This window comes from Mobula hypostoma, chromosome 21 (genome assembly GCF_963921235.1).
Source record: "Mobula hypostoma chromosome 21, sMobHyp1.1, whole genome shotgun sequence".
Classification (NCBI taxonomy): domain Eukaryota; kingdom Metazoa; phylum Chordata; class Chondrichthyes; order Myliobatiformes; family Myliobatidae; genus Mobula; species Mobula hypostoma.
This window is the reverse complement of record NC_086117.1, coordinates 60,532,682-60,676,860: the sequence shown is the minus strand read 5'-3', so window position 1 is coordinate 60,676,860 and position 144,179 is coordinate 60,532,682. Positions and strand designations below refer to the sequence as shown.

Here is a 144,179-nt window from a genome sequence, read left to right as displayed (position 1 = left end):
CTACCACTCTTCAGTGCCCTACCACACCTCAGTGCCCTACCACACCTCAGTGCCCTACCACTCTTCAGAGCCCAACCACTCCTCGGTGCCCTACCACTCCTCAGTGCCCAACCACTCCTCAGTGCGCTACCATTCCTCAGTGCCCAACCACTCTTCAGTGCCCTACCACTCCTCAGTGCCCTACCACTCTTCAGAGCCCTACCACTCCTCAGTGCCCTACCACTCCTCAGTGCCCTACCACTCCTCAGTGCCCTACCACTCCTCAGTGCCCTACCACTCCTCAGTGCCCTACCACTCTTCAGAGCCCTACCACTCCTCAGTGCCCTACCACACCTCAGTGCCCTACTACACCTCAGTGCCCTACCACTCCTCAGTGCCCTACCACTCCTCAGTGCCCTACCACTCTTCAGTGCCCTACCACTCCTCAGTGCCCTACCATTCAGTGCGCTACCACTCTTCAGTGCCCTACCACTCTTCAGTGCCCTACCACTCTTCAGTGCCCTACCAATCCTCAGTGCCCTACCACTCTTCAGAGCCCTACCACTCCTCGGTGCACTACCACTCTTCAGTGCCCAACCACTCCTCAGAGCCCTACCACTCCTCAGTGCCCTACCACTCTTCAGTGCCCTACCACACCTCAGTGCCCTACCACTCCTCAGTGCCTTATCACTCTTCAGTGCCCAACCACTCCTCAGTGCCCTACCACTCTTCAGTGCCCTACCACACCTCAGTGCCCTACCACACCTCAGTGCCCTACCACTCTTCAGAGCCCAACCACTCCTCAGTGCGCTACCACTCTTCAAATCCCTACCACTCCTCAGAGCCCTACCACTCTTCAGTGCCCTACCACTCCTCAGTGCCCTACCACTCTTCAGTGCCCTACCACTCCTCAGTGCCCTACCACTCACAGTGCCCAACCACTCCTCAGTGCCCTACCACTCTTCAGTGCCCAACCACTCCTCAGTGCCCAACCACTCCTCAGTGCCCTACCACACCTCAGTGCCCTACCACTCCTCAGTGCCCTACCACTCTTCAGTGCCCTACCACTCTTCAGTGCCCTACCACCCACCGTGTAAGATCTACCCTCCTTGGTCTTACATACTGTATGCCCATGTCCATGTCGCTGGCCTTCAAAGGCAGAGCAGAGGCCTCAACTTCACATGTCTTCATCATCCATCCATCGTTCACCTTCAAATGCAGAGTGCGGAGCGGAGGGCTAGACTCTGGATGTCTTCACCATCCATCCACACCGTTCGCCTTCAAATGCAGAGCGGAGGCCTAAAATCTGTCCACATGTTCGTCTTCGAATACAGAGTGCAGAGCGGAGGCCTGGGCTCTGGCCTGATCTCTAACCCCTCCTCTTCCTGTCCCCTAATTCTAACTCCCCGCTCCATTCCCAACACCACTCCTTTTAAAAACTGTTAAGTCTAAGTGACTTGTAAAGTTAGGGTCCACTTAGTAACGTCCCAATGTAATATACTGAAAATGATCTACTTCTGAAGTGTTCCTACTGTAGGAAACACACGAGCCAAGTTCCCAAAATGTGATGCTTCAAAAATCCATCATTAAGGACCCCCACTTCCCAGGACATGCCCTCTTCTCATTGCTACCATCAGGAAGGAGATACAGGAGCCTGAAAGCACACACTCAGTGATTCAGGAATAGCTTCTTCCCCTCTGCCATCTGATTTCTGCATGGACATTGAACCCATGAACACTACCTTACCTTTTTTGTACTACTTTCTTACCGTAATATTATCTGGTTGGATTGAGTTGATCTCTGATTTTACTTGCAAATGTGTCATCACCATGCGAGGAGACATTGTCAGTGTGCTGTTGACTAGTGTGGCCTCCAAAGGCTTGGCCTTTATATACTTATCAATCAGCTGATTGGTCATCATTTTAAAAACTCAAATGTGATGTACAGAGGAAATATTGTCACTGATTGACTGTGTGGTGAACTTCATACATTGTTATCCGGAATTTTGCCTGCATTGGCTGATAAATAGGATCGAGTATACATGTTTACTTACAGAATTGTTCACGGAAAACTCACTGCAATCAACAGTGCACTGTTGGTGCCTCCTCATTGTCGCAAAAACAAAGGAGTTGGTTGTGGATTACAGGAGGAATAGACTAACCCCTATTGACATCAATGGATCTGGGGTTGAGAGGGTAAGCAGCTTCATGTTCCTCAGTATCCGCACCTCACGTGGTCTGTACACACCAGCTGGGTGGTGAAAAAAGCACAACAGCGCCTCTTTCACCTCAGACAGTTGAGGAAGTTTGTTATGGGCCCCCAAATACTAAGTGCTTTCTACAGGGGCACAATTGAGAGCATCCTGACTGGCTACATCACTGCCTGGTATGGGAACTGTACCTTCCTTAATCGTAGGACTCTGCAGAGAGTGGAGCGGACAGCCCAGCGCATCTGTGGTTGTGAACTTTCCATGATTCAGGACATTTACAAGGACAAGTGTGTAAAAAGGGCCCATAGGATCATTGGGAACCTGAGTCACCCCAACCACAATCTATTCCAGCTGGTACCATCTGGGAAGCAGTACCACAGCATAAAAGCCAGGACCAACAGGGTCCGGGACAGCTTCTTCCACCAGGCCATCAGACTGATGAACTCATGCTGACTGGAGTGTACTCTATATTACATTGACTGTTCTATTTATTACAAATTATTATGATTGCATATTGCACATTTAGATGGAGATGTAACGTAAAGATTTTTACTCCTCATGTATGTGAAGGATGTAAGAAACAAAGTCAATTCAATTCAATTGTATGATGGTGCAACATTGCAAGCAAATTCGGGCTATCAGAGAACAACTCAAACAAACCATCAACCACATCCTCCAAGTTTATTTTTTATATTATAAAATAAATCATTTTAACTGTCACTTATTCTTTCGGGCATTCTGCTTTCATGGATGTTTTTTAATGTAATTTATATATGTTTTATTATAAGACCATAAGATATAGGAGCAGAATTAGGCCACTTGGCCCAAAAATCCTGCACCACCATTTCATCATGATTGATCCAATTTTCCCTTTGGCCCCAACCTCTTGCCTTCTCCCTGTATCCCTTCATGCTCTGACCAATCAAGAGCTCTGCCTGAAATATACATAAAGACTTGGCCTCCACAGCCACCAATAGCAATGAATCCACCACTCTCTGGCTAAAAATAATTCTTCCTCATCTCCGTTCTAAATGGATGCACCTCTATTCTGAGGCTGTGTCCTCTGGTCCTAGACTCTCTCACCACAGGAAACATTCTCTCTACATCCAATCTTTCAAGGTCTTTCAACATTTGAAAGATTTCAATGAGGTCACCCCTCATTCTTCTGAATTCTAGTGAATATGCCCCACAGCCATCAAATGCCCCCTCATATGACAAACCCTTCAATCCTGGAATCATTTTTGTGAACCTCCTTTGAACTGTCTCCATGGTCAACACATCCTCTGGGGCCCAAAACTGCTCACAATACTCCATGTGCTCCCTACAATTACAATTACTGCAGCGTAAAACACGCAAATTTCATGAAATGTGCCAGTGACATTAAACCTGGTTCTGGTGAGGGTGACCAGAATCCACTTGCTAACTGATGTGGATTGATGGATTAATGCAGGCCAGACCACTGGGGGAGAAAACAAACGCTGGTCTTCCGACAGTACCATGGAATGCCTTAAATTCATTGATGGAGCTTTGGAAAGATGGCGGCTTCTCGGGTCTTCACAGTGGGGCCGGATTTTGAACTGCGGCCTTGAATCAGAGCCTGTCGCTCACATGTTAATCCCCAAACGAAACAATTTTCATTTCAATAGTGAAAACCGACCCCCCCCCCAACCATCGTTCCATTACAAATAATAAATCTTTATTAACGCTCACCTGGGACCTCGGCTGCAGCCCAAACCTTAGCAAAAAATTGCTTTCTTTTCTACCCCGGCTTCCCTTTATTGACTTCCCAATTTACCTCAAATGATTCTCGGCATTTCCTCACCGACTGTTTTCCTAAAATCTCTCCCCGCATCTGTTTGCAATATTAAAAGAATTCGATTCATCGCAGAATAGACGGAAACCCCATTAAACGTCTGTTCTGCAGCAGAAGGCTGACTCAGTGGTGGCAACCTGTCAGACACTCAAGGTCGTAGCAACAGAGCAGGGCAACTTTTTATGTTTTCTTTTCCACGACCGAACCGCTCCTATTTTTCTTTTATTTGAAGATCATAAGACTTTGATTTAATTTCCTTTCCTGCTGGACGCGGGCAAAGAGGGAGAGGAGTGTGGCTGTGAACAAGTTAACCAGGCAACAACGGATACCAGGCATCCTAGCTATATTCATCTGGGAGGAAGGGTAGTATTGAAAAATAACCAACCCTGTGATATTGATTGTCTGCAGCTTGCAAGCACGACATTTTCTACACTTCAAAGTAAATTACTACGTGCAACAAACGCGGAGACGTGACCGATGGGCGTACACTTCGTTTCTGAACGGGCGGATCTGTGCAATTCCTTTCTCTGGGCAGCAATACAGCTACAAGGGAGCTTTATAGATATACACACACACACACACTCTCACACAAAATGCTGGAGGAACTCATCAGGTTAGGCAACATCCAGGGAAAGAGTCGACGCTGGGAGAGGAGATCCTGGCTCAGGACTGGAAAGGAAGCGGGAAGATGACAGAATAAAAGTGGTGGGGGGCGGAAGGAGACTAGTCAGAAGGTGTTAGGTGAAAGATGAAGGGCTGGAAAGGAAGGAATCTGAAAGGAGAGGAGACTGGACCCTAGGAAAAAGGGAAGGAGGGGGCACGGGGTGGGGGGGGGATGATAGGCAGGTGGGAAGAGGTAAGAGGCCAGAATGAGGGTTAGTAGAAGAGGGGAGGAGGAGGGAATTTTTTTTTTAACAAGAAGGAGAAATTTATATGTATACCATCAGGTTCGAGGCTATCGAGATGGAATATAAGGTATTTCCGGCTCCCTCCCCTCTCCCTGACACCTTCCCACTCTCAGTCCACAATAGAGACCCATGTCAGAATCAGGTTTATAATCACTCACATATGTCATGAAATTTGTTTTTTTTTTGAAGCAGCAGTACAGTGCAATACATCAAATTGCTACAGTACTGTGCTAAAGTCTCAGGCACCTCAGTTATACATATGCCCCAAGACTGTGACATGCCAGTGTGAAACAGCCTGCCAGCAGGGGTGGTGGATGCAGGCTCAATTTGACATTCAAGAGAAGTTTGGAGAGGTAGATGGGTGAGAGGGGTATAGAGAGATTGTGGACGGGGGCAAGTAGATGGGACTAGGCAGAAGAGCTGGTCAGCATGAACATGATGGGTGGAAGGGCCTGTTTCTGTGCTGTTGTGCTCCAGACTCTAATACTACAAGCTCAGAAATACACCCTTCAGCTGTAATAGTTCTTTGGAGATGTTTAGTAATCCACATTCTTTCCCAGTGGTCTTGTAAATATTTCTCAAATGAAGGAGATGGAGCAACACAGGGAGGAAAGAAGAAAAAAAAGGGAATATTTGACTCTGATATGGATTTAACGAATATCAATTGAAAACTATTGAACCATAAACGAAACAGAGTAAAGCAAATATAACTGAACATAACTATTCAGTTGGTGAGAATATTATACTTAGAACGTAGAATAGTACAGCACAGTACAGGCCCTTCGGCCCACAATGTTGTGCCGACCCTCAAACCCTGCCTCCCATATAAGCCCCCACCTTAAATCCCTCCATATACCTGTCTAGTAGTCTCTTAAACTTCACTAGTGTATCTGCCTCCACCACTGACTCAGGCAGTACATTCCACACACCAACCACTCTCTGAGTAAAAAAACCTTCCTCCAATATCCCCCTTGAATTTCCCACCACTTACCTTAAAGCCATGTCCTCTTGTATTGAGCAGTGGTGCCCTGGGGAAGAGGTGCTGGCTGTCCACTCTATGTATTCCTCTTAATATCTTGTATCTCTATCATGTCTCCTCTCATTCTCCTTCTCTCCAAAGAGTAAAGCCCTAGCTCCCTTAATCTTTGATCATAATGTATACTCTCTAAACCAGGCAGCATCCTGGTAAATCTCCTCTGTTCCCTTTCCAATGCTTCCACATCCTTCCTATAGTGAGACAACCAGAACTGGACACAGTACTCCAAGTGTGGCCTAGAGTTTTATAGAGCTGCATCATTACCTCGCGACTCTTAAATTCTACCCCTCAACTTATGAAGGCTATCACCCCATAAGCTTTCTTAACTACCCTATCTACCTGTGAAGCAACTTACAGGGATCTGTGGACATGTACCCCCAGATCCCTCTGCTCCTCCACACTACCAAGTAACCTACCATTTACTTTGTACTCTGCCTTGGAGTTTGTCCTTCCAAAGTGTACCACCTCACACTTCTCTGGGTTGAACACCATCTGCCACTTCTCAGCCCACTTCTGCATCCTATCAATATCTCTCTGCAATCTTCGACAATCCTCTACACTATCCACAACACCATCAACCTTTGTGTTTACTGCAAACTTGCCAACCCACCCTTCTACCCCCACATCCAGGTCGTTAATAAAAATCACGAAAAGTAGAGGTCCCACAACAGATCCTTGTGGGACACCACTAGTCACAATTCTCCAATCCAAATGTACTCCCTCCACCACCACCCTCTGCCTTCTGCAGGCTAGCCAATTCTGAATTAACCCGGCCAAACTTCCCTGGATCCCAGGCCTTCTGACTTTCTGAATAAGCCTACCGTGTGGAACCTTGTCAAATGCCTTACTAAAATCCATATAGATCACATCCACTGCACTACCCTCATCTATATGCCTGGTCACCTCCTCAAAGAACTCCATCAGGCTTGTTAGACATGATCTGCCCTTCACAAAGCCATGCTGACTGTCCCTGATCAGACCATGATTCTCTAAATGCCTATAGATCCTATCTCTAAGAATCTTTTCCAACAGCTTTCCCACCACAGACATAAGGCTCACGGGTCTATAATTACCCGGACTATCCCTACTACCTTTTTTGAACAAGGGGACAACATTCGCCTCCCTCCAATCCTCCGGTTCCATTCCTATGGACAACAAGGACATACAGATCCTAGCCAGGGGCTCAGCAATCTCTTCTCTCGCCTCATGGTGCAGCCTGGGGAACTTGAAGAGGAAGTTAGTCAAGTCAAGTTTATTGTTATTTAACTATATACAGGTATACTGTCAAATGAGACAACATTTCTCCAGACAGGGTGTAAAACTGAGTAGTACACCTAACATACATACGAGGGGTGGTTGATAAGTTCGTGGCCTAAGGTAGAAGGAGATAAGTTATACAGCTCTTGTTACATGCACATGCAGGTCAACTCTTTGAGTGATTATGCAGTAAGTTTGAAGTTAATAATTCATCTCTTTCTACCTTAGGCCACGAACTTATCAATCACCCCTTGCATATTACACAGTAACTTGGAAAAGTAAGAATAAAATGTACACATTAATTACACATAGATAAACAAAATAAAGTGCATAAATTAAATATTGTACAAATTATCCAGTGACATTTCGAATGTGATGCGGCAGGGAACTCAGAAGCCTAACAGTCTGAGTGAAGAAGCTGTTCCCCGTTCTGACTGTTCTTGTCTTTATGCATCAGAGACTCCTGCCCGATGGTAGAAAGCCAAAGAGGATGCTGGATGGATGGGTGGGATCCTTAATAATACTAAGAGCCCTGTGTAGGCAGTGCTACCGATAAATGCCCCCAGTGGATGGTAGGGAAACCCCTATGATCCTCTTGGCTGTTCTCACAGTCCTTTGTAGGGATTTCCAATCAGATGTTTGGCTACTCCAAACCAGACGGAGATGCAACTTGTCGGGACGCTCTCATGGCGCTCCTGTAAGATTCAGTTAAGATCATTGGGTGGGAAGCCTTACATGCCTCAGTCTCCTTAGGAAGTGGAGGCACTGCTGTGCCTTCTTATTCAAGGAGATGACATTGAGTGTCCAGGTGAGAGGTTATCTGTGATGTGAACTCCCAGGAACTTCATCACTAATCCAGTAATCTAGCATCTGCTGGGACAACTGAGAGAGAATGTAGGCGCTCAATATCCAAAGGACTTACTTAGAGTCATATCACAATACAACAGCCAAAGAGTTCATTCTGACCATTGTGTTATGCTGCATCTTCTTAGACACAAGTACAGGATCACACAGAGACTCTGAAGAGTTAAACTAAACTCAGGATTTTATTCACAAAAGAGACAAAATTAAAACAGTAGAACTTACAAGGTCTAGAATAACTTGGCCAGAACTTCACTAGGTAAGGACCAGAACGACTGAGCCACTGCCCCTTTAAATACACACACTTCAGGGTACAAAGGGATCCATGCCCAGCTGATGAAACCCCAGACTCTTGACAAGCTAACAAGTAACTTTTCTAATAAGAGACAAAAGTCCAAGGATAGTTAATTGGACCCCTGCAAAGTCCCTGAGAATTAATTGGAAGTATCCAAGAATTGCAACTTAAATGTAAACTGGAGAAGACCTAACAATAACACACAAAAAATATGAAGCGCAACTATACATTATAAATATAATTAATAAAATGCAGAGAATACAAAAAAAAGGGGGAAAAACTCAGAGCCCTCATAATGCTCCACCAGCGACCGGACGTCGTGACCACTGTTCCCATCCAGTTAGTCCAAATTTAGTGTGTTCGGTCTATATCCTTCCAATTCCAGTCCCTCTATGCACCACTAAGGTTCAAAGATCAAAGTAAATTTATTATCAGAGTACATACATGTCAACATATACAACCTTGAGATTCTTTTTCTGTAGGGATACTTAGCAAATCTATAGAAAAGTTTCTATAAACAATGGACAATGAACTGTGCAAATACAGATATAGTTAAATGGCAATAAATAACAAACATGAAATAACAAGGTAAAAGAGTCCTTAGCTGAGTGTAGTTATCCCCTTTTGATCAAGAGCCTGATGGTTGAGGGGTTGTAACTGGTGGTGCAAGTCCTGAGGCTCTTGTACCTTCTACCTGATGGCCTGGGTGAGAAGGATCTCTGATGATGGATGCGCTTTTCTAAAGCAATGTTTCAGGTAGATGTGCTCAATGGTTGGGAAGGTTTTACCTGTGATGTACTGGGCTGAATCCACTACCTTTGTGGAACATACCACTCAAAGGCAATGGTGTTTCCAGAACCAGGCTGTCAGCACACTATCCACCACACATCTATAGAAGTTTGACAAGATTTTTAATGACACACTGAATCACCACAGACCCTTGAGGAAGTAGAGGTGCTGTTGTGCTTTCTTCACAATTATACTTATACGATGGGCCCAGGACTGGTCCTCGGAGATAGTGACACACAGGAATTTAAAGTTACTGACCCTCTTCACCTCTGAAGAGTACTGGCTCATGGACCTCTGGTTTCCCTCTCCTGAAGTGTACAATCAGTTTCTTGGTCTTATTGACGTTGAGTGAGAAGTTGTTGTTATTACACCACTCAGCCAAGTTTTCAGACTCCCTCCTGTATGCTGATTCATCACCCCCTCAGATACAGCCCACAACAGTGGTGTCATCAGCAAACTTGTATATGGTGTTGGACTGGTACTTTGCCGCAGTCATAGGTGTAAAGTGAGGAGAGCAGAGGACTAAGAACACATTTCTGCAGTGCTTCTGTGCTGATGGAGATTGCGGAAATGTGTTTGGCAATCCAAACTGACTGGGATCTACAAGTGAGGAAATCCAATTGCACAAGGGGGTATTGAGGCCCAAGTTTTGGAGTCAATTGATCGGTTTTGAGGGGGTGGTGGTATTAAACGCTGAGCTGTAATCAATAAAGAGTATCCTGATGTATGCATCTTTGCTATCCTGATGTTCCTGAGCTGTGTGAAGAGCCAATGAGATGGCATCTGCTGTTGACCTGTTACTATGGTAACTGAATGGAGCAGATCCAAGTCACCACTCAGACAGGAGCTGATGCACTTCAACACCAGCCTCTCAAAACACTTCATCACTGTGGATGTAAGTGCCACTGGGCGATGGTCACTTAAACAGGTTACCTCGCTCTTCTTAGGCATCAGTACGATTGAAACCTGTTTGATGCAGGTGGGTACACACACTACCGGATCAAGAGGTTGAAGTTATCCATGAATGCACCGGTCAGCTGGTCAGCACAGGTCTTCAATACTCAGCTGAGTACTCCATCTGGACGGGATGCTTTCCTTGGATTCACTCTCTTGAAGGCAGCCTGCTGGAAGTGAAGCTCTGCTGTCTCCTATGTCATAAGATTTAACTTTGTAGGAGGTTAAGCCATCCAAACCCTGCCACAGCTGTCAACCATTCCCTGTTGATTCCAATCTAGTCCGGAATCCCCACTTCGCCCACGAGATGGCCTTCCGGAGATCATACCTGCACATCTTGTAGCATTTTTGATCTGTGGACTTGAACTCCTCTGATCTGGCTCTCAGCAGACGCTGGATTTCATTGTTCAAGCAGGGCTTCTGATTGGGGAAAACCCTGAATGCTGTTGTGCGGACAAGCTTAGCCACAGCTGTTATAATAAAGTCTGTAACAACCCTGGTGTAGTCATTTAGGTACTCAGATAAGTTCTTGAACACAGCCCAGCCCACTGAGTCAGGAGGGAACAACAGGCATTCCTTATCATAGTGTAGCAGTGATCTAGTGTGATGAGAGCTCTGGTGCAACAGGTTACATGCTGGTAAAAACTGGGCACAGCCTATCCAAAGGTTTCTTAAAAAATATTGTATCTGCCTCAACCACTTCCTCTGACAGCTTGTTCTGTATACTCACCATTCTGAAATCTTTAAGATCTCCCTCACCCTAAACCTAGTTTTGACTCTCCTACCCTGGGAAAAAGACTGTTACATCCACTTTGTCTACATCTCTCATAATTAAAATTTTAAATGAGGTCACCCCTCATTTTCCCATGTCCAGATGAATAAACTCCTCACCTGGCCAACTTCTCCTTGTCACTCTCGTCCTGGCAACATCCTCGTAAATCTTTTCTGCCAGAGTGGAGAGTAGATGAAGAGCAGAAGGGGAGGGAAAAATACTTTTACCAGAAGGCGAAATCGGTATTCATGTCATCAGGTTGGAGGCTACGAGACAGAATACAAGATGTTGTTCCTCCACCCTGAGGGTGGCCTCATCTTGACATAAGAGGAGTCCATGGACCAACATGTCAGAATGGGAATGGGAATTGGAAATAAAATATTTGGCCACTGGGAAGTTCAGCTTTTGGTGGATGGAGTGAAGTTGCTTGATGAAGCGGTCCCCAAAACTTACAACGGGTCTCACGATGTAGAGGAGGCTGCATCGGGAGCACCAGACATAATAGACAACTCCAACAGATTTGCAGGTGGAGTTTTGCCTCACCTGGAAGGACTGCTTCAGGTCCTGAATGGAGGTGAGGGAGGAGGTGAATTTTATTGACCCTATTCATATAACGTTCCTTAGTCCCACAAATCTCAGATTTCAGAATCAGAATCAGATTTAATATCATCGGCATGTGTCGTGAAATTTGTTGTTTTGCGCAGCAGTACATTGCAATACATAATAATAACTACAAGTTACAATAAGAAGTACATTTAAAAAAAAGAAAATTAAATTTAATAAGTAGTGCAAAAAGAGAGGGAAAAGTAGTGAGGTGGTGTTCATGGGTTCAGTGTCCATTCAGAAATCAGATGACAGAGGGGAAGAAGCTGTTCCTGAATCACTGAGCGTGTGTCTTCAGGCTCCTGTACCTCCTTCCTGAGGGTAACAATGAGAAGAGGGCATGTCCTGGTGATGGGGGTCCTTAATGATGGACACCATCTTTTTGAGGCATTGCTCCTTGAAGATGTCCTGGATACCACAGAGGCCTATGCCCATGATGGAGCTGACTAAGTTTACAACTCTCTGCAGCTTGTGCAGTGATTCCACCCCGCCCCCCAATACCAGACGGTGATGCAGCCAGTTAGAATTCTCTCCACGGTACATCTGTAGAAATTTTTTCAGACTTTAGAGGTAACTACCTAAAAAGTTCTTGCGACAGCCATTAATGTCAGATGGAATATTTTTACATGTATTTTTAGACTGCATGTTTTGCAATCACAGAGATCAAATATGATTTGCAAAGTTATTATAATAATTACTATAATTATAACAATAACCTACAATTATTGGAGGTAGGGAGGAGGGTATAGTGGATTTACAATATCCGGGCTCTGTGCAGTCATAAGTCAGACCTGTCTGAACAATTACGTCCATTGAAAAGATACTAACTCCTGTGAAATAAATGAACTGCAACATTAGACCTATTTGAATAATAATCGTTGAAAAGATACCGACTCCAGCCCGCCAGCTCAGCCCGCCACTTTCTGAAACAACCAAGCCCTACACATAAAATCTACAACCAGGCTGAGCAATCTGGCCTTGACGATTCCAGGATGATTTTATGGCAAAGAAACGATCTACATACACCCATTGGTCACATTATTAGGTACTTCCTGCACCAAATAAAGAAGCCACTGACTCTGTGTTCATGGTCATCTGCTGCGGTAGCCCATCCACTTCGAGGTTCGATGTTCAAGGTTCAGAGATGATCTTTTGCACACCACTGTTGTAACGCACGGTTATTAGAGTTATTGTTGCCTTCCTGTCAGCTTGAACCAGTCTGGCTATTCTCCTCTGACCTCTCTCATTAACAAAGCGTTTTCACCCACAGAGCTGCCACTGAAAGAACATAGAACATAGAAATCTACAGCACATTACAGGCCCTTCGGCCCACAGTGTTGTGCTGACCATGTAACCTACTCTAGAAACTGCCTAGAATTTCCCTACCACATAGCTCTCTGTTTCTTTAAGCTCCAGGTACCTATCTAAGATGCTCTTAAACGACCCTATTGTATCCACTTCCACCACTGCCGCCGGCAGTGCATTCCACACACCCACCACTCTCTGTGTGAAAAAAGTTACCCGACATCCTCTCTATTGCCTTTAGAATACCTCTTTCTCTTTGGGATTATATATCCTGTACCTTCCAAGTTACTTCCAGAAATTGTGGCCTTTGCTGCTCCGCTTTCTCACCTCTGTCAGTGCTCTTTTTCAGTCAATTCTGGCCAACACCCCTCTCATGCCTCTGCAATTCCCTCTCCTCCACTGTAATACTGATGCATCTGACTTTAGCTTCTCCTTCTCAAATTTCAAGATGATTTCAGTCATATTGTGAACACTTTCCCCTCAGGGTTCTTTTACCTTAAACTCTCTAATCAATTCCGCTTCATTGCACAACACCCAATCCAGAAAAGCTGCTCTAAAAAGCCATCTGGTAGGCACTCTAGGAATTCCCCGTCCTGGAATCCAGCACCAGCCTGATTTTTCCAATCTACCTGCATATTGACATCTTTGAAGAGCAGTGACTCAGAATGGCGACATCCATTACTAAGGACCCTCATCACCCAGGACATCCCTCTTCTCACTGTTACCATCAGGGAGGAGGTTCAAAAGCCTAAAGGCACACACTCAGCCACTCAAGAACAGCTTCTTCCCCTCTGCCATCCGATTTCTGAATGAACATTAAATCAGTGAACACCACCTCACTTCCTTTCAATATATATTATTTCTGATTTTGCACTATTTTTAATCTATTCATTATACACAGATATACTTACTGTAATTGATTTACTTACTTATTTTTTTCTTTCCATATTTTCATGTATTGCATTTAATGCTGCTGCTGAGTTAACAAATTTCATGACATCTGCTGGTGATAATAAACCTGATTCTGATTCTGAATGATTGGAATATTTAAATCCCCCAATACTGTAACGTGGCATGCATATTCCATCACCTGTTGTAAGGTCACCACAGGACACAAGTTACACCATGCTCAACCTTTTGATTCACAACTTTGCCTGAGTTCTTACCAACATCTGCCTCCACAACCTCTCCACTACCTGTTCTGGCAATCTGGTTCCCGTCCCCCTGCAACTCTAGTTTAAACCCAATATGCAGCATTAACAAACCTTCCCACTAGGTTATTAGTCCCCCTCCGGCTCAGGTGCAAACTGTCCCGTCTGTGCAGGTCCCACCTTCCCAGAAAGAGAGTCCAACAGCTTCGACTTTGGTAGTTTCTTAATAAAATTGTTCATATTCTAATATACGAATTAATCTAATACATATGAATATACAGTAAGGAGTTCGTTAATGTGATTCAATATACTGTAGCTGGTATTTGTCTTTCGTTTTATAATAGGTATTCTCTTGAACCCTGTATTCTTCTATATAGAAATCAAGTCAATAAAAATATTGAAAAAGAAAAGATATTAATCTCATTCATGGGTGCAAAGTTGCAGTTGGGGGTATTTCATTCCCACTGAAATTCTGATTGGGGTTTTCTCTGGAGAAACAAATCCCCTCCCTTGCCCCCAAACGGAAGGGTTATACTCAAATGTTCATTAAATGGTTAAATCGGCCGCCCCCATTTCAGAAGCTTGTTGGACTTTCCATCCTGGATTCCATTTACGGGTTGTGCTGGCGGGTGCTAGGTAACCGCGTAATATAAATGCAGGTGTGTAAAATAACCCCGTGTTCTTCACTATTAATCATCCGACAGAGTCACAGCGTGTCAGGCAGGTATTTCAGGAGGTGGCGCACGGACTAGCGCGATCCGTCTCACCGTTCTCCTCTGAGAGATGCGGGTATTTTACTGACTCATGGTGCGCCATTCCCACGAAACACGCGCAAAATGCTGCAGGAACTCAGCGGGTCAGGCAGCAGCTGTGGAGAGGATTGAACAGTCGACGTTTCGGGCCGAGACCCTTCTTCGGGTCTCAGTCCTGAGGAAGGCTCTCGCCCGAAACATAGACTGTTTATTCCTCGCCGTAAATGTTGCCTGACCTGCTGAGATCCTGCAGCATTTTGTGCGGCTCCGGATTACAGCATCTGCAGAACCTCTTGCGTTTATTATTGCGCCATTCCAGCCCCGTGTGCCGGGACTCCCATTAACGCGCGTCTCTCCAATGAAATGGCTACGCGCACCTCTCCCACGAAATGTCCGTGGACGGGCTCTGTGCAGGGAAGGTGTGATCTGCAAATTCAAACACAAAATCCTGTAAATTATGAGTCACCTCAATAAACATCTACTCTTAAAATGGGATTCTTCCCCGTTTGTAGTGAGCAGCAGACGCGTTGAATTGGTGTTAAGATACTTACAATTCTTCATTATTTAATATTTAATCACTCAGACCAGATCTGACCTGCCGAGAGGATTATCGGAGTCTCCCTTCCACGCATCTGCGATATTTATCAGGAGCGTGTACGTATGGCCCCAAGCATTGGCAATAATCCCTCCAGTCTGTCCAACAATCTCTCTCAACCGCTACCATCAGGCGGGAGGTCCCGGAGTGTTAGGACCAGGCCGTGAGACTACCGAACTCCTAGCTAACTGGCTGCATCACCTGGTAAGGACGAGGGGGCACTGCACAGGATCGAAATAAGCTGCAGAGAGTTGTAATCCAATCACAAACAAGAGAAATTGTGCAAATGCTCCAAATCCGAGCAGCACACACAAAATGCTGGAGGAGATCAGCAGGCCAGGCAGCATCAAGGCAAATAGTACCGACAACATTTCAGGCGACTGGCCCTGTTGAAGGGTTTTGGCCTGAAACATTGACCATACCAGTTTCCTAGGTGCTGCCTGGCCTACTGAGTTCCTCCAGCATTTTGTGTGTGTTGCAGAGAGTTGTAAACTTAATCAGCTCCATCATGGGCACTAGCCTCCATAGTATCCAGGACATCTTCAAGGAACAGTGCCTCAAAGGGGAAGACCCCCAACACCCAGGGCACGCCTTGATCTCATTGCCACCATCGGGGAGGAGGTACAGGAGCCTGAAGACACACACTCAATGACTCAGGAACAACTTCTTCCCCTCTGCCATCCGATTTCTGAATGGACATTGAACCCATGAATACTACCTCACTACTTTTTTATTTCTATTGTTGCACTGCTTATTTTAATCTAACTATTGGTAATTCACAATTTTTTCTCTATTATTATGTATTGCTTTGTACTGCTGCCGCAAAGTTAACAAATTTCATGACATATGCCGGTGATATTAAACGTGATTCTGATTCTCCCATCACCCAGGTCTCATCACATATGAAGCACCAATAGCGTTAGACTGTTTACTTGTGTCATAAATACATCTTATTATTTGTTAACATATTTGTGTTAATATTCCCTTATGTGTTGTCTGTGAGTTATATGTACTGTGTTGTGCACCTTGGTCTGGAGGAATGTTGTATCGTTTGGCAGTATACATGTGTACGGTTGAATGAAAATAAACTTGAACATGTAAAACCAAGAGAGTCTTGCAGATACTGGAAACCCAAAGTAACACACACAAAATGCTGGGGAACTCAGCAGGTCAGGCAGCATCTGTGGAAATGAATAACCAGAGGCTAACTGTAAGGTGATAGATGTAGCCAGGTGGCTGGGGAATGTCAGGGGCTGCAGAAGAAAGAATCTGCTAGGAGAGGAGAGTGGACCACAGGAGAAAGGGAAGGGGAGGAGGGTGTGGCAGGTGAAAAGAAGTGAAAGGTCAGAGTGGGGAATAGAGGAAGGGGGTGGGTGAAAAAGAAATTGATCTTCATGCCATCAGGTTGGAGGCTACCCAGACGGAATATAAGGTGTTGCTCCTCTACCCTGAGGATGACCTCATCTTGGCACAAGAGGAGTCCATGGACCAACTAGTTGGAACGAGAATGGGAATTGGAATTAAAATGCTTGAACTTGAGTTGGTTAGTGCCAGGGTTCACTGCACTAGTTAAATACTCTCTAATAAAAGAGACAAAAGAGACTGCTGATGTTAGAATCTGAAATCTGGAGCAACACACAAAATGCTGGAGGAACTCAGTGGGTTAGGCAGTATGTGCTGAGGCGAATGAATCTGATTCATCAACTGTCCATTTCCCTCCTTGAAGGTGACCGACCCATCAAGTTACTCCAGCATTTTGTGTGCTGCTGTTCTCTACTGTTGTTGGTCTACAGATCCCTGTTTCCACTCTGCTCCCTGTCTTCAACAATGGAAGGACACTCAGTGGCCACTTTATTTGGTACACCTATTCACCTGCTCATTAATGCAAATATTTAATCAGCCAATCGTGTGGCAGCAACTCAATGCATAAAAGCATGCAAACATGGTCAAGAGGTTCAGTTGTCGTTCAGACCAAAAATCAGAATGGGGAAAGAATGTGATCTAAGTGACTTTGAGTGTGGAATGATCATTGGTGCCAGATGGGGTGGTTTGAGTATCTCAGAAACTGCTGATACCCTGGGATTTTCATGTACAACAGTGTCTAGAGTTTACAAAGAATGGTATGAAAAACAAAAAAAAAAAAAATCCAGTGAGCAGCAGTTCTTTGGGCAATAATGCCTCGTTAATGAGAGAAGTTAGAGGAGAATGGCCAGACTAGTTCAAGCTGTCATGAGGCGACAGTAACTTAAGTAACCACACATTAAACCAGTGGTGTGCAGGAGAACATCTCTGAATGCACAACACATCGAACTTTGAATGGGCTACAGCAGCAGAAGACCACAAACATAAACGGCGTGGCCACTTTAATCAGTCTATAAGATAGTGTAGTGGTTAGCACAATGCTTTCCAGTTGGTTTCCTTCGGGCACTCCAGTTTCCTCTCGCAGTCCAAACACGTACCGGTCAGTAGGTTAATTAGTCATTGTGAATTGTCTCGAGATTAGGCTAGGATTAAACTGGGGGATTGCTGGGCAGTGTGGCTCAAAGGGCCAGAAGGGTCTATTCTGTCCTGCATCTCAATAAATAAATAAACTTCCATCTGTCGGAACTGTTCAGGAATGAAATTTTGGAAGATCTGACCGATCCAGCCATTATTACAATGGCCATCTGGCTATCTTGATCAAAACTCTAGGATTCCTTTAGGAATTCAAAGTTCAAAGTTTCAAAGTAAACTTATTGTCAAAGTACATAAAATCCTGAGATTTATTTTCTTGTGGGCATACTCAGTAAATCCGCAATAGAATAATAACCATAATACAGAGAATCAACGGAAGTCTGTACCAACTTGTGTGTTCAACCGGAGTGCAAAAGACAAAAAACTGTGCAAATACAAAAAGAAGGAAACAATAATAGTAAATAAATAAACAGTAAATACTGAGAACATGTGTTATATCCTTCCTGATTTGGTTTGTTATTTTATTTCTAATTACTAGATCTCACTGCTTCCCCGTAAGTTCACAGCTGCTGTTGATTACGTGTTATCACGTTGTTAAGCAATTAGCTTTCGTTATCAGTCAGCCATTTTATATCATTTGTACATTTCATTGAGTCTCTGTTAGTTAGAAGCACTTTGTCAGAAGTTGAAAGAAATTTAATCAGCTGCTTGTGCACTGTAATGCATTGGTCAATAATAAAACCATCTTCAAACTGCAACTATGCGGAGATGGAGTTTATTGACAGTATCTACCTAGCTTAAGAAAACTCTTGAGTGAGGGCAGAATAACATGAGGTGAAGTGTCCTTGAAAGTAAGTCCATGTTAATGATGGGGCAAATGAAGTTGAGCAAAGCTATCCCCTCCGGTTCAGGAGCCAAGAATTGAACATGGTTTTGCTCTTACCAATTTCTATAGATTGTCAGTGGCAAGCATTTGAACCGGTTGTCTCAAAGGCTACTATGGAGGCTCCGATGCACGAAGTTGCTAGAGGCTGCAGACTCAGTCAGCTTGATCATGGGTACAACCCACCCCACCATCAACAACATCTTCAAGAGGAGTCACAGAGTTGCCAGTCAGCATTGAACTCAACGTGGGGCTGCTTAGAGACTCCAGCTCTGGAATTTTCCTCTGGGTTTACTCCCAAAGCCCTCCCCATGATCAGGTATAGCCGCAAGGCAGCGGAGGATTGCCATCAGAGTTTTCCTTCTCACAGATGAGTTGCCAACCATGGTTGACGAGTTACATCTGCCTGAAGTGACTGGTTTTTAGGTGCCAGTAGCCAACCTTTTCCTCTTCTCCTGTGAGTAGAAATGGCCCTGCCAGCCTCAGTGGCTAAGCCACACGTGAAGGCCAGGATCTGGACTTGGTTGTCAGAGGCTATTTGACGCACACACCTTTGGGAGCATTTAATAGGTAGCGGGAGATAATCCCCATGATCCAACCCTTCCCCACCCCCCACCCAGCTATGACAACCTTAAGGAACCCAGGTTAAGAATGATTGTAAATAGTACTAATTAGTTCAACAAGTACACGAGGTAATAGATAGTATATTTTTTAAATTGTATGCTTAGCAGACAAAATAGTGCATTCTATTAGCCCGGCTTGTCTTAAATTTTTACCAAAATATAGATACAGGGGCAAATTCCTCCAGGTGTTTCATTGTATCATCAGTCATGTATTCGAAACGATAGCGGCAGCTACGCTTCATTAGGTCTGGGAAACCCGATGGCTTCTCCCTTAATACATTATACAAGAAACATTATTTTAACACGGCCAACGCCATTCCATTAATGGCATTCTGAAATACCTGTATGTCTCTTCTACTATTGCCTGCTAAGTGGTTCAGAGCACAGGACAAGAAAACTTAGCAAAACATATCAATCATATGCACATTACCCAACCGAGCTGAAATAACTAGACTTACACCAGCAGTGGACGGGCTAGACCTGTATCACCGCAATTTGTAGCAGAGGGAGATGGGATTTGACTAAAACACATGAGGTCCTCTGGGGTTTTGACAGGATGAATGTGGAGAGGATGTTTCCTCTTGTGTGAGAACTAGGGGTCACTACTTAAAAAGATAGAGACAAGCCAGATTTTTTCTCTCTCTGAAGCAGTCCAACTTACTGTAATGGTGGACCATTCAATAGTCTTGTATAACAGCTGGATAGAAGCTGCCCATGAACCTGGTAGTACCTTCTGCACGATGGGTGTGGGGGGGGGGCAGAAGAGAGAATGTCCAGGGTGGGTAGGGCACCTAATTACTTTGATCCTACACTACTCCCTCCATCAACCCCCCCCCTAGAATCCATCATCTACATGTCAGGGGTATTTAACCTACTAACCCTTCTGGCCTCCTGACCATCGAGGATATCTTCAAAAGGAGCACCTGTTGTTGAGGGTCCCCATCACCCCGGACATGCTCTCTCCTCAGTACCACCTTCAGGGAGGTGGCACACTCTGCATTTTAGCAACAGCTTTCTCGCCTCCGCCCTCAGATTTCAGAATGGACATTTAACCCATGGACACCACCTCACTATTTTTGCTCTCTTTTAGCATTACTTATTTGATTTTTTAAATATATACAATGCCTATAAAAAGTATTCACCCCGATTGGAAGTTTTCATGTTTTATTATTTTACAACATTGAATCGCAGTGGACTTAATTTGGCTTTCTTGACACTGATCAACAGAAAAAGACTCTTTTGCATCAAAGTGAAAACAGATCTCTACAAAGTGATCTAAATTAATTACAAATATAAAACACAAAATGATTGATTGCTTAAGTATTCACGCCCCTTTAATATGACACTGTGATTTAATGTTGTAAAACAATAGAGCATGAAAACTTCTAAGGGGGGGGCGGTGTGAATACTGTTTATAGGTACTGTATTTCTTATAAATTATAGTATATTTTATGCATTGTCCATCGTGTCCGACGATGATAGGAAATCTGTGTAGGAGAGTTTTTAAAGTGGAAACGGCACTGCACTGGGGCAGTTCCACTCTCCCGACCTCAGACGTACAGGACCTATGGTATGAACAAGCATTACAAACTGGGGTCGTCCTTGGTTGCAGTGGATGACCATGACGTCTCTGTCATCATGTCCTTCTCTCTCCACACTGCTTTCCTGCACATTGGATCTCACTGTAGATCTCATCCACCCAGTCTCCCAGAGCCAACATTGCATGTTAGGATTGGCAAGTCCCTATTTCACTGGGGTATGAGGCCGCCAGCTATCCTCACCTGGTTTAACCCACTTGTCTAAGCGGTGTATTGGGGTGCGGCCATGTTGTGTGCAAACAGCTACTTGGAGCCACAGGTGAGAGGTGAGTGTCTGGTGGGGATCAAAGGTGAGAGAGCTGCCCCAAATTGGGCATGACAAGGCCATTCCTTTCCCTGGACATCCCATACACTCCTGTGCACTGTACTACTGCTGCTGCAAAAACAAACAAATTTCATGACGTATGTGAGTGACGATAAACCTGATTCTGATATGGGTCTCTATTGTGGACTGAGAGTGGGAAGGGGGCAGGGAGAGGGGAATCATGGTTGGGAAAAGGGGAAGGGAGAGGGGAGGGAGCGGGAAGCACCGGAGGGACATTCTGTAATAATCAATAAGTTAGAAATTGGGGTTCTGGCTATTAATGTAACAAATGAAATTAGACGACAAGCTGATAAGGATAAATGACTAGAGTTTATCATTGGTAGTCCAAAAATTGCAGTAATAGGGTGAGGTTGTAAATCAATACGCAGAACTACTGAAATAATATCAAAAATACCTTTCCAAAATTTTTCTAGAAGAGGACAAGACCAGAATACATGTGTCAAGGAAGCTACCTCAGATTTACATCTATCGCAAACAGGATTTATGTGGCAATAAAAACGAGCTAGCTTATCCTTGGACATGTGAGTCCTGTGAACCATCTTAAATTGTATCTAGGCGTGTCTGGCACACATTGAGGAAGTAATGACTAATTGAAGAATTTTTTCCCATTTCTCTGTAGATAAAGATTTTATTTAAATGGAAAGACTCTGATTCCCCCACTACATTTCAATGGTTTTCCCAAATGAAAATGTTCTAACATTTTTTCTGTCTTTCATTCATTTGGGGTTTTCTGTTTCGTGGATGTCTGTGCAGAGTAAGAATTTCAGGTTGTACACTGTATACATTCTTTGATATTAAATGGAAACATTGAGCCAATGAAATGACCTTTCATTGTCTCAGGGCTGGGTGCGTTTCCACCTGCACCAGTCCAACCCTCGCCCTTGGCACTTCTTCTCTGCCACCTGTCCAGCACACCTCCCACGGCACTCCACTCTCACCATTCCTAACATCCTTTGAATATTGTGGACAGTATGTAGAAAGACAAGAGTGTGAAAGGTTACCATGAATGGAGAGGAATGCAGAGTTAGGGTTACAATCAGATCAGCCTTAACAGGCTGCTTACGTGAACACAAAGTGGCCACTTTATAAGGTATGTTAGGGCATTATTGGGGTTAGGACATACAGCAAAATATTAACTATTAACTTCAGCAAGCAATCTTCAGATCTGAATATGGACTGTAGATGAAATTTAAAACGCAGCTCGGGGCAATACATTCCTAAACCATGGTTTACGGGAAAACCAGACAATGATGATTTAACATTCATTTTGGGTGTCAGACATCAGAATGACGAAGAAATGTGGTCTTGGTGACTACTTGTTGGTGCCAGATGGAGTGGTTTGAGTATCTCAGAAAGTGGCGATCTCCTGGGATTTTCACACATAATGTCCAACGATACATATTGTACCTAAAGGACAGGCAGGTAGGCAGAGGGGGTGGTGAGTCTCTGTTGGTAAAAAATGAAATCCAATCATTAGAAAGAAGTGGTACGGAGTCAGAAGGTGTCAAATCATTGTGGGTAATGCTAAGGAACTGCAAGGGTAAAAAGACCCTGATGGGAGTTATACACAGACCCCCAAACAGTAATAAGGATAAGGTGTACAAATGACAATGGGAGGTAGAAAATGCATCCCAAAACAGCAATGTTATATTAGTCGTGGGGGATTTTAATATGTAGGTAGATTGGGAAGATCAGGATGGCACTGGATCCCAAGAGAGGGATTTCTAGAATACCTATGAGATGAATTTTCAGAGAAGCTCATGGTTGAGCCCACTGGGGCAGCAGCTGCTCTGGATTGGGTGTTGTACAATGAACCGGAGTTGACTAGAGTGTTTAAGGTAAAGGAACCCTTAGGGGAGTGTGATCATAATATGATTGAATTCACCCTGAAACTTAAGAAGGAGAAACTAAAGTCAGATGTATCAGTATTACAGTGGAGTTAAGGGAATGACAGAGGTATAAGAGAGGAGTTGGCCAGAATTGATTGGAAAAGAACACCGGCAAGGATGACAGCAGAGCAGCAATGACTGAAATCTTTGGAAGCAACTTGGAAGGCACAGGATATATACATCCCAAAGAGGAAGGAGTATTCTAAAGACAGCATGTCACAACCTTGGCTAGGAAGATACGTCAAAGCCAACATAAAAGAGGGTATACAATAGAGCAAAAATTAGTGGCAAGTTAGAGGATTCGGAAGCTTTAAAACAAACAGAAGGCAACTGAGAAAGTTATTAAGAAAAGAAAGATGGAATACAAAAGTAAGCTAGCCGATAATATTAAAGAATACCAAAAGTTTCTTCAGATACATAAAGTGTAAAAGAGAGGTGAAAGTGGATATCGGACCGCTGGAAAACAATGCTGGAGAGGTGTAATGGGGGAGAATGAAATGGCAGTTGACATGAATAAGTACTTTGCATCAGTCTTCACTGTGGAAGATACCAGTAGTATGGTGGAAGTTCTAGGTATCAGGCATCATAAAGTGTGTGAAGTTGCCGGTACTAGGGAGAAGGGTCTTGGGAAAGCTAGAAATTTCTAAGGTAGGGACATGTTCGGCACAACTTTGTGGGCTGAAGGGCCTGTATTGTGCTGTAGGTTTTCTATGTTGTTGTATTTCTATGTTTCTGTGAAACTGAAAGGTCTGAAGGGAGATAAGTCACCTGGAACAGATAGTGTACACCCCAGGGTTTTGAAAAAAGTAACTGATGAGATTGTGGAGGCTTGTTATGATCTTCCAGGAATCATTAGATTCTGGAATGGTTCTGGAAAGACAGGAAAATTGCAAATGTCACTCTACTCTTCAAGGGAGAGTGGCAGATGAAAAGAAACTATAGGCAAGATAGTCTGACCTCAGTGGCTGGGAAGATGTTGGAATCAATTATTAAAGTTGTGGTTCCGGGGAACTTGGAGGCACATGACAAAATAGGCCATAGTCAGCATGGTTCCTTCAAGTAAAAATCTTGCCTGACAAATCTGCTGAAATTCTTTGAAGAAATAACAAGCAGGGTAGACAAAGGAGAACCGTTTGATGTTGTGTACCTGGATTTTCAGAAAGCCTTTGACAAGGTGCCACACATGATGCTGCTTGACAAGTTAAGAGCCCATGAGCCCATGAACAAGTTAAGATTCCAGCAGTGGCTGATTGGCAGGAGGCAAAGAGTGGGAATAAAGGGAACCTTTTCTGGTTGGCTGCAGTGACCAGCGGTGTTCTACAGGGGCAAGTCTATTTTACGTTATATGTCAATGACTTGGATGATGGAATTGATGGCTTTTGCAAAGTTTGCAGATGATACGAAGATAGGTGGAGGAGCTGATATTTTGAGGAAGTACAGAGGCTACTGAAGGACATAGAGATGATTAGGAGAATGGACAAAGAAGTGGCAGAAGAAATACAGAGTCGGAAAGTGTATAGTCATGTACTTTGGTAGAATAAATAAAAGGGTTATCTATTTTCTAACAGGAGAGAAAATTCAAAAATCTGAGGCACAAAGGGACTTGGTCAATTTGCAGGTTGAGTGGGGAAGGCAAATACGATGTTAGCATTCATTTCAGGAGGACTGGAATATAAAAACAAGGACATAATGTTGAGGCTTTATAAAGCACTGGTGAGACATCACTTGAAGTATTGTGAGCAGGTTTGTGCTCCTTATCTTAGAAAGGATGTGCTGACACTGGAGAGGGTTCAAAGGAGGTTCGGCAAAATTATTTCAGGATTGAACAGCCACAAACATACACAGAGTGGCCACTTTATTAGGTAGAGGAGGTAACTAATAAAGTGGTCAAAGTTCAAAGTAAATTTATTATCAAAGTACATATGTGTCACCATATAAAACCCTGAGATTGCATTTTCTTGTGGATAATCACAGTAAATACAAGAAGCACAATAGAATCAATGAAAGACCAGACCCAACAGAACAGGCAAACAACCAATGTGCAAAAGACACAAAGGGAAAACTCCGAGTGTCAGTGAGTATATAGCCACATGCGGGCAATAATGAGTCCTAATGAGGCACAGAAGCATTATGAAGCACAGTAAGCTAGTGGTAAGAGCAACACATGTCTGCTTCACAGCCTGGTACGGAAACACCAATGCCATTGAATGGAAAATCCCACAAAAGCTAGTGGATTTGGCACAGTTCTATTGTCGAGCACCCCCGCTCCACCCGCCACAGCAGACAGGATCTCCCAGTTGCCACTCACTTCAACTCTGCTTCACATTCCCATTTGGATATGTCCATACATGGCCTCCTCCATTGCCACGATGAGGCTAAACTCAGGTTGGAGGAGCAACACCTCATATACCGTCCAGGTAGTCTCCAACCCCTTGGTATGAACATTGAACTCTCCAACTTCCGGTAATTCCCTCTCCCTCTCTTCCCCTATCCCGATTTCACTCTGCCCCCTCCCCCAGCTGCCTATCAGCTCCCTCATGGTTCCGCCTCCTTCTACTACCCATTGTGTTTTCCCTTATTCCTTCTTCACCTTTCCTGCCTATCACCTCCCTGCTTCCCCTCCTCCACCCCTTTATCTTTCCCCTTACTGGTTTTTCACCTGGAACCTACCAGCCTTCTCCTTCCCACCCTCCCCCACCTTCTTTATAGGGCCTCTGCCCCTTCCCCCTTCAGTCCTGACGAAGGGTTCCAGCCCAAAACGTTGACTGATTGTTTCCACGGATGCTGCCAGACCTGCTGAGTTCCTCCAGCGTGTTGTGAGCATGTTTTTAAATCTGGCGGGAACAAAGGGGTGTGGGCCAAGTGGCAGAGGATTGTCTCAGGGGTCTGGGGGGGACTGGCACGGGTGCAGACACACCCAGTCCTGAGACACTAGGCAAGGTCATTTGATTCCAAACAATTGGTTTATGATCATTACAGAATGTCTCTCTGGTGCTTCCTGCTCCCTCCCCTCTCCCTTCCCCTTTTCACAACCAGGATTCCTTCTCCCTGTCCCCTTTCCACTCTCAGTCCACAGTAGAGACCCATATCAGAATCAGGTTTATCATCACTCACATATGTCATGAAATCTGTGTTGTTTTATTGTGGCAGCAGTACAGTGCAATATGTAAAATTAATACAGTACTGTGCAAAAGTCTTAGGCATCCTAGCTATATATATATGTACCCCAGAGTTTTGCACAGTACTGTATGTGTGTGGGGAAATAGATTAGAACATTAGCACAAAATCAAAGAATGACAGGAATAATATTGACAGAAACATTGTCTGCTTTGGACAGGAAAAGTCTAACCCGGAAGCAGCATCTGCTAGATCATTCAGTACTTTGCAAATAGTTGTCGGTGATCAAAAGAAATAAATAGTGGAAATACAAATGGGAGCTGATTGAAATTCAAAATAACAAGAAATAGTTTGTAAATATTAATATGATTTATGTTGGTCATGAAAGCCCACAAATTAATTCAAATTTCACATGAAATTCAGATCTGAAAGAGATCCTATGAAATGTGTATGTTGGTAAGGATTAAATTAAAATTGTGGTCTATGCTCAGAGGCTCATCCCATTCAGGTTAATATTATAAATGAAAGAGACTCTGCAGATGCCGGAAATGCAGAGTAACACACACAAAATGCCGGCGGGCAGGCAGCATTTATGGAGAGGAAGAAACATTGAACATTTTAGGCTGAGACGCTTCATCGGGTTAATATTGCATGTCTAGTACAAAACAATTTGAGTCCTGATGAAGGGTCTCAGCCCAAAAGGTTGACTGTTTACTCTTTTCCATAGATGCTGCCTGGTCTGCTGAGTTCCACCAGCGTTTTGTGTGTGTTGCTCTGGTTTCTCAGCGTCTATAGATTTTCTTGTTTTTTGGAACAAAACAATTTGCTTGCATTTTGTTTCTTCATTGTGCACTTCTTTCCATGCCAAACAAGATTGGAAGCATAAAGGAAAGAATGTAGGAGCATTGTAAGAAAATGTTTAGAAAAAAAAGCATCTCAATAAAAATATTTTGATGAAGTCAAACTGTTTTTGTTGCCTTTAGCCTAAACTAGAGGATAGCAGAGTGCAGATATTTCTCTACTTAAGGAGGTGTAAGGTGTAAGGCACTCCTTTCCTTCACTAGCCCTCAGGTCACCCTTGGGCAAGGTGTAGCACCAGCTTAGCCCCCGACCAGGGTCACGTGAAGCCATGGGAGGAGGTGGTGAATGGTCATACAAGCAGCTGGTGCAGATCACAAGTCCTGGTCATGTGACCACTGACACCAGGCAGACAATCTCTGAAGAGTATTGATAATGGCTGGGGTCATCAGTCTTGTAAAGACACTGCCCAGAAGAAGGCAACAGCAATCCAATTCTGTCCAATTTACCAAGAACAATCATGATTAAAGACCATGATCACCCATGTCATACGACATGGCTCATAATGATGAGGAGGAGTCTTAACTATAACCGTTCATCTCCTGTCAATCAAAGACTGGATGTCAAACAAACATTTTTTACTTCGAAATAAACTGCCACTAAATTCCATCTGCAATCACTTCTGTACTGCTTGATCTACGGGCTGCTAATTAAGAAATGCATGATTAGTAAAATTTCATTCTGGTTTTCAAACTCTTCCAGTCCCTTCTATGTAATTTGTTCCAACTCTACCACTTTCCAGCATATGTACCCCTCCAACTGTATCCTCTTGACTACTGAACTGGATGCACCACCGTCTGTAGTGGAGGTGGGGGTCACTGAACAGGATTGGGAAAAAACTGGAGGGTTGCAAACTCAGCCAGCTGCATTATTGGCACGAGCATCCTCGTCTTCAAAAGGCAATGTCACAAAAAGGCAGCATCCATCATTAAGGAAGACAAATGCAATGTTAGCATTCATGTTGAGAGGACTAGAATATAAAAGCAAGGATGTAATGCTGAGGCTTTATAAGGCACTGGTGAAGCCTCACTTATAGTTTTGTGAGCAGTGTTCAGCTCCTTATCTAAGAAAGGATGTGCTGACATTGGAGAGGGATCAAAGGAGGTTCACGAAAATGTTTCCAGGATTGAAAGACATCATATCAGAAGCATTTGATAGCTGGGCCTGTACTCACTAGAATTCTGAAGAATGAGGGGTGACATAATTGAAACCTATAGAATGTTGAAAGGCCTCGCTAGAGTGCATATGGAGAGGATGTTTTCTATGGTGGGGAGTCTAAGACCGGAGGACACAGGCTCAGAGTAGAGCGGCGCCCATTTAGAATGGAGATGAACCAGAATATGGTGAATCTGTGGAATTCACTGCCACAGGTGGCTGTGGAGGCCAAGTCATTGGGTATACATAAAGCAGACTTTGATAGATTCTTGATTAGTCAAGGCATGAAGGGATACAGGGAGAAAGCAAGAGATTGGGGCTGAGAGGAAAAATGGAGTAACCATGATGAAATGGTGGAGCAGACTCGATGGGCCAAATGGTCTAATTAGGCCTAGTGGCCTAAAATGGCCCAGTACATCAGGGGTAAAATTCTCCCAACCATTGAGCACATCTACATGAAATGTTGCTGTAGAAAAGCAGCATCCATCATTAAAGATCCTCACCACCCAGGCTATGCTCTTTTCTCACTTCTGCCATCAGGAAGAAACATAGAAACATAGAAAATAGGTGCAGGAGTAGGCCATTCGGCCCTTCGAGCCTGCACTGCCATTCAGTATGATCATGGCTGATCATCCAACTCAGAACCCTGTACCTGCCTTCTCTCCATACCCCCTGATCCCTTTAGCCACAAGGGCCATATTTAACTCCCTCTTAAATGTAGCCAATGAACTGGCCTCAACTGTTTCCTGTGGCAGAGAATTCCACAGATTCACCACTCTCTGTGTGAAGAAGCTTTTCCTCATCTCGGTCCTAAAAGGCTTCCCCTTTATCCTTAAACTGTGACCCCTCGTTCTGGACTTCCCCAACATCAGGAATAATCTTCCTGCATCTAGCCTGTCCAATCCCTTTAAAATTTTATACGTTTCAATAAGATCACCCCTCAATCTTCTAAATTCCAGCGAGTATAAGCCTAGTCGATCCAGTCTTTCATCATATGAAAGTCCTGCCATCCCAGGAATCAATCTGGTGAACCTTCCTTGTACTCCTTCTATGGCAAGACTGTCTTTCCTCAGATTAGGGGACCAAAATTGCACACAATACTCCAGGTGTGGTCTCACCAAGGCCTTGTACAACTGCATTAGTACCTCCCTGCTCCTGTACTCAAGTCCTCTTGCTATGAATGCCAGCATACCATTCGCCTTTTTCACCGCCTGCTGTACCTGCATGCCCACTTTCAATGACTGGTGTACAATGACACCCAGGTCTCGTTGCACCTCCCCTTTTCCTAATTGGCCACCATTCAGATAATAATCTGTTTTCCTGTTCTTGCCACCAAACTGGATAACCTCACATTTATCCACATTAAATTGCATCTGCCACGAATTTGCCCACTCACCTAACCTATCCAAGTCACCCTGCATCCTCTTAGCATCCTCCTCACAGCTAACACTGCCGCCCAGCTTCATGTCATCCGCAAAATTGGAGATGCTGCATTTAATTCCCTCGTCCAAGTCATTAATATATATTGTAAACAACTGGGGTCCCAGCACTGAGCCTTGCGGTACCCCACTAGTCATTGCCTGCCATTCTGAAAAGTTCCCATTTATTCCCACTTTGCTTCCTGTCTGCCAACTAATTCTCTATCCACATCAATACCTTACCCCCAATACCGTGTGCTTTAAGTTTGCACACTAATCTCCTGTGTGGGACCTTGTCAAAAGCTTTTAAAAATCCAAATATACCACATTCACTGGTTCTCCCCTATCCACTCTACTAGGTACATCCTCAAAAAATTCTATGAGATTCATCAGACATGATTTTCCTTTCACAAATCCATGCTGACTTTGTCCGATGATTTCACCGCTTTCCAAATGTGCTGTTATCACATCTTTGATAACTGATTGTAGCATTTTCCCCACCACTGATGTCAGGCTAACTGGTCTATATTTCCCCGGTTTCTCTCTCCCTCCTTTTTTAAAAACCGGGGTTACATTAGCCACCCTCCAATCCTCAGGAACTAATCCAGAATCTAAAGAGTTTTGAAAAATTATCACTAATGCATCCACTATTTCTTGGGCTACTTCCTTAAGCACTCTGGGGTGCAGACCATCTGGCCCTGGGGATTTATCTGCCTTTAATCCCTTCAATTTACCTAACACCACTTCCCTACTAACATGTATTTCGCTCAGTTCCTCCATCTCACTAGACCCTCGGTCCCCTACTATTTCCGGAAGATTATTTATGTCCTCCTCAGTGAAGACAGAACCAAAGTAGTTATTCAATTGGTCTGCCATGTCCTTGTTCCCCATGATCAATTCACCTGTTTCTGAGTGTAAGGGACCTACAGGAACCTGAAATTGCTCACTCTCTCCACCTCTGACCTCTCTATGAGGACTGGTGTGTGTTACCTCATCTTACTCTTCCTGAAGTCCAGAATTGACGTTGGGTGCATGGTTGTTGCTGCAACACCACTCAGATGGCTCCTCCGTAGAGATCGTTAACAGCACCAAATTTCTTGGTGTTCACCTGGCAGAGAATCCCACTTGGTCCCTCAACACCAGCTCCATAGCCAAGAAAGCCCAGCAGCATCTCTACTTTCTGCGAAGGCTGAGAAAAGTCCATCTCCCACCCCCCATCCTCACCACATTCTACAGAGGTTGTATTGAGAGCGTCCTGAGCAGCTGCATCACTGCCTGGTTCGGAAATTACACCATCTCGGTTCGCAAGACCCTGCAGCAGATAGTGAGATCAGCTGAAGGGATCATTTGGGTCTCTCTTCCCACCATTACAGACATTTACACCACACGCTGCATCCGCAAAGCTAATAGCATTGTGAAGGACTCCACGTACCCCTCATACAAACTCTTCTCCCTCCTGCCATCTGGCAAAAGGTACTGAAGCATTCGGGCTGTCACGACCAGACTGTGTAACAATTTCTTCCCCCAAGCCATCAGACTCCTCAATTCCCAGAGTCTAGTCTGACACCAACACACACATACACACACCCCTCAACACCACTCCATTCCCTTTGCAATTTTTGCTCATTTCTTTCTCAATTCCTGCTAAAACACTGTTTACATTTACATCATTTATTATTATATTGTAATTCGTCCTTTACTGTGCCTATTGTCTTGCTTATTAATTATTGTACTGTCTTGCACTGTTTTGGGCACTTTATGTAGTCTCGTGTAGGTCTGAAGTCTAATGTAGTTTTGTGTTGTTTCACATAGTCTAGTGTAGTTTTGTGTTGTTTCATGTAGCACCATGGTCCTGGAGGAACGTTGTTTTATTTTTACTGTGTACTGTACCAGCAGTTATGGTTGAAATGACAATAAAAGCGACCTGAACTTGAACTTGACTTGATACATCTCATTCCTGTATGCCATCTCATCAACATCTGAAATTCTGCCAACAGTAATTCTTATATTCCATGCTTCCATTAATCAAGGAAAACACCTACAGTATATGACACTCAGAACCATTTTATTGATCTATCTTATCATCTTTAATCTGTGAGGACACACGCCATGTCCTATTGTTTCTACACACCTCTCAGTATCTTCCCATTTGCTGGTTGTTTCCTTACACTGTAATATTTCCCTAAATGCATGACTATACAGTACTGTGGCTGGCCAGTGGTGCAGTGACATCAGCACTGGACTTCAAAGATGAATGGTCCTGGGTTTAGATCCAGCTGGCCCCTTGCATGCTTTCCATCCATGCTGAGCTGAGCATTGAGCTAGCAACTTGGTCTTATCAAAAACAGACAAATGCTACGGAAATGGCAAAAAAAAAATGCTGCCTAATGCACCATAAGGCGCGAAAAAGAACAACGGCACTACTGTGTTAAAGTCTTTAAGCCCATGTAAAAAAAAATCTGTAAAGCAAAGATGCTTTCAAAAGTAATGAAATAGTGAAGAAAAATTACTACAAGTAAACAAAACACCAAATCAAATCAATATTTACTGTGGAACTGCATCAGTTCTCTGAGGTACACTGTTGTGCAGTTTTATAAAGAAATCTGTTGGTAGGTTGTTCCAAGCAACTTGCCAGAGTTCTTCTGCAGACTTTGGCTGTCTTGCTTCCTTCTGTCTCACCAGGTAATCCCAGACAGCCTCGATGATGTTGATATCAGGGCTCTGTAGAGGCCATACCAGATGAAACCATATAAAAAATTCTTGGTGATGAAAACTTTTTAGCACAGTACTGTATATTCTTAGGATTAAGTTCCATTTTGATGTTGTTGTCTATCTGCCTGGACTCATAATAGTGTAAGGCCTTACTCTGTCAATCACACAGCCAAGTCTTGTACCCTCGTCAAACTTCTTGTTTCCTGCAGTTTAATTAATTAGCACATCTAACATAAAGGGCTGAAGCAACAGGTCCTGTGAAATCCCACTAGTAACAGCCTTGTATTTGCAAAACAATTTGTTAACCATTAGCCTTTGCTTCCTGCCAGAGTGTCAGCTTTGGATCCAATTTGCCTCTTTCCTTTCAACTGCATGGGCTTTTGACCTCAACAAAAATGTTGCTTAAATCAGTGCCAAGTGCATCTGCATGGACTGTCCTTGTTACACATCCCAAAATGAAGCTAAGCAGACATGACCTTCCTTTATCAGATCCACACTGACTTTCTTTGATTGATTAACAACTTTCTGGATGATACTTTATCCTGTCCCTCTGGATGTTCCAATCTGACTACCAGTAAAATTAAACCAAATATATGGTAATTACTCAGCCTATCATTTTTCCAAACAACAGAAGAATGACATTTGCAGTCCTCCAATATCTTCCACAATATTTATCCTTCCAACTTTTCACACTCCATCTGCCTTAACTACTACATTGTCATAGTCTCTCTTGTAGGGTGTGGATAGAGCTGCAAAGATTCTTACCCACTTTTTCAGTCTCAGTTATTATTTCCTTAATTATCTGATTGCTCTTTACACACTTACGAACATCTTTGTATTTCCTTTGGTATTACTTGCCAATAAAGTACTGTGCAAATATATATTGAAATTTGCATTTTTTAACCATTTGACGTGACAAAATGGAGTAGAAAATCCCAGAGTGTTAAGCTAATATGTTGCAATATATGTACGTGGCTAAAGTAACAAGTAGAAGTTACAAGAAATGTTCTTACTAAAGGAATAGGTGACTGCAGGCACCCAAAGTACTGAACCTTGTGCAAGAATAAGGAAGTAGCAGAGATGAGTCGACTGCAGATGGCAAACTACAACTAATGTGCTGGAAGGACTGAGCTCACTGGAAATAGTAACCTCGTCTCGTTCATATGTATAAAAAGCACGCTTAGTAAACGGTGTGTTGGAAGTCCCCGGCCAACTCTAGTGGGAGTGGAGGTGAACTTTCCCCTTGCAGGTAATAAAGAACAACTCTTTGTTGATATTGCATTTGTGAGACTTAGCGGAGAAGTTTCATGTATTGCACTGTACTGTTGCCACCAAAAAAAAACAAATTTCATGACATATGTGAGTGATGATAAACCTGATTCTGATCTGGGTCTCTATTGTGGATTGAGAGTGGGAAGGAGGCAGGGAGAGAGGAATCATGGTTGGGAAAAAGGGGGAAGGGAGAGGGGAGGGACAAAAGAAAGTTCTGTAATGATTAATAAACCAATTGTTTGGAATGAAATATCCTTGCCTGGTGTCTCAGGAATGGGTGTGTACCCATGCCACCCCCGCCCCTGGCAATCATCTGCCACCTGTCCCACATCACTCCCGCAGCTCCTTTGTCATTCCCAACATCCTTTGCCACTGTCTTTTTACGGACGGTGTCCTTACAAGACAAGTGATCCCAGCCTTTCTCAATACTCTTCAGAGATTGTTTTCCTAGCGACAGTGTCACAGAACCAGGATTTGTGATCTGCACCGGCTGTTCAAACGACCATCCACCACCTGCTCCTGTGGCTTCACGTGACCCTCATCGGGGGCTAAGCAGGTGCTACACCTTGCCCAAGGGTGACCTGCAGGCTAGCGGAGGGACAGAACGCCTGACACCTCCTTTGGCAGAGATGTATCTCCACCACCACCAGACTCAAAACCAGTTATTTTCCTCAAGCAATAAAGCTGATCAACACCATCACCCCTCCACGCTCCCAACCACCACTACTTCATCATTTCCGGTCAGAATCGCCTTATGTACAGACGCTCCTGTGCCTAGCATCACTCTTTGGACATACAATCAATCCATGTATCTAAGCTATCACATGTATTTATATTTATTGTTTTTTTATTATTATTGTGTTTTATCTCATTTATCTCTGAAGAGTATTGATAATGGCTGGGGTCACCCATCTTGTAAAGACACTGCCCAGAAGGCAGCAATGGCAAACCACTTCTGTAGAAAAATTTACTAAGAACAATCATGGTCATGGAAAGTCCATGATAACCCCCATCATATGACATGGCACATAATGATGATACTAGACAGGTATATGGAGGAATTTAAGGTGGGGGGTTATATGGGAGGCAGGGTTTGAGGGTCGGCACAACATTGTGGGCCGAAGGGCCTGTAATGTGCTGTACTATTCTATGTTCTACGTTATTGTGTGTTTTTTGTGCTGTATCAGATCAGGAACAACAATTATTTCATTGTGTACTGCAAAGTATATTAAACAATTCTGAATATAAACAACTTTGAATCTTTCTTACTTTTAGCGCCTCTACTTCCTTAGAAATCTGTGGAGATTCGGCATGACATCTAAAACTTTGCCAAACTTCTATAGAAGTGTAGTGGAGAGTATATTCACTGACTGCATCACAGCTGGTATGGAAACACCAACGCCTTTGAATGGAAAATCCTACAAAAGATGGTGGATCCATCATCAGAGATATGATCACCCAGTGTCATGCTCTCTTCTCTCTGCTGTCATCAGGTAGAAGGTACAAGAGCCTCAGGACTCATACCACCAGGTTCAAGAACAGTTACTACTCCTCAATCATCAGCTCTTGAATAGAATGGAATAACTACACTCACTTGTCCAATCATTGAAATGTTCCTACAACCAATAATCTCACATTAAGGACTCTTTTTTTCTCATGTTCTCATTATTTATTGCTGTTTGATTATATTTGCATTTGCGCAGTTCGTTATCTTCTGCACTCTGGCTGATCTTTCATCGATTCTGTTATAGTTACTATTCTATAGATTTGCTGAGTATGCGCACAGGAAAATGAATCTCAGGGTTGTATACGGTGACATATATTGTATCTATTTTGATAATAAAATTTTCTTTGAACTTTATTTTTCCCTTTTACCCTCTATACATGCCTGTTGGCCTTTACAATCTGATGTTCCCTCTTTCCGACATAAAAGTCCCTTCCTTTCCTTTCAAAACATTCTACTATTAACAGGAATTTAGTTTGGTAATCCCATCCACGGGAATATTTTTGGCCCAAACTGTGTGACCTCTCCAGACAAAACCCCTCATTTCATTAGTCTCTCTCCGATTCAGCTTCGACTTGCTGTTTTTCATTTCCCAGTCGAGTGAAATTGACCTTCCTCAACACTCTGATGGATTGGGGTGTAGAAGTGTTATTTTTCTTGTAGTTTAACTTTCTTATAGTAGCTTTTATTGCTGTATGTGTTTGTTATCGTTGGGGATGGTAGTGGGGATAAGCTCCCACTATCTATAAAGGCATCATCTCAAATTGCCTCTGACATCTCAGTCCAGCTACTGGCCATTCATCTACAAGTTTGCCATGCTGAATCTTTGCAAATTTCTAAGGAACATGTGTAATGGAGAGTATATTGACTGGGTGCATCATAGCCTGGTATGGAAACACCAATGCCTTTGAACGGAAAACCGCACAAAGTTAGTCAATACGGCCCAGTCCATCTCTGGTAAACCCCTCCCCAACATTAAGCACATCTGCACGAAATGCTGTCTTAGGAAAGCAACATCCATTATCAGACGTCCCCACCACCCTCAACCATCAGGCTCTTGAACCAAAGGGAATAACTTCATTCGACACCACTTGCCCCATCATTGAGATGTCCCCACACAGTTTCTTGTCTCCTGCAGTATGGTTGAGTACCCTAGTTGTGCAGTCCTTCATTGATTCTGGCATGGCTATTATTCTATAGATTTATCGAGATTGTCCACGAGAAAATGATTCTCAGGGTTGTAGAGTGACATATAATAAAATTTAAACTTTGAACTTTATTGGAATCATCCTCTCCACACCCGCTCTATCTAGGTCTTTCAATATTCAATAGGTTTCCGTGAGATCCCTTGTTCCCCACCCTACATCCATTCTTCTAAACTGCAGCAAGTACAGGCCCAGAGTCATCAAACATTTCTCATACGTTAATGCTTTCATTCCAGGATCATTCTCATGAATCTTCTCTAGATGCTATCCTGTACCAGCACAGCCTTTCTTGGATAAGGGGGTCAAACGGCTCACAATACTGGAAGGGCAGTCTGACCAATGCTTTATAAAGCCTCAGCACACCCGCCCCCAGCACAAGCACTCGGGGCTCGAGTAGTTATCATAACATTTTTCCTTAACAATCTAAAATCTACGTATATTTAATCACACGACCCAACCCCCACTTATGGCAGGAATGCCTTTAGCTACCAAGTCCTAAACTCTGACAACATTCCCTCCTTAATAGTTCTGTCTGCCTATTTGTCTTTCGTTCCTCCTTTAAGATACCCCTTAAGACCTCTTTCTTTTATGAAGCATTTCGACATCTGCTTATTATCTCCTTAAGTGCTTTGGTGTTAAATTTTATTACAAAACTCCTGAGATGCCTTGGGGCATTTTGCTATTAAAGGCACTATATAACTGGAAGCTATCTGTGTCAAAATTCAAGACCTCTGTCTCCTCTACAAAGGAAGCAGTTCGCTAAACACAATAAACTCTCATAAGGCATCAGAGTTAATCTTATTTTTAACATTAACTTTGTACCAACAAGTTTTAATCTCTAAAAGCACTATTAGGTGGTACTACATGTAGACTGATTCTTTAGAAAAATCCCATGGCACTTTTCAAAGCAGCGGTCAATTTAAAAATTTATCCCCCACCCTCTGGACACTTCATCAGGAGTGGAAAGGAAGTGGGAAGATGCCAGAATAAGAAGGTAGGGGGAGGGGGAAAGAGGAACAACATCCAAAGCACCACGATAGTGTCATGGTTAGCCAACGCTTTACAATACAGGAGATTAGGGTTCGATTCCCGCCACTGCCAGTAAGGAGTTTAAATGTTTCCTTGTGACTGTGTGGGTTTCATCCGGGTGCTCTGGTTTCCTCCCACAGTCCAAAGATGTACCAATTGGTAGGTTAATTGGTCCTTGTAGATTGTCCTGTGATTAGGCTCGGATTAAATTGGGGGATTGCTGGGTGGTACAGCTCGAAGAGCCTCATGGCCTACTCCATTCTGTATCTCAATAGTAAAAAAAATGATTTGAAAACAATGTATTATTTAGAGCAACACATACATAAAATGCTGGAGAAACTCAGCAGGTCAGGCAGCATCTATGAAGAGGAATAAACAGTCGACATTTCAGGCCAAGACTCTTTATCGAAATAGAAGGGGAAGAAGCCAGGATAAGAAGGTGGGGGGGGGGGTGGAGAGAAGGAGGTAGGTACAAGTTGGCAGGTGATAGGTGAGACTAGCTGAGGGGGGATCATGGATGGGGGGGCAGGGTGGAAGGAGTAAGAAACAGGGACAGGAGAGTGGAGCATAGAAGGGAAGGAGGTGATGGGTGAGTGAGGAGAAAGGAAAGGTTGAGAGGAGAACCAGAACTGGGAATGGAAAAAAAGTTACTGGGAATGGAAAAAAAGTTACGGGGAAAGAAATCATTTAACGTTAGAGAAATCAATGTTCATGCCATCAGACTGGAGGCTACCGAGACAGAATACTTGTGGATATTCATGACATGTAAAATCAGCTACCATACCATCTTCCAAACAATGATAACTGAAGAGAAGTTATTTATTGGCTGTGACCTAGTATGAATTATTGTGTCAATGCTGTTTTCCTTTCTTCTTTAAAGTTGATTCAACAGGAGGCAGTTCAAATTAAAATATTACTGTAATTGAATTACAGTGCAAATTATGGTCAAAACTGATGTCCATCACCAATTAAGTTATGATGCCCACACAGACTTCACTGAGTGAAAATACAGATGATGGCTCTTCATGGTTCGTTGTAAAGGGACCATAAGCTTATGCGCTGGTCCTTAGAGCCTGCAGCCATTAACCTTTCGCACGGATCTGCATGGTCGGAGAAGGTCACACAGTGGATGCTCGCTGTGTGGTACAGCAGGACAGCCAGGGGCTTCAGGTTTTTCCAGCCAAAGATGCGGATCCGATGATCCCAACCGGCCGTGGCTACTATCTTCTTGTCTTGACGAAGGCATGTGTGAGCTATCCCAGCGTTCACTAACTTCACCATGTTCTTCAGCTGAGGAATTAAATTGGAATGAATTAGCTTTTTGGCAGATTTTCAAGGTATATTTTTCTCCTAGTTATTTTTATTTATTGAGATCCAGCCAGTGATCTGCACCACCTAGCAACCAAATTTAATTCAATACAAATCACAACACAATTTACCATGGCTAATTAACCTACCAACTGGTAAGTCTTTGGACTGTGGGAGGAAAACAGAGTACCCAGAGTAAACCTATGCGGTCATGGGAAGGAACTTACAAACTCCTTACAGACAATGGTGCAAATTGAACATGGTCACTGGCACTATAAAGGGTTGTACTAGCCACAAAACTTTTTATGCCTTTTAAAGTTTAAAATTTTCTAAAATTTGACATGTAGACTAATAACTAAAATAATAATGTATTTAGTTAGTAGCTATCATTGGTTTCAATAATATTCTTTATGCTTTTATTCCAATTGTAGGTCTATTGTACACTATAGCAATTTAGATGGAATATTTTTACCTCAGGGAACTGAAACAAGTTGCAGCAAGCATAAATATTGTCATATCTTGGATAATGTAACATCAAAACTCTTAGACTCAATCTTTCAGTGTAAGCACCTTAACATAATGGAGCAATGCTCTTCATTATGATGAACAGAGTGACAGATACGTGATATCCTTTGATTGTGTTCCACAGTTTGTTTTGTTCGTAGGTCAATATACTAAACAGGATGAAGAGCTGAGTATAAAATGTCAGCTTTCATGCTCAGAATCATTCCTTGTCTTTAGCTTTTCCTTGCTCCATGATCCAACTAGGCTTAATAAGTTACTGTTAACAAATTGACTCTATTGACTTTACAAGACACAGGACATCAGGATCAGAATCAGGTTTAATATCAAGGGTCTATGCTGTGAAATTTGTTGCACAATAGGTCACAATAGGTCTACAGCGGGTGCGATCTCATGGCTCCTCACTTGGACTTGGATCACCTATGAAAAGCTGCTGTTCATAACATTTAACACTATCACTCCTAGAGTTCTGATCAAAATGCTCTAAAACCTGGGCCTTCGTACCTCCCTCTGTAACTGGATCCTAAACTTCCTCACCGAAAGACCGCAGTCTGTGCAGATTGGAAATAAAATTCAAGGTTTATTGCTATTTACTTATATCTGCATTTGCACAGGTCTGTTTACAGTTTACAGTAACTGTTTTAGAGATAGATTTGGAAAGTATGCCCACAGAAAAGAATCTCAGGGTTGCATGTGGGGACACGTAGGTATACTGATAATAATCTTTACTTGAACTTTTGAACTATGAATTTCAGATGGTGACAAGAGGGAGTACAGGAGAGAGAAATATCAGCTAGTTGGGTGGTATCGCAGCAACAAGCTTGAACTCAATGTCAGAAGGGCCAAAGAACTGAAAGGGTAAGATGAGGGAACACACACCAGTCCTCATAGAGGGATCAAAAGAGGAAAAGGGATCTATTAAAGAAGGCACGACTGTGGCTATATTTCATTAGGAGTTTGAGGAGATTTGGTATGTCACCAAGGACACTTGCAAATTTCTACAGATGTATAATGGAGAGTGGGGGAGACGGGATGACTATAAGCCGTAGAAAGATGTGAACCCAGTCAGCTCCATCATGCATCCAGGTCATCTTCAAAGACTGATGCCTCAGAGATGCCCCATCACCCAGGACATGCCCTCTTCTCATTGCTACCATCAGGAAGGAGATACAGAAGCCTGAAGGCACACTTCAGCGGTTCAGGGAAAGCTTCTTCCCCTCTGCCATCCCATTTCTGAATGAACATTGAACCCATAAACTCTACCTCACTACTATTTAGTACATGCTAAATTGACAATTGTCAAACTATGCTCTTGGCTACACATAGTGGAAATGTTACATACTAAGCAAATTAAATAGAGAGCTGAGAAATGATGCTAAGAGGGGAATTAACGCTAAGGGGTGTAAGATAAAAGAATAAAGATGGTGCTTCTGAAAAATTTACAGGGACGTGGCCTGGATTGGAGAGAAATGCCTTATGCGAACAGGTTGAGTGAACTCGCCCTTTTCTCCTTGGAGCGGTGGAGGACCAGAGGTGACCTGATAGAGGTGTATAAGATGATGAGAGGCATTGATTGTGTGGATAGTCAAAGGCTTTTTCCCAAGGCTGAGACTAACACGAGAGGGCACAGTTTTCAGGTGCTTGGAAGTAGGTACAGAGGAGATGTCAGAGGTAAGTTTTTTTACGCAGAGAGTGGTGAGTGCATGGAATGGGCTGCCGGCGGCAGTGGTGGAGGTAGAAATGATAGGTTCTTTTAAGAGACTCCTGGATAGGTATAGAGGGAGCTTAGAAAAATAGAGGACTCTTGCTGGAGAAATTGTGGAAATCAAAATGCAAACCATTATCATATTTTCTGGGAATGTCCCGTTATCAAAGACTATTGGAGTGGGATACATAATGCCCTACAAGACATCTTTAAATGTGAAATACCCTTACGGAGTAAGACCATATATTTTGGGTATATACCTCAAGAATGGTTGAAAAGAGATAAATATTTAATGAAGGCACTGCTGGTGGCTGGTAAAAAGACCCTTATCAGGAAATGGTTATCACAGGAGAGCCCAACTTTAAATGTATGGATGGAAATTACAATGGACATTTACAAAATGGAGAAGATAACAGCATCTGTTAATCATAAGCTGGAACAATTTTATTCATACTGGAAAAAATGGTTTAACTACATAACACCTCATAGGCCTGATTTTATTCTCACAAGTCAATGAATATGTTGTAAAAAAAAATCACTCCCTACTCTGTACATCGTTTTCTTCTTTCGATTGTTCTTTCTTTCCTCTCCTTTCTATAAGTGTATACCTCAGATAAATATTATGTGGAGATTTGTGACAAATATGATTATATGATATATATGTACAGTATCTGAAATACATCTTATGGAAATGTTTGTTTGATGATGAAATTCAATAAAAAATAAATTACCAAAAAAAAAGAAAAATAGAGGGCTATGGGTAACCCTAGGTAATCTCTAAAGTAAGTACATGTTTGGCACAGCATTGTGGGCTGAAGGGCCTGTATTGTGCTGTAGGTTTTTGATGTTTCTAAGTTAATTATCTGGGCTCTGCAATTACTCCTCTTCATGACAAAATATTTTCTCAGCTTATCAGACCATTGGTGTAACCCCTAATAAACGATGCTGACCTTAAGGTTCTGTTGCTGGTCAAGGCTCCAAGAAGCTACAACCTTTTCTGACGAGCCAGAGATACCCTTGACTTTTTCCGGATCAAAGTCAAGACACATGATTGGCTCTTTGTGGCAGGTGAGACGGCTCAACATTTTCTTTTCCGATAGGTCCCACAGGGTCACTGATCCGTCCTCGTATCCAATCAATATTGAAGGCCGAGAACAGGAAGGAGGCTAGTCAAAAACAAAAGCAGAGACAGACAGTAATGCAGTATGTAATGTACATTGATAAACCCAGAACTTTGATGCAGTTAAACTGTAAATATATTAAAAAATAAAACCTACAGTTTGCCCAGTATTACCAAGAAACAGGGTAGTGGATTCAACCCAGTACAGCACGAAAGTAGCATCCATCATCAGAGATTCTCACCATCCAGGTCATCCCCTTTTGTCGCTGCTGCCATCAGGTAGAAACTATGAGAGCCTCAGGACTCTCACTACCAGCTTCAAGAACAGTTACTACCCCTCAACCATCAGGTTCTGAAACAAAGGAGATAACTTCACTCCCCTTCCACAACCAATGATCCCACTTCAAGGACTCTTTATCTCATTTTCCTGTTATTTACTGCTTCTTATTTATATTCACATGTGCCCAGTTTGTCATCTTTGTTAGGCCATTTCTGGGGTTAGGACATGTAAATTTTGACTTCAGCAGCAAACCTTCAGATCTGAATATGGACTGTAGATTAAATTTAAAATGCAGCACTGGACAATAGGTTCCTAATAGCCATGAACCGTAGTTAATTGAAAAACCAGACAATGTTGATTAGCATTGTCTGTAGTGTATGTGTGAAGAAAAAACTGTGAAAGTTTCATGTAATTCAAAGGAAGCATTGTAGATACATTGTAAATATAGAATTGTCCTCTGATCTTTAGCATATAAAATATCATATAGTGTTGGGTTGAGCAGGACTCTTCCTCCAAAAGGGGTCTCAATATGATGCCAGCTGTATCTCATTTTGTTGAATAAAGAGACTGCTCCATATCTACCAGCTGTGTCTCTCCAGTGACTTCTTGCATGCGACAACAGTCTTCTGCACTCTGGTTGACCTGTCATTGAACCATAGAACCATAGAACATTACAGCACAGAAACAGGCCTTTTGGCCCTTCTTGGCTGTGCTGAACCATTTTTCTGCCTAGTCCCACTGACCAGCACCTGGACCATATCCCTCCATACACCTCTCATCCATATACCTGTCCAAGTTTTTCTTGAATGTTAAAAGTGAGCCTGCATTTACCACTTCATCTGGCAGCTCATTCCACACTCTCACCACTCTCTGTGTGAAGCCCCCCCCCAATGTTCCCTTTAAACTTTTCCCCCTTCACCCTTAACCCATGTCCTCTGGTTTTTTCTCCCTTAGCCTCAGTGGAAAAAGCCTGCTTGCATTCACTCTATCTATACCCATCATAATTTTATATACCTCTGTCAAATCTCCCCTCATTCTTCTACGCTCCAGGGAATCAAGTCCGAACCTATTCAACCTTTCTCTGTACAGTTTCTCAAGTAATTGATCCCGTTATAGTTACTATTCTACACATTTGCTGAGTATGCCCACAGGAAAATGAAACTAAGGGTTATATATGGTGGCATATATGTACTTTGATAACAAAATTTACTTTAATTTTGAGATGCAGCATAAAATCTCAGCAGGCAAATGACAATTATTAGAATGGATGAAGCAAGCTCAAGGAGCCTATCCTATTCTTGTGTTCTAGCTGTTCTCAAATAAATGCATTCAGAACTGTTTCCCAAGTCCCACTTAAGTTGGTACGTGTTCATTATTTGTGAATTAACTGCTATCCTCATCTGAAATCAAAGTCATTACCACCATTATTAAGGATGATTTATTACTGATTCCTGTAGTTCCTAGAATTCCTGAAGCCTTCGCACTCACCCACTGTGTTCATTGTTTTACTGCATTAATAAAACATGTAATACAAATCAGGTTTTTTATCACTGACTTATGTCTTGTAATTTGTTGTCTTGTGGCCCCAGTACAATGTAATTCATAAAATGTACTATAAATTACTGCATATATATGCAAATACATACTCACAAATATATAAGGTACTGTGCAAAGGCACATATATATAGCTAGGGTGTCTAAGACATTTTCATAGTACTGTAGTAATTTTACGTATTGCATTGTACTGCTGTCATAAAAAAAAACAAATTTCCTGAGATAAGTGAGTGATGATAAACCTGATTCTGATCTGGGTCTCTATTGTGGACTGAGAGTGGGAAGGGGACAGGGAGAGGGAATCATGGTTGGGAGAAGGGGAAGGGAGAGGGGAGGGAGTGGGAAGCATCAGAGATACATTCTGTAATGATCAAATGACCATGCCTGGTGTCTCAAGGCTGGGTGTGTCTGCACCTACATCATGCCCCACCACTGGCACTCCTCTGCTACCTGTCCCACATCCCTCCATCCTCACCATTCCCAACATCTTTTGCTCCAGGCAGATGTACAAAGCTAACAACAGGAATTCTGCAGATGCTGGAAATTCAAGCAACACACATCAAAGTTGCTGGTGAACGCAGCAGGCCAGGCAGCATCTCTAGGAAGAGGCGCAGTCGACGTTTCAGGCCGAGACCCTTCGTCAGGACTAACTGAAGGAAGAGTGAGTAAGGGATTTGAAAGCTGGAGGGGGAGGGGGAGATCCAAAATGATAGGAGAAGACAGGAGGGGGAGGGATAGAGCCGAGAGCTGGACAGGTGATAGGCAAAAGGGGATACGAGAGGATCACGGGACAGGAGGTCCGGGAAGAAAGACGGGGGGGGGGTGACCCAGAGGATGGGCAAGAGGTATATTCAGAGGGACAGAGGGAGAAAAAGGAGAGTGAGAGAAAGAATGTGTGCATAAAAATGAGTAACAGATGGGGTACGAGGGGGAGGTGGGGCCTAGCGGAAGTTAGAGAAGTCAATGTTCATGCCATCAGGTTGGAGGCTACCCAGACGGAATATAAGGTGTTGCTCCTCCAACCTGAGTGTGGCTTCATCTTTACAGTAGAGGAGGCCGTGGATAGACATGTCAGAATGGGAATGGGATGTGGAATTAAAATGTGTGGCCACTGGGATGTACAAAGCTGTTCTCCACTCCACATTGACAAATACAGAACTGTGAAATAGTTTTAGGCAGCCTTTGACTTTTGCACAGTGCTGTATGTATGAATGCCACACCAGTGTAACAGTTAGCGTGACACTATTACAGCTCAGGGCGTTCTGGAGTACTTTTCTAGTGCCATTCTGTAAGGAGTCTCTGTACTTCCTCCCCATGAAATACGTGGGTGTTCTGGATTCCCACAGTCTAAAGATGTACTGGGTAGGCTAAATGGTCATTGTAAATTGTCCTATGATTAGGTTAGGGTTAAATTGGAGGATGTTGAGCTGTTGGGTTGGTGCGGCTTGAAGTGCCAAAAGGACCTAGTCCACAGATTTTAAAAAGGCCATAAGACATCGGAGCAGAATTAGGCCATTCAGCCCATCAATCCTGTCCACCATTCCATCATCATGGCTGCTATATTATCACTCTCAAACCTATTCTCCTGTCTTCTCCCTGTAATCTTACACAAATTACCACTTGGTAAAATTCCGATATTCTTCTATCCATCTGTGGTCTGATGGTTTGGCATATGATATTAAATATGTTTCCTGTGTTCCTCAATGAACCCCAGCTCCCAAACCGTACACTCCTATCTCCTGATAATAATCAGTGCCCAGATCCTGAATTCCCTTGAAACTCATTTCCCATGCTCCCTTGAGATTTGTCAGGCCCTGGTTTCCCCTGATCCTTTTAGATTCTGAGGCCCCATTTCTCATTCTCCTCTGAAATTCACCAGAGCCGGATTCCCACGAGACCCAACAGAACTTTGGATCCCATTATGACCCTCAGGGACCTGGCTCTGACGAGACCCATCAGGACCCCGGATCCCACGAGGACCGTCAGGGCCCCGGCTCCCACAAGGACCGTCAGCATAGTTCCCTTTAAGCTGGGCGCGTGTGTGCGCACACACACGTTTTTCAACCAGCGCACAAAGGAAATTAATGTGCTCACAAAAGGTTAGTTACCTAAAATAATGTAGTTGTTAATAATTATACTTATTGAAAATAATCTTTTACCTAACTGTTTCTGTTAACTAGTTAGTCGGTTTTTCAAATACCACAATGTACGTCGCTAGTTTACATCACCTCACCGATCCTGTTCCGGTTTGTACAGCTGCATCACGGCGGCAGCCATATTTGGCAGACAGTGTTCATATCGTAAAGTTTACAAAGATCTGTTTCAAATCCTGTAGATAGCTTACTAAGTTTTTATTGGAAAAAATATTGCTTCACTTTGTCGAATTCAAAAGAAGCGAAGGGTGTGAAGCGCAAAAGAACTGCAAATTTGTTCAAAGTTGAATGGCTTAACAAAATAGTAGAAACTGTTACCCTGAAAGCTCATGAGGTCATGAACGTTCAGCTACAAGAAATATTTATGTATGATACGGAAACTGGAGTTATCTGTTTGTATTGTCGTGATGCGAAAGTTGCTGGAGAATTTGCTAGTGGAAAGAAGTGGGATGATATTTGGAAACTTGACTTTCTGAAGTGTCATTTGGCAAGTAAATTACATTTGGATGGTGTACAAAAGCTCAGGCAACAGAACCTGTCATTACCTGTTACAGGAGTGCTACGCATGTTACGGGTGAGTGCAGATGAGCGAGAGCGAAAATGATCAAACCCAGAGGAGATCAAAGTTGAGGTACAAGAATGGTCAGCTTTTGATTTCTCCGCAATTGCAGATTGTGACTTCACATTTGGCGATGAACAAGTTAATGCCTTATGTCTAAAATATGATTTTCTAGCTGAAAATATTGTAATAGACAGTTTAATGATTTCAAATTTTCTGTGCAAGAAAAAATTAAATCCAAACCGATTTCAAACTTTGCTCAAATGGTGGTATTTGTACTTCAAAATGAACAGTTTTGCGACCTTGCACAGTTGATGGACATTGGGGGAACCTTTCTTGTGTCTAGTGTGGACTGTGAGCGAGGTTTTAGCCTAATGAATCAACTCAAAAACAAGCTGAGAAACCGTTTAGGTGAATGTCATTTGGATATGTTAATGAGAATCAAAAGCTATCAATGGGATGAAAGTTCTATTAGTCGAGATAGAGTTTACAAAGAATGGGTAAATGCCAAAGACAGGAGAGAGAAAAAAATAATTAAGTGACTTAAACATGATAAAAATTAAATATCTCCAACCTGATGGCATGAACATTGACTTCTCTAACTTCCGTTAATGCCCCTCCTCCCCTTCATACCCCATCCCTTATTTATTTATTATTATGATTTTTTTTCTTTCCCCTTTTTCTTCTCTCTTTTTTCTCCCTCTGTCCCTCTCACTATAACTCCTTGCCCATCCTCTGGGCTTCCCCCCTCCCCCCTTCTTTCTCCCTCGGCCTCCCGTCCCATGATCCTCTCCCTTCTCCAGCCTCGTATCCCTTTTGCCAATCAACTTTCCAGCTCTTAGCTCCATCCCTCCCCCTCCTGTCTTCTCCTATCATTTCGGATCTCCCCCTTCCCCTCCCACTTTCAAATCTCTTACTATCAGTTAGTCCTGATGAAGGGTCTCGGCCCGGAACATCGACTTCCTATAGATGCTGCCTGGCCTGCTGTGTTCACCAGCATTTTTTTGTGTGTGTGACTGAAATTTATGTATGTTATTTTGTTGTTATTCTGTGCAGTTTTATGTCAAATATTTTGTAAACCTACATAAACTGGCCCATGTGTGCATTCAGTGCACACATACTTTTGTCACAGGAAAAAAATTTGCACAACATAAAATTTTTGCGCACACTGACTACTAAAAATTAGAGGGAACATTGCCCATCAGGGCCCTGGTTCCCATCCTCCTTTGAAACCCACCAGAGCCTCAGCTCCCATGTTTCTTGTAGTTCACTCAAGCCCTGTGTCACACATTAAAAACATTATAATCAGAATTGTCACAAGTACATCGAAGCATACAGTGAAATGCGTCATATCACTTCAGAGAGGTTTGCAGCGTCGACACAGTTACAGTGCCAACACAACATGCCCACAACTTATTAACCCGAAAGCATACATCTTTAGAACGTGTGAGGAAAGCAGAGCGTCCAGGACAATCGCAGGCGATCACGGGGAGAACATTCAAATTGTAGACAGGAACTGAATCCCGATACTACAGCTGACACCGTAAAGCATTGCTGTAACTGTTTCATTATGCATTGCCTTGGTGCTTCCCATGTAGACTTCAAAATTAATTCTAATACTGGGTGACATCTATAAAAACAATATTAAAGTTTATTAAAATCTGAAAAGCCCTCCACTGGTCAACGTCAACCTTGGATGTTGTGTCTCAGCTGTCTACGTGATAGCCAAGCCAGGGCAGTACGATATGGAGAGCAAGCTGTTGCCCATGCAGCAGACTCCCCCTCTCCACACTTAGGCAGTTCTGAGTAAAAAAATTCTAATTGGTAAGAATTGGGCAATAATCATATTTCCACAAAGTGATTACTAAGGCAGCTTTGTCCATCTACACTGTTCTTAAGGGTCTGCATTAAAGTTCAAAGCTCAAAATAAATTTTATTATTGAAATACACACATCACCATATGCAACCCTGACATTAATTTTCTTGTGGGAATACTCAACAAATCTATAGAATAATTACTGAAACAGAATCAATGAAAGACCACCTAACCAGGGCATTCAACCAAGTGCTGAAGACAACAAACTATGGAAAAACAAAAAGAAGAAATAATAATAATAAAGTCAGAGTTACAGAGAAGTACAGCACAGAAACAGGCCCTTCGTCCCATCTAGTCCATGCCAAAATCCTTTTGAACTGCCTACTCCTAAGCACCTGTACCAGGACCATAGCCCTCCATTCCCCTAACCATGTACTTCTACAAGCTTCCCTTAAACATTGATATTGAGCTCGCATGAACCACATGCTGGCAAGCTCATTCCACACTCTCATGACCCTCTGAGTGAAGATATTTCCCTTAAATTCACCTTTCACCTTTAAGCCACGGCCTCTGGTTGTAGTCCCAACCGACCTCAGTGGAAAAAGCCTGCTGCATTTACTCTATCTCTACCCCTTGTAATTTTGTATACTCGATCAAATCTCCTCTCAATCTTCGAAGTTCTAAAGAACACAATCTTAACCTATTCAATCTTTCCTTATAACTTAGGTTCTCCAGACCCAGGAACATCCTTGTAAATTTTCTCTGCACTCCTTCAACCTTGTTTACATCCTGTAGATAGGTGACCAAAACTGCACACAATACTCCAAATGAGGCCTTACCAACATCTTATACAACTTCAACATACATCCCAACCTCTATACTCAATAAATTGATTTATGAAGGCCAAGGTTCCAAATGCTTTCTTTACTGTGACAGCACATTCAACGAATTATGTACCTGTATTCCCAGATCCCTTTGTTCTACGACACATTCCTCAGTGCCCTACCGTTCACAGTGTAAGACCTATCCTAGTTGATCCTGCTGAAGTGCAACACCTCTCACTTGTCCACATTAAATTCCATCTGCCACCTGATGCAGGTCCCTCTGCAAGCCATGATAGCCTCCTTACAATGCACCACACCCCCAGTCTTCGTGCCACCTGTAAATGTGCTGATCCCGTTAACCACATCATCATCTAGGTCATTGATATAGATGACAAACAACAAAAGACCCAGCACTGATCCCTTCAGCACACCACTAGTCACAGGCCTCCAGTCAGAGAGGCAACCCTCTACTACAGTACCACTCTCTGGCTTCTCCCACAAAGCCAGTGTCTAATCTTAATTTACTACCTTATCCAAAATGTCAAGTGACTGAACTTTCTTGATCAGCTTCCCATGCAGTACCTTGTCAAATGCCTTACTAAAGTCCATGTAGACAACATCCACTGCCTTGCCTTCATCCACTTTCCAGGTTACTTCTTCAAAAAACTCTATAAGATTGGTTAGACATGACCTACCACACACAAAGCCACGCTGGCTATCTTTTTATCAGCCCATGTACTTACATATCTGATCCAATAACTTTCCCACAACTGATGTCAGACTCACTGACCCATAATTTCCTAGTTTCTATTTGGAGCCTTTGAAACAGTGAAACAACATTGGCTATCCTCCAATCCTCTGGAACCTCTCCTGTTACTAAGGGTGTTTTAAGTATCCCTGCTAGGGCCCTGGCAATTTCTGCACTCGCCTCCTGTAGGGTCCAAGGGAACATCTTGTCAGGTCCTGAGGATTTAACCACCCTGATACACCTCAGGGTAGCAAACACCTCCTCCTCTGTAATGTGTACAGGGTCTACAAAGTTGATGATGCTTTGCCTCACTTCTATAGCTCTGTATTCGTCTCCCCAATAAATACAGATGCAAAGAATACACTTAAGATCTCATGTTTAGGCTCCACACATGGATTATCATTCTTATCCCTCGCAATCCTTTTGCTCTTAACATACCCATAGAACTCTTAACATCCCTTAGGATTCTCCTTCATCTTCACCGCTAGAGCAACCTTTTGCCTTCTTTTAGCCCTCCCAATTTCTTTCTTAAGTGTTCTCTTGCATTTCTTATACTCCACAAGCACCTCATTTGTTCCTACTTGCCTAGACCTGCTTGGCACCTCCATTTTTCTCTTAACCAGGGGCTCAATATCTCTTGAAAACCAAGGTTCCCCACACTTGTTATCTTTACCTTTTATTCTGACAGACACATACAAGCTTTGTACCCTCAAGATTTCGTTTTTGAAGGCCCCCAACTTTCCAAATACACTTTTGCCAAAAAACAGCCTGTCCCAATCCACACTTTCCATATAACTTCTTATACCATCAAAATTGACCTTTCTCCAATTTAGAATCTCAACTTGCAGACCAGACCCATCTCCTTGCATATTTACTTTGAAAATAACGACAGTATGGTGACTGGATGCAAAGTACTCCCCAACACAAACTTCTGTCACCTGTCTTGTCTCATTCCCTGATAGTACGTCCAGAATCGCACACTCTCTCATTGGGACTTCTATGTGCTGATGAGGGAAACTTCATCTGAACATATTTGACAAATTCTATCCCATCTAGCCCTTTTACAATATGGGATTCCCAATCAATATGTGGAAAGTTAAAATCACCTGCAATAACAACCTTACGTTTCTTGCAGATGTGTTCCTTTAAATCCTTAGGACTGTTGGGTGGTCAGTAATATAGCCCATTATCGTGGTCATAGCTTTCTGATTTCTCAGTTCCACCCATAACAGCTCACTCGTTGAGTTCTCCGGTCTGTTCTGATGGAGCAACACTAGTCCTGCCCCTCTTGCAACCAAGTCTTACTAATGGCTACCATGACATAATTCCAGGTGTTGATCCATGCCCGGGGCTTATCCGCCTTTCTTACATTACTTCTTGTTTTGAAATATATGCAACTCAAGACACTAGTCACACTATGCTCAACCTTTTCATCCACAACTTTCTCTGAGGTCTTACCAACACCTGCCTCCACAACATCTCCACTAATTGTTCTGGCACTTCGGTTCACATCTAGTTTAAACCACCCCATGCAGCATTAATAAATGGAGAGATTCAGTGCCAAAGAGCCAAATACTGTGACTTTCCCTTGTTAGTTCAACCCCAACCCTGACAGCATCCAGAGTGATATACCTGTTGTTGAGGGGGATGGCCACAGGGGTATTCTGCACTGGCTCCTTAACCCTTTTTCCCTTCCTGACTGTCACCCAGTTTCCTGTACTTTGGGTGTAACTAACTCTCTTTCTTTCTTTTTAAATCTTTTTATTGAATAAGTATACAAAAAAGGTAAGCCATATAAACATTAATACAATGTTAAAGTATAATAAAATTCCAAAAGGTATCAATACCAAAAAAAATACTACAAACAATGTAATTTAAACATAAGAAACCAAGATAACATAATAGTATACTAAATTTTATATATATCAATGGAAAAAAAAGAAAAAAAAACCCCAAAAAAAAACCCACCGTGCAACTAACTAAAAGCAAAGCAAAGCATTGGGCTAACTTGAAACCAAACAGAGTTAAACTTAAAATCACGTCCTCAATCCCGACCTCCATTAAAAACAGTGAAAAAAAAACAAGAAGGGTAAATATTACATTAAATGAAAATATTGAATAAAAGGTCCCCAAATCTGTTCAAATTTAAATGAAGAATCATAAAGGTTACTTCTAATTTTCTCCAAATTCAAACATAAAATCGTCTGAGAAAACCAAAAAAAGGTAGTTGGAGCATTAAGCTCTTTCCAATGTTGTAAAATACATCTTTTCGCCATTAAAGTAAGAAATGCAATCATTCTACGGGCTGAAGGGGAAAGATTACTAGAAATTTTAGGTAGTCCAAAGATAGCAGTAATAGGGTGAGGAGAGATATCTATATTTAATACCTTAGAAATAATATTAAAAATATCTCTCCAAAAAGTTTCCAAAGTAGGGCAAGACCAAAACATATGAGTTAAAGAGGCTATCTGCCCCGAACATCTATCACAGAAAGGATTAATATGCGAGTAAAAACGCGCTAACTTATCTTTGGACATATGTGCTCTATGAACCACTTTAAATTGAATTAGGGAATGTTTAGCACAAATAGAGGAAGTATTAACTAATTGTAAAATCTGCCCCCAATCATCCACAGAAATGGTAAGCCCCAATTCCTGTTCCCAATCTACCCTAATCTTATCAAATGGAGCTTTCCTAAGTTTCATAATAATATTATAAATCATAGCCGATGCACCTTTCTGACATGGATTGAGGTTAATTATCGAATCTAAAATATATGTAGGAGGAAGCATTGGAAAGGAAGAAAGTATAGTACTTAGGAAATTTCTAACTTGTAAATATCTAAAAAAATGTATTCTTGATAAGTTATATTTATTAGATAATTGTTCAAAAGACATAAGGGAACCATCTAAAAATAAATCCAAAAACCGTAAAATACCCTTAAGTCTTCCAAGTTTGAAAAGCGCGATCCGTAAAAGAGGGAGGAAAAAATATGTTACCTAAAATAGGAATCGCTAACCCGAATTGATTAAGATCAAAAAATTTTCTGAATTGAAACCAAATGCGCAAAACATATTTAACTATCGGGTTAGAGACCTGCTTAAGGCGTTTCGAATCAAAAGGGAGAGAGGAGCCTAAAGTAGAGCCAAGTGTATAACCCTGAACAGATTGTAGTTCCAATGCTACCCATTTAGGAATAGATAGTATGTCCTGATCAAGTAACCAAAATTTCATATGTCGAATATTAATAGCCCAATAATAGAATCTAAAGTTAGGTAATGCTAACCCTCCATCTCTCTTGGCTTTCTGTAAATGTATTTTACCCAGTCTCGGATTCTTATTCTGCCAAATAAATGAAGAAATTTTAGAGTCAACTTTATCAAAGAAAGATTTTGGAACAAAAATTGGTAATGCCTGAAACACATATAAAAATTTTGGCAAAAAAAACATCTTAACTGCATTAATACGACCAATCAAAGTTAAATATAAGGGAAACCATTTAGATGAAAGTTGAGTAATATGGTCTATTAATGGTAAAAAGTTAGTCTTAAATAAATCTTTGTATTTACAAGTAATTTTAATCCCAAGATATGAGAAATAATTATTAATCAATTTAAATGGAAATTTATAATATAAGGGAAGATGTTTATTAATCGGAAAAAGTTCACTCTTACTAAGATTTAATTTATAACCTGAAAAAAAACCAAATTGTGCTAATAACTCTAAAACAGCAGGAATGGATTTCTCAGGATTAGAAATATATAAAAGTAAATCATCAGCATAGAGTGATAATTTATGGGACTTTAATCCCCGAGTTATCCCAGTAATATTTGAAGATTCTCGAATGGCAATTGCAAGAGGTTCTAATGCAATATCAAATAATAGGGGACTAAGAGGACAGCCTTGTCGAGTACCTCGAAAGAGAGGAAAAAAAGGTGAGTTTAAAGAGTTAGTACGAACCGAGGCTACAGGGGAATGATATAACAGTTTAATCCAGGATATAAATTTCAAGCTAAAATTAAACATTTCAAGCACCTTAAATAAATAAGGCCATTCTACTCTATCAAAAGCTTTCTTGGCATCTAAAGAAATAACACACTCAGGAACATTTTGTGAGGGAGTATAAACGATATTTAACAATGTACGAATATTATAAAAAGAGTAACGACCTTTAATAAAACCTGTTTGGTCTTCCGAAATAATAGAAGGAAGTACTTTTTCTAGTCTATTTGCTAATAACTTAGAAAAAACTTTAGAATCAACATTTAATAAAGATATTGGTCTATAAGATGCACATTGAGCAGGGTCTTTATCCTTCTTTAGTATTAGAGAAATTGATGCTCTATTAAAAGATTCAGGAAGTTTACCAAGTTTCAGAGAAGCCTCAAAAACCCTACAGAGCCAAGGGATCAATAAAGAAGCAAAACATTTATAAAATTCAACGGTAAACCCATCCGGGCCAGGAGCTTTCCCCAGATTCATAGAAAAAATAACATTCTTAATCTCATCCATTGTAATGGAAGTATCTAATAAAGAAGACATATCCTGTGAAATCTGAGGGAAGTGTAACTTATCTAAAAAATCATTCATATATTTAGAATCTCGAGGAGACTCTGATTGATATAAAGAAGAATAAAAATCACAAAAGGTTTGATTAATCCCCACATGATCCAATATCAATCGATCATTTTGGTTATAAATCTGATTGATTTGAGATTTAACATAATTAGATTTCAATTGATTAGCCAGCAGCTTGCCAATTTTGTCACTGTGAACATAAAAGTCACTTCTTGTTTTCTTTAATTGGTTTACAATCGAGGACGAGAGTAGTAAACTGTGTTCCATTTGAAGTTCAGTTCTTTGTTTGTATAACTCCTCAGAAGGAGCCATAACATATTTCTTATCAATTTCTTTCATCTTGTCCACAATTGCCATCTCCTCCTGCTTCTGTTTCTTCCTCAAAGCAGCAGAATACGAAATAATCTGACCCCGAATATAGGCTTTAAAAGTGTCCCAAAGAGTGTTAAGCGAAATATCCTCTGTATGGTTAATTGTAAAAAAAAGCTCAATCTGTTCATTCATAAAGTTAACAAAGTCCGAGTCCTGAAGCAACAGCGAATTAAAACGCCATTGTCTATTATTTGGTATATTGGCCATAATTTTAATAGAAAGCTTAAGTGGAGCATGATCCGAAATGGTTATAGAATCATAATCACATTTAATCACTGAAGGAATAAGACGAGAATCAATAAAAAAATAATCAATTCTTGAATAGGAATGATGGACATGTGAAAAGAAGGAAAAATCTTTTTCCTGAGGATGCAGAAAACGCCAAATGTCCGTCGACCCAGAATCAGAAAGGAAAAAGTTAATCAAATTTGCAGATTTATTAGGTAAGGTCCGTAAAGGAGCCGAACGGTCCAAAGCTGGAGACAAACAGGTATTAAGATCTCCGCCCCAGATCAATGAAAACTCGTTCAAATTCGGAAACTGATTAAACAATGATTTATAAAATTCCGGACAATCCATATTAGGAGCATAAACATTAACCAAAACTAACTCTCTATATGTCCAATTATCAACCCTTCAGACTCCCAAGTGATCCAGAGTTTGTCCAGCTCCAGCTCCAACTCCTTAACATGGATTGTTAGAAGCTGCAGCTGGATGCACTTCTCACAGTTGTAGTTGTCAAGGACACTGGAGGTCTCCATGTCTTCTCACAAGAGGAACATTCAACTATTCTGCCTGACAGCACTACTGTCCTAGCAGAGCAGATGTAAAGAAGAGAAGGGGAAAAAAAACTTAACCTACAACTTTTTTTTTGCTTTCTCTGACTGCAGCCTCCCGTCGCTGAAGCCTCGAAGAACTAAAGCCTCAAGATCACCACTCTGATTCTGTCCACTCAGACGACGGCTGCTGTACTTGCCCCTGCTTTCCTTTAATTTGCTCTTGTTAATCAATCTCAAATGTGGATTGGTCGCCGGTCAAAGCTCTACTATGTTGCCATGACACGCTGCATTCTTTTTTACTCGAGTGGTGGATCTGAGTGAAATCTCCTCCTCTCAAACTTCCGATGTCTGGATTAGTTGCTGGTCAAAGCTCGATAATAAATAAATAAGCAATAAGAATCTAGAACATGAGATGAAGTGTCCTTGAAAGTGAGTCCATTGGTTGTGGGAACGTTTCAAAGATGGTGGCAAGTTAAGTTAAGTGAAGTTATCCCCTTTGGTTCAAGAGCCTGATGGTTGAGGGATAATAATTGTTCTTGAACATGGTGATGTGAGTCCTGAGGCTCCTGTATCTTCTTCTTGATGGCAGCAGTGAGAAGAGAGCATATCCTAGGTGGCAGGGGTCCCTGATGAAGGATGCTGCTTTCTTGCGACAGTGTTTCACGTTCATGTACATGTACTCAGTGGTTGGGAGGGCTTTACCTGTTAATCGAAATAACAGAAAGCACACAGTGCTCGTTCTCTCAAAGATTATAAATAAACCTTGTCGAGAAGGGGTTCCTGACCTGGAGTCCAAAAACCCCTTGCTTAATGGTATAAAAAAGGTTGGGAATCCTTTTTGTATAGTCATTTATCCTGTTATTGGCCCTTATTGTGCCAGGATGTTACATAGGTAGATTAGTGAGATATTTTATTAAATGAAGAAACAATGAACAACACATCCGTTGCTCAGGGTTGATCATGGATGTTGTGTCCTAGCTGTCATACACAAACCAGGGCAGTACAATATGGAGAACAAGCTGTTGCCCTTGCAAGAGGCTCCCTCTCTCCATGCAGCTGATGAATCTAAAGGAATGACAGACACCGATACAGATAAGCACCAGCGACGTTCGCAAGAGTGGGAGGGTGAACAGCCAGAAGTCGTGGTCCATGTAGGTACCAATGAGATAAGTCGGATGAGTGATGCGGTTCTGCATAGGGAGTTCAAGGAGTTAGGTGCTAAATTCAAGGACAGGACCTCCAGAGTAGTAATCTCAAGATTGCAACCCGTGCCACATGTTAATTAGGCCAGAATTGGGAAGATTATACAGTTTAATACCTGGTTAAGGAATTGGTGTAGGAGGAAGGGCATAAGATTTTTGGATCATTGGGCTCTCTCCCAGGGACGGTAGAAGCTGTAAAAGAAGGGACGGTTTACACCTGAAGCTAGAGAAGGACCAATATCCTAGCAGGAGGGTTTGTTAATGCTGCACACATGGTGGGGCTTAAACCAGAGCTGCAGGGGCATGGGATCCAGAGTGCCAGAACAGTTAGTGGAGAGACTGCAGAAAGAAACATGTTGGTAAGACCTCACACAAAGTTTGAGCATGGGGTGACTAGAGTCCTGAGCTCCCCATATTTCAATGCAAGAGGTGATGTAGGAAAGGTGGATGATAGTGCTGAAGATGAGGTAGCTGGTTTACAAAAAGAGGCAATGTGTAGTGAGGAGAGGCTGTTGATAGGGCAAAATTGCAGTCAACAGGATGAGTTGAAACGTAAAAGGCGGACAAAATCTAAAAAGGTGAATACAGGACTGAAGGTGCTGTATTTCAATGGGTGCAGTATACAAAATAAGGTAGATGAATTTGCAGCTCATGGCTGAAAGGAGATTATAGCTGGGAGCTTAATGTCCAAGAATACATATTGTATCAAAAGGACTGGCAGAAAGGCAGACGGGGTGGTGTTGTTCTCTTGGTGAAACATGAAATCAAGTCATTCGAGAGAGGTGATATAGGATTGGAAAGTGTGGACAGAGTTAAGAAACTGCAAAGGCAAAAAGACATTGGTGGGAGTTGTATATAGACCCCCAAACAGTAGTATGGACGTGGTCTACAAATTACAACAGGAAATAGAAAATGCACACCAATGTTACAACAGTCATGGGGATTGCAATATGCAGGTAGATTGGGAAAATCGGGTTGGTGCTGGATTCCAAGAGGGGGAATTTTTAGAGTGCCTATGAGGTGGCTTTTTAGAGCAGCTCATGGTTGAGCCCAGGAGGGGATCAGCTTTTCTAAATTGTGTGTTGTGCAATGAACCAGAATTAAGAGAACATAAATTTAAAAAGCCCTTTGGGGATGGTGATCATGATATGATCAAATTCACCCTGAAGTTTGAGGAGAAGCTAAAGTAAGATATATCAGTATTATAGTGAAGTAAGTGGAATTACAGAGGCATGAGAGAGGAGTTGGCCAGAACTGATTGGAAAACTGGCAGGGATGACAGCATAGCAGCAATGCCTGTAGTTTCTGGAAGCAGTTCAGAAAGCACAGCATACGTACATGCCGAAGAGAAAGAAGTGTTCCAAAGGCAAGATGACACAGCTGTGGCTAACGGGGGAAGTCAAAGCCAACATAAAAGCCAAAGAGAGGGCATATAACAGAACAAAGATTAGTAGGAAGTTAAAGGATTACGAAGCTTTTAAAAACAAACAGAAGGCAACTAAAAAAAGTCGTTAAGAAGGTAAAGATGGAAAACGAAAGTAAGCTAGCCAATAATATTGAAGAGGATTTCAAAGGTTTCCTCAGATATATAAAGTGTAAAAGAGAGGTGGGAGTGGATATCGGACTGCTGGACGACAATGCTGGAGAACAGCTCATGGGTGAGCCCACGAGGGGATCAGCTTTTCTGGATTGGGTGTTGTGCAATGGACAACAAAATGGCGGATGAACTGAGAAAGTATTTTGCATCAGCCTTCACTGTGGAAGACACTAGCAGTATAGTGGAAGTTCCAGGTATCAGGGGTCAAGAATTGTGTGACGTTACCATAACTAGACAGAAGGTTATTAGCAAACTGAAACTTCTGAAGGCAGTTAAGTCACCTGGACCAGAAGGAGGTTGTGAAAGAGGTGGCTGAAGAAATCATGGAGGCATTAGTAATGATCTTTTAAGAATCACTAAATTCTGGAATGGTTCCAGAAGACTAGAAAATTGCAAATGTCTTTCCACTCTTCAAGAAGTGAAAGAGGCAGAAGAAAGGAAACCATAGACCAGTTAGCCTGACTTCAGTGGTTGGGAAGATGTTGGAATCGATTCTTAAGGATGACCTCTCAGGGTACATGGAGACACATAATAAAATAGGCTGTAGTTAGCATGGTTTCCTCAAGGGAATATCTTCCCTGAGATATCTGTTGGAATTCTTTGAAGAAATAACAAGCAGGATAGACAAAGCAGAACTGGTTAATGCTGTATACTTGGATTTTCAGAAGGCCATTAACAAGGTGTCACACATGAAGCTGCTTAACAAGCTATGAGCTCGTAGTATTACAAGAAAGATTCTAGCAGCGATAAAGCAGTGGCTAATTGACAGGAGGTGAAGGGTGGGAATAAAGGGAACCTTTTCTGTTTGGCTGCCGGTGACTAGTGATGTTCCACAGGGGTCTGTGTTGGGACTGCTCCTTTTCACATTATATGTCAACGGTTTGGATGATGGAATTGTTAGCTTTGTTGCAAAGTTTGCTGACGATATGAAGATAGGTGGAGGGGCAGGTGTTTTTGGGGAAGTAGTGAGGCTAGAGAAGGACTTACACAGATTCTGAGAATGGGCAAGGAAGTGGCTGATGGAATAGAGTGTAGGGAAGTGCATGGTCACGCACTTTGGTAGAAGAAATGAAAGGGTTGACTATTTTCTAAATGGAGAAAAAATACAAAAAAAAGAAGCCCAAAGGGACTTAAGCGTCTTCGTGCAGGGTTCCCAAAAGGTTAATTTGCAAGTTGAGTCTATGGTGAGGAAGGCAAATGCAATGTTTGCATTCATTTCAAGAGGACTAGAATATAAAAGCAAGGATGTAATGCTGTGACTTTATTGTGAGCAGTCTTGGGCCCTTTATCTTAGAAAGGATGTGCTGAAATTGGAGAGGGTTCAAGAATTCACAAAAATCATTTCAGTATTGAACGGCTTGTCATATGAAGAGCGTTAAATGGCTCAAGGCCTGTATTCACTAGAATTCAGAAGGAGGGTGACCTCATTGAAACCTAACGAATGGTGAATGGCCTTGATAGAGTGGATGTGGAGAGGAGGATTCTTATGATAGGAGAGTCTAAGACCAGAGGACACAGCCTCAGAATAAAAGGATGTCCTTTTAGAATGGAGATGAGCAGGAATTTCTTTAGCCAGAAAGTGGTGAATCTGTGGAATTCTTTGTCACAGGCAGCTGGGTGGCCAAGTTGAATCCTTTGATAGATTCTTGATTGGTCAGGACATGAAGAGATACGGGGAGAAAGCAGGAAATTGGGGCTGAGAGGAAAGTTGGATCAGCCACGATGAAGTGGTGGAGCAGACTCGATGGGCCAAATGGCCTAATTCTGTTTCTATATTTTATGGTCTTGTGGTCTAGGAGCTCCACTGAACTCCAGGTAGGACAGCCTTACCTCCAGATGTTTCCCTTGGGGTTTACTCACAATGGCTTCCCCATGAGTGGGTACAGGCAGCATAGATTTGAGATCAGAATTTTCCTTCTCCCAGATGAGCTGCCAACCATGGCCAACATACACCATTTGCCAAATTAGGATACTGATAAAAATAACCATCCCTCGTCTTGAAAAGTTGATCAGGCCAGCACCAACAAAGACCTGGGCATGCCAGATGATCAGAAATTTACTGTATTATGTCTGATAACATAAGTGTTTCTAGAAGTGTTTCAACATAGTGTTTCTAGAGCTAGAATTATTGTTGAGAATATCTTGCAACTGATTATTTCTCTTTTATTTCTGTTTGCTCCTTTTAGCCTTTTTATATTTTCATTGATTCCTATTATTACAGTACTGTGCTGTGCAACAGTCTTAAGCACATTTATATAGCTGGGGAAGGGAGAGGGCAGGGAGTGGGAAACACCAGAGAGACATCCTGTAATGATCAATAAACCAATTGTTTGGAATCAAATGACCTTGCCTGGTGTCTCAGGGCTGGGTGTGTCTGCTCCCGCACTACCCGCCCCCGTCCCTGGCACTCCTTCTCTGCCACCTGTGCCAAACCCTTCCTGCGACTTTCCAGCCTCACCAGGAAAACCAACTTGCTCTCCACCACACATGGACAAATACAGTACTGTACAAAAGTCTTGGGCCCCCTAGCTATATATATATGTGTCTAACACTTTTGTCCACATTATATTTTACTTTTATTTAATAAATCACAGTGCATTGTGGATTATTAAATGTATAATGGAATCCATAGAAACTACAGCTATTAAAAAGGTAAACACAGGAGATTTTGCAGATACTAACTCTTCCTTCAGTTAGTCCTGACGAAGGGTCTCGGCCTGAAACGTCGACTGTACCTCTTCTTAGAGGTGCTGCCTGGCCTGCTGCGTTCACCAGCAACTTAGATTTTGCAGATGCTAGAAATCCAGAGGAACTCAGCAGGTCAGGCAGCATCTATGGAAAGTAGTAATGAACTGAATGACCCTTCATCAAGACTCAGCCCAGAATGTTGACGCTTTACTCCTTTCCATAGGTGCTGTCTGACCTACTGAGTTCCTCCAACATTTTGTGTCTTGGATTAAAAACTCCAAGAGGACCACAACGTTGTTGTAGGGTTTGGACACTTGCATGCCTCAATGACCCGGAAAGCTATATTGGCTGGAATCAGGGCCTTGTGCTTTGACTCTTAGTCAGGTATCCCATAACAAACAGGTCAAAGGGAAGAGGTCAAACTAAAAGTGGTCCACTGGTCCTCCAGGTTCAGGGGTTCAGCTCGGGGCTAACAATCCTGACTGGTCAAAAAACAATTGTTATGGAAACAAATTGAAGATCCCTTCTATGTGGCCAAAGAGAGACAGAGATGGAGGACTTTCATTGCTGCCTTAAATGCCAGCAGCATAACAGGCAATTAATAATAATACGATTATTAAAAATGGTTTGCCGTCCCCCAATGAGTTCAAATTTTAGCCAAGAATAAATAAGTTAAAATGCACTGCTTAATAAGTGCATGTTTTTCCACAATACTAATAAAAGTCACATTAGGGTGAAGGGTACCCAGTACAACAGGTGTGGAGCATTAAGAAGCAGTCAAACGACATAGCTGAGATGGATGGAAAAAATCTCAAACGGTTCATCAGCAAAACTACATCAAATCCCAGAGGACAGTGCTCTGAGAAGACAAATGAGATGTGCAACAAACTCCTTTGACCACAGGCCCAAGAAAGACTTCAATAATATAAAAACAGGACCCTGCATCAAAAGTGAAGCCACTGCTGATATTTTTAGTTTTGTCATCAAGTACTTTTTCCCGTTAAACTGTAATTACTATGTGCCAATAGCAAGTAAATAAAAGTTTACAAGAAACATTTTTCAACAATATCCCAAGTTAATTTGTGTAATTTTAGAAACACGTATTTACTTGTGTGTAATGTTGGACTGCCTATATACAGTACTGTGCAAAAGTCTTAGGAACATATAAGATGTTGGCACAGTGCTGTAGTAATTTTATGTATTGCAGTGTACAGCTGCAGCAGAATAAAATTCATGATGTCCATGCGTGACAATAAACCTGATTCGGATATTCTTTTTTCTTCTTTATTGATATACAGCACAGAGCAGGCCCTTCTGGCCCTTCAAGCCACGCGGCCCAGCAACCCCCGATTTAACCCTCGCCTAAACCGGGACAGTTTACAATGACCAACTAAACTACCAGCCAATATGTCTTTGGACTGTGGGAAGAAACTAGAACACCAAGTGGAAACCCATGTGGTCACGGAGAAAATTTACAAACTGCTTACAGGCAGTGATGGGAGTTGAACCCGGGTCACTGGTACTGTAAAGCATTATGCTAACCACTACACTACCGTGTGATGGGAATTGAACCCGGGTCACTGGTACTGTAAAGCATTATGCTAACCACTACACTACCATATCATGGGTCCCTATTGTGGACTGAGAGTGGGAAGGGCCAGGGAGAAAGAAATCATGGTTGGGAAAAGGGGAAGGGAGAGGGGAGGGAGGGAGCACCAGAGAGACATTCTGTAATGAGCAATAAACCAATTGTTTGGAATCAAATGACCTTGCCTGGTGTCTCAGGGCTGGGTGTGTCTACACCTGCGCCACCCCTACCACTCCTTCTCTGCCACCTGCCCCACACCCCTCCCATGGCACTCCACCCGCCCCAATCCCAACATCCTTTGTTCCCGCAAGATTTACAAACTCTCTCTCTGCTCCACATTGACAAATACAGTACTGTCCTAGGCACCCTAACTATATACATGTGCCTAAGTTTTTTTGCACAGTACTGTATACCATTCCACATTCAGTCAATTAAGTATAGAGCCTAGACCATTTATGATTACTCTAGATCTCACTGGTTTAGAATCATTATTATTAAAGGTACCTAACCAGTAGCTTTGTAATTAAACATCTTTTTTAAAGAATATCTTGCTAATCACAAAATAGTCTAAAGTCAATATTATTATTTCCTGTTCCTGACATTGACAAAGTGCCAAACGTCTCAGCCAACAACCCAGTCACCCCTCTGCCCTCACCCATGCACTTGGCACGAAACAAACAGCGCCTGTTGTCTGACCGTCTGCAACAATAAGTGCATCTATGTTCCAAAAAAAATTAGTTTTGCGGATGAACGGGAGACAAGCTGAAAACAGAAAAAATAACAGCTGAACAAAACACGAATCACATGCTCAAGGCAAAATGAGTCAGCACACAGACTTCTGCAATGCGTTCGGTGTGTTTTACCTGCCAGAGCTTCAGACACATCGGCATGCCCAGTTTAGCATCTTTTGGTGGATTTAGGATCCAGACTGGCGTCTTGTTAGGTAGATCTACAATCTTAACCTGTATTTTAAGAAGGGAGTTAAATATAATAATGACAATTAATTTAATGGCACACCAGTCTTACAGGCTGTAGCCTACACAAAAAGCCACTGGCAGCAATATGGCAATAACTAGAAAACACCAAGCTGTCATCTATATTTTTAGAAAGATGGTACGTAGTATAAAAGCAATTAATATAATAGTATGCCAGGCCTACAGGCTCTAACTTACACAGAAAGCCATCGGCAACGATCTGGCAATACTTAGAAAACACAGTTTTCTCATAGGGAAGTAAAACTCTATTGTCACTACTTGAGATATGGATTATCCCCACTGTGTCTCAATCAATACCATCATTGTGTTTTTGAATATAAACAAACTGCTTTACTCTAGTGCAAACAGGATATCGGACAACAATTATTTTTATTTCAGAAACATTATCTGACAAAAGTGATACATTTATTACAATATAATCATATAACAATTACAGCACAAAAACAGGCCATCTCAGCCCTTCTAGTCCGTGCTGAACTCTTACTCTCACCTAGTCCCACCAACCTACACTCAGCCCATAACCCTCTATTCCTTTCCTGTCCATATAGATATCCAATTTAACTTTAAACGACAACATCGAACCTGCCTCAACCACTTCTGCTGGAAGCTCGTTCCACACAGCTACCACTCTCTGAGTAAAGAAGTTCCCCCTCATGTTACCCCTATAGTTTGGCATTTACAGAGTACAAATCTAAAGAGTTTATCTCAGATACAGGACAGTGCAAAAGTCTATATATATGCAGCTAGAGTGTCTAAGACTTTTACACAGTACTGAAGTAATTAATTTTATGTATTGCATTTTACTGCTGCCACAAAAAAAAACAAATTTCATGACCTAAGTGAGTGATGACAAACCTGATTCTATAATGTCTCTCTATCGTGGACTGAAAGTGGGAAGGAGACAGGGATTGTTGGTGCCAGACAGGGTGGTTTGTGTATCTCAGAAACTGTTGATATCCTGGACATACAGTCTCTGGACTTTACAGAGAATGGTTTGAAAAACAAAAAAAAACATACAGTGAGTGGCAATTCTGTGGGGGAAAATGCCTTGTTAATAAGAGAGGTCAGAGGAAAATGGCAGGAGTGGTTCAAGCTGACAGGAAAGTGACAGTAACTCAAACAACCACACTTTACAACAGTGGTGTGCAGAACATCATCTCTGAATGCACAACATATGGCACCTAGAAATACAGGAGTACGTTAAGTACAGAGGCACTTAAAGTGATCATTGAGTTTATAATCACTTGTACAGGCTCAATGCACAATGTTGCAATGAAATGATGTGGGTGTGCCAGGAGCTGGCGTAGGTGCAGACACACTCAGCCCTGAGACACCAGGCAAGGTCATTTGATCCCAAACAATTGGTTTATTGATCATTACAGAATGTCTCTCTGGTGCTCCCCACTCCCTTCCTTCTCCCTTCCCCTTTTCCCAACCATGATTCCACTCCCCTTGCCCCCTTCCAGTCCACGATAGAGACACATATCAGAATCAGGTTTATCATCACTCACATTTGTCATGAAATTTGTTTTTCTTGTGGCAGCAGTACAGTGCAATACATAAAAATACGATAGTACTGTACAAATGTCTTAGGCATCTTAGCTATATATATGCTTAAGACTTGGGGTCCAAGTCCATAGGACACTCAAGGCTGCTGCGCAGATTGACTCTGTGGTTAAGAAGACAGACGGCGCATTGGCCCTCATCAGTCATGGGACTGAGTTTAAGAGCTGAGAGGCAATGTTGCAGCTACATAGGACCCTGGTCAGACCCCACTTGGAGTACTGTGCTCAGTTCTGGTTGCCTCACTACAGGAAGGGTGTGGAAACCATAGAAAGGGTACAGAGGAGATTTACAAGAATGTTGCCTGGATTGGGGACCATGCCTTATGAGAATAGGTTGACTGAACTTGGCCTTTTCTCCTGGGAGTGACGGAGGACGAGAGGTGACCTGATAGAGGTATATAAGGTGATGAGAGGCATTGGTCGTGTGGATAGACAGAGGCTTTTTCTCAAGGCTGAAATGGTTAGCACGAGAAGGCACAACTTTAAGGTGCTTGGAAGTAGGTGCAGAGGAGACGTCAAGGGTAAGTTTTTTAACCATATAACCATATAACAATTACAGCACAGAAACAGGCCATCTCGGCCCTTCTAGTCCGTGCCAAACTACGCACAGAGTGGTGAGTGCGTGGAATTGGCTGCCGGCGACGGTGGTGGAGGCGGATACAATAGGGTCTTTTAAGAAACTCCTGGATAGGTACATGGAGCTTAGAAAAATAGAGGGTTATGGGTAACATACATCAAAGTTGCTGGTGAACGCAGCAGGCCAAGCAGCATCTATAGGAAGAGGCGCAGTCGACGTTTCAGGCCGAGACCCTTCGTCAGGTTATGGGTAACCCTAGGTAATTTCTAAGGTAAGGACATGTTCGGCACAGATTTGTGGGACGAAGGACATGTATTGTGCTGTAGGTTTTCTATGTTTCTAAAAACAAAGCCATTGACTACATACAGAGAATGGAATCGAGACAACATGAGAAAATTAATATTTGAACAAAATTTTCAGGGGAATTTGCATAAATAGAACCTGAGTATGGATTGACTACAGGAGAGGATGTTTCCTATGGTGGTGGAATCTAGGACCAGAGGTCACAGCCACAAAATATCGGGCTGTCCCTTTAGAACAGAGATGAGGAGGAATTTTTTTGTTCGAGAGGACTAGAATATAAAAGCAAGAGTGTAATGTTGAGGCTTTATAAGGCACTGGCGAGGTCTCACTTGGAGTTTTGTTAGCAAATTTGGGGCCCTTATCTAAGAAATTATGTGCTGACATTGGAGAGGGTTCAAAGGAGGTTCACAAAAATGATTTCAGGATTGAAAAGCTTGTCATTTGAGGAGTATTTAATGGTGCTGGGCCCCTACTCACTGAAATTTAAAAGAATAAGGGGAATCTCATTGAACCCTATCAAATGCTGAAAGGCCTCGATAGAGCAGATGTGGAGTAGATGTTTCCTATAGTGGGGGAGTCTAGGACCGGGGACAGAGACTCAGAATAGAGGGACGTTCATTTAGAACAGAGGTGAGGAGGTATTCCTTTAGCCAAAAGGTGGTGAATCTGTGGAATTCTTTGCCGTGGGTGACTATGGAGGCTAAGTCATTGGGTATATTTAGGGCAGAGTTTGATAGATTCTTGATTGGTCAGGGCATGGAGAGATACAGGGAGAAGGCAGGAGACTGGGGCTAAGAGAGAAATGAATCAAACATGATGAAATGGCAGAGCAAACTAGATGGACCAAACGGCCTAATTCTGCTGCTATACCTTATGGTCTTATGGTGAGTTCGTTGCCACAGGCGGCTGTGGAAGCCAGGTCATTGGGCTTATTCAAGGTGGACGTTGATAGGTTCTTGATTAGTCAGAGTGTGAAAGGTTACAGGAAGAATGGGGTTGAGAGGGAAAATGGATCAATCATGATGAAACGGTGGAGCAGACTGATGAGCCGAATGGCCTAACTCTACTCCGATGTCTTATGGATACTGCACCTCTGTATAATAGGACCCTCAGATCTATCGAGTTACCTCTGACAAATCCTTGCCAGGCAAAGCTAAGAGGTAGCTGCCAACACCTCTATCCAATAGTGAACACTGGCAGTATCCATAGCTATCCAGAGGAATGGAATCCACGACCGTTTTACGCCCTTCAGTTAGATCCCACATGCAGACAGTCGAATCACGACCTTGGCTGGAAGAAAATATGGAACCTATCAACACAAAGCAGGATGCTGAACACATTTCTTCAATAAATGAACAATAATCTGCCGTTCAAACAAAGCTTTAGTTGCACTGATTTTAAAATTAGCATTCAACCCATGACTTATTATTTCAAAGTTCAAAGTACATTTATTATCAAAGTAAGTATACATTAAAAACCTTCAGATTCGACTCCTTAGAGGCAGCCACAAAACAAAGAAACTCCAAAAAAAATTTCTTAAAGATCATCAACCAAACGGTCCTGTCCATAGACCCCTAGTTCAACACAGAACAGAACCAGCCCATCCCTCGCCTTGGGCCCCAATCTGGTCCGGCTACTAAATCACCCAAACATCGGGTTCAGTCACTCTGATATGCTCTGGGGCCTGGACCCCATCGCCTCGATTTAGCCTGTACCTGACCGTTCCAATTCAGCCTGGCAATTAAATCGTCCAAACATCAGATTCAGTTCTCATAGAGGGATCAGAAGTGGAGAAAGTCAGCAGTTTCAAGTTTCTGGGTATCAATATCTCGGAGAAACTAACCTGGACCCAACATATCGATGCAGCTAGAAAGAAGACAAAACAATAGCTATATTTCATTAGGAGTTTGAGGAGATTTGGTATGTTACCAAAAATACTGGCAAATTTCTACAGATGTATCGTGGAGAACGTTCTAACTGGCTGCATCACTATCTGGTATGGGGGGAGGGCTTGTATGGGGGAGTACAGGGTGAAAGGGACAGCTTCTTCCCCTCTACCATTTAATTTCTAAATGGACGTTGAACCCGTGAACACTACATCACTACTTTTTTTATTTCCTATTCTTTGCACTACTTATTTAACTATTTAATATGCATATAAATGTAGTGTATATGGATTTCAGCAAGGCATTTGACAAGGTACTCCATTGTAAGGCTTATTGAGAAAGTAAGCAGGCATGGGATCCAAGGGGACATTGCTTTGTGGATCCAGAACTGGCTTGCCCACAGAAGGCAAAGAGTGGTTGTAGACGGGTCATATTCTGTATGGAGGTCAGTGACCAGTGGTGTGCCTCAGGGATCTGTTCTGGGACCCCTTCTCTTTGTGATTTTTATAAATGACCTGGATGAGGAAGTGGAGGGATGGGTTAGTAAATTTGCTGATGACACAAAGGTTGAGGGTGTTGTGGATAGTGTGGAGGGCTGTCAGAGGTTACAGCAGGATATTGATAGGATGCAAAACTATGCTGAGAAGTGGCAGATGGAGTTCAACCCAGGTAAGTGTGAAGTGGTTCATTTTGGTAGGTTAAATATGATGGTAGAATATAGTATTAATGGTAAGACTCTTGGCAGTGTGGAGGATCAGAGGGATCTTGGTGTCCAAGTCCATAAGGCACTCAAAGCAGCTACGCAGGTTGACTCTGGTTAAGGCGGCATACGGTGTATTGGCCTTCATCAATTGTGGGATTGAGTTTAGGAGCCAAGAGGTAATGTTGCAGCTATATAGGATCCTGGTCAGACCCCACTTGGAGTACTGTGCTCAGTTCTGGTTGCCTCACTACAGGAAGGATGTGGAAACCGCAGAAAGGGTGCAGAGGAGAATCACAAGGATATTGCATTGATTGGGGAGCATGCCTTATGAGAATAGGTTGAGTGAATTCAGCCTTTTTTCCTTGGAGTGATGGAGGATGAGAGGTGACCTGATAGAGGTGTACAAGATGATGAGAGGCATTGATCGTGTGAATAGTCAGAGGCTTTTTCCCAGGGCTGAAATGGCTAGCACAAGAGGGCACAGTTTTAAGGTGCTTGGAAGTAGGTACAGAGGAGATGTCAGGGGTAAGTTTTTTATGCAGACAGTGGAGAGTGCGTGGAATGGGCTGCCAGTGATGGTGGTTGAGGTGGACACGATAGGGTCTTTTAAGAGACTCCTGGACAGGTACATGGAGCTCAGAAAAATAGAGGGCTACGGGAAACCCTAGGTAATTTCTAAGGTAAGAACATGTTTGGCACAGCTTTGTGGGCCTAAGGGCCCGTATTGTGCTGTAGGTTTTCTGTGTTTCTATGTTTCTATTATATACTTACTGTAAGTTCTCTATTATTATGTATTGCATTGTACTGCTGTTGCAAAGTTAACCGATTTCACAACATATGCCAGAGATATTAAACCTGATTCTAATTTGGTACATTCTGGCACCTGGGCCCTACCACCTCGATTAGGAAATTTCTTTTTTCTTTTTAACAAATCCGGATCATTGTTCAAGTCACACTTCTGATTTTCTCCCAAAGCAGATCCCATCTGTGTACAAATTCATGGCTTCTGGAACCAATTTATGTGTGACCCTCTATCTTAGTCAATTGTGTTATATACATCAGCGACTACTCAGTCAATGCAATCAAGTCTAGAGGGTCAAGGATCAGTTTTCTTCACCATATACATTTACATGTATAGGAATTTGCTGTGGCATGTTGTCAGGGTGCAACGTGCACAAAAAAAGCAACATTCAGCAGCTATAAAGATTGTGTGGGATTCCTCTGGGTTCTCTGGTTCCTGCCCCCAGTCCCAAGACATATCAGTTGGTAGTGAAACCCCAGCTTCCTTGGGCTGCATGAGTCTAGGGAATACACACTCAGGTCCCGCCAAATCCGTAAGATTGGGACGACTCTCCCACCCAGACTCCAGCTTGAGTGAATTCTGTGTAATTTGCTACCCTGTTATAACTCACTGCCAAGAAATAACAGGCAGCACAGTGCATATGATTATAGGAGTTATATTTATGATGATGATGACGATGACGTCGACTCAGAACTGAGGGGCCAGCGTCGGGCATTTTCATGCCTTACAAGGCGCAGTTCGAAAGGCTGCGTGGGACGTCACTCCTCACACAGACATTTCACAGTATTATTTTACCAGGCTGAGTTGCGAGCTCGACATCAACCTGGCGCGGATGGAGAGCACGCACGGGTGCGGTCTGTCGCTGGATCGAACTCAGGAACTTCCGTTCTCGAGCCAGGCACTGATCTCACTGCGCCGCCAGCCGACCATGAAAGTTAACTTAACTAAAGGGTGAGTAAAGAAAGTAGAAAAAAACAAAAAAAAGCCCATTATAATTAAACAGTCAAATGTGCATAGGTTGGAGCTCAACTCTTCCAAAAGTCATATTCATCTGATCCTCAGTAGACTCCTGCCCCTTGCTCCATCGAGTCACGGTCCCCACCAGGTCGAATCCTATGACCGGTTCTCTTCAGTATCTTCTGTCTTCATCTCCAGCCGAACAAAAGACCCCATTCACATGAGTGTCAGGCACACAAAAAAAACCCTCCCCTGATTGGACGGCTCGCATTCCAAAGCACCCGTTATCTCTAACCATAACCCAAACACTGCTTCTACAGAAAGACCATTACGTTAGCACTGAAACCTTTACCAGGGCGTTACAGTAGGTTCATTGGTCATTGTATTTTGCCCTGGAATTAGGTTAGGATTAAATTAAGAGATTGCTGAGCAACCCCAATGTCTGCAGAAGAACTGTTGCATATTCTCCAAGATGACTGAAACACCTACAAACTGATTTTCTTATAAAACAGCACGACATTGTACCTAAGGGAACTAATGCAGTTTTAAAGGCAAAGGGGGGGGTCACACCAAATAAAGCACAAATTTCGAAGTACATTTATTATCAAACTATTATACTTAGAGCTAAAAGTAAGATACAAGCTGAAATAGGTAAAGAACAATGTGGTTTTGTGAAAGACAACGGTACAAGAAATGCAATATTAATGTTAAGGATACTATCAGAATGAGCTATTCAAATGCAAAAAGATTTGTTTGTTTGTTTTATCGACTACACAAAAGCATTTGATAAAGTGAAGCACAATAAGGTACTTGAAATATTACAGAAAACTCTAGATCTAGATTCGAAAGACCTCCGCCTAATCAGAAATCTGTACTGGGAACAAACTGCCGCTGAAAGAAAAGATGGAGAAGTGAGTCAGTTTACGAAAATCAAGAGAGGCATTAGACAAGGGTGTGTTTTCTCCCCTGATTTATTTAATGTGTATAGTGAAACAATATTACAAAAAATAAGAGACATCTTGGGAATCAATGTTGGCGGTGAAAACATCAATAATTTCAGATATGCAGATGACACTGTGTTAATTGTAAGTACGGAGGAAGAACTACAAAACTTAATTGATATAATTGTTGAAAAAAGTGCAAAAATGGGTCTATCAATTGCAAAAAGACAGAATGTATGGTGTATCCAAAGAGAAGGAGAATCCTATCTGCAGGCTGAGAATAAACGGGGAAGACATAAAACAAGTACAGAACTTATGCTACTTAGGAAGCTGGGTGACATCAGATGGCAGGTGCGACATGGACATCAAAGGAAGAATAGGGATGGCAAAAGACACCTTTACGAGAATGAAGAGTATACTGACCAACACTAAACTAGGCATGACAACCCACCTCAGAGTACTGAAATGTTACATTTACCCAGTTATGTTATATGGCTCAGAATGTTGGACAATATCTAGTAACATGAGGAAAAGAATTGTAGTAGCAGAGATGTGGTTTTTGAGAAAGATGCAAAGAATATCATGGACAAAACGAGTATCTAACGAGGATGTCACGAACAGAGCAAACGCAAAAAGAGAAATAATGTATGAGGTTATGAAAAGGCAACATAACTTCATTGAACATGTGATTAGGAAAGAGGAGTTAGAATGCATGGTAATTATGGGAAAGATTGAAGGGAAGAAAGCAAGAGGAAGGCAAAGACAAATGATGATGGAGGCAGCAGCCAGAGAACTGGAAATGAATACCAATGAATTGATCCACTTGACCCAAAACAGGAGTGTGTGGGCCATGGCAGTCAAAGCTCAAACTGGGCATGGCACCTGATGATGATGATACATTATACAACCTTAAGATTCGTCTCCTTACAGGTGCCACAAAACAAAGAACCCAACAGAAGACGTTTTTAAAAAAAGACCACAAAACACCTAATGTGCCGAAAAAAGAACAAATCATGCAAACAATAAAAGCAAGCAAACAACTGAGTCCACAGCAACAAAGCCCGTCATCTCTGAAGCGATCCGGGAGCCCATTACATACAAGACCACAGCCTCAGCTCAGTGCAGAGATGAGTAAACCTTATGGAGCAGTGAGCTGAACTGCGCATCCCTTGCCTCTGGCCCTGAAACCCTGGCCTTTTCCATCATGTCCAGTGCTTAAATCTTCCAAACCCCGGATCATACCTCTCTCTCGGATCCTGGCCCTGCTGCTCACAGTAGTCATACTTTATTGATCCCGAGGGGAATTGGGTTTGATGTGCTCTTGGGCTTGATTTCATTTAGTTTTTTACTGTTTACTGCTCCTTAAAGTAAATTTGTCAATTCATTATTTTTGAAAATATCTTCATATTGCAGATGTGCCTAAGACTTTGACATGCTACTGCAACTACAATGTAAACAGCATTACTAAATGTGGCTCGAAGTTTGTGCAGTGCACTCACTGAGATAGAGGGGATGGGGGTGGGCTAACTAGAATGATTAATCAGATTAACTGCCTTAGGGGGTGGGGGGAAGAAATCTTTTAAATAGTGTGAAGGTTTTGACTAACAATCCTATAGTACTTTCCAGAAGGGAGCTTTTGGAAAGGGAATTGTTAAAAGAAAGGCTAACATAATACACATTGTGCACTGTGCACAATACACATCTATCTTATCAAATGCACACAGGTGCAAATACACTTTCCTGATGCTAAGATACATCCTAGGATGCACTGCAACACATCATCAGTGATCAGGTCATCGGGTGTTCCTCGGACACGCTGGGACACATCATCAGTGATCATCATCTTCATCGGGTGTTCCTCGGACACGCTGGGACACATCATCAGTGATCATCATCTTCATCGGGTGTTCCTCGGACACGCTGGGACACATCATCAGTGATCAGGTCATCGGGTGTTCCTCGGACACGCTGGGACACATCATCAGTGATCATCATCTTCATCGGGTGTTCCTAGGACACGCTGGGACACATCATCAGTGATCAGGTCATCGGGTGTTCCTCGGACACGCTGGGACACATCATCAGTGATCAGGTCATCGGGTGTTCCTAGGACACGCTGGGACACATCATCAGTGATCAGGTCATCGGGTGTTCCTAGGACACGCTGGGACACATCATCAGTGATCATCATCTTCATCCGGTGTTTCGGGTTTTTCAGCATCAGACACTCTTGCCCAGGTGACCCAGCCAGGCTTGTGTCCCAGTAGCATTGCTCCAAGGATCATACCTCTTGATCCATAGCCATCTAGAGGCTCGCTCAGCAGTCCTGATGGCTCTTTTCTTTGCAGCCCCCCCCCATCACCCCACCCCTCCCTGTAATGCCAAGGAGAGAGAAGGTTCTGTACAGCGAGTAGCCAGCAAAACCTCTACACCCACCTCTATATGTTCACATCGTGCTCGTCAACTTTGTCTCTGGCACTGCTCTACCAGCTCCTGGTATGTGGCTTTTTTATGCTCAGACACCACCTCAATCTGCTCTTCCCAAAGCACTGTCAGTTCTACTTTGACCACCTACTTTGAGGTTTCTGACAGAATGACCACGTCAGGCCTCAGTGATAATGATGCAATGAAGTCAGGGAAATTTAATTATAAATATGAGAAAGTCTGCAGGTGCTGGAAATCCAAAGCTACACACAGAAAATGCTGGAGGAACTCAGCAGGTCAGGCAGCATCTACGGAAAAGAATAAATAGTTAACATTTCGGGTCGAGACCCTTCTTCAGGACTGAGAAGGAAGGGGAAAGGTGCCAGAATAAAAAGGTGGGGGAGGGGAAAGAGGATAGCTGGAAGGTGGGTGAGAAAGGTCAAGGAAGAAATCTGACAGGAGAGGAGTATGGACAAGAGGAGAAAGGGAAGGAGAGGGGACCCCGGGGAAGTAAAAGGTAGGTGAGAAGAGGTAAAAGGTCAGAGTGGGGAATTGAGGAAGAGGGAAGGAGGCAAATTTGTTCACCACAAGGAGAAATTGAAATTCATGTCATCAGGTTGGAGCAACTTTAATTGCTTGCCAAGACTTATTTTCAGTTGCTAGTGAGATGCAGTAGCGAGCTAGCCTGCTGGTGATCTGGGCTGAGGCTGTGTTTGGGCTCCAGCTTAGACAAAGGCTATGGGCTTTCTGGGTCAATGGCCGAGGAAATTCACGAGTTAAAAGTGGGCCAAATTCAACTGGTTTACGCCCAGAGAACTGGCGTGGATCTACAGTGCTTGACAGAATCATTTGGAATGAACCAGGACCTAGCAGTTCTATGTGAAACAACCTGCAGAAAATATACCGAGAAAGATACAAATTTGAAACTGAGTGCAAACAGATTGTATCTTCAACTACCTTTATATGTCCTCACTAAATCACTTAAACCAGGGGATCCCAAACTGGGGTCCATGGATCCCTCAGTTAATGGTTGGGGGCCATAGCATTAAAAAAGGTTGGTGGCACCTGGCTTAAACAGAGCAAATATCAGTGGGATGAAAATTTAGTTTCACACAAATAATGTTCTCCAATTCATTGTTACTTATTGAATTATTTAAGAAGTTCCCTTTTAAGTTTGCTTGTGCGATAGGAGGGGGAGAAAGGACTTTGAGGTTCAATGGTTCCATTTAGTATCAAAGAATATACAACCTGAAACTCTTACTTTCCAAAGACATCCATAAAACAGAAAACCCCAAAGAATAAATGATAGAAACATCAAAACCCTGAAAGTCCCCCAACCCCCCACACACTTTAGCAGCAGAGCAACATCAACCATCCCCCCTTCCCTCCTCCCACTCGTTCCAGCAGGAAGTATCAGCACCCACCACCCACCAAGCAAGCAATAGCAAAGCCCCCAAAGAGACTATGGTCTGCAATCCAACAAAAACTACAGTCCATAACCCAGCAATCCAATGTTCTGATGTTTTGTATCATTCATTCTATAGGGTTTCTTGTTTCGTGGATGTCTGTAAAGAGTAAGAATTTCAGGTTGTAAACTGTATACATTCTCTGATATTAAATTAAACCATTTGAAGTATTTGTTAACTCAGTAAGATGAGAAATGAGAACCTCAACTTCAGGTGTCAGGGAGATTTCTAGTTCAATCCTTACTGTTTCTATCCTCTCCCATCAGATTCCACCTTCTCCTGCCCTTTATATCTTCACCAATCAACTACCCAGCTCTTTAATTCACCCCCCTCCCAGTGTCACCTATTACCAACCACCCCGTACTTCCTCCTTCCCTGCCCCCACCTTCTTACTCCGATTTCTCCTCTTCCTTTCCAGTCTCAATGAAGGGTTTTGGCTCGAAACGTCAACTGCTTATTCTTTTCCATAGATGCTGCCTGACTTGCTGAGCTCCTCCACCATTTTGTGTGTTTAATTGATCTTATTTGGGGTAACAATACAGGACAGGCATCCTTGGTACCCCTGACTGGTGCGTTATTCTAAACTAACCTGTCAATTTCCTCTGCATTAAAACATAGTGGTTCTCAGGAATTTCAACAATTGTGCAGACATCTACATTCCTGTATATCCCGCTTCCAAGTAGTGAAATTCTAATGCATACTAACCTGATGAGAGAGTATCTCCATTGCAATGTTTGTATCCATAATACTGAATTTTTATCATGGCTTTCCAGTACTGTATCTGCCCTGTGTGTCTTTAAGTTCCATATGTGTATTAATCCATTAGCTGACCTGTTAATAGAAATAAAAGTAGTTATTTATTTTTACTTATTGAGATACAGCGCAGAATAGGCCCTTTGAGCCATGCTGCCAACTATCCCCTGATTTAATCCTAGCCTAATCACAAAACAAATTACAATAACCAAGTAACCTACCAACTGTACCGTCTTTGGACTGTGGGAGGAAACTGGAGCACCCAGAGGAAACTGACACAGCCATAGAGAGAATGTACATACTCCTCAGAGAGAGGGACAGGAATTGAACCTGTAATGTAAAACCTACTGTGCCATCCCTAATGATTAATACACTACAGGACTGTACACCAGTTTTAGACGGAATTTACTCAATTTGAATATTTAATCCAAAGTTCGTGCAGTTAGCTATTCCCAAAGGCAGAAGCTGATCATCTTCATCATTATGTGCTGTGTTGTATGATGTGGGTGATCATGGTAACCATGATTGCTCTTGGCAAATTTTTCTACATAAGTGGTTTGCCATTGTCTTCTTCTGGGCAGTGTCTTTACAAGACGGGTGACCCCAGACATTATCAATACTCTTCAGAGATTGTCTGCCTGGTGTCAGTGGTCGCATAACCAGGACTTGTGAAATGCACCAACTGCTCACAAGACCATCCACCATCTGCTCCCACAGCTTCACTCGACCTTGATCGGCAGGGGGTAGGAGTTCCTTGTCTGACAGTGACCTTCAGGCTAGCAGACAGGAGGAGCGCCTTACTCCTCCTTTGGTAGAGACCTATCTCCTCCTCGTCACCCAAAAAAGTTGATAGTTGACCCAAAATGTCTGATAATGTGTGCAGATGGACACAGAGTCATGCCAGATGTTTAGCAATGAACTTACGTGCAAACTCATTGAAGAACTACACAGGCAGACTGCCAACATAAGGAGGGAAGGGTTAGATTGATCTTATTTCCTGCCCATTACGCTGCTGGCGTTTAGGGCAACAATGAAGATCCTCCATCTCTGGTGGTGTTCAGGGCTTCCTTCATCATGTCAGTCTCTTCATCTCAGTTTTCTCTACTGTCAGTCATGTAAATTCCGGGTGCAGACATCCTTGAAGCGAAGCTGTGGGCAACCTACTAAACGTGCACCTTCTGCCAGCTGTCCATACAGCAGGTCTGTCAGTATCCGATCAGAGTACTTTCTGGTGTGGAACTGGACATATAGCTAGTCCTCTGTTCTGAATGGCAGTAACATCAGCATTCGCAGAGGGGAAAGAGCCTCTTTACTTCAAACCACTGCAGTCAGTTACTGACGATACATCAACAGCACTGTTGGTTGAGGAGCTCTGAGCCTTGGTCCAGGAAAAGAACAGTATTCTTCCAAACCAGGATGATGCAGGATTTCAGAATCAGAATTAGGTTTACTATCACTCAACTCCACTTGCCCCAGTATTGAAATGTTCCCACAACCAATGGACTCACTTTCAAGAGCACTTCATCTCATGTTCTCAATATTTATTGCTCATTTATTTATATTTGTATTTGCACAATTTATTGTCTACTACACTCTGGTTGATCTTTCATTGATCCTGTTATAGTTACTATTCTACAGACCTGTTGCAAATACCCACAAGAAAATTAATGTGAATATGGTGACATATATGTACTTTGATAGTAAAATTTACTTTGAACTTTGGCATGCTGTGAAATTTGTTGCTTTTGCAGCAGCAGTACAGTGCAATACACTAAAAAAATAAATTACAATAAGAAACATATTTTAAAAGTTAAATTAAATAAGTAGTGCAAAAATAAGTAAAAATAGTGAGGTAGTGTTCATGGATTCATTGTTTGTTCAGAAACCTGATGGTGGATGGAAGAGGCTGTTCCTGAATTGTTGAGTGTGTGTCTTCATGCTCCTGAACTTCTTCTTTGATAATTGTACTAAGAAGAAGGCATGTCCCAGGTGACAGAGGTCCAAAATGATGGATGCTGGCTTTTTGAGGTCGTCCTCAGTGCTGTGGAGGTGAGTGCCCATGATGGAGCTAGGTGAACTTGCAACCCTCTGCAGCTTTTTCCGATCCTGTGCAGTAGCCCCTCCATATTAGGCGGTGATGCAACCAGTTAGAATGATCACTATAGAGTATTTGCTTGGAGGACTTGGAGCAGAACTTGATCTATGCTGAGAGAAATACAGCAGTATCGATTTTTATTTCTTTACCATGCTCTCTTCTCACTGCTCAGGGAGGAGGAACAGGAGCCTGAAGGAACACACTCAATGCTTCAGGAACAGCTTCTTCTCTTTCGCCATTAGATTTCTGAATGGTCAATGAACCCAGAAACATTAGCTCACTATTTTTTCCCTCACTATTTTGCATAACTTATTTATTTTTTTATATACTGTATATTCTTATTATAAATTATAGTGAAGTATTGCAATGTACCACTGCTGCAAAACAAAACCTTTCCTGACATATACCCGCGATATTAAACCTGGTTCTGATTCCCTGCCACCCTGGTCCTTCCTGGTACAGTAACAAGGTAGAGCACAGATTATTTATTTACTCAGATGCAGCACAGAACAGGCCTTTCCAGCCCTTCCAGCCACACTGCCCACTAACCCTCTGATTTAACCCTAGCCTAACCATGGGACAATTTACAATGACCAATTAACCTTCCTGCAGGAACATCTTTGGACTGTGGGAGGAAACCTACGTGGACATGAGGAGAGCGTACAAACTCCTTACAGGGAGCAGTGGGGATTGAACCTGGGTTGCCTGTACTGTAGAGCGTTGTGCTAACCACTACATCACCGTGGCGACCCATTTAAGAGTCATTTGGCTGAAAAAAAGCCAGATATTTCTTAAATACACAAAACATACTATAGTAAATAACTAAAACTGATGAGATTACATAATAAATAACAAACCCAAATTAAAATACAAATTCATATTCTCTACTATTTCAGTCTCAAACATCCCTGTGGAAATGTTAAGAAACATTGAATAAAGGGAGTTAGTTCAGTCCTTTTGAAAACTGAAAGATACAGTATTTGGCAAGATATTCAGAGCACCAGTATTGAAGTCAAGAAGAAACTTGACCTTGTTCATCCCTTTCCTTCTAAAAGATTGTAATTATTTCGAAAATCAGTACCAAATTACCTGTTCTCCAGTTTCAAAATATGCCTTTGTAAATGATGGTGTGACGCAACAACCTACGACCTGGTACTGGTAACACCCAGTTCCATCGCTCAACTCAATGACAAATAGTGGTAACTATAATCTAGCTTGTTTCATGCCAATTATTCATAATTATTGCTTTGGATCAAAAAGATCAGAGGGAATAATTGCACAATGGTGGTGGTGTTGTGTGTATGAGCCGAACTGACGCAGCAGGGTTCGGGTCTGAGAGCAAGGAAAAAGCAGTTTGCCATCGCCGCAGCAGACTTGGAGATGATTCAAAGTGGCAGATCTGAGTCGAGGCAGTGAGGCCAGGCCTGAGGGCTGATGTTTGATTGACTTAAGTGCCGAGCCAGATTGAAAATATCAGGGTGTCAAGGGCCAGAGGCGAGGGACGGGCCAGTAATCAGCTTGCTTCTTGGACAGGTTTATTCATCTCTGCAGTGAACGAAGGCTGTGGCTTGCAACTAACAGGCTCCTGGACTGGCTGCAGTGATGACTGGCTTTGTGGCTGTGAATTCACTTTTGTGAACTTTAGTTCTGAATGTTATTTGCTGACTTTTGTTTGCACGATTTGTTCCTTTTTTCTGTACAGTAGGTGTTTGATAGTTTTCTTTCTTATTTATTAATTTATTTATTTCAGTACAGCGCAAAATAGGCCCCTTCTAGCCCTTCGAGCCACGTTGCCCTGAAACCCCTAATTTAACCCTAGCCTAATCACGGGACAATTTACAATGACTAATCAACCTACCAACTTCGCACTGTGGGAGGAAACTGGAGCACCTGGAGGAAACCCACACAGTCATGAGGAGAATGTACAAACTCCTTACAGACAACAGTGCGATCTGAATCTGGCTTGCTAGTACTGTAAAGCGTTGTGCTAACTGCTACGCTACGGTGCTGGGTTTCTTTTTTTTTGTGGCTGCTTATAAGGAAATGAATCTTGAGGTTGTACTGTATATAGTATACATACTTTGATAATAAATGTACCTTGAACTTGAGACTTTTTGGATTCCTAGGACCCTTACACAAAAGCTCATTTATAAATAACAATCAGTTCAACCCTCAAAACTGTTGGAAGGTGATGCTCGCTGAGGTGGGGCAGCAAAATTTAATTGGAGAACAAGTTTTTGACTGCATTCACAAGTAGAAGGATGGATAGATATGGTATTTAGATTAAGCAAAGCAAAGGAATTGATTGTGGACCTCAGGAAGGGGAAGTTGCAAGAACATGCACCGATCATTGTTGAAGGGTCAACGGTGGAAACAGTAAACAGCTTTAAGTTCCTGGCGATCAACACTGACCTAGGACTTGTCCTAGGTCCAGCACAGATGCAATCACAAAGAAGGAATGCCAGCAGCTCTACTTTGCCAGGAATTTGCAGACGTCACCAAAGAATCTCGTGAATTTCTATAGCTGTTTTGTGGGTGGCATTTTGACTGGCTGTATCATAGCCTGTTATGGAGGCATCAACACACAGAATTTCAAGAGGCTGCAGGGGGTTGTAGGTTCAGCCAGCTCGACAACACACACAGAATGCTGGAGCAACTCAGCAGGCCAGGTTACATCTATAGAAAAGAATAAACAGTTGACATTTCAGGCCAAGACTCTTCATCAGGACTGGAAAGGAAGGGGGAAGAAGCCAGAGTAAGAAACTGGGGGGAGGAACACAGCTGTCACACAGTAAAGAATATTGAAATTTTCCCTCTGCATTAATGTTGGATGAAGTTCTCACTCTACATATTCCTCATTGTGAAACCATTACTAGGGCCACTGACTGCTTGTCTTTACTTAAATCTTTCTAGTCACCTGTCATCACCATCTTTTCAAGTGGAACAAGAGATGCAGCATTAATTCTAGCCTAAGCCCGCCAAGAATTAAATACTTAATAAAGCCAGTGGGGTACCAAATAGACAGTGTACTCTCTCTATCCATAGCATCATCATCATTACTTGCCTTGTAGTATGATGTGGGCATTCACGATCTTCCATATGTTTTTAATCTAAGAAGCTTCTAATAAGCTCTTCAAAACTTTAGCCTATCCGTCCTTTGATGTAAATCATGAATGCCATGTGCTGTTGGCCATGACATTTTCTTCCATCAATATTTCCTGTCACCGTGAGCAGCTTGAACTTCGGTTTCCGCAGAACATGTCCCAGAAATGCCAGCTGCCATTTCCTGACTGATATCAGCTCTCTTCTTATTCCAGCTTTTCACAACACTTTGCCGTTTCTGCCCTTCCACAATATTTTCATCATTCTTCTCAAAAAACATATTTCTGCAGCTTCAAGTCTTCTCTCATTTACTTTTGTCCAACATTTGCTTCCATGTGGTAGTGTGGAGTGAACACAGCACTGCAACACTGAGTTTCATACCCATAGAAATTAAGTTATTCTTTAGTATCTTGCTCAAACGTGCATTTAGCAATACCAATCCTTCTAATTTCAATTCATAAATAGAGTCATACAGAAGTACAGCACAGTCCGGCCCATCTAGTCCATGCCGAAACCACTTAAACTGCCTTGTCCCATCGACCTGCACCAGGACTATGGATTTAATTCTTGGCAGGCTTAGGCTGGAATTAATGCTGCATTCTTTACGATCCTCCATACCCCCACTATCCATGTACCTATCCAAACTTTGCTTAAATGTTGAAATTGAGCGCACATGCACTACTTGCACTGGGAGTTCATTCCACACTCACAGCCCTCTGAGTGAAGAAGTTTGCTCTCATGTTCCCCTGAAACTTCCCACATTTCACCCTTTACCCATGACCTCTGGTTGTAGTCCCACCCAATCTCAGTGGAAAAACTCTGCTTGCATCCACCCTTTCTATGCTCCTCATAATTTTGTATACCTCTATCAAATCTCCTTTCAGTTTTCTACATTCTAGAAAATAAAGCCCTAACCTATTCAATCTTTCCTTATAACTCCGGTCCTCCGTACCCAGCATTGTCCTTGTAAATTTTCTCTGTACTCCTTCAACCTTGTTTACATCTTTCCTGTAGGTAGGTGACCAAAACTGCACTCAATACTCCAAATAAGGCCTCACCAAAATCTTATACAAGTTCAAGGTAACATCCCATCTCTTGTAGTCTATACATTGATTTCTGAAGACCAATGTGCCAAAAGCTTTCTTTACGACCCTATTTACCTGTGCCACCACTTTCAATGAATTATAGACCTGCATTCCCAGATCTTATTGTTCTACCACATTCCTCAGTGCTTTAACATTCACTGTGTAAGACCTACCCTGGTCGTTCCTAACAAAGTGCTAAACTGCACTTGTCAGCATTAAATTCCATCTGCTATTTTTCAGCTGACTTTTCCAGCTGATGTAAACCCCTCTTCAAGCCATGATAACCTTCCTCCCTGTCCACTACACCCAAATCTTGATGCCAGCCCCAATTAAAAACTCTGCACCCACTTCCAAACAGTCCTTTGTTGTTCCGACCACATCCAAAATTTGGTTCTTGCTTCTCTTGGCTATTTTACAGTATCGCTGATGAAACATGCTGGTGCCACATAAATACTACCTATCATTTGTGCTATTTTATTTTTGCCATCAGCAGAAGTTAAACTACCAGACAGGAGAGTGCAATACTGTGATCAGAGATTAACACCAGACTGTAATGTCCACCTTATGAGGGAATTACCATTGAATAATCAATATGATATTTGTTTTCTAAAGCAGCTCTTTACAGGACTGAAACAATGGTTCAATGGTTCCATCAGAGAATATGTACAGCATACAACCTGAAATTCACACTCTCCTCAGACATCCACGAAACAGAAAAAAACTCAAAGAATGAATGACAGAAACGTTAGAACCCCAAATCTCCCCTCCCCCTCTCACACACAAGCAGCTATATAAACTATATACTGAAAAAAATTCTAGGTCACAAAAAGGACCCTAGATTTAAAACCTAGAAATACTTGGGTTGAGCCATTCTCCAACCTTGGCAACCTACTTGCACTTGCAAACATTTCATCGCCAAGTGAGGAGACATCATCAGTGAACTGTTAAGTAACAGCGCACTGATGATGTCACCTCACATGGTGACAAAGTGTTTGCAAGTAAATTGCCAAGATTGGAGAACAGCTTAACCCAACTATCATCCACCCGAGCTACACATCTTCTGAGTTATTTCCACCTAGAAATGACATCATTTTATTGCTCACCATTTGTATGAATGCCGTGTGAAGGTTATTAGAAAAAAATTCTGTAATTCTATATGGGAGTCAGCAGTTTAAATGGTACACATGGACTAGATGGGCTGAAGGGCCTGTTTCTGCGCTGTACTTCTGTATGCCTCTAATAAAACACAAAACCGTAACACACACAAAATGCTGGAGAAACTCAGCAGAACATAGAACAGTACAGCACAGTATAGGCCCTTTGGTGCACAATATTCTGCTCACCTTTTAACCTATTCCAAGATGAATCTGATTCCTCCCTCCCACATAGCACTTTCATCCTTATTTTTGAGAAGGTGTTGGTGTTTTTTGATGTGTGTGATCTGTTAGTTTACGTGTGTGTGTGGGGGGGGGGCGGTTGGAGGTTTAGATGCTATTGTCGGCGTTCTTTTCTGTGAGTGAGTGGGTCGGGGAGTTGATGTTATCGTTGTTGTTTTTTTCTGCAGGGAGGGGGTGAAAGATTTGAATGCAATTGTTGCTGTTTTAACTGCGAGGGAGGAGTGGGGGGTGTTTTAGGGTTTGCGAGATTTATTTCTTTTTCTTACCAGGAGAGGGAGTTGATGTCTTTTCTTTCACAACTCCCATGGTCTTTCTGTATTTCATGCCTATCTGGAGAAGACGAATATCAGAGTTGTATTGTACATGTATACTTTGACAATAAAATAAGCCTTTGAACCATTGTTCCATATGCCTATCTAAGAGTTTCTTAAATCTCTCTAACGTATCTGCCTCTAACATCACCCCAGATGGTGTGTTCCACACACTTACTACAAGAATATCTCAGAAATGACAGCTTGAAATTGGCATCACAATCATTCACAAACCAACTGCGACTTTAAGGAAGCTTGTCTCAAGAACCAAGGTACCAGTAAAGACAACTGACAAAAGCAAAGTGGTGCACAGGACCACCTGTGAAGACAGCAACAAGAAACACATCAACCAGTCACAATGTAAACTATCAATAAATTTACGGGAACACAAACTGGCAGTAAGGACACATGATCCATTGTCGCTGATTTCAGTACATGAAGACCAAGAAGGGCAACACTTTAACTGAGACACCGTGAATGTTCTGGCACAGGCAAACACGAAGAAGGCATGAGAATTTTTAGAAGTGTGGTCCTCTTCTGATAACTCCATAAACAAACAAGAGAAATAGACGCCATTTACGAACCCCTAAGAGCCAAAGAAACGTGAGCTGATAGAATTCAAAGGTCACTGAAGGGGTAACCAGTCAGGACTGAGGTGAGCAAATGGAGGCCTATATAAATGCAAGCACTCCCAGAGAGAAACACCAACTACTGCGCACTGAGCATGTCACCTTGACTGGTGATGAAACGCCTGCAAGCTGACTGCCAATCTCAGTCACACTGAATATCAAAGAGCACTCTGTGTAAAAATTATATTATATCCTTATGGTATCACAGCAGTGAAAACATGGTGAAAATAAGGAACTTTATGGATCATCTACACAGGAGATTCTGCAGATGATGGAAATCCAGAGTAAGATGCACACAAAATGCTGGAGGAACTCAGCTGGTCAGGCAGCATCAATGGAGAGAAGTAAACAGTTGTTGTTTCAGGCCGAAATCCTTCATCAGGTTTCAGTCCTGTTGTGGTGATGAATAAGCATACAGGACAGAGAATGAAAATTTGGCTCAGTGGTGCCACAACAACAACCTCTCACACAGTGTCAGCAAGACCAAGGAGCTCATTATAGACTTTAGGAGAAATAAACAGAGACCCATGAGCCAGTCCTCATTGGAGGTGGACAGGGTTGGCAGGGGGATGGGAACCTGAATGACAGAGCGGAGGAAGGGGAAAACAAAAATAAATCTAAGATAGTGAGCGGTAAAGATGTCAGGAAAGACAGGCAGGTGATGGGGCAAATTTGTAGCCATTGGGATGAGTTGCAGTGCAATAAAGTTGCAGTGAAATCAAAGCGAAAAGTACCTAATACTGGTCTTAAGGTGTTATACTTAAATGCACGCAGCACAAGGAATAAGGTGGATGATCTTGTCGTACAGCTACAGATTGGCAGGTATGATATTGTGGCCAACACTGAGACCTGGTTAAAGGATGCATGTCTCTGGGAGCTGAACGTCCAAGGATACACGGTGTAACGGAAGGATAGGAAGGTAGGCAGAGGGGGACGCGTGGCTTTATTGGTAAGAAATGATATCAAATCATTAGAAAGAGGTGACATAGGATCGGAAGGTGCAGAATCTTTATGTGTTGAGCTAAGAAATTGCAGGGGTAAAAGGACCCTGATGGCAGTTATTTATAGGCCTCCAAACAGCTGCAGTGATGTGGACTACAAATTACAACAGGAAATAGAAAAGGCTTGTCAGAAGGGCAGTGTTATGATAATTGTAGGGGATTTTAACATGCGAGTGGATTGGGAAAATCAAGTCGGCACTGGATCTCATGAGAGAGAATTTGTATAATGTCTGCCAGATGGCTTTTTAGAACAGCTTGCTGTTGAGCCCGCTAGGAGATCGGCTGTACTGGGTTAGGTATTGCGTAATAAACTGGAGGTGATTAGAGAGATTGAGGTGAAGGAACCCTTAGGAGACAGTGATCATAACATGATTGAGTTCACTGTGAAATTTGAAAAAGAGAAGCCGAAATCTGATGTGTCGGTATTTCAGTGGAGTAAAGGAAATTACAGTGGCATGAGAGAGGAACTGGCCAAAGTTGACTGGAAAGGGACACTGGCAGGAAAGACAGCAGAGCAGCAGTGGCTGGAGTTTATGCGAGAAGTGAGGAAGGGGCAAGACAGGGATATTCCAAAAAAGAAGAAATTTTCGAATGGAAAAAGGATGCAACCGTGGTTGACAAGAGAAGTCAAAGCCAAAGTTAAAGCAAAGGAGAGGGCATACAAGGAAGCAAAAATTAGTGGGAAGACGGAGGATTGGGAAGTTTTTAAAAGCTTACAAAAGGAAACTAAGAAGGTCATTAAGAAGGAAAAGATTAACTATGAAAGGAAGCTGGCAAATAATATCAAAGAGGATACTAAAAGCTTTTTCAAGTATATAATGAGTAAAAGACAGGTGAGAGTAGATATAGGACCAATAGAAAATGATGCTGGAGATATTGTAATGGGAGATAAGGAGATGGCGGAGGAACTGAACGAGTATTTTGCATCAGTCTTCACTGAGGAAGACATTAGCAGTATACCGGACACTCAAGGGTGGCAGGGAAGAGAAGTGTGTGCAGTCACAATTACGACAGAGAAAGTACTCAGGAAGCTGAATAATCTAAAGGTAGATAAATCTCCTGGACCAGATGGAATGCACCCGCGTTTTCTGAAGGAAGTAGCTGTGGAGATTGCAGAGGCATTAGCGATGATCTTTCAAAAGTCGATAGATTCTGGCATGGTTCCGGAGGACTGGAAGATTGCAAATGTCACTCCGCTATTTAAGAAGGGGGCAAGGAAGCAAAAAGGAAATTATAGACCTGTTAGCTTGACATCGGTGGTTGGGAAGTTGTTGGAGTCAATTGTCAAGGATGAGGTTACAGAGTACCTGGAGGCATATGACAAGATAGGCAGAACTCAGCATAGATTCCTTAAAGGAAAATCCTGCCTGACAAACCTATTACAATTTTTTGAGGAAATTACAAGTAGGCTAGACAAGGGAGATGCAGTGGATGTTGTATATTTGGATTTTCAGAAGGCCTTTGACAAGGTGCCACACATAAGGCTACTTAACAAGATAAGAGCCCATGGAATTACGGGAAAGTTACATATGTGGATAGAGCGTTGGCTGATTGGCAGAAAACAGAGAGTGGGAATAAAGGGATCCTATTCTGGTTGCCTACCGGTTACCAGTGGTGTTCCACAGGGTCCGTGTTGGGGCCGCTTCTTTTTACATTGTACATCAACGACTTGGATTATGGAATAGATGGCTTTGTGGCTAAGTTTGCTGATGGTAATAAGATAGGTGGAGGGGCCGGTAGTGCTGAGGAAACGGAGAGTCTGCAGAGAAACTTGGATAGATTGGAAGAATGGGCAAGGAAGTGGAAATGAAATACAATGTTGGAAAGTGTATCATTATGCACTTTGGCAGAAGAAATAAATGGACAGACTATTATTTAAATGGGGAAAGAATTCAAAGTTCTGAGATGCAACGGGACTTGGGAGTCCTCGTTCAGGATACCTTTAAGGTTAACCTCCAGGTTGAGTCGGTGGTGAAGAAGGTGTATGCAATGTTGGCATTCATTTCTAGAGGAATAGAGTATAGGAGCAGGGATGTGATGTTGAGGCTCTATAAGGCGCTGGTGAGACCTCACTTGGAGTACTGTGGGCAGTTTTGGTCTCCTTTTAAGAAATCTCCTTTTAAGTCTCCTTTTAAGAAAGGATGTGCTGACGTTGGAGAGGGTACAGAGAAGATTCACTAGAATGATTCCGTGAATGAGAGGGTTAACATATGAGGAACGTTTGTCCGCTCTTGGACTGTATTCCTTGGAGTTTAGAAGAATGAGGGGAGACCTCAAGGAAACATTTTGAATGTTGAAAGGCATGGACAGAGTGGATGTGGCAAAGTTGTTTCCCATGATGGGGGAGTCTAGTACGAGAGGGCATGACTTAAGGATTGAAGAGCACCCATTCATAACAGAAATGCGAAGAAATTTTTTTAGTCAGAGGGTGGTGAATCTATGGAATTTGTTGCCACGGGCAGCAGTGGAGGCCAAGTCATTGGGTGTATTTAAGGCAGAGATTGATAGGTATCTGAGTAGCCAGGGCATCAAAGGTTATGGTGAGAAGGCAGGGGAGTGGGACTAAATGGGAGAATGGATCAGCTCATGATAAAATAGCGGAGCAGACTCAATGGGCTGAATGGCCGACTTCTGCTCCTTTGTCTTATGGTCTTATGGGTTCATAACTTTAAATTCCTGGGTGTTGCTATCTCAGAGGACTTGTCCTGGGCCCAGCAGATAAGTACCATTGCGAAAAAGCACGACAGCGCCTTCACATCCTTAAGAGACTATGGAGATTTGGCATGATATCTAAAGTTTTGTGTAGTGGAGAGTATATTAACTGGCTGCATCAAGCCTGGTATGGAAATACTAATGCCTTTGAATGGAAAATCCTACAAAAAGTAGTAAAGCCCATCATGTGTAAAGCCCTCCCTACCAATACATGGTGTTGTACAACCTTGAGATTCATCTCCTTACAGGCAGCCACAAAATAAATAAACACAAAAGAATCCATAAAAAAGACCATCAAACACCCTTTGTGAAGAGAAAGAAAAGAAACAAATCGTGCAAACAACAGAGGTAAGCAAATAGCACCACCAGGTTCAAGAACAGTTACTACCCCTCAACCATCAGGTTCTTGAATAGAATGGGATAATTATACTCACTTGTCCCATCATTGAAATGTTCCTATAACTGATTATCTCACTTTAAGGACTCTTTCTCTCATGTTCTCATTATTATTACTTATTTATATTTGTATTTGCACAGTTTGCTGTCTTCTGCACTCTGGTTGATCTTTCATTGATGCTGTTATAGTTACTATTCTTTAGATTTACTGAGTATGTCCACAGGAAATTCAATCTCAGGGTTGTATATGGTGACATACATGTACTTTGATAATAAAATCTACTTTGTACTTTGCTGCCTGACCTGTTGAGTTCCTCCAGCATTTTGTGTTTTACGGATCACTTTTCATTTAGCCTCACATGACAGGGTGCCTGCACCACTTTCAGTATCTTTTCACCTTCCTTCTTCCATTTTGTTGGTCTCACACACATGCAACACTGGCATTAAATTTCATCAGCAAACTCCTTGCCCTTCAGGAGGTGCAGGAGATGCTCCTCACCCTGAGAAGAGTATTGGATCACTGTTCACTGGGCTTCTGCAGCAGAAATTCAGCGTGTTGACTGAAGCTCCGGTCCCTCGAAGAACAAACTTTGGATCGGGGGGATGCAAGGCCATGGTTGCACCACTATTCTGCAGAGAGAAACAGCCAATAAATTATGGAAAGTTCAAAGTTATCAGAGTACATACATGTTACCATATATAACCCTGAGATTCATTTTCCTGTCAAATCTGCTAGAGTTCTTCCAGGAAGTAACAAACAGGCTGGACAAAGGAGAGGCAGTGGATGTCATTTACTTAGGTTTCCAGAAGGTGCCATACATGAGGCTGCTTAACAAGATAAAATCCTATGGAGTTCCAGGAAAGGTCCCAGCATGGATAGCAGAATGGCTGACAGGCAGGAGGCAGCGAGTGGGAATAAAAGGGGCCTTTTCAGGTCAGTTGCCAGTGACTAGAGTTGTTCCTCAGGAGTCAGTATTGGGTCTGCTATTTTTCACATTGTTTGTCAATGATTTGGATAATGGAATTTGTGGCTTTGTGGCAAAGTTTGCAGATGATACAAAGATAGGTGGAGGAGTAGGTAATGCAATTGCAGCAGAACTTAGACAAATTGGAAGAAGGGGCCAAAAAGTGGCAGATGGAATACAGCGTTGGGAAATGTATGTATGCATTTTGGCAAAAGGAACAATAGTGTGGACTGTTATCTAAATGGGGAGAAGGTTCAAACATCAGAGGTGCAGAAGGACTTAGGAGTCCTTGTGCAAGACTCCCAGAAGGTTAATTTACAAGTTGAGTCTGTGGTAAAGGCAGTAAATGCAATGTTGACATTTATTTCAAGGTGAATAGAATATAAAAGCAAGGAGATAATGCTGAGGCTTTTTAAGTCACTAGTCAGGCCGTAATTGAAGTATTGTCAACCGTTTTGGATGCAATATCTCAGAAAAGGTGTGTTGTCATTGGAGACAGTCCAGCCAAGGTGCACAAGGATGATTCCAGGAATGAAGGGGTTAACATATGAGGAGCATTTGGCAGCTTTCAGCCTGTACTCACTGGAATTTAGAAGAATGTGGGGGGGGGGATCTCAAAATGTTGGGAGGATTAGACAGGGTGGACATGGAAAGTATGTTTCCTATGCTGGGGGTATCCAGAACTAGAGGGCACAGCCTCAACATTGAGGGGCAACCTTTTAGATCAGAAGTATGGAGGATTTTTTTTTAGCAAGAGAGTAGTGAATCTGTGGAATGCTTGGCCACAGACTGCGGTGGAGGCCAAATCAGTGGGGATCTTTAAGGCAGAATTTAATTGCTTCCTGATCAGTCAGGGCATCAAAGGATATGGCGAGAAGGCAGGTGTACAGGGTTGAGTGGAATCTGGGATCAGCCACGATGGAATGGTGGAGCAGATTTGATGGGCTGAATGGCCTAATTTTGCTCCTATGTCTTATGGTCTTATGAGATGAAGAGTCCTTGAAATTGAGTGCATAAGTTGTGGGAACATTTCAGTGATGGGGCAAGTGAAGCTGAGTGAAGTTATTCCCTTCTGGTTCAAGAACATGATGGTGGAGGGGTTATAATTGTTCCTGAACCTGGTAGCGTGAGTCCTGAGGCTCCTGTACCTCCTTCCTGATGGCAGCAGGAAGAAGGTGGTGGGGGTCCCCGATTATGGGTGCTAATTCCCTGCCACAGCATTTCATGTTGATGTGCCCAATGGCGAGGAAGGCTTTACCCATAATAGAGTGGGTCATATCTACTACTTTTTATGAAGAGTTTCAAGAATATTGATCTAACGTTCTATCATTCACAATGCACTCGGGAGGTTGGTTATGACATCCAAGTGACATTCTAAATTTTGTTTGGTAAATCAGAGAAATAGCTCACGTATTCTGAGCTACATGAGGGTAGTAGAATATATTTTATATCAAGTTTATTCAGAGCAGATTCAGAAAACATAAGTGGAGGGGTCACTCAGTGGATATAGCACAAAACAGGCATTATTGGGTAATATATATCTAAAATGAATAATCTTCCTGGTAACACCATACATTAGAACAAACAAAATTTTAAGTCAAAGGTCAAAATCAAGTTTATTGTCACTTGTACAGTCCTATGCAAAAGTTTTAGGCTCATATATACAGTTAGAGTGCCAAAGACTTTTACACAATACTATATTTGTCAATGTGGAGAAGAGAGCAAGTTTGTACATCTGGTGGGAGCAAAAGATGTTGGGAATGGCGAGGGTGGAGCGCCACAGGAGGTGGGTGGTCCGGGTGCAAACACACCCAGACCTGAGACACCAGGCAAGGTCATTTTCCAAACAATTGGTTTATTGATCATTACAGAATGTCTCTCTGGTGCTTCCTGCTCCCTCCCCTCTCCCTTCCCCTTTTCCCAACCATGATTCCCCTCTCCCTGCCCCTTCCCACTCTCAGTCCACAATAGAGACCCATATCAGAATCAGGTTTATCATCACTCAATATGTCATGAACTTTTTTTTTTAGCAGCAATACATAAAGTTACTACAATACTGTGCAAAATTCTTTGGCATCCTAGCCATATTTTGTGCCTAAGACTTATGCACAGCCGCAATGAAAAACTTTCTTGCAGCATAATCAGTCACATAGCATCAGATAAGCAGCATTCACAAGAAAAATGTAATTTAAACACAAGTTGTCCACACCTTTTACAAGAAACTGTGGTGATTCCAGTTTTGCCAATTGCTTCAAGAACCAAATGGTTGAAAGGAGGTACCTGTTCTTGAAGCTGGTGGTGTGGGACTTACAGCTTCTATAACTAAACTGAGAAAAACTGACATAATCTGGATGGTGGGGATCTCTGATGATGGATGCTGCCCTCTTGAGGCAGTGCCTCTCATACATACTACCAACAGTGGACAGGACTGTGCCCATGATATCTAGGGCTGAGTCCAAGTATGGTAAATCTCATTTACCATTGGTAGAATTTCTGACTTTAACCATGTAATTTAAGAGAAATGCAATAAAAAGACAGAATTTTTGCCCACATGGAAAGAGAAAGATCATAGAGTGGTTTACTTCTCCCCTTCAAAGCTATATCTTGCATTTCTTAACAATACATTTAGTCTAACACCCATCTACTTGCACATCTACACAGAGTGGAGATAGCTCAGTCTATCAGGGGTAAAGCCCTACCCATATTTGAGCACATCTTCTACACTGAGCATCATTGCAGGAAAGCAGCATCCATCATCAGGGTCCCCCACCACCTAGGTCATGCTCTCTTCTCGCTGTTACCATCAGGAAGAAGGTACAAGAGCATCAGGACTCACACCACCAGGTCCAGGAACCATTATTATCCCTCAACTATCAGTCTCTTGTCCAGAGGGGATAACTTCACTCACCCCATCACTGAAATGTTCCCACAACCTATGGATTCACTTTCAAGAACTTTTCATCTCACATTCTCAATATTTATTTCTTATTTATTATTATTATATTCCTTTCTTTTTGTATTTGACTATTTGCCCCATCAAGTCTACACTACCACGTCGTTATGGCTAATCCAATTTCCCTCTCAGCTCCAATCTCCTGCCTTCTCCCCATATCCCTTCACGCCCTATTCAACCACCTATCAACCTCTATCTTAAATATACCTGATGACTTGGCCTCCACAGCCATCTTTGGTAACAAACTCCACAGATTTACCACTCTCTAGCTAAAGAAATTCCTCCTCATCTCCATTCTAAATGATTGCCCATCTATTCTGAGGCTGTGTCCTTTGGTCTTGGACTCTCCCACCATAGGAAACACGCTCTCCACATCCACTCTATAAAGGCCTTTCAACATTTGATAGGTTTCAATTAGGTCACCCCTCATTTTCAGAATTCCAGTGAGCACAGGCCCAGAGCCATTAAAAAGTTCTTTATTTGAGAAGTCTTTCAATTGTGGAATAATTTTTGTGAAACTCCTTTGAACCCTCTCCAATGTCAGCACATCCATTCTTAGATAAGGGGTCCCCAGTACTCCAAGTGAGGCCTCTCCAGTACTTTATAAAGTCTCAACATTACATCCTTGCATTTATATTCTAGTACTTTCAAAATAAATGCTAATATTGTATTTGCCTTCCTCACTACAGACTCAATCTACAAATTAACCTTCAGGGAATCCTGCACAAGGACTCCCAAGTCCCTTTGCACCTTGGAATTTTGGAGTTTCTCTCAATTTAGAAAATAGAGTATCATTTTATTTCTTCCACCAAAGTGCATGACCATACACTTCCTGACAGTCTTTTCCATCTGCCACTTCTTTTCCCATTCTTCTAATCTAAGTCCTTCTGTTGTCTCTCTACTTTTTCAAACGTCTCCCTTTACCTATCTTTGAATTGTCTACAAACTTTGCAACAAAGCCATTCAATTCCGTCATCCAAGACACTGATATATAATGTAAAAAGAATTGGTCCCAACACAGACCCCTATGGAACACCACTAATCATCAGCAATATATTGTGTTTTTAATGTTTTTTGTGCTACAATAAATCCAAAGTAACAATTATTTTGATCTCCTTTACACTCATGTACATTCACGTACTTAGAATGACGATGAATGATTTTGAATCTTCTTGAACACTTGCGTGACCTAAACTACACTGATTGCATGGGACGGTACCTATAACCTCTATTTACAACTTGCTCTCAGGTTTGCTCCATGTCTGTTTAGCAGCACTTACTTTCCGTGCAGCTATTCTGTTGAAAACATCGAAGATCAAAAAGAATCAAAATATATTTATTATCTAAGTACATAAGCAGTATACAACTCTGAGATTTGCCTTTCCACAGACTGCCACCAAACAAAGAAACACCATGGAAACCATTCAAAAAACATCAAACACCCCACACGCAAAAAAAAAGAACAAATCGTACAAATGGCAAAAAAAGAGCAAATACCACACAGAACATAAAACACCAAACCACAGAGTCACCGAAACAGTCAATTTAGCGTTGTGTTTCGCATTGACTGCAGGCTGGAGCCAGCCCAACCTGACCAGCAGCATATCACAGTAAGAGCAACAAATAAAGTATGTATCATGTGAAAGACTTGAACATTTTTCTCTTTCCCACCAACTCAATCCCTCTTATGAATGATATCAGAATCAGAATTAGGTTTAATAATACTGGTTTATGTCATGGGATTTGTTGTTTTGCGGCAACTGTAAAATAGTATACGTAATAAAAATTGTTAATAGATATAGAATTATAAATATGAAACAGTTAAATTAAGTAGTGCAAAGAAGTGGTGAGGTAATGTTCATGGCTTCAATGTCCATTCAGGGATTGGATAGCAGAGGGGAAGAAGCTGTTCCTGAATCGCTGAGTGTGTGCCTTCAGTCTCCTGTACCTCCTTCCTGATGGTAACAGTGAGAAGAGGGCATGTCCTGGGTGATGTGGGTCCTTAATGATTGATGCTGCCTTAATAATGCATCACTCGGATACTACTAGGCTGGTGCCCATGATGCAGCTGACTGAGTTCACAACTTTCTGCAGCTTCTTTTGATCCTGTGCAGTAGCTCCCCCCCCCACCCCCACCCCCATACCAGATGGAGATGCAGCCAGCTCAAATGCTCTCCATGGTACATTTGTAGAAATTTGCAAGTGATACCAAATCTCCTCAAACTCCCAAGGAACTATAGCTACTGGTGTGCTTTCGTTTGTAACTGCATTGATATCTTGGGCCCAGGATAGATGTTGACACCCAGTCTAAGAATAATGAAGGCAAGAATTTTCTCCTTCAAACAGCAAGTCTCATGATTTATTTTTGATGCTACGTGCAAACTGGCCTCGGTGAGTAATGTCCGCAAACATCTAGAGGAAAAAAAGGACCTGGATATCCTGTCGCGATTAGAAAACTGCTTGGTGAAAAAACCCCGGCTTAATTGTGCATTGCTAATCTGTCAACCACTCAGATTTGTCCGCCCAGCCTCCCTAATTAAAACCACTGCAGGGTAATGCTTCCTAAGTAAACGTTGAAGGATTAAGAAGTTCTCACAGCCATGTTCTCTTAACTGTTAGGAAGTATGTTTTGTGCTAGCTCATTTCTCCTTTGAACATATGTTTGACAAAAAGGCTTTCACTTATCACTCCTTTGTCAAACATATGGAATGTTATTTTAATAGCAATTAATTTCAGAATAATGTCACAGCTGAAGGTCTACATACATAAAAAATGTCACAGGCTACACCATTAGCAGTGAGACATTTTTAGTATCGGAAACGGGTGCAGAGATGAAAAATTATATACCAGACTGTTCAATATTCAAATATTTTAACACTTAAGACTGCATTTATTTATTTATTCTAACTGGCTGCATCACCGTATGGGGAGGGGTGGGCAGGAGCATTGCACAGGATCGAAATAAGCTGCAGAGTTGTAAACCTAATCAGCTCCATCATGGGCACTAGCCTCCATAGCATCCTGAGCATCTTCAAGGAGCGATGTCTCAAAAAGGCAGCGTCCATAATTAAGGACCGCCATCACCCAGGACATGCCTTGTTTTCATTGCTACCATCAAGGAGGAGGTACAGGGGCATGAAGACACTCACTCAATGATTCAGGAACAGCTTCTTCCCTCTACCATCCGGTTTCTGAATGGACATTCAACCCATCAACACTACCTCACTACTTTTTTAATTTCCTATTTTTTGCACTACTAATTTAACATTTTATATACACACACACACACACACACACACATACTATATATACTTATTGTAATTCAGTATTTTTCCCTACATTCATTATGCATTGCATTGTACTGCTGCCACAAAGTTAACAAATTTCACAACATATGCTAGTAATATTAAACCCGATTCTGATTCCTGATTCAGATTGAGATATAGGATGAGGTTTTTCATTCTAAAATGAAGGAGATGTCCTCCTTTTTCAAAGAAAGGGGCTTCCCTTCCTCTACCATCAATGCTGCCCTCAACCACATCTCTTCCATTTCACATATGTTTGTTCTCATCCCATCCTCCTGCTACCCTACCAGGGATAGGGTTCCTCTTGTCCACACCTACTACCCCACTAACCTCCACGTGCAGCACATAATTCTCCGAAACCTCCGCCATCTCCAACAAGATCCCACCACCAAGCACATCTTTCCCTCTCCCCCCCCCCCACTTTCTGCTTTCCACAGGGATCACTCCCTTCACTCCCTAAGCAAATCCCTTGTCCATTCATCCCTCCCCACTGATCTCCCTCCTGGCACTTATTCTTGCAAGTGGAACACCTGCTCCTACACCTCCTCCCTCACTACAAACAGCCCCAAACAGTCCTTCTAGATGAGGCAACACTTCACCTGTGAGTCTGTTTGAGTCATATACTGTGTTCGGTGCTCCCGAGGTGGCCTCCTGTATATCAGTGAGTCCTGACATCAATTGGGGGACCGTTTTGCCGAGCACCTACGCTCCGTCTGCCAGAAAAAGCACGATCTCCCAGCGGGCACTTCCCATTCCCATTCCGATATGTCAATCCATTGCCTCCTCTACTGTCGTGATGAGGCCACACTCAGGTTGGAGGAACAACACCTTATACTCCGTCTGGATAGCCTCCAACCTGATGGCATGGACATCGATTTCTTGAACTTCCAGTAATGCCCCCCCACCTCCTTCACCATTCCCCATCTCCTTTTCCGTCTCTCAGCTAATCTCCTTGCCTGCCATCGCCTCCCTCTGGTGCTCCTCCCCTCCTTTCTTTCTTCCATGGCCTTCTGTTCTCTCCTACTGGACCCCTCCTTCTCCAGTCCAGTATCTCTTTTCACCAATCAACTTCCCAGCTCTTTACTTCATCCTTCCAGTATTTTGTGTGTGTTGTCTGGACTTCCAGCACCTGCAGATTTTCTCCTCTTTGTGATTGGAGACACTGTTTGGACTAGACCCTTCCAGCCTCACCACTCAGCAATTCCCCAATTTAACCCTAGCCTTATCACGGTATAATTTATAATGACCAATTAAACCCGCCAACTGGTACGTCTTTGGAACGTGGGAGGAAATGGGAGCACCCGGAGCAAAGCCAGACGGTCATGGAGAGAACATATAAACGTTTTACAGGCAGCAGTGGGTCACCAGTACTACAAAGCATTGTGCTAATCAGTACACTACTGAGCCGCCCAGATTAGAATGGAGATGAGGAACTAGAGGACACAGCCTCAGAATAGAGGGACGTTCATTTAGAATGGGGCTGAGGAAGAACTTCTTTAGCCGGAGAGTGGCAAATCTGTGGAATTCATTGCCACAGATGGCAGTGGGTTTATTTAAGGCAGGGGTTGATAGATTTTCGATCAGCTGGGATACAAAGGGATATGGGGAGAAGGCAGGAGATTGGGGCAGAGGGGGAAATGCACCAGCGATGATGAAATGGCGGAGCAGACCCGACAGGCCAAATAGCCTAATTCTGCTCTTGCATCTTATGGCCTGAGATACAGCGTCTTAGAAATTAGTAAACAGGAAAAGACAACATCCACTTTGTGCGATCTGTGCGTGACAAAGAGTGCTGAAATCAATTAGTGGTTCACAGTGCCCATTCCACTCTTTTCTTTCAATGAGACAGCAGAAAAGCAAAGGCAGTATTTTAACAAAACTGTACAATCACTAAATACTTCTTATCAGCATTAAGCAACAGGCAGCTTTGAACTCATTTAGAAATAAATTGAGAAAAGATTCTTATTCATTGCTTTACCAAAGCTGAAATTGGATCACTTCTGTAATTCCAACTAAAAGACAGTGATAATTTAATGGGGGGGGGAGGGTATAATTAATTTAGTTAAAATGAATCAAAGAGATATTCTTTTTCAATATTCTCTTCCCAATCCCATATATCGTGGATCCTATCCTTCTTTGAAGAAGTAACCATGAGTCAGCCTTGTAGTCGGCAGAAGCAGATAACACAGGAACTGTAATCTGACTCTAAGCCTTGGATAAAGAAAGTTTGTTTCCTTGTGACCGTATGATGGCCTGTCCATCAACACATTCTCACTAATTAGGCCTAATTATCAAGCAAAAGCCTGCTTCCCCTTCATGTTATTAAATCAGAAATAATCGCGAGCCGGGGCTTCTGTCAGCACCTGAGGGACCGGAGACCCTAATTCAATTGAAACCACTATCAGGCCCAGCCTTTGGAAGGGCTTGCTTGGCAATTCCTTCTGGCTTCAAAAGATCCGGGTCCCATTGCAGTGCGCCAACGATGCATTTTCGGGAGTGGATGCGTCTGTATGACTGACAGTGGCACCCTTGACCCCGGCATTATTTCACAAATTACCGCTCCAGAAAGATACCGATTAGCTTTTGTGTGCTAAGATTGGATGAATGGTGTACTAAACTTTTAAAATGGATTCATAACAGAACATGGCGTACAGACGGAGTAAAGAGAACAGGATCAGTGTCAGTAGAATGGACTCTATAGAAGTTCAATATTTTTGTCAAAGACAGAATAGATTGATTAGTCATGATTGTGTTACCCATGAGCACTTACCGTATAGAGGATTCTGTAGGATTCAGATAAAGTTTCAAAAACATGGATTCTATTTGAAACTTGAGGATATTTTCAAAGTTAACTTGTACAAGTCTTGCCAATTCTATTTCCAACTTTTGGCATGAGATTCTGTCATTCCAGATACTACAGTATGTCACATTTAGTTGGCATTCAGGATGTTTCTTGCTAAGTTCAGAGAAAGCTACTTTATTGTTTTGTGGTTCATTATATGACAGTGACCCAGTAATAAACAAGTGAGCCATATCTGAAAAGTTACAGAGGATTGAAAAAGAGAAGCTGAAATTAACTTCCAATTAACATCACCTCTAAGGGTCTAACCTTGTCCCAATGTATTGGTGCACCTACAGCAAGATACCAGGAGTTTGAGGAGATTTGCTTTGTCACCTAGAACACACAAAACTTTCTACAGATGTACCATGCAGAGCATTCTGACTGGCTGCATCATCGTCTGGTATGGGGGCAGGTTGCTACTGTACAGGATCAAAGTAACCTGATGGGAATTATAAAATTGATCAGCTCCATCAAGGGCACTAGCATCCATAGCATCCAGGACATCTTCAAGGAGTGGTGCCTCAGAAAAGCAGCGGCCATCATCAAGGATGCCCACCACCCAGGACATGCCCTCTTCTCATCGTTACCATCAGGAAGGAGGTACAGAAGCCTGAAAGCACACACTCAACAATTCAGGAACAGTTTCTTCCCCTCTGTCATCTGATTTCTGAATGGACATGAACCCATGAACACTAACGCACAGTTTTTTAAATTTCAGTTTTTGCACAACTTAACATAGTTTAACTATTTAATATATATGCTTACTGAATTCAGTTTTTTCTACATTTATCATGTATTGCATTGTACTGCTGCCACAAAGTTAACATATTTCACAACATATGCCAGTAATATTAAACCTGATTCTGACTCTGAGATTGGATTATTTTCCAGTAGTTAATTATTTAACATTACCCCAGATGAAACTTGCAATGAATAACACGAAGCCATTAATCCTTCACCATGTACACTGTGACCACAAGCCGTAAACCACCGCCAGCGATGAACCTTCAACAAAACAGGTCAATAGCACACAGCTAAAAACGCGAGTTTGGAATTTCACCTGGTCAGTAAGGCCTGAAAACATTCTCTTTCCGCTTATGCAAGATAAATAGAAAAAGAGTAAAACTGGGTACCCGATGGATAAAACTTTTCAAAGAAACACATGATTTAAAGTTTTGACATATTCAAGTACTATTTTTTTTATTTTACTTTATTGAGATACCGTGCAGAATAGTCCCTTCCGGCTCTTCGAGCCACACCTACAATTTTAACCCTAGCCTAATCATGGGACAATTTACAATTCCAAAGATAGAAAGAATACAGAGAGAATTTACAAGGATGTCGCTGGGACTGGAGCACCTGAGTTGTAAGGAAAGAGTGAATAGGTTAGGACTTTATTCCTTGGAACGTAGAAGATTGAAAGGAGATATACAAAATTATGAGGGGTATAGACAGGGTAAATGCAAGCAGGCTTTTTCCACTGAGATTGGGTGGGGCCACAACTAGAGGTCATGGGTTTAGGGTGACAGGTAAAAAGTTTAAGGGGAACATGAAGGAAAACTACTTCACTCAGAGGATTGTGAGTGTGAAACGAACTACCAGTGCAAGTGGTGGATAGGCACATAAATGGGAGGGTTATGGAGGGCTATGGTCCCAGTGCAGGTCGATGGGAGAAGGCATTTTAAATGATTTAGTACAGACTAGATGGGCCAAAAGGTCTGCTTCTGTGCTGTACTTCTCTATGAATCCATGACCAATTAACCTAACAACCAGTACATCTTTGGACTGTGGGAGGAAATCCACACGGTCATGGAGCAGAACGTACAGACTCCTTATAGGCAGTGTCAGGAATTGAACTTCTGACAAGAAACGACAAAAGAACACATCTGAGGCCATAACTCTTCTTAATCGTAAAACTTTCAAGAGAGATGAAACGGAAATGGGAGACAGCAATGTTTATTATGTATTGCACTTTACTGCTGCCACAAAATCAACTAATTTCATACAAACGTTCAGTGATATTAAACATGATTCAGACAGTGCAGCTGGCTACAGGTTCTGCCAAATATTGTGGTCAATCTATGTTGGCACTGGACTCTGTGGCGACACTGTGGGCTGCCCACAGCACATGCTCTGGTTGCTAATGCAACTGATGTTTTTCACTGTCTGTTTCGATGAATCTGATTCCCGTATATTCCTAGATGTATCATCCAGAGCTTTCTAACTGGCTGCATCACTCTCTAGCATGGGGGGGGGGGGGGAGATAGAGACCGAGGTGGGGGGAGATAGAGATCGAGGGGGGGGAGGGGAGATAGAGACGGGGGGGGGGGGGGTGGAGATAGAGAGTGGTGGATGCCCGGAATGCACTGCCTGGTATGGTGGTAGAGGTAGATACATTAAGAGATTTTTGGCTAATATACAGATGTAAGGAAGATGGAGAGATATGGGCATTGTGTAGGTGGGGGGCCTCATGGCCTGTCCTGTGCTGTACTGTTCTATGTTCTAATAGTAGCCAGGTACTTAATCCACTTGAAGAATATACACCTTTAACACCGTCAGGCAGATTAGAATATTATTTTTAAGTGGACTGAAACGTATGTTGGGCTCTCAATGACCAGAATGGATTGAACCGAAAAAAGTAGACAGAGCATTGGGCATGGTTTTACTGGACATTTTAAAGACAGCTGGGTGGTGGGGTGGAGATACGTGTCTATCAAAGGATGTGTAAGGAGCTCCTTCCCTCCACTAGCCTGCAGGTCACCCTTGTCAAGGTGTAGAACCTGCTTGGCCCCCCTCCCACCCCAATTCGGGTCACGTGAAGCCATGGGAGCAGGTGGAGGATGGTCGCATGAGCAGCTGCTGCAGATCACAAGTCCTGGGTGTGCAACCACAGACCGGGCAGATAAACTTTCTAGAGTATCGATAATGGCCGAGGACACCCGTTTTGTAAAGACACTGCCCAGAAGAAGGCAATGGAAAACCACTTGTGTAGAAAACAATCATGGTTGTTGAAAGACCAGGATCACCATCATACAACACAGCACATAATGATGCTGATGAATAAGAAAGGATTGATAAGGCAGTTTCGAAGGAAACACGTAAATATTTTAAAAGAAAAAATGTAACAACAGGGTCAGGGAAGTAAAGCTGAGGAAACAGCTCACTCTGAAAGCACAATGAGCCAAAAATGAATTAATCTAGCTCTATAATTTCCATGGTAAAGTACAAAGACACCCAGAATGACATGATGCACGTAACATTCAGTACTGAGGTAATTTCATTGAAGGACACTCGAGGGCAAATCAGCTAAAAGTCAGATGCATGACTCTGAGCATCTATGAAGGAATTTATCATGAAAGGTGCAGAAATATGAACTTAGTTTATTTATTATTTGTTGAGATACAGCATGGACCACCAAGAGGACCAAAACCTTGTCATTGGTTCAGAGGCTTGTGTGACTAGGAGAGCTATGTAAGCTGGAATTAGGGCTTTATGCTTTGGCTCTTGGTAGGGTCACCCATGACAAACAGGTCAAAGGGTAGAGGCCAGACTAAGAGTGAAAGTCCTCCAGATTTGAGGGTTCAGCTCATGGCTAACAGCCCTGACTGGTAAAACGAAATTGTTACGGAAACAGCAATGAAGGATCCTTCTACATCTGAGTGCGATGGTATTCCTGAGTCTCTAGCTGGGACTTGCGTGACTGACTGTAGTGAAAACCAAGAGGAAGCTACTTGACACAATGAAGGAAGCTCTACACACTGCCAAAGATAGAGGACCTTCACTGTTTCTCTAAATGGCAGCAGCATTAACGGGCAGTAAGGATAAGAAAACAGCACAGAACAGGCCCTTCTACCCTTTCGAGATGTCCTATGCAGCAACCCCCTAGCCTACTCACGGGACAATTTACGATAACCAATTGACCTACTAACCAGCATGTCTTTGGACTGTGGGAGGAAACCTACATGGTCACAGTGAGAATGTACAAACTCACAGGCAGCAGTGGGAAATTAACCCGGGTCGCTGTGCTAACAACTACACGACCATTTTTCTCAACAGATGACTAAGAGGGCATCGTGTACGAGAACAATTTTCTACATGATGCTTTCCTTTGTCTGTAATACCAAATTATACATCTACAGAGCAGTATGAACAGAACCTATTTTCAAGGAACAATAAGCCAAACTGCACCCTCTGTCCTGTGTCAAGCCAGATTCCTTTTTCATATTGCATTTATGATGGGTACTTGATAGTCAGGTCAGACACAGTGGCTTTATAACTCCATTTAAATCATGGTCTCCAAACCTTTTATTATGCCGTGGACCCCAAGTTGGGAACCCCTGATTTAAATGGTACACAATAGACATACACTCGGTGACCACTTTATTCAACATACCTGTAAACCTGCTTGTTAATGCAAATATCGAATCAGCCAATCACGTAGCAGCAACTCAATACATAAAAGGACGCAGTGTCACGGCAGGAGACTCGTGTGTCGTCGGGGGGGCCGGAATATTTGCTGTGGGCCCGAAGACCTGGGATCTTTACGATCTTGAGGCACAGAGCTAAAAAAAAGTGACGTAACACACTTCTAACATCGTAAACCATCAAATTGCATGTTATGTCTCCTCGCTCGCTGGGAAAACGGAGACACCTTTTTCTCCCTTATTAGGGAGAGAGAGAATCTGTGATATGTCGAATGTCAGGTGAAAGGCGAGTCTTTGGGGTAACTGCAAGTCTGTGTCTTTGCTACTGCTTTGCTCACACTTGAATCCTTGGTGACAGTACCGATACTTGCTTCTTTTTGCCAGCGGGGGGAGGGGGATTGTTGCTCGCAGCCGCTTACGCGCGGGAGGGGAGCTGGAGAAGACTTTGGGGTTCTTATGTTTATCTGTCGGTCATTCTTTGGGGCACTTCTCTGCTTTCGTGGATGTTTGCAAAGAAAAACCATTTCAGGATGTATATTGTATACATTTCTCTGACATTAAATTAGACCTTTGAACCTTTGAACATGGTCAAGGGGTTGTTGTTCAGACCAAACATCAGAATGCAGAAGAATTGTGATCAAAGTGATTTTGGCCATGGAATAATTGTTGGTGCCAGACGGGGTGGTTTGAGTGTCTGCTCACATCGTGGAATTTTCAGGCACAACATTCTCTAGAGCTTTTAGAGAATGGTGCAAGAAACAAAAAAAATCCAGCCAGCGGTAGTTCTATGGGCAAAAATGCCTTGATAATTAGAGAGGTCAGAGGAGAATGGCCAGACTGGTTCAAGCTGACAGGAAGGCGACAGTAACTCAAATAACCACACGTTATAACAGTGGTGTGCAGAAGAGCATCTCTGGGTGAACAACACATTGTATCTTGAAATTCAGCAGAAGAACATACACTCAGTGGCTATTTTAGTAGGCACAAGAGGTACCTAATAAAGCTCAATGTAAATGTATTATCAAAGTACATATATGTCACCATATTTAACCCTGAGATTCATTTTCCTGCAAAATCTATAAATCCAGTCACCATAGAATCAATGAAAGACCGCACCAACAAGGCAAACAAAGTGTCCAAAACACAACAAAATTGTAGAAATACAAATAGAAAGAAAAAAAGTTATATTAATAATAATAGAAATAGATAAGCAATGATGGAAAGTGGCCATTGAGTGTACATTAAAACAGACACCCTACTTCTAGCTAAGCTTTGACAGTGTGACAACAGAATACAGAATCAAATTATTAAGAGACTGATGACATGATTTTTTTTGCACACAATGAACCAGGTTTAGGAACAGTTATTACCCCTCAACCATCAGGCTCTTGAACTAAAGGGAATAAGTACACTCAACTTCACTTGTCTCATCATTGAAATGTTCCCACAACCAATTATCTCACTTTAAGGACTCTTTATCTCATGTTCTCATTATTTATTGCTGTTTATTTATATTTGCATTTGCACAGTTTGTTGTCTTCTGCACTCTGGTTGATCTTTCATTGATCCTGTTATAGTTACCAGTTTATAGATTTCCTGAGAATGCCCACAAGTAAATATATATGGTGACATTAATGTACTTTGATAATCGAACTTATTTTAAACTTTGAACCTATCCATACATGTCAGGTCTAGTTTATTGCTATTAACTCTACATGTATGCAGCCAATCAAGACATTTTTCCAGACGAGGGTGTAAAGCACAGTAGTACATATAACACACAATAACTTAAGAAAGTAAAAATTAAATCTACAAATGAATTACACATAGATAAACAAAGTAGAGTGCATAAATTAAATATTGTAGAGTACAGAACAGATTATCCAGTAACACTTCAAATGCAATGCAGCAGGGAGTTCAGGAATCTAATAACCTGAGGGAAGAAACTGTTTCCCACTCTGACCATTGTTGTATTTATGCATCGGAGTCTCCTGCCTGATGGTATGAAGTCAAAGAGGATGCTGGATGGATGGGTGCAATCGTTGATAATATTAAGGCCCCTGTCTACATAGTGCTCCTAATCCTTTCTCGATTAGTCAGGGCGTGAAGGGGTACAGGGAGAAGGCAGGAGATTAGGGCTAAGAGTAGATCGATCAGCCATGATGAAATGGCAGAGTAGACTTGCTGGGCCAAATGGCCTAATTCTGCTCCTGTATCTTATGATCTTAAATGTCCCTGATGGATGGCAGGGAGACCCCAATGATCTTCTCAGCAGTACTCACAGTCCTTTGTAGGGACTTCCATAAGATACAGGAGCAGAAGTAGGCCATTCAGCCCATCAAGATTGCTCCACCATTCAATCATGGCTGATCCAATTCTTCCAGTCATCCACATTCCCCTGCCTTCTCCCCATACCCTTTGATGCCCTGGCTAATCAAGAACCTATCTATCTCTGCCTTAAATACACCCAATGACTAGGTCTCCACAGCCACTCATGACAACAAATTTCACAGATTTACCACCCTCTGACTAAAGAAATTTCTCTGCATCTCTGTTCTAAATGGACGTCCTTCAATCCTGAAGTCGTGCCCTGTTATCCTGGATTCCCTTACCACGGGAAATAACTTTGCCATATCTAATCTGTTCAGGCCTTTTAACATTCGGAATGTTTCTATGGGATCCCCCTCATTCTCCTGAACTCCAGGGAATACAGCCCAAGAGCTGCCAAACGTTCCTCATACGGTAACCCTTTCATTCCTGCATTCATTCCTATGTCAGTATATCCTTTCTAAAATAAGGAGCCCAAAACTGCACACAATACTCCAAGTGTGGTCTCACAAGTGTGGTCATCACATCCCTGCTCTTATATTCTATACCTCTAGAAATGAATGCCAACATTGCATTTGCCTTCTTCACCACCAACTCAACCTGGAGGTTAACTTTAGGGTATCTTGCACAAGGACTCCCAAGTCCCTTTGCATCTCTGCATTTTGAATTCTTTCCTCATCTAAATAACAGTCTGCCCGTTTATTTCTTTCACCAAAGTGCATGACCATACACCTTCCAACATTGTATTTCATTTGCCACTTCTTTGCCCATTCCCCTAAACTATCTAAGTCTCTCTGCAGGCTCTTTGTTTCTTCAACACTACCTGCTCCTCCACCTATCTTTCTACCATCAGCAAATTTAGCCACAAATCCATTAATCCCATAGTCCAAAACACTGACGTACTGTATATGATAAAAAGCAGCGGTCTCAATACTGACCCCTGTAGAACTCCACTGGTAACCGGCAGACAGCCAGAAGTCCTGAAGACATGTTAGTAGGACAACAAAGATAAAGGTATTAATTGATTGAATGTTATAATCTGAGCAAGAGACAGCACATTATACTTATATGGATGAATCTAAATCAGAACAAATAATTTTCATCGACTCTTTCTATTTAGTGAAAATGAACATAAACAGCAATTATTTTTAACTGTTGACTTTTGAAGGCGTTTCAATATCACTCCAGCTGAAATGTGTGCTCTGAAAGCAGCACGAGATGTGATAATCATTCTGAGCTGGATCCTGTAGACTCCATTGTCTGGGGAAATAGGGTCAGACTGTAGGTAGGTGGCAACATGCATAATAGTTACAGCAGCCCACACACATTGAACACAGCAGCTGTTAAGAGGGATGGAAAATGAACTTTATAAACTGTCGGCATATTTGCATTGCAATAGTTATGAAAGCAGTGTCAACAATATGAAATTAAACCTCATTGTACGTCTTTAAGTAGAGTTTCACTGTTTAGTGCCCAAGGGCAACAGAATGTAAAATATATCTCAGCTACAGACAACAATTGAAGTTCCTGCAAGGTAAGCTGTCTTATGAGTCTCAATGAGCTTGTTATGTTTCATATGTGTGGCCAAATGGGAAAGGTCGGGTATGGACTGACTCAAGGCGATGGGGTACAGGCCCCCAGAGCAGATCAAAGAGACTAAACTCGATGTTTGGACCAGGAGTTTGGCACCAGGCCAAATTGAAAAGGTCAGGATATCGTGGCCCGAGCCAAGGTGTTGGATGGGCCGGTTCAGCTCACTGCTCCTCTTTGTGCAGAACTAAAGGTCTGCGGATGGACTCTTTTTGTGGACTTCAGTTCAGAACGCTATTTGCTTGTGTTTATTGTTTGCATGATTTATGATAAACCATATGATATAGGCCAGGATATCTGGCCTATCGAGTCTGCTCCACCATTTCATCATGGCTGATCCATTATTCCTCTCAGCCCCAATCTCCGACCTTCTCCCCGTATCCCTTCATGCCCTGACCAATCAAGAATCTACCAACTTCTGTCACAGGCAGCTGTGGAGGCCTGATTTTTTGTCTGCACATTGGGTGTTTGACGGTCTTCTTTATGGTTTGTTTTGGGTTTGTTTCCTGGCTCCCTGCTAGGAGACGAATCACAAGGTTGTATAACATACAGTAGATAATGGTGAGTCCCAAGGCATTCTATACATACATATATAGATAGATAGATATACTTTACTGATCCCAAGGGAAATTGGGTTTCATTACAGCCGCACCAACCAAGAATAGAGCATAAATATAACAATACAAAAACCACAAACAATCAAACAACAAAATGCAAACTATGCCATATGGAAAGTAAGTCCAGGACCAGCCTATTGGCTCAGGGTGTCTGACCCTCCACGGGAGGAGCTGAATATTCGATGGCCACAGGCAGGAACAACCTCCCGTGACGCCCAGTGCTGTATCTTGGTGGAATATGGCCGAAGTCCAACAGCAGAAAGTTCAATGTCCGGGCTACAAACACATTCCTCAATCGTAATATGACCCGGATTGCACCATCTGTTGTTAACCAGAACAGTAAGCACCCAACCCCTTTAGGCTTACTGCTCTCAGTGCACATCCGGTCAGCCGGAACGGTCTGGAAGCCGTCCATGGAAAAGTTTTAGCAACACACATCAAAGTTGCTGGTGAACGCAGCAGGCCAAGCAGCATCTCTAGGAAGAGGTACAGTCAACGTTTCGGGCCGAGACCCTTCGTCAGGACTAACTGAAAGAAGAGCTAGTAAGAGATTTGAAAGTGGGAGGGGGAGGGGGAGATCCAAAATGATAGGAGAAGACAGGAGGGAGAGGGATGGAGCCAAGAGCTGGACAGTTGTTTGGCAAAAGGTATATGAAAGGATCATGGGACAGGAGGCCTAGGGAGAAAGAAAAGGGGGAGGGGGGGAAACCAGAGGATGGGCAAGGGGTATAGTGGAAGGGACAGAGGGAGAAAAAGGAGAGAGAGAAAAAGAATGTGTATATAAATAAATAACGATTGGGGTACGAAGGGGAGGTGGGGCATTAGCGGAAGTTTGAAAAGTCAATGATCATGCCATCAGGTTGGAGGCTACCCAGACGGAATATAAGGTGTTGTTCCTCCAACCTGAGTGTGGCTTCATCTTTACAGTAGAGGAGGCCATGGATAGACATATCAGAATCGGAATGGGACATGGAATTAAAATGTGTGGCCACTGGGAGATCATGCCCTTACACTTCCTCCCTCACCACCATTCAGGGCTCCAGACAGTCCTTCCAGGTGAGGCGATACTTCACCTGTGAGTCAGCTGGGGTGATATACTGCGTCCGGTACTCCCAATGAGGCCTTCTATATATTGGTGAGACCCGACGCAAACTGGAGATCGTTTCGCTGAACACCTACGCTCTGTCCGCCAGAGAAAGCAGGATGTCCCAGTGGCCACACATTTTAATTCCACGTCCCATTCCCATTCTGATATGTCTATCCACGGCCTCCTCTACTGTCAAGATGAAGCCACACTGAGGTTGGAGAAACAACACCTTATATTCCATCTGCGTAGCCTCCAACCTGATGGCATGAACATTGACTTCTCAAACTTCCGTTAATGCCCCATCTCTTCCTTGTACCCCATCCATTACTTATTTATATACACACATTCTTTTTCTCTCTCTCCTTTTTCTCCCTCTGTCCCTCTCACTATACCCCTTGCCCATCCTCTGGGCTTTTCTCCCCCCTCCCCCTTTTCTTTCTCCCTAGGCCTCCTATGTCCTATGATCCTCTCATATCCCTTTTGCCAATCACCTGTACAGCTCTTGGCTCCATCCCTCCCCCTCCCCATCCCACTTACAAATCTCTTACTAGCTCTTCTTTCAGTTAGTCCTGACGAAGGGTCTCGGCCCAAAACGTCAACTGTACCTCTTCCTAGAGATGCTGCCTGGCCTGCTGCATTCACCAGCAACTTTGATGTGTGTAACTTTTATATGTGTTGCTTGAGGTACTTAATGAGAACTTTCCTTCAGTACTTACCAACGAAAAGGACGTGGAGGACTAGGAGATCAGTGCGGAGTGTATAAATACTTTAGGGCATTTAGAGGTCTAGGAGGAGGAAGTGTTGGCCTTCCTAATGAGTACTAAGGTGGATAAGTCCCCAGGGCATAATGGGATTTACCGCAGCTTATTGAAGGAGGTTTAGAGGGCACATGCTATCACGAGAGGCTAGACAAACTTGGGTTGTTTCCTCTGGAGAGGCAGAGGCTGAGGTGAGATCTGATATAGGTTTAAAAGATAATGAGAGGTATAGATAGAGTAGACAGAGAGTATCTGTTTCCCAAGGTAGAAATGTCTAATACCAGAGGACATACATTGAACATAAGAGGGGATAGGTTCAAGGGAAATGTAAGGGTTAAGTTTTTTTACTCAGAGTGGTGGATGCCTGGAATGTGCTGCCTGGTATGGTGGTAGAGGTAAATACATCTTAAGAGATGTTTGAATAGGCACATGGATGAGAGGGAGATGGAGGGATATGGACGTGGTGTAGGTAAGAGGGATTGGATTTGCTTTCTAGTTGGTTCGGCACAATATTGTGGGCCAAATGGCCTCTTCCTGTGCTGTTCTCTTCTATGTTCTATGTTTTACATATACATTCTTCGATAATAAATGTACTTTGAACTTTGAAATATATTTTCTCCTGTCACTGCAAAATAAGGTGGTTGGTGCTCTCTGACCTAAAATTTAACCTGAATTATTACTAATGTCATTATTATGTGCCGTGTTGTATGACATGGGTGATCATGGTCTTCTATCTGCCTTTAATCTGTCTACCACGTGACGGATCGTTGTCTGGGGGAAGACCCCTTCACACTGTTGCTCTTTCCATGGCCATGATTGTTCTTGGCTAATTTTTCTACCGACACGGTTTGCCTTCTTCTGGGCAGCATCTTGACAGGACAGGTGACCCCATTCATCATCAATACTGGTTGGAGATTGTCTGCCTGGCGTCAGTGGTTGTATAACCAGGACTTGTGGTACGTACCAGCTGCTCAAACGACCATCCACCACCTTCTCCCATGGCTTCACATGACCCTGATGGGTGGGGGAGGGGGTTGCTAAGCAGGTGCTGCACCTTGTCCAAGGGTGACTTGCAAGCTAACAGAAGGAAAGGGCCTCTTACACAAGGCTAGCAGAAGGAAGGAGATGTTATCTCCACCAGGCCACCCAATGTCACACAATGAAATTGACAGGAAACACCACCAAAAGTTCCTGATCTTATGTGGGGACAGAGAAACAGAATTGTGTTCGTGTCATCGCCTCAAAACCCAAACCCCCAATTAAAGCATACTCACTAGTGCATAATCTTACATTCTAAAAGGATTAGTTACACTAGCACGTTGGCACTCAGTTGTGAGCTGAAAGGAATAAAAACTTCAACTGCCTAGTGAAGAGCTTCACTTACATCATCAAAATCAGAAGTATGGTTATTTAATAACACCATAAGATATAGGAGCAGAATTAGGCCATTTGGCTCATCGAGTCTGCTCTGCCACTTCATCCATTTTCCATTTTCCCTCTCTGCCCAATCTCCTGCCTTCTCCCCATATCCCTTCATGCCCTGACTACGGTAATCAAGAATCTATCAGGTAAATATACCGAAGGCCTCCACAGCCACCTGTTCCACAGATTCTCCACTCTCTGGTGAAATAAATTCCTTCTCATCTTCATTCTAAAAGGACATCCCTCTATTCTGAGTCTGATTTATCTTGTTAAACACTTCCTCACCACTCCTCTCCACGTCCACTCTATCGAGGCCTTTCAACATACAAAAGGCAGCATCACTCCTCCCCTTCCCCTCTTCTATTCTCCAATTTGGCCTCTTACCTTTTCTCACTTGCCAATCACCTCCCCCTGGGCCCCCTTCTCCTTCCCTTTCTCCAATGTCTACTCTCCCTTCCGATCAGATTCCTTCCCCTCCAGCCCTTTACCTTTCCCACTCATCTGACTTCCGCTATCACCTTTGAGCTATGCTCCTTCCACTCCCTCCCTCCACCTTTATATTCTGGCATCTTCCCCCTTCTTTTCCTGTCTTGAAGAAGGATCTGGGCCCAAAGCGAAGCTGTTTTCTCATTTCCATAAATATTTTCTGTGAGTGGTTGTCTGGATTTCCAGCATCTGCAGAATCTCTCGGGTTTATAGCCTTTGTAAGTACAGCACTCAAAGATAGACAAACACAGGAACTTGTATTATTGTACAGGTCCACAATCCCTTATCTGAAATCCTTGGGACCAGTTGCATTTCGGAATTCAGAATTTTTCGGATTTCAGTAAATTGATAATTAACCTGTCTCAGTGCGGGTGGACTTTAGGACCCGGGGGAGCTCTGGACCTACGCACATCCTCCGTATACTTTAAATCATCTCTAGATTACTTATAATACCTAATACAATGTAAATCTATGTAAATAGTTGTTACTGTATACTGTATTGCTTAGGGAATAATGACAAGAAAAAAAGTCTGTACATGCTCAAACAATGAGTGTTGGAGAGAAAACTTCTGGGTTTTCCCAATCCGCACCCTTTTACAAATACTATTACAGTTTATTTATAGAGTAATATACTGAGAAATGAAATAGTGGGATAATTATAGACCATAAATACACTAGTACATTTTATCTCCAACAGAAACATTCAATAAAACATAAAAATATACAGCTTCAAATGAACCGAATCAAACACATGGTAAATTACTTATTGGAATAAGTGTAGAACGTAAATACTCTAGGACATATACAGGTTCACACTAAGCTAAATACGTACAGGTACCTCTAGCTAAGTTGCATTACGTCTGGCAAACAAAGCTAAATACTCTACAGGTACCTGATGGGCCAGGAACAGGATTCTCAAGTTATGAAGCACCACTATGACAGACGGCATTTTTAAAGACTTCTTCAAGTGTCACCTGTCTCATTAACATAGGTTTATGTCTAAGCAATCTGCAATCTCTCTTTAACTGAGTAAACTGCCTCTGCCTCTCGCCGCTTCTCCCGTCAAGCTCTGAAGGCGACCCTCTCCGCCATGAGGAGGTATTTGTTGTCCCTATTCCAGACCCTTCCACACCTTCGGACCCGCCACCCCACTAGGAATAGGGTTCCCCTGGTCCTCACCTACCACCCCACCAGCCTCCGGGTCCAACATATTATTCTCCGTAACTTCCGCCACCTCCAACGGGATCCCACCACTAAGCACATCTTTCCCTCCCCCCCCCCTGCATTCCGCAGGGATTGCTCCCTACGCGACTCCCTTGTCCATTCGTCCCCCCATCCCTCCCCACTGATCTCCCTCCTGGCACTTATCCTTGTAAGCGGAACAAGTGCTACACATGCCCTTACACTTCCTCCCTTACCACCATTCAGGGCCCCAAACAGTCCTTCCAGGTGAGGCAACACTTCACCTGTGAGTCAGCTGGGGTGATATACTGCGTCCGGTGCTCCCGATGTGGCCTTCTATATATTGGCGAGACCCGACACAGACTGGGAGACCGCTTTGCTGAACACCTACGCTCTGTCCGCCAGAGAAAGCAGGATCTCCTAGTGGCCACACATTTTAATTCCACATCCCATTTCCATTCTGACATGTCTATCCACGGCCTCCTCTACTGTAAAGATGAAGCCACACTCAGGTTGGAGGAACAACACCTCATATTCCGTCTGGGTAGCCTCCAACCTGATGGCATGAACATTGACTTCTGTAACTTCCGCTAATGCCCCACCTCCCCTTCGTACCCCATCCGTTATTTATTTATATACACACATTCTTACTCTCTTTCTCTCCCTCTGTCCCTCTGAATATACCCCTTGCCCATCCTCTGGGTCCCCCCCCTTGTCTTTCTCCCTCGACCTCCTGTCCCATGATCCTCTCGTATCCCCTTTGCCAATCACCTGTCCAGCTCTTGGCTCCATCCCTCCCCCCTCCTGTCTTCTCCTATCATTTTGGATCTCCCCTCCCCCTCCCAAATCTCTTACTAGCTCTTCCTTCAGTTAGTCCTGACGAAGGGTCTCGGCCTGAAACGTCGACTGTACCTCTTCCTAGAGATGCTGCCTGGCCTGCTGCGTTCACCAGCAACTTTGATGTGTGTTGCTTGAATTTCCAGCATCTGCTGAATTCCTGTTGTAAACTGCCATAATCTCTTGCTCACTGATAAATGCATGCTGTTCAAGGCCAGCAATTAACTGATCACACATTTTCACCATATCGTCAATGGGGATTTTTTCATCTGTGTTCACTTTGCCATCATCATCATCACTACTACCTTCATGCTTATCTGTATTTAACACCATTTCAGCAATTTCCCCATCACTCAAGGAATGCAAGATCTTCATTTTTTGCCCTATGCAGTGTATTCCTATTTTTCATTAGTTTATGTCATCACTGTCACTATAAAACTTCAGTAACTTGTCTTTCTGCTTCTTTAAATCATATACAGTGGTAGTTCCGACACCATATTCTTCAGTAAGACGCCGCACAGACACACCACGTTCAAGCTTCTGCAATAACTCCACTTTCTGTGTTATTGATAATGATAGGTGCTTTTTCTCATTGTTACCCATAGGCGTATCTGCAGCTCTTTTTGACATTTTCACAGTGAAATTAAACACAAAGTCAACAGTGAACACAAAATATCAGCGAACAACAAATGCACGTGTAACCAGTACGAGCGCTGAGCCACAACTGACGTCTGGCAGCCTCTGCTAGTGCTGCCACGTCACACCTGAGGGACGTCAGCTGTTGGCGCAACACGCTCCACACTCCACAAAAAAACTTCGGGTTTTCGGAGAAGGAATTCTGGACCTGTACAACCTCTCTTTTAGAACCTCGGTCAAATGAGGTTTTTTTTGGAATTACAGTCACGTCTGTAATGTAGGAAGCACAACACTCAAGGGCTCACTGAAATATTTCATTTCTGTCATGTTTGTTGTGATCTAGATATTGTCAGCAACACCTAGGATAGTTCCCCTGTTCTGCTTTAAAATACCACCCAAGGATGTTTTCTCTCTGAGTAGAATAGCCTTTCTTTAATATCTCACCATAAGACATAGGAGTAGAATTATGAGATTCATAGGAATGTCCCCGGGAATGGAAGGGTTAATATTTGCAGAGCACCTGTACTCACTGGAGTTCAAAAGAAATCTAACAAATACTGAAAGGCTTGAATGGAGTGGACATGTCTCCTATAGAGGGAGAGTCTTGGACCAGAAGGCACAGTCTCAGAATCAAGGCTCATCCTTTTACAACAGAAATGAGGATGATTTTATTTAGCCAGAGGGTGGTGAATGTGTGAAATTCATTGCCACAGACACCTGTGGAGGCTAAGCCATTGGATATATTTAAAGTGGTTCTTGATTATAAGGGTATCAAGGGTTCTGGGGAGAAGGCAGGAGAATAGGTTTGAGAAGGATAATAAATCAGCCCTGGTGGAATGGCGGAGCCGTCTGGATGGGCCAAATGGCCTAATTCAGCTCCTATGTCTTATGATCTTAATTAGCCATTCAGCCCATTAAGTCTGCTTCATGGTTCATCCAATTTCCCTCTCAACCCCATTTTACTGCCTTCTCCCTTTAACCTTTGGCAGACTTACTAATCAAGAACCTATTCAAATAGATTTTTTAGAGAGGGTTGAGAGGGAAATTGAATGAACCACGACCTTAAGACTTTGCAAAGTACTGTATATAAAGTTCAAAGTACATATATGTCACCATATACAGCTCTGAGATTCATTTTCTTGCGGGCATACTCAATAAATCCAATAACCATAATATAATCAATGAAAGACCGCACTAATGAGGCAGATCTGAGGTGTGCAAAAGAGAACAAACTGTGCAAGTACAAAAAGAAAGAAAAAACGTCACGAACATGAGATGAAAAGTCCTTGAAAGTGAGTCTGTAGGTTGTGGGACACTTCAGTGATGGGGCAAGTGAATTTGAGTGAAGCTGTCCCCTCTAGTTCAAGAACCTAATGGTTGAAGGGTAATAGTTGTTCCTGAACCCGGTGGTATGAGTCCTGAGGCTCCTGTGCCTTCTCCCTGATGGGAGCAGTGAGAAGAGAGCATATACTGGGTGGGGAGGGGCCCTGATGATGGATTATGGGCTGCTAAGATAAGCTATCTTATGTTTTTATATTTATTGTGCTTTATTATTATTATTGTGTTCATTAGCTCTGCGGATTTTCTGGTACTGCATCAGATCCAGAGTAACTTTTTGTTCTCTTTTACACTTGTATACAGGAAATGACATTAAACTATCTCGAATCTTGAATTAAACAATTTTCAGGAGCTGGGATGTTATGTTGAAGCTGTATAAGACCTTGGTGAGGGCTAATTTGGAGTAGTGTGCGCAGTTTTAGTTTTCCTACAAGAAAGATATACATAAGATTGAAAAAGTGCAGAAAAAAATTACAAGGATGCTGCAGGGACTTGGGGATCTGAGCCATATGGAAAGGTTGAATAGGTTAGGACATTATTTCCTTGGAACACAGAAGATTAAGAGGAGATTTGATAGAGGTATACAAAATTATTGATAGGGTAAATGGAAGAAGGCTTTTCCCACTGTGGTTGCTGAGATAGATCTGAAGGTCATAGGTTAGGGTGAACGTTGAAATATTTAAGGTGAGCTTGAGGGGGAACTTCTTCACTCAGAATGTGGAACGAGCTGCCAGCGGAAGTGGTGAATGCAGGTTCGATTTCAACACTTAAAGAGAAATTTGGATAGGTCAATGGGTCTAGGCAGGAAACAAGTCAGCATGGACTAGATGGGCCAAAAGGCCTGTTACTGTGTTGTAGTGTTTTATGATTTACGTTATTGATTCTTTTGAACTCCATGCACAGAAGGATGAAAGGTTTGAGTTATAAGGAGGCTGGATAGGCTAGGAAACTTCTCTCTGGAACATGGGAGGCTCAGGGTGACCTTGTGAGGGAATACAAAATCAAGAAGGGTGTAGATAAGGAGACTGTCTGCAGTACTTTCTCTGCAGGGTAGAATAGTGTAAAAATAGAGGTAAGAGGAGAAAGACTTACTAAAGACCCAAGGGGCAACTTTTTCCACATAGAAAAATGCTCCCCAGCATCCAGGACATCTTCAAGGAGCGATACCTCAAAATGGTGGTGTCCATCATTAAGGACCCCGATCACCCGTGGTATAGAAACATAGAAACATGGCTTGTACTCATTGTTACCAATGCGGAGGGGGTACAGAAGCCTGAAGGCACACACTCAATGATTCAGAAACAGCTTTTTCCCCACTGCCATCCGATTTCTGAATAGACATTGAACCCGTGAACACCACCTTACTATTTTTTTTTCTCTTTTTGCACTATTATTTAACTTTTTAAAATATATACTTAGGGTAATTTACTTTTATTATATAATATATAATACTGCTGCCCTATAACAACAAATATCATGCTATATACTGGTGATATTAAACCTGATTTTGATGATGGATGTATGTAACAAGCTGCCATGAGGAGACTCTAGAACAGGGGTTCCAAACCTTTTTTATGCCATGGACCAATGCCATTAACTAAGTGATCCATGGACCCCAAGTTGGGAACCCCTGCTAGAGGATGGCACAGTTATGATGTTCAAAAGACATTAGACAGATACATGGATAGGAAAGGTTTTATTGAGGGATAAAGGTCAAACACAGGCAAATGGGACCACCTCTCTTAGACACTTCAAAGTTCAAAGTAAATTTATTATCAAATTAGTATCAAAAGAGTATTTGTCACCATATACTACCCTGAGATTCATTGTCTTAGGCATTCACAGTGGAACAAAGAAATACAACAGAATCAATGGTCACCACAAAAGCGTTGGGTTGAAGGGCCTGTTTTCATGCTGTACAACCTGAGTCTAGTCCCCATTCCCTCCAATGGGATGAGTGATCCTTCCAAGTGAAATGAGTGAGGGATCTCCCATTCCTTCCCAGTGCAGTGAGGGAGCCCCTTTCAATCGCAGTGAAGGATCTCCCCCTCTCCACTGCCGTGCAGGAAGGTAACCCTCCCCATTCCAGTCACGCCGCCCGTACACTGAGACACCCCCTTCCCACCGAGATCCCAGTCAGCTCACCGGGCCCGGACCGGCATGTAGGCTCCGCCCTCGTTACCAGGGCAACCACGGTGTCAGCACGCACGCTCGGTGACCGGCACTCAGCCCAGGAACGCACGTCGGCCGACCTCGTGTCCACCGACGGCGGCCGTACGGTCTGCGCAAGCGCACTCTGGTTCCAGCTTCCGGCTGCTGCCGCCGTGCCTTCTGGGAAATGTAGGCATCTTCGAAGGATGAGGTAATTAATATAAATGCTATTATCAAAGTACATATGTCACAAAATACAACCCTGCGATTTATTTTACTGCGGGAGCACTCAGCAAATCTAGCATCACGTAGACAGCAGGATGCAACATTCGTGGTCGACCCTGACCAACAGGGAGGGACTCATATGAGATGAAATTTGCTGTTGTGCAGCAGCAGTATCTTACAAAGTCATACCCATTTTATAAGTTACGAAATAAATAGTGCTAAACTAAGGAAATAGTGTAAAAAGTAAAAAATGGTGTTCATGGACTGTTAACAGAGGGGAAGAAACTGTTTTTGAATCACTGATTGTGGGCCTTCAGGCTCCTGTACTTCCTCCCAGTGGGGAAGAAACAAAATATTGGGTCAATATCACAGATGGATGACTGATATACTCTGAGATATCAAATTGCTTACAGAAGTTAATAGCAAGTTCAGAATGTGCCAGTATGAAGGTGTTGTTACTTATTTACTTACTGCCCGTAACACCGTTGGCGTTCAGGGCAGCAATAAAGGTCCGTGTTCAAGGCTTCCTTCATCAGGATAGTAGCTTCCTGTTGATTTACACTACTGTTGATCATGCAAGTCCCGGGTGGAGACTCAGGAATACCGTCACACTCAGATGTGGAAGGAGTCTTCATTACTGTTTCTTAACAATTTTGTTTTACCATTCAGGGTTGTTAGCCCTGAGCTGAACCCCGAACCTGTTAATTAAATTTCTGTGGACCCTATTACATCACTTCAGAGGGCTGCATATTAATAAGGCACAAAGTCATAGAAAAGTACAGCACAGAAACAGGCCCTTCAGCCCATACTGCCTACTCCCATTGACGTGCACTGGGATCATAACCCTACCATCCATATATCTATCCAAACATCTCTTAAACATTGAAATCGAGCTCACTTACACCATTTGTGCAGGTAGCTCATTCCACACTCTCACCACCCTCTGAGTGAAGAAGTTTCCTCTCATGTTCCCCTTAAATTTTTCATCTTTCACCCGTAACACATGACCTCTGGTTGTAGTATTCAGTGGGAAAACCTGCTTGCATTTACTCTGAGATTTTGTATATCAAATTCTTCAATGTTCCAGGGAATGAAGTCCTAACCTATTCAATCTTTCCCTATAACTCAGGTCCTCCAGGCAGTTTTTCAAACTTACTGATATTTTCCTGTAGGTAGGTGACCAAAATTGCACACAATACTCCAAATTAGGCCTCAACAACGTCTTATAGGGGAATTAAGGGTTATGGGGAAAAGGCAGGTGGGTGGAGATGAGTCCATGGCCAGATCAGCCAAGATCTTATTGAATGAGGGAGCAGGCTTGATGGGCCTGGTGGCCTACTCCTGCTCCTGTTTTTTATGTTCTTATGTTCTTACATAACTTCAACATAACATCCATCTCCTGCTCTCAATACTTTGATTTATAAAGGCCAATGTGCGGCCTATCTACCTGTGACACCCCTTTCAATGAACTAAGGTGTTGAGACGTGGTGTGGAGTTAAAGTGGTGGACAATTGGAAGCTTGGGGTTGCTACTATGGACTGTATGTAATTGCACTGCAACATAAACTCCAAAAAATGGTTTGTATCTCCAATGTAAATGGGACCACAATGTTGGCAGTGAATGCAATCCACTAGATTGGGCGTTGTTTAGTAGGGCCATGGTAAACTGGACCACGAGGTCGTAAAGTGAACAGTCCCTGTGAAATACAAAAAGGGGAGGGGGGAAAGATGTATCTGGCCTTTCAAGAGCTGAAAACACTTAGGTGGTAGAATTTGTGGATTATAATCTTTTATACCACAACCTTGTCGTAGGGTTTGGAGGCTTGTGTGCCTCAATGACATGATGAAGGAAGCCCTGAACACCACCAGAGATGTAGGACCTTGATTGCTGCCCTAAACCCCAGCGGCAGTCATTCAAATCTGTTGAATCCGAGGGCTGTTGGCTGGAGTCAGGGCTTTATGCATTGGCTCTTGGTTGGGTTAAAGGGTAGAAAAGGTAGGAGACAAACGAAGAGTAGTCCACTGGTCTCCCAGATTGGGGGTTCAGCTCAGAGCTAACAACCCTGACTGCTCAAAAGACAATTGTTACAGAAACAGCAATGAAGAATCCTTCTAGATCTGAATGCAACAGTATTCCTGAGTCTCCATCCGGGACTTGCATGACTGACAGTAGTGAGAACTAAGAGGAAGCCACTGACATGATGAAGGAAGCCCTGAACACTGTCAGAGATGGAGGACCTTGATTGCTGCCCTAAATGCCAGCGGCAGTAATTCAGATCTGCTGAATCCAGGGGCTGATGGGCTGGAAGGGGAGGACCAGGGTAATTCTGACGTTACTCAGTCCTGGAAAAGAGGAGGTGAGAAGTTGGGGAAATAGATGCAATGTTGTCAAATGCTTAGTACCCCAATCAGTTAAGTTAGACAACCTCTCCTCCTCCACTCTCTCCCTGAACACCGGCGTGCCTCAAGGCTGTGTGCTGAGCCCTCTTCTGTACTCCCTTTTCACCTATGACTGTGTTCCTGTACATGGTTCTAACTCCATAATCAAGTTCGCAGACAACACCACCGTGGTTGGTCTGATCAGAGGGGATGACGAGACTGCCTACAGGGACGAGGTCCAGCACCTGGCCTGTGGTGTGCCGACAACAACCTGACCCTTAACATCCAGAAGACCAAGGAGATCATTGTGGACTTCAGGCATGATAGGAGCCACACTCACATCCCCATCTATGTCAAAGGAACTGTAGTGGAGCGTGTATCAAGCTTCAAATTCCTTGGTGTCCACATTTCCAAGGATCTCACCTGGTCCCTGAACTCCTCCATCCTGATCAAAAAGGCACAACAGCGCCTTTATTTCCTGCAGAGCATCAAGAAAGCTCACCTCTGTCCCAGGATACTGATGGACTTTTACCACTGTACCATTGAGTGCATACTCACCAACTGCATCTCAGTGCGGTTTGGCAATTGTCCCGTATCAGACCACAAAGCACTCCAGCGTGTGGTGAAAACCGCCCAGCGGATTATCAGCACCCAATTGCCCACCATTGAGAACATCTACCGTAAACGCTGCCCGGGCAGGGCGAGAAGCATTATCAGGGGTGCATCTCACCCTAACCATGGACTTTTTACTTTCCTCCCATCCGGTAGGCGCTACAGGAGCCTCCGCTCTCGCACCAGCAGGCACAGGAAGAGCTTCTTCCCTGAGGCTGTGATCCTGCTGAACCTCACATCACAGCGCTAAGCAGTATTGCATCCATAAAGTACTGTCTCAATACTTTTATATTTGTGTGCTGTAGCACTTTTTTATTTGCAGTTATTTTGTAAATAACACTATTCTTTGCATTTCTGGTCAGATGCTAACTGCATTTCATTGGCTTTGTATCTGCACTCGGCACAATGACAATAAAGCTGAATCTAATCTAATCTAACATAGTCATAGTCATACTTTATTGATCCCGGGGCAAATTGGTTTTCATTACAGTTGCACCATAAATAATAAATAGTAATAGAACCATAAATAGTTAAATAGTAATATGTAAATTATGCCAGTAAATTATGAAATAAATCCAGGACCAGCCTATTGGCTCAGGGTGTCTGACCCTCCAAGGGAGGAGTTGTAAAGTTTGATGGCCACAGGCAGGAATGACTTCCTATGACGCTCTGTGTTGCATCTTGGTGGAATGAGTCTCTGGCTGAATGTACTCCTGTGCCCACCCAGTACATTATGTAGTGGATGGGAGACATTGTCCAAGATGGCATGCAACTTGGACAGCATCCTCTTTTCAAACACCACCGTCAGAGAGTCCAGTTCCATCCCCGCAACATCACTGGCCTTACGAATGAGTTTGTTGATTCTGTTGGTGTCTGCTACCCTCAGCCTGCTGCCCCAGCACACAACAGCAAACATGATAGCACTGGCCACCACAGACTCGTAGAACATCCTCAGCATCGTCCAGCAGATGTTAAAGGACCTCAGTCTCCTCAGGAAATAGAGACGGCTCTGACCCTTCTTGTAGACAGCCTCAGTGTTCTTAGACCAGTCCAGTTTATTGTCACTTCGTATCCCCAGGTATTTGTAATCCTCCACCATGTCCACACTGACCCCCTGGATGGAAACAAGGGTCACCGGTACCTTAGCTCTCCTCAGGTCTACCACCAGCTCCTTAGTCTTTTTCACATTAAGCTGCAGATAATTCTGTTCACACCATGTGACAAAGTTTCCTACCGTAGCCCTGTACTCAACCTCATCTCCCTTGCTGATGCATCCAACTATGGCAGAGTCATCCGAACACTTCTGAAGATGACAAGACTCTGTGCAGTAGTTGAAGTCCGAGGTGTAAATGGTGAAGAGAAAGGGAGACAAGACAGTCCCCTGTGGCGCCCCAGTGCTGCTGATCACTCTGTCGGACACACAGTGTTGCAAGCTCACGTACTGTGGTCTGCCAGTCAGGTAATCAAGAATCCATGATACCAGGGAAGCATCCACCTGCATCGCTGTCAGCTTCTCCCCCAGCAGAGCAGGGCGGATGGTGTTGAACACACTGGAGAAGTCAAACAACACCGGAGAGAAGCCAGAAACACAGGAGTGGAGACAGAATTGTTCTGTCTTCATTTAACACAAAGACTCATCACTCTCATCTTATTTAAAAACACAATCACAAGGAAATCTGCAGATGCTGGAATTTCAAGCAACACACATAAAAATTGCTGGTGAACTCAGCAGGCCAGGCAGCATCTATAGGAAGAGGTACAGTCGCCGTTTCGGGCCGAGACCCTTCGTCAGGACTAGCTGAAAGAAGCGATAGTAAGAGATTGGAAGTGGGAGGGGGAGGGGGAGATCCGAAATGATAGGAGAAGACAGGAGGGAGAGGGATGGAGCTAAGAGCTGGACAGCTGAGTGTTACGCATGTCCTTACACTTCCTCCCTTACCACCATTCAGGGCCCCAGACAGTCCTTCCAGGTGAGGTGACACTTCACCTGTGAGTCGGCTGGGGTGATATACTGCGTCCGGTGCTCCCGATGTGGCCTTCTATATATTGGTGACACCCGACGCAGACTGGGAGACCGTTTCACTGAACACCTACGCTCTGTCTGCCAGAGAAAGCAGGATCTCCCAGTGGCCACACATTTTAACTCCATGTCCCATTCCCATTCTGATGTCTATCCACGGCGTCCTCTACTGTCAAGATGAAGCCACAGTCAGGTTGGAGGAACAACACCTTATATTCCGTCCGGGTAGCCTCCAACCTGATGGCAGGAATATTGATTTCTCTTTCCAGGGAAAAAAAAATCCCCTTCTCTTCCTCTATTCCCCATTCGTGACATTTTACCTCTTCTCACCTCCTCCTGGATCCTCTCCTCCTTCCCTTGGTCCATTCTCCTCTCCTATCGGATTCCTTATTCTCCAGTCCTTTACCTTTCCTACTCACCTGGCTTCACCTATCACCTTCCAGCTAGCCCCCTTTCGCTTTCACTACCTTTTTCTTGGCATCTTCCCCCTTCCTTCTCAGTCTCCGCCCAAAACATTGACTGTTTATTCATTTCTGTAGATGCTACCTCACCCGCTAAGTTACCCCAGCATTCTGTGTGTGTCACTCTGGATTTGGTAATTACTTCTATGTAATCTCTTTCACCTCTGTATTAGGTTTGATCAGCGCAGTTTGTGGATTGGACTCTGCTGTTCATATTCTGATGTGTTTCTGGTTACTTTCTTTATTGCTATTTTGTGTGATTTTGATCGGGGCGGACTGGGTCTGCTGAGGCTGGGTGGAACTACAACTAGAGGTCATTGGGTTAAAGGTGAAAGGTAAGAAGTTTAAGGGGAACATAAGGGGAAATGTCTTCACTGAGAGGGTAGTGAGAGTGTGGAATGAGTTGCCAGTGCAAGTGGTTGGTGCAGGGTCCATTTCAACATTAAAGAGCAAAATTTCAAAGTTCAGAGTTCAAAGTAAATTTGATTATCAAAGTACGTATACTGTACATTACCATATACAACCCTGAGATTCATTTTCCTGTGGGCATACTCAGCAAATCTATAAAATAGTAACCAAAACAGGATCAATGAAGGTTCAACCAGAATGCAGAAGACAACAAACTGTGCAAATGCAAATATACAGAATTAGCCATAAATAACGAGAACATGAGATAATGAGATAAAGAGTACATGGATGGGAGGGGTATGGAGGGCTATGATTCTGATGCAGGTTGCTGGGACTGAAAAGGTTAAAGGTTTGGCACAGACTAGATGGGCTGAAGGGTCTGCTTCAGTGCTGTAGTGTTCTATACCTCTATGACTCTGGAAAACTACTTTGGGTTATCTTACTACGTTAAAGAAACCACTTTCAATGGTTTAATTTTATATCAGAGAATATATGCAGTATACAACTTCAGACATCCCACCTCTCCCGGAAGTTCCGGGAGTCTCCTGCATATTGATGGCAGCTCCCTGACACCCGCAAATTATATACAATATCCTGGAAATTGGTTTTTTTGAGAGGGAGAGCGGGAGCATGAACGGAAACGAGAGCGAGATCGAGAGCGGGAGCAAGAGCCAGCATCCTGATTGGTCTCTCTTTGTGCTAAGTGGACCTATCAGTTTTCTCTGTGGGCGGGCTTTACAGTCGACCTCAGTCTCTCCATCAGTACAGTTTCGTGTCCTGCACCGCCATGGCAGAGTGTTTCAAAAATATATATAAAACGCATTTCACCCCAGACTACACTAAAGTGTACCCCTGCCTAATAGGGGTCAAAAATATTGACAGTGTTGCTCGCTGTACTGTTTGCAACAGTGACTTTTCTATTGCCCAGATGACTGTAAAAGACATGTTGAGGTGAGTTTAACAGGTGTCATTCGTTCATTAGCATAGCTAACGTTATTTAAACTAGCTGGCTAGCTGCTAAGGAGCTACTCTATTGATGTCCTACGTGATGAGGCCAAACTCCCTGTAGACGTGCTTAAAGTTGTAGTAGAATAAAAAAACGACTCCATAATAGAGATAGCGGAGTCAAGGGATATGGGGAGAAGGCAGGAACAGGTTACTGATTGTGGATGATCAGCCATGATCACAGTGAATGGCAGTGCTGGCTCAAAGGGCCAAATGGCCTACTCCTGCACATATTGTCTTTTGTCTATTGTCTATTGATAATATAATATAAGTACAGAAATAGCAAAAAAACTATGCCTGCTCATCAACTAAGACAGCAGCAATTGTGAACATGGCACTTGAAGCTGAATGTTCAGAGGATCTGTACAAGTTCATCCGGACAGCAAAAAGGCCATACAGTACTGTGGCTGATGAAAGCAACGATATCATGTGTGAGAAGGAATGTGCCATTTTAGCCAGGTACTAGAATGAAACACAGGATTAGGTAATAATTGGATTTGTAGATATGCCAGTGTGCACTGATGCCAAAGCTGAAAACATATTCAACTGCAATGCATCATCCATGCATGACAAAGGCCTTGAATGGTCTAATTGTGTAGGATTTAGCAGTGACAACTGCAATGTGATGATTGGCAAAAACAACTCTGTCTTGTCAAGAGTGAAAGCACAGCCCCTCATATTTACAGCGTTGGCTGTCCAAGTCACCTGGTCAACATTTGTACCAAAACTGCTGCTAAGCAGCTCTCAATGTCACCTGAAGAACTGCTCATTGACATCTACTACTACTTTGAGAAAAGTTCCAAATGAAGAGAAGAGCTAAAACAGTTTCAAGAGTTCTGCAATGTTGCCCAGCAGAGAGTACAAAAGCATTGTCCTACACGCTGGGCTTTCGTTAGGAAAAGGTTTGGACCATCTGCTCCACCAATGGCCAGCCTTTATTTCATATTTTGAGTCAAAGAGTGAGAATCAGAAGTCATCTCATCTTCAGAAGAGGCTGAAGGACGCCTAAATGAAAATATACACATGCTTTCTCCACAATGTCACACAATGTTTTGACAAATTCAATTTGATTTTTCAAAACAAGGCACCTATCCTCTTCAAGTTGGATCAGAGTGTAGAAGAGTTCCTGCAAGCAGATTTATTGAGCCAAAGGTATTGACAGAACAGAACATTCAGGAGATAGATGTGAGCAACCCTGAAATTTACCTCCCAGATGAAGAGCTTTTTACTGGGTACCTGGCAAGGAGGCAGTTGCTAAGTGAGGAAGCACAAGAGATCCCCCTGACAAGACAAAGCAGTTCTTCAAAGATACCAGATAATTCTATGTCAGGTGCTTTCAAAAAATCTTGGAGAAGTTCCCAATGAGAGACCAAATCTTGAAAAATCTGTCAGTAGTCAATACAGAGAGCCAAGATGAGGTGAATCCAGGCCAGATTTTGACTTTGGCAGAGAGATTTCCAAATGTGATCAAGGCAGATGCAAGAGAACAGCTCCACTTGGAAGTTCTGGATTATGTCTCAACTAACCTGAAGGACTGGTGCCAAACTACAAAAATTTGCCAGTTGATGAGTTCTGGGGGAAGCTGTCCAAAGTAAAATCTGTGAGCACAGGGCAGTTGAGATTCAAAGAGCTCTGACAGTTGATGAAGCTGCTTTTGGTGCTGCCAAATTCTAATTGTGATGTAGAAAGGGCATTCAGCATGGTGCATCACATTAACACAAAATTCAGAAGTCAGCTGTCTCACAAAATACTTACGAATCTGGTGTCTAGCGAAATTAACAAATTCATTGATACAGACTGCTCTGAGGTCGGCCGGGGGGGGGGGGCGGTGAATATGGGGTTGTGGGGGACAGGGGTGCTACCTCCCTGAAATGAGTTTTTGAAGGGTGGGATGTCTGCAACTTAAAATCTTTACCCTTCACAGACATCCATGAAACAGAAAAGAACACCAAAGAATGAATGACAGAAAATGTTAGAACTCCAAAGCCCCCTCCCCAACACACAAGCAGCGGCAAAGCATCAACCCTCTCCCTTCCCCCCCAAACTTATTCCAGCAGAAAGCATCAGCAAGTTCCAAAGAGCGAGAACCCACCGTCAGCGAAGAACGCAGTTTTAGCCCAGCCACCTTGAAAGGGAAAAGAACAGACATGAGAACAGAAGATTTAAGCTGCTTCATGAATGAGCTCAAAGAAGTCGTCTAGGTCCTCAGAAACCTCTGGCACCTCTTTAGCTCCTCGCACTCCAAGCAATCACAACTAAGTGCACATAAGTTGTTTTTTTTTGGACGTAATCATTATTTCACTTGCATTCCAGTACTTTGGATTGCAGGAGATATGGGCTGCCCATTGTTGGAATCCTTTAAAGGCAGAATAGCAATCAGACCAATCATTGACACTACCCATAATGCTTACTGTGGGTATTACATGCAGAACAAAGGCCACTGAAAGAGATAATAGACCAAATTATAATGCACCATTGTCTTTATTTACCCACTGACAGAGTTTGTGTGTAATTTGTAGGTGTGTATTTGTACCACAGACATTGACTTCTTCCTTTTATTTTTCTCTCTCTTTAAACCACTAAATATTCAGTCCGTGCAAAGAAGTTTGCCTTTTTAGAGAGAGACACACACAAAGAATTGGAGGAACAAGGAGATTCCCTCCCCCGAAAGCAAACACCATCATTATAAAATTGTTTGTCTTTTCCCTGAGAAAAATAACCAGGACGTTGTAGCTGCCTTTCCCACAAATCTGGTTTTTTCATGAATGTATTTAATCAAATTATCTACGCTTTTCCCTGCCCCACCAACACAAGTCCCCTATTCCATCCACTTCAGCATTTGTCTGCTTTTTACAAGGCCAAGATGCTAGCTCAATGCTCAACACAGCACAGATGGAAAGCATGCAAGGAGACTGCTGGATTCGAACCCGGGAACATTTGTCTTGAAGTATGTGCAGGGTCCCGTATAAAACACAAGTGCTCGTCGACCATGCATTTTGTAACCCATGCATTCCTCGTTTCTTCTATTTCAAGGCCATAAGACACTGGAGCAGAATTAGGCTATTCGGCCTATTGAGTCCGTTTTGCCATTCCACATTAAAACCATAAGACCATAAGATATGGTGTTGGTGCGTGGCCAAGTGGTTAAGATGTTCGTCTAGTGATTTGAAGGTCGCTAGTTCGAACCTTGGCTGAGGCAGCGTGTGTGTCCTTGAGCAAGGCACTTAACCACACATTGCTCTGTGACAGCACTGGTGCCAAGCTGTATGGGTCCTAACGCCCTTCCCTTGGACAACATTGGTGGTGTGGAGAGGGGAGACTTGCAGCATGGGCAACTGCTGGTCTTCCATACAACCCTGCCCAGGCCTGCGCCCTGGAAACCTTCCAAGGTGCAAATCTATGGTCTCATGAGACTAACGGATGCCTATATAAGATATAGGAGCAGAATTAGGCCATTTGGCCAATCGAGTCTGCTCCGCCATTTCATTATATCTGATCCATTTCCCTCTCAGCCCCAATTTCCTGCCTTCTCCCCCTATCCCTTCAGGACCTGACCAATCAAGAATCAGAGCTGTTCTATTATCTCCTCTCAACCCCATTCTAGCCACCTGGAGGTGTAGTGCCATCAGCACCAGACTTCAAGGTAAATGAATGCAGCAGGCTCCTTACATGCTTTCCATCCTTGCTGGGTTGAAGATCGAGCTAGCAACTCTGCCTCGTAAAACACAGATAACTGCTGAAGAAAAGGCAAGGTTGCTGCCCGATGTGCTGCAAGGAGCAGGGAGGAACAGCAACCCCATGCTGAGTGGTGGTCTGGAGATACGTCTCCACCAAAGGCGGTGTAAGGCACTCCTTCCCTCCACTAGAGTGCAGGTTACCCTTGGGCAAGGTGCAGCAGATGCTTAGACCCCATCCCCCCCAATCAGGGTCATGTGGAGGCCAAGTCATTGGGTTTATATAAACCAGAGGTTGATCGTTTCCTGATTAGTAAGGCTGTCAAGGGTTACGGGAAGAAGGCAGGAGAATGGGGTTGAGATCATCATGTGCTGTATCGTATGATGTGGGTGATCATGGTCTTTTGACCATGATTGTTCTTGGCAAATTTTTCAACAGAAGTGGTTTGCCAATGCCTTCTTATGGGGCAGTGTCTTTACAAGACAAGTGACACCACCCCCCACCCCCCAGCCATTATCAATACTGTTCAGAGATGGTCCAGCTGGCATCAGTGATCACAAAACCAGGACTTGTGATACACACCGGCTGCTCATACGACCATCTCCCATGCTTCCATGGCTTCACGTGACCCTGATCGGTGTTGGGGGACTAAGACTAAGCAGGTGCTACCCCTTGCCCAAGGGTGACCTGCAGGCTAGCAGAGGGAAGGAATGTCTTACACCTCCTTTGCTAGAGACATATCTCCACCCACCAACCTTAAATACAAGTACATATATGTACTTTGATAATAAATTTACTTTGAGAAATTGGGTGATGGAATAGAATTGAATTGAACTTTAATTATGCTTGTTAAAAGCGAGAATAGTAACACTATTTTTTCAAAACCCTGCATTTTCTGTACCTAAGAAGAAGCAACACTTATTAAAACTGCACAGCACTATGAACTTTTCAAATATGGCTGTTCTGTTTGGATTCTTCAATGCTTTATTGTTGCTGAAGCTGGCAGAACTTTGCATCCTCCTAAAGTAATTCACTACAAGAATGCACAGCTTACTGGCAACTCATTTGTGTTCTACTATTCAGTAATACTTTATCTTGAAGGATTCAATACTAAGATGTAACCAACGTATCTGTGATGAATGTCTTATACTATTTTCAGCAATACAAGTTTTGTCAACTATATTTTTCAGTTGAAATGCCCTTACTTATCTCTCCATTGGATAAATGTTTGTACTTCCAACTGCTTCCATGTCTGGAATTAGGTTATATTTCAAATAGGAATCTAAGCTCTCATGTGAAAAGACTAAACACATCTGTGGGAAGAAAGTTTATCCCCTAAGATACAAAGTAAAAGCATTTCTTCTAATCTTTGCACAGTGCATATTTAGCAACGTAAGGGTTAATGGAAAATAGTCAAATGAACAGTTTTCTGAGGATGAAGGCTGTGATTAGGAATTTGTTTAATATTCATAAAGGGCTGTGCTTAATGCTTGTTAAACTGCAACTTTGGGAATATTTGGAAGTGGACTCTTATAATAATCAATGTTGACATCAACATCTTTATGTTATAGACCTTTTGAAGACCTTGCATCCGAATCAGAGTAAACTCAATACAAATTACAATTATGGAATGGAACTTTTAACTGAAAAGTATACCTAAAATAAATATTTTAAATTACCAAAAAAAAAAATTCACTTTGAACTTTCTGAACTTAGAAAGTTTCGACTTATAGATAGTCAGTAATTTGGCTTAAAGCTCCCGTTTAGTTGGGGCATGCACTGAAGTGAACTGCTAGCACCTTGGTTTGCTGATAAAGTATTAATAATACAGGTTAGTTGTGGGCAAAAATAATTCCTGTGAGCTATCATTTTATTGAATTAAACTCCGCTGATGAAACCTCACATTACTCATGTTACACTGGACAACAAACTTTTTCATCTGTGTTGCTTCCTCAGAATTTTTTTGTTTATGATAGACCGCTTGAAGCTGAACACAAATATAATTTCAGACTACTTGTATCACATAGGAATTTGGAAAAACAAGAAATTAACTTTTATTGAATATGATGTGTTTAATTGCATAACAGTGTTGACACTTTCAAATAAGCTAAAAATGTTTTGTTGATGATTTTCATTTGTCCTCAGCATCTGAGGCTTCTCACTTCCATGTCCAACAATAATCAGCCAGCATTGATGGATTCCAGATGCCCTGATATCATTTCTCCATGGCCAGTTCCACGCTGTATCTCAATAAATAAATAAATGTTGTTAGATTTTTGTTAAAAGGGTTAATTGAAATGGGGCAAAGACAAGTGCACGGTGGGAGGTCACATGTCAGCCAAAATGGCAGAATAACCTTGCACAGACATCACTACTGAGTTCATTTCCGGCATCCTCTATAAGCAAATTTGTGAGTTCCTTCCTGTGTGTGTGTAGGTTTTCGCCAGATGCTCCAGTTTCCTCACTCAGTGGAAAGAGTTGGTAGGTTAATTGGTCATTGTAATTAGGCTAGGATTAAATCAGAGGATTGCTGGGCAGTGTGGCTTGGAAGGTTCAAAGGGCTTGTATCTCAGTAATTTTTTTTATAAATCAATATAGTCTAAGGGTAGATAAATCTCCCAGACCAGATGGAATGCACCCTCATGTTCTGAAGGAGCTTGCGGAGGCATTAGCAATGATCTTTCAGAAGTCAATAGATTCTGGCATGGTTCCAGAGGACTGGAAGGTTGCAAATGTCACTCTGATGTTTAAGAAGGGGGCAAGGAAGCAAAAAGGAAATTATAGACCTGTTAGCTTGACATCGGTGGTTGGGAAGTTGTTGGAGTCAATTGTCAAGAATGAGGTTACGGAGTACCTGGAGGCATATGACAAGATAGGCAGAACTCAGCATGGTTTCCTTAAAGGAAAATCCTGCCTGACAAGCCTATTGCAATTTTTTGAGGAAATTAAAGTAGGCTAGACAAGGGAGATTCAGTGGATGTTATATATTTGGATTTTCAGAAGGCCTTTGACAAGGTGCCACATGTGAGGCTGCTTAACAAGATAAGAGCTCATGGAATTATGGGAAAGTTACATACGTGAATAGAGCATTGGCTGATTGGCAGGAAACAAAGAGTGGGAATAAAGGGATCCTATTCTGGTTGGCTGCCGGTTACCAGTGGCATTCCACAGGGATCCATGTTGGGGCCACTTCTTTTTACGTTGTACATCAACGATTTGGATTATGGAATAGATGGCTTTGTGGCTAAGTTTGCTGATGATACAAAGATAGGTGGAGGGGCCGGTAGTGCTGAGGAAACAGAGAGTCTGCAGAGAGACTTGGATAGATTGGAAGAATGGGCAAAGAAGTGGCAAATGAAATACAATGTTGGAAAGCGTATGGTTATGCACTTTGGCAGAAGAAATAAACGGGCAGACTGTTATTTAAATAGGGAGAGAATTCAAAGTTCTGAGATGCAACGGGACTTGGGAGTCCTCGTACAGGATACCCTTAAGGTTAACCTCCAGGTTGACCTTCACCAGGAGGTGAAGAAGGTGAATGCAATGTTGGCATTCATTTCTAGAGGAATAAAGTATAGGAGCAGGGATGTGATGTTGAGGCTCTATAAGGCACTGGTAAGACCACACTTGGAGTACTATGGGCAGTTTTGGGCTCCTTATGGATGTGCTGGCATTAGAGAGGGTTCAGAGAAGATTCACTAGAATGATTCCGGGAATGAGAAGGTTAGCGTATGAGGAACGTTTGTCCGCTGTTGGACTGTATTCCTTGGAGTTTAGAAGAATGAGAGGAGACCTCAGAAACATTTTGAATGTTAAAAGGCATGGACAGAGTGGATGTGGCAAAGTTGTTTCCCATGATGGGGGAGTCTAATACGAGAGGGTATGACTTAAGGATTGAAGGGCACCCATTCAGAACAGAGACGCGAAGAAATTTTTTTAGCCAGAGGGTGGTGAATCTATGGAATTTGTTGCCATGGGCGGCAGTGGAGGCCAAGTCTTTGGGTGTATTTAAGGCAGAGATTGATAGGTATCTGAATAGCCAGGGCATCAAAGGTTATGGTGAGAAGGTGGGGGAGTGGGACTAAATGGGAGAATGGATCAGCTCATGATAAAATGGTGGAGCAGACTCGATGGACCGAATGGCCAACTTCTGCTCCTTTGTCTTATGGTCTTATGGTCTAATATTGCACGATAAACGAGAATTACTGAATTTTTATCATGTTTTTACAGGCAACCTTTTCAATCCCCTAGCGATAAGAAAACAAACATGTTTTCTTGTCTTCGATAAAGCTAGCGTTGTGGATTGTCCTTGGTGTGTTATTGACTGACATGAGAAGGCAGTGTTATAAGACTGACTTCTTTAATACCACCAGGTTTCACCACAAATGAAATAACACCAAGAAAAATAAAGCAAGGATCTTAATAAAACTTGTAGAGGGAGAAGCAAATTTATGCTTGGCAGCTGCCGGTATTTGGAAGTCTCAGAAGTGCTCCCACTGAACAGGAAATTGAGGGTTACCCTCTTATCAGCTTCTGAATAACTGCCCTTTATAATTAAAAGAGTGATCTATGGCATGTCGAAAGCAAGCCCAGCGAATAAAAATGGGATGATGCATCTTGCAAAGGTAATTGCCTTAACCCTATGACTGCTGCAAACCTAATATCACCAAACTTAGTGTTTAATTACATTCCAGAGCAGGCACCACCTATTTATTAATCACAATTAAACAATGACTGATGTTAACAGGGTGGGGTCGGGGGGGTGTTGGAGATATGGCTCATGTCTCTACCAAAGGAGGTGGAAGGCACTCTGCTAGCCTGCAGGTCGCTCTTGGGCAAGGCGTAAGCACCTGCTTAGTGCATCTCTCCCCCCCACCCCCAGTGGGGGTCACATGAAGCATGGGAGCAGGCAGTGTATGGTCGTATGAGCAGCTGTCCTGAAGAAGGGTCTTGGCCCAAGACCGCTTACTCTTTTCCATTGGTGCTTCTCGACCTGCTGAGTTCCTCCAGCATTTTCTTTCGAAAAAATCAAAATCAGTTGCTTTTGATTTCCTGCTTCTGCAGAGTTTCGTGTTTGTATTTATTTATTTATTGAGATACAGCGTGGATCAGGCCCTTCTGGCTCTTCGAGCTGAACCACCCAGCAATCCCTGATTTAATCCTAGCCTGATCACAAGACTATTTACAATGACCAACTAACCTACCAACCAGTACATCTTTGGACTGTGGGAGGAAACCGGAGCACCCGGAGGAAACACAGGCAGTCACAGGGAGAACGTACAAACTCCTACAGACAGCAGTGGGAACTGAACCCAGGTCACCTCTACTGTAACGTGTTATGCTAACCAATGTGCTTTTAAACTACAGCAGATTGTAACTGCAGCCCCTATGTAAACATAACATAATCAAAGTGATACCTAATCAATGGAACTTTTACAGACAGTAATCCTATATTTTTAACACATTATCAGCAAACTCTGGTGTGAGTATTAAACACCGCTTTTCTGTGCATGATCTAACGAAACAGGGTGCTTTAAACCGAGTTGCAGACTAACTATAAATCGGACTACTCAAAGTTCAAAAAGTTATAGTTATTATCAAAGTACATATATGCACATATATAAGGGTGGTTGGGTGGAGATATATCTCTACCAAAGGAGGTGCAAGGTGCTCCTTCCCTCTGCTAATCTGAAGGTCACCCTTGGGCAAGGCGTAGCACCTGATTAGCAACCGCCTCCCCACTGATCGGGGTCACGTGAAGCCATGGGAGCAGGTAGTGGATGGTCCTGTGAGCAGCTGGTGCAGATCACAAGTCCTGGTTATGCAACCACTGACGCCAGGCAGACAATCTCTGAGGAGTATCAATAACGGCTGGGGTTGCCTGTCTTGTAAAGACACTGCCCTGAAGAAAGCAATGGCAAACCACTTGTGTAGAAAAATTTGCCAAGAGCAATCATGATCACCCACATCATATGACACAACACATAATGATGATGATGACAGGTATGTCATTGTATACATCCCTGAGATACATTTACTTGTGGGCATTCATAACCAATACAAAGAAACACAATAGAATCAGTGAAAAACACCTACACAAAGACATACAAAATGACTAATGTGCAAAAGAGAACATGCCAATACTAAAAGTAAAACAAAATAATAATAATGAATGATTAATAAATAAATATGGAGAGCAGGAGCTGTAGAGTCCTTGAAAGTGAGTCCATAGGTTGTGGAATCAGGTGAAACCTCTGTGTTGGGGTGAGTAAGGTTATCCCTATTCCATCTTCTATCTTCTATCCAATCGCAGCGTGATGAAATGGGTCAGCTATGATGAAAAGGCAGAGCAGACTCGATGGGCCAAATGGCCTAATTCAGCTCTTATATCACACCTGACAACATTGATAGGCTTCCATACCAGATAATGTCCAATTTTATACCATAACTCACTTTTCCTTTTGTTACAAAAATATTTTTAAATTCATCCCTTGTTCTTTCTCAAAGTCAGCAGTAAGAAGTATGTCCAAACAAAGGAGGCACTGTATATGCATTCAAGGTTATAAGAACTTTTCATCTTGAGAAAGTTCTGCTATGAATCGGAGTTACTTAAGATTAAGTTTAGGGTTTGATTTTCTTTTTCTCCCTTTTGATCAAGTTCTCTTTGACTGAAGATGGGGGATATATCTCAAATGCCATCTTTCAAAGAATCAAAAGTACCTTTAAAAAAAAGATAACCAATAATTTTCTATTTTTCTTCCTATCTGAAGTAGTAAGTTTTCATGAGATGCATCTTGAGCAAAAAAAATCTTGGAAATGCTTTCAGCACCCTGTTTGTTTCATTTCTGGATTATATCCGTAGTTTCCTCTGGTAAGATACAAAACGGATTTTGGTACTGATGTCCATTATACAGGATTAGGATTATTCTACAACGCCGAAAAGGATATACCTGTAGACAAACACTTATTATTTAACGTTTGAGAGATTACCGGGCATCTGCCTTTTATCTCTTTCAGCTTGTGTGTGGAAAGGATAAAAAAGCTCTCAGTAAGCAGTAAAGCTCTCCAATAAATAAAAAAAACTCCAACTGATCTTTTCACTCCCAAGCTACTTTCTGCAGATCAAGGAATCCATTGGAATTTAGAAAGTTAAATTCCAAAAAGGTAGATCAATTTAAGAAGATCAGCACAGGCGATGTCCGGACAAACTTATTCTACAATCATGGCTGACCTGTGATTTCCCAAAATGCACCTGTCCTTGCCCCATACCCTTTAACCCTTTTAACAAAAATCTATCTAATTGTATTTATTTACTAAGATACATCATGCAAAAGGCCATTCCAGCCCTTTGAGCCACACTGCCCACCAAACCCCTAATTTAACCACAAGCCTAATCACAAAACAATTTACAATGACTAATTAACCAACTAACTGGTACGCCTTTGAACTGTGTGATGAAACCGGAGCACTCGGAGGAAACCCACACAGTCATGGGGAGAACGTACAAACCCCTTACAGGCAGCAGGAAATTAATCCACATCGTTAATACTATAAAGCATTCTGCTAACCACTAAAATTACATGTAGTTTAAAATTACCACCTATCCTTGTAGTTATTGTCCTTAGAGAAAGAGTTCCAATAGATTCCACAAAGACTCACCTTTCAAAGCTGAAGTGTTTACTAACTTGAAAGGTTACTCTATCTTTGAGATTCTTCCCCCCCCCCCTACACTTGCAACTACAGAAGTGATCACTTAGTATTTTACTATATCTCAAAATGAACAGTGGCTATAAAGAACCAGTGTTATTTTACGGGTTTGCGAAGATTCGTCATGACATCTAAAACTTTGACAAACTTCTATAGATGTCTAGTGGAGAGTATATTGACTGCCTGCATCACAGCCTGGTATGGAAACACCAATGCCCTTGAATAGAAAATCCTACTAAAGTAGAGGATGTGGCCCAGCCCATTACGGGCAAAGACCGGGGCTCCCAACCTGGGGTCAAGGACCCCTTGCTTAATGGTATAACAATAGAATAAAAACATTATCAGGGACCCCCATTACCCTGATCATGCTCTCTTCTTGCTGCTGCCATCAGGAAGGAGTACAGAAGCCTCAGGGCTCACACCACCAGGTTCAGGAACATTTACTACACCTCAACCATCTTGCTCTTGAACCAAGAGAGATAACTTCACTCAACTTCACTTGCCCCATCATTGAACTTTCCCACAACGTATGACTCACTTTCAAGGATTCTTCATCTCATATTCACAATATCTATTACTTATTAATTATTATTATTTCTTTCTTTTTGTATTTGTACAGTTTGTTGCCTTTTGCACTCTGATTTCTTGAGTATGTCCTCAGGAAAATGAAGCTCAGGGTTGTTTATGGTGCCATGTATGTACCTTAATAGTACATTTACCTTGGACTCTGTATAGGTGCTGCCTGCCATGTTGAATATTTCCAGCATTTCCTTTCAACTTCATCTTTCCAACATCCACACCATTGCATTTTTGTGTTTTGTTTCACCTTTAGTAGATTGTTTCTCTTCATTAATCTGCCTCTAAAGAAAGTAGCCTAAAGCTGATCAAGGATGGTAAAAGTAGCATTGGAATTTTCAAGCTGAGTTACTAAAGGCCTGAGGAGGCATGGGATCTTAATGGTTAACACAAAGTTACAGTACAGGTGGCCCGGGTTCATTTCCCACCACTACCTGTAAGGAGTTTGTACGTTCTCTCCGTGACCAAGTGGGTTTCTTCCAGGTGCTCTAAGAGTTTCCTCTCACAGTCCAAAGACATACCAATTGGTAGTTTATTTGGTCATTGTAAATTGTCCTGTGGTTAGGCTCGGATTAAGTTGGGGGGTGGGGGGAGGTCGCTGGGCAGTGCAGATCAAAGGGCAAGAATAAATAAAAATAAAGGCATCAAGATATAGAGAAAAGCTTGTCTTGCATACTGTTCCTACAGATCATATCATTATACAGTGCATTGACGCAAAGCAAGGTAGAATATTAACAGTGCAGAATAAAGGGTAACTGCTACAGGGAAGGTGCAGTGCAGGTAATCAGTAAAATGCAAGATCAAATCGAGGTAGATTGTGAGATCAAGAGATCATCTGATTATACTAGGGAACCATTTAATAGTCTTACAACCGTGGGGTAGAAGCTGTCTTCGATTTTGGTTGTACATGACATCAGGTTTTTGTATTTTCTAGTGACACTCAAAGCCACTGTGCAGGTTGACAGTGTTGTTAAGAAGGCGTGTGGTGTGTTTGCCTTCATCAACCGTGGGATTGAGTTCAAGAGCCGAGAGGTAATGTTACGGCAATATAAGACCTTGGTCAGACCCCACTTGGAGTACTGTGTTCAGTTCTGGTCACCTCACTATGGGAAGGATGTGGATACTATAAAGAGAGTGCAGAGGAGATTTACATGGATGTTGCCTGGATTGGGGACCATGCCTTATGAGGATAGGTTGAGTGAACTTGGCCTTTTCTCCTTAGAGCGACAGAGGATGAGAGGTGACCTGATAGAGGTATATCAGCTGATGAGAGGCATTGATGGTGTGGACAGCCAGAGGCTTTTTTCCAGGGCTGAAATGGCGAACATGAGGAGGCACAGTTTAAGGTGCTTGGAAATAGGTACCGAGGGGATGTCAGAGGTAAGATTTTTACACAGAGAGTGGTGAGTGTGTGGAATGCACTGCCAGCGGCAGTGGTAGAAGCAGATACAATAGGGTCTTTTAAGAGACCCTTAGATAGATACCTGGAGCTTAGAAAAATAGAGAGCTATGCGCTGGGGAAATTCTAGGCAGTTTCTAGAGCAGGTTACATGGGCGGCACAGCATTGTGGCCGAAGGGCCTGTAATGTGCTGTAGATTATTATGTTCTATGTTCTATCCAATTGAAGATCGGAGAAGGGAGAATGTCTTGAGTTAGTGATTTAGTAATTGTTTACTAAATTAAAAGCAATGATTTGCTGTATGATTCTTAATCAGCATTACAACGATAAACATAACATAAGAACATAAGAGATAGGAGCAGGAGTAGGCCATCCAGCCCATCTAGTCTGCCCCGCCATTCAATAAGATCATGGCTGATCTGTCCCTAAACTCAGCTCCCAACTGCTTCCCTGGGCGGAGAATTCCAAGGATTCACCACTCCCTGGGAAAAACAGTTTCTTCTCATCTCCGTCCTAAGTCTTCTCCCCTGAATCTTGAGGCAATGTCCCCTAGTTCTAGTCTCACCCACGAATGGAAACAACCTTCCTACTTCTATCTTATCTATCCCTTTCAAAATTTTGTATGTTTCTATAAGATCCCCCCTCTCATTCTTCTGAATTCCAGAGAGTATAGTCCCAGGTGACATAATCTCTCCTCATAGGTTAACTCCTTCGTCTCTGGAATCAACGTGGTGAACCTCCTCTGCACTGCCTCCAAAGACAGTATATCCTTCCTCAAGTATAGAGACCAGAACTGCACACAGTACTCCAGGTGCGGCCTCACCAGTACCCTGTATAGTTGCAGCATGACCTCTCTGTTCTTGAATTCAATCCCTCTAGCAATGAAGGCCAACCTTCCATTTGCTTTCTTAATAACCCGTTGTACCTGCAAGCCAACTTTTTGCGATTCATGCACAAGCACTCCTAAGTCCGTCTGCACAACAGCATGCTGCAGTCTTTCACCATTTAAATAATAATCTGCTCTTCTATTATTCCTTCCAAAGTGGATGATCTCGCATTTACCAACATTGTATTCCATCTGCCAGACCTCGGCCCACTCACTTAACCTATCTATATCCCTCTGTACAAACTCCCCAAATCCTCTGTACAATTTCCTTTTCCACTCAGTTTAGTGTCATCAGTAAATTTTGCTATGCTACACTCAGTCCCCTCTTCCAAATCATCAATGTAAATAGTAAAAAGCTGTGGGCCCAGCACCAACCCCTGCAACACCCCACTCACCACTGAATGTCAACTGGAGAAACACCCATTTATACCAACTCTCTGCCTTCTATTGGATAGCCAATAATTGGAAAGAAGGCCAGGAACAAACTGTAAACACGAGAAAATCTGCAAACGCCGGAAATTCAAGCAACACACACAAAATGCTGGTGGAACGCAGCAGGCCAGACAGCATCTATAGGAAGAAGTACAGTCAACGTTTCGGGCCTGATGGAGGGTCTGGGCCTGAAACGTCGGCTGTACTTTTTGCTGTAGATGCTGCCTGGCCTGCCGCGTTCCACCAGCATTTTGTGTGTGTTGCAGGAACAAACTGTTCTGGAGGCAACTTGGTTCCTTATCCGGATTTAACAGAAAGAGGTGAACTGAGTTCGGAAGAAGGGAATTTTATGCCTTGCACTGTACTGCTGTTGCAAAAAAAAACCAAATTTCATGACACATGTGAGTGATTAAAAACCTGATTCTGATATGGGTCTCAATTGTGGACTGAGAGTGGGAAGGTGGCAGGGAGAGGGGAACTGTGGTTGGGAAAAGGGGAAGGGAGTGGGGAGGGAGCGGGAAGTACCAGAGAGACATTCTGTAATGATCAATAAACCAATTGTTTGGAAACAAATGTCCTTGCCTGGTGTCTCAGGGCTGGGCGTGTCTGCACCTGCTCCACCCCCAAAACCGGCACTCTCTGTCTGCCACCTGTCCCACACCCCCTCCCACCGTGCTCCACCCTCACCATTCCCAACATCCTTGTCTTCCAGCAGATTTACAAATTCGCTCTCTGCTCCACGTTGATTGGCAATGAATTGATCTTTCTAAAAGTATGGCTTATCCTCTGTCTCTTTCTTGGCTCCATTTCTAGTCCATGCTGAACCATGTAAACTGCCTACTCCCATAGACCTGCACCAGGAGCATAACCTTCCATATCCCTACCATCCATTCCTCGGGTAAAGAATGTTATTAGAAATTCCTACGAACCTCAATATTAAATGAACACCCCCCCCCCCAAATCTTGTGACAATGTCTCATTGTTTAAAGTTCTACTAATTGAACCATCTCAGTATCCACCATATCTTGTCCCCTCAGGATCTTGTATGCCTCATTAGGGTTATCCCTCATTCTAATAAGCTCCATAGATCTTATCTGTTTAGCTTTTTGTGATAGGAAGCCATCTTAGGGCAGGAAGTAGCCTAGTGAACTCCATTTGGAACTGTAGTGTCATGGCATGGTTGTGTGACACTGCTGAGGTGGACAGCGTTCAAAATTCCTTAACCTTTTCCATTCCAATGAACAATGCTCTAATTCTTGAGATTTTTTTTCATTAATATTCACATCATTCTAGTTTTTCATGATTCTAATATCCCTACGATATAAATGTATAACCCTTCAACTTTATTTCTTGACGTGATGACAGCACTTTTCATCTTTGCCAGACAGGAAAATATTTGTACTATAATTTTTTTATATATGACTTTAGATAGAATAAAAGTAATTTAAATAGAGGATGCTGTTGAAAGATTTCCCTTATTACGATGTCAAGGAAGTAACCAACATGCCATGCTGACCACAGGTATTCACTGAAATGCAGTCAAGCTTGGTAATTAATGCCAAACGGAAAATGTTTGGATCACTTTGTACACAGTCTCTGCATCAATCATCCTTCACGAAATCAGCGCATGCTTCATTGGTGGAAACACCAATGCCGTTGAACGGAAAACCAAAGATAGTGGATTCAGCCCAGAACATCATGGGTAAAATTCCTCCCTACCATTGAGCACATCTATAGAAAACACTGTCATAGGACAGCAGCATCCATCATCACAGATACCACCACTCAGGCCATGCTCTCTTCTCGCTGCTGCCATCAGGTAGAAGGTACAAGAGCCTCAGGATTTGCACCACCAGATTCAAGAACAGTTACTACCCCTCAACCATCAGACTCTTGAATAACTACACACATTTTCTCATCCACTGAGATGTCTCCACAACCAGTGATCTCACTTTAAGGACTACTTATTTCATTATCTCATGCTCTCACTTTTTACTTACATTTTCATTTTCACGTTTGTTGTCTTCTGCACTCTGGTTGATCTTTCATCGAACCTGTTATAGTTACTATTCAACAAATTTGCCAAGTATCCCTATAAGAAAATGAATCTCAAGGTTATATATAGTGACATATATCTACTTCTATAATAAAATTTACTTTGAACTTTGAACAGTGGCTTAGGGTAATGACCATCTCAGGTGATTCAGAATCCACAATCGCAGAACAAGTACGGTGCAGAAGAGGCCCTTTGGTCACAATATTGTCCCGACCTTTTAACACACTCCACAGTCAATCTACCCATTCCCTCCCCCATTGCCGTCCTTTTCTCTTACATCCACGTGCCTATGTTGGGTGTCTTTCTACGCACAAGTTGACGCGGTCTTTCAGTGATTCTGTTATGGTTATTATTCTGTGGATTTATTAAGTATACCCACAAGAAAATAAATCTCAGGATTGTACATGGTGACATATATGTACTCTGATAATAAATTTACTTAGAACTGAGCAATTCAGGAACAGCTTCTTCCCCTCTGCCATCCGATTTCTGAATGGACATTGAACCCATGAACATTACCTCACTACTTTTTTGCACTGCTTATTTAATTTAACATTTTAACAGACACACAGATTTATATACTTCTCACTGTAATTTATAGTTTTTGTTATTATGTATTACATTGTACCTCTGCTGCATAATAACAAATTTCATGACATATACCGGTGATACTAAACCTGATTCCGATTCTGATTAAATGTCTCCAACAAATCTGCCTCTACCACCAACCCCGACAGTACATTTCACACACTTACCACTCTGTGTAAAAACACTACCTTTGACATCCCTCCCACACTTTCCTCTAAATACCTTAGTAACACCCCTCACACTGGCCAGTTCCACGCTGATTATATTTCCTCCCTACCTTCTATATTTTCCCCCAATAATGTTAAAGTTATGCTGTTTTGTATTGGCCGTGGCCGTTGCCATTTTGAGAAAAAGGCATGGGCTGCTGACTCTATCTAAATGTGTTATCTTATACACCTCTATCAAGTCACCTCTCATCCTCCTCTGCTACAAAGAGAAAAAGTCTAGGTCGGCTAATCTTTCTTCATAAGACGTGCTCACTATACCAAAGAGCAGCCTGGTAGATCTCCTCTGCACTCTCTCCAAAGCTTCCACATCATTCCTATAACAAGGTGACTGGAACTGAGCACAATACTTAAGTATGATTTAACTCACAGGTTCCCAACCTGAAGTCCACTGACCCCTCAGTTAATGGTAGGGTTCTATGGCATAAAAAATGTTGGGAACCCCTGGTCTAACCAGAGTTTTATAGAGCTGCAACTTTACCTCACGGCTCTTGAACTCAATCCCCTGACTAGTGAAGGCCAACCTTCTTTCCCTGATAACTAACTTTTGTGGCAACTTTGAGGGATCAATGGGCTTGGGCCCCCTCCCCCACAAGATCCCACTGTTCCTTCACATTGTTAAGAATCCTGCCATTAAATCCTGTACTCTACCATCAGGTTTGACCTCCAAAAGTGAATCACTTTACACTGCTCCAGATTGAATTCCATCTGACACTTCTTGCCCAGCTCTGCATCCTGTCAATGTCCAGTTGTAACCTAAGGCAACCCTAATACAACACTAGCTGCAGCACCACAAATCATTGTGTCATCTGCAAACTTTCTAACCAACCCTTCTACTTCCTCATCGAGGTCAATAAGGAACAGGAGTCCCAGAACAGATCTCTGCAGAAAACCATTGGTCACAGACTTCCAGACAGATTACTTTCCATCTACTACCACCAATCAATAACCCTCAAGACCTTGGCCTCAATACCTCCTTGTTCAATTGGATCTTCAATTTCCTCACTTGCAGACCCCAGTCAGTTCAGATTGGTGACATCTCCTCGATCTTCATCAGCACAGGTGCACCACAAGGCAGTGTGCTTAGCCCCCTGCTCTACTCACTTTACACTTTTGACTGTGTGTCTAAGCACAGCTCCAATGCCATATTCAAGTTTGCTGACGCCACTGTCGTAGGTCAAATCAAAGGTGGTGACGAATCAGCATACGGAGGGAGATTGAAAATCTGGCTGTGTGGTGCCACTACAAAAACCGCTTACTCAATGTCAGCAAGACCAGGGAGCTGACTTTTGACTTCAGGAGAAGGAAACCAAAGATCATGACCAGTCCTCATGGAGTGATCAGGGGTGGAGAGGGTTATTGCTCAGAGTTAGCGTTTCAGAGGAGCTGTCCTGCGGCCCCGTACATAAGTGCAATTACAAAGAAAGCACGGCAGCGCCTCTGCTTCCTTAGGAGTTTGCGAAGACTTGGACTGACATCCAAAACGTTGACAAACTTCGAGAGATGTGTGGTGGAGAGTATATTGATTGTTGCATCACAGCCTAATATCGAAACACCACTGCACTCAAATGTTATCATTTCAGAGGACCTGTCCTGGGCCCTGCACATAAGTGCAATTACAGAGGAAGCATGCAGTGCCTCTACTTACAAGTTTGCAAAGTCTTGCAATGACATCTAAAACGTTGACAACTTTCTATAGATACGTGATGGAGAGTATATTGACTGGCTGTATCATGGCTTAGTATGGAAACACCAATGCCTTTGAACAGAAAATCCCACAAAAAGTAGTGG

At 42.7% G+C, this 144,179-nt stretch overlaps 1 protein-coding gene across 4 annotated transcripts; it reads right to left on the bottom strand.

Annotated features, from left to right (window-relative positions):
• Nucleotides 1-35,201: 35,201 nt before the first annotated feature.
• On the bottom strand, nt 35,202-117,859 carry gnb1l (guanine nucleotide binding protein (G protein), beta polypeptide 1-like). 4 transcript variants are annotated; one of them, XM_063073225.1, is made up of 8 exons: nt 117,730-117,854; nt 103,273-103,441; nt 89,314-89,444; nt 76,039-76,164; nt 67,282-67,444; nt 63,578-63,676; nt 41,807-42,022; nt 35,202-38,611 (listed from the first exon to the last, which is right to left on the bottom strand). In XM_063073225.1, the coding sequence occupies exons 3-8, from the start codon at nt 89,427-89,429 to the stop codon at nt 38,345-38,347; spliced, it is 987 nt and encodes a 328-aa protein (XP_062929295.1). In that variant the 5' UTR covers nt 89,430-89,444; nt 103,273-103,441; nt 117,730-117,854; the 3' UTR covers nt 35,202-38,344. The 4 variants fall into 4 exon arrangements, with proteins under 4 accessions (XP_062929295.1, XP_062929293.1, XP_062929292.1 ...); XM_063073223.1 differs by lacking the exon at nt 103,273-103,441 and having other exon boundaries at nt 117,730-117,859; XM_063073222.1 differs by lacking the exons at nt 103,273-103,441; nt 117,730-117,854 and adding an exon at nt 99,792-99,889.
• Between the last annotated feature and the right edge of the window lie 26,320 nt (nt 117,860-144,179).

What these genes read in the sequence shown, in the direction of transcription:
- gnb1l (XM_063073222.1), bottom strand. Translation starts at nt 99,827, where the DNA reads ATGGCTTCGTGTTATTCATTGCAAGTTTCATCTGGG. An exon ending in CATTGCAAGTTTCATCTGGG is followed by an intron (nt 89,445 to 99,791) that starts GTAATGTTAAAT and finishes TTCTCTCTGCAG; the next exon opens with AATAGTGGTGCAACCATGGC. An exon ending in GATCCAATACTCTTCTCAGG is followed by an intron (nt 76,165 to 89,313) that starts GTGAGGAGCATC and finishes TTCTATTAACAG; the next exon opens with GTCAGCTAATGGATTAATAC.